Here is a 124,952-nt window from a genome sequence, read left to right as displayed (position 1 = left end):
AGGTTATCTGCTAAAAAAGTTTGGGTCTTGGTCCTTTTAACAGTGATGTCCCGTCCCTGCAACAGAAGGGTCCATCTGGATGCTCTTATTTGACTGACGGTACCGTCCTTAAGTCGTCCGTCCAGTAAAAGTTGGGTGGGGGTGTGTTCTGTGAGGATTGTGATGGGGTTCAGTCCGGTTATGTACGCAAAATACTGTACTGCCCAAAAAACTGTGAGCAGGTGCTTTTCGCAGGCTGAAAATCCCTGCTCCACAGCATCTAAAACTCTGGAGGCGTAAGCCACGGGCCTTAACTGTTCATGCCGTTCCTGGAGGAGTACGGCCGAAAGGGTGCGGTCTGTGCTTGCTACCTCTATTGCATAGGGGGAAAGCGGGTCTGGAACTTGTAGTGCGGGGGCTGCTGTGAGTGCTCTTTTCAACGAGTCCACAGCATCCGTATGCTGCGGAAGCCATTCCCAGGGGGCTCCTTTCTTTAGGAGGTCTGAGAGGGGTGCTGCCTTGCTGGCAAAACCGTCAATGTGATTTCGGCAATAGCCAACCAGTCCTAAAAACGACCGGAGGGCTGAAACATTTTGGGGAAGGGGCAATTTGGCAATCGAGTCAATCCTTTTATGCTCGATCTCGCGTTTACTGTGTGTGATAATTGTATCCAAATATATCACCTTGTTCTCCAAAACCTGGGCCTTTTTGGGGTTAACTTTACATCCAATTTTCTGTAGGAGTTCCAGGAGTTCGGACAGAAGCTCGATGTGCTCTTCCTTGGTGTCTGTCTGCAGTAATAGGTCGTCCACATACTGGACCAGACATTCGGGGCGAGAAAATTTTGATAATCCATTTGCCAGCTGTCGGTGGAAAATGGAGGGAGAGTTGTGGAATCCTTGTGGAAGCCATGTCCACGTGTACTGCTGATTTTTAAACGTGAAGGCAAATTTGTATTGGCACGCTTTTGCCAATGGAATGGACCAGAATCCATTACTGCTGTCCAGAACAGTAAAGAATTGTGAGTTGAGTCCCTGTTTGAGCATGGTCTCGGGACTTGTGGCTACTGTGGGGGCTGCTGCGGGGGTGACTTTGTTGAGTTCCCGGTAATCGATGGTCAGTCGCCATGATCCATCGGGCTTTCTCACTGGCCAAATCGGGGCATTATTAGTGGAGGCTACTGATCTAAGTATGCCCTGCTCTAATAAGCTGTTGATTACTTTTGAGATTTCTCCCTCTGCTTCTTGGGGAAATCCATATTGTTTTTGGGGTCTAGGGTCAGGTCCTGTGATTTGTACGGAGCCAGTCATCCGTCCACAGTCGTGTTTGTGGGTCGCGAATGCTGTCCTGTTCTCTTGTAAAACTGCCCTAACCTGCTTGTCCAAGCTTATCATAGTCGGGTCAAACCAAAATTCGCCTACTGCACTAATCTTGTTTGCATATTCTCCTATGGTGAGCGTTGCGGGGGCTCTTGCGGATTTTGCCATTCTCCAGACACATTGGTTGACTGGATCAAAGGATAGGTTGTGGGAATTCATAAAGTCAATTCCTAAAATGTGTTCTGCTGTGTGGGGTAGATCGACTAAAACTATGGGGTGCTTGGTGGTGATGTTGCCAATTTGAATGGGTACAGGGGCTGTAATGTGTCCCTACTGTGAGTGGCCTGTAAAGCCGCTGAGGGTGATGGTGGCTGTCGTGGGCCACGTGTCCTTTTGAAACATGATGGAGGAATTGATTATGGTGCGGTACCCTCCTGTGTCCCAGAGAAACTCGATGGGCTGTCCCCGTATTTTTGCTGCAACTACTGGTCGGCCGGACATATCCCAAAGGGTGTTGCAGACCCAACTGGGGGAGCCCGAACACCGTCAGTCCGTTCCGTTCAGGTCCGTCTGATCTGAACTGGTGCTAACGCTATGTATTGGCTTTGTCCTGTTCTTATTTAGAGTGCCTGTCTGCTGGGCTCTCTGTTGCTTTTGTGGGGCATTGCAATCTCTTGCAAAGTGTCCCAACTGTCCAGAGTTGTAACACTCCTGTGACTTTTGTGGGGGGCTGTTCTTGCCTTCATTTACCCATGCGGGGTTCTGGTGTGCCTTAACTGCGTGTATGTCTGCTTCAGCCTGCTGTTCTTCGGGATTTTTATTCGTGGGTTTGTTTTGAACAGATTGCTCTCAGGCGCGGGACAATCTTTTTACAACCCATTTCTCATTATGAGCCTCCTCTGAGGGGTCATAATTGGCACAAGGTTTCTGTCCTGTTTCTGTGGCATGGGAGATAATGGTGCGGGTCCATTTGGCCATGTTGTCTGGGGACAAATGGACGCGGTCTAAGTCTCCGAAAACTGCTGCGAAATGGATCCACAGGCGTCCAGCAAACGCTGTGGGGTGCTCGGTTTTCTTTTGCCTGCACTTATTGAGGCCATCTACGGGGTCACCCCTGTTATACCCAATCGCGTCTAGTATCGCGGTATGCATTTCTGCAAGGGTCCTCCTCCTACATTCTGTGGGTCGGGAAGGGCTGCTACGACCGCAGGGTCTAGACTCAAAACTGTGAGCTTTACTTGCTCTCGCTCATCCAGGCAAAGAAGTGGTGGGGGTCTGAGGTGGGAAGGAACGGTTTGATTTTATCGCATGCGTCCCATAATTGGGTCACTGTTAAGGGGGTGGTGTACAGAAATTACACGTCGTCCGATGTGGCTGTGCGGTGGGTGGTGACTGGGTTCATTGGAGCCTGAACTATTTGCTCTGTGGGGGGTTAGAGCACTTTTCTCTTTTGGGGCTTTCCCTGCGCACATGTTCCCTGAACATATCTCTGCGCTGTCTCACTCAATTCTTCCCAATCAGGGCTGTCTTCCTCATCTAGCTGTGATCCAAAGGTTTCCTGGAATCCTTTTTGAACTGAAAGCAGAGATTGCAGTTCTGCAATCTGCTTCCGGCACTTTGCGTGGTCTAATGAGCTTTGTCTTTGCTCCGTGGTGGCAGCATGGAGTGCTCTTAACGCTGCCTTCAGGCCACTACACTGCCTCTGCAATGCCTCTACCTGCTTCTCGGTTTCCTCTCGTACCAGGACTGCACGTTGCGTGTCCTGATAGGCCTTTTTGTACTGGGATTGGAGCTGCTTAAGTGCGCCAGACAAGACTGGTGTGCCCTCTTGGCATCATCCACCTCTCCGTCCTTTGCTGCTAACTTCCTCCTTAACTCTGCGTTCTCTTTCTCTACCTCACTGATATCGACCTTGCTCATTTGATGTATGCCTTCTATCTCTTTCCGGAGCGTCCTAACGACCTCCTCTGTGCCTTGCAATTGTGCCAAACAGGACACGACTGCCATCGGCTTGCGAGCTTTTCCTAAGCTCTTCTTGTGAATCTCGCTCAGGTTCTCCCACCAAGTATGTCCTATACTCCCGGGACCTGTTTCCTCATTTTTACAGAATTCGCTCCAAAGTGGCCATCCTTTCCCTTTGAGGTACTTTCTGATTTCCGCTTCCCAAACGGGACATTGTCCTACTCTACTGCTGGTCGCTGCGACCATGAATTCTTCGGGATTCATGAGGTGTTGCATTGCCTGCATTGCCATCTTTCCTCTCTAAATGCTTCTCTTGAAATTTGGAACAAGGGGTACTAAGGCGGTGCTGTAATTACGGGTACGGCTTTCGCTATTTTCTGAAATACAAACTCCTGACAGTTTTGTCGCAACAAAAAATCTATCAGTATTACCTTATCACCCTGTTAGTTACGCATGCATTTACACACTTCCGAATTATGAGGATCGATCAGAACTGCTTGAACACTTGGTGTTTTCTGTTCCCAATTGGGTTCTCCCGGAGTGGTTAAGGCACTTCTAGATCGGGTCCCGTCAGGATGTCGCCAGTAATATGTTGCTAACGTTTGGTTGGTTCAATTGGCTCTGTTTTATAACCTTTGCTCTAGAGTCGCCAGGTATCTTTATGATACTGCCACGAGGTTCAAGTTCAAGAAATTATCAATAACTCAACACACCAATTAGTAAGATTCAAATCAATACACATTTATTATACACAGTAAATCACTACTCATGCATAAACTCTACATTCTAGGCTATTTCTAACACTAACAGGTCTATACTTAGCTTCGGACTGGCCCACCAGGTCAGGGGAACAAATGGCCTTTCGTTCGGGTTCTGAAACTGCGGGATTCAAAGCTGATATGGACTGGTAGCTAGGAGCGCCTATCTCGTAGCGAGCGTTGACTTGAGACTTACTTCTTTGGAGCGGCAGCTGGACAGGTCACTCTCAAGGGTTGCTTCGCGTTGCTGAGTGACCCTGTCAAGAAGTACGATTTGAACTTGGGGGGGCTTTACTTTATAGTCCCATGGGGCTTCCCGCCTTTCAGGGCGGACCCCGTACCTGGTTTCAAGTGATTGGACTTCATTCCAATCGTTTGGTTCGACTTCTCCAATACTGGAGCGGTTCCCTGATCGATGGGCGGTCTTTAGGTGTCCGTTAACCTCTTTTGTGTTGGCTCCTGCTGGCACCGAGGAGTCTGGTCTGGCCTTGTTTACCTTAAATGTTTCAATTTTTCCTGGGGATCGCTCATTGGTATGTAGATGGCTGCTACATTACCATGCAGATGACTTCCGGTTGAGGCTATGCGGAGCTAAGTCGCACATTCGGCGGCTCCCGCAAAAATGGACTTTTGGGCTCTTTTCAGGGCCCCCAACGGCACTTGTTCGACGTTTCCCGGTGTGGGAAGGAGTCTACAACAGCTCCCCATCAGTATATGGCTTCAACTAGGAGCGGGGCGACAAAAAAGGTGGTGGTGGACCCGAAGAAGGTGCGACGGAAGGACAAAATGGCGGCGGCCGGAGACCAGGCAGCGTGGATGCAGTGGGCGGAAGAGCAGCAGGAGGGTATCCAGCGCTGCTTCAGAGAGATTAAAACGGACCTGCTAGAGCTGATGAAGGCGTCTATTGTTAAGCTGCTGGAGACACAGGCGGCCCAGGGGGTGGCGATCCGCGAGGCTCGACAAAAGATCTCTGACAATGAGGATGAGATCTTAGGCCTGGCGGTAAAGGTGGAGGCGCACGATGCGCTCCACAAGAAATGGCAGGAGCGGTTCGAGGAGATGGAGAATCGGTCGAGGCGAAAGAATCTGCGGATTCTGGGCCTCCCAGAGGGGCTGGAGGGGCCGGACGTGGGGGCCTATGTGGTCACCATGTTGAACTCGCTGATGGGAGCGGGGTCCTTCCAGGGGCCCCTGGAGCTGGAAGGGGCCCATAGAATGCTGGCGAGGAGGCCCAAGGCTAACGAGCCTCCGCGGGTGCTGCTGGTGAGTTTCCATCGGTTCGTCGATTGGGAGTGTGTGCTCAGGTGGGCCAAGAAGGAGAGGAGCAGCAGGTGGGAGAACGCCGAGGTTCGGATATATCAGGACTGGAGTGCGGAGGTGGCGAAGAGGAGGGCCGGGTACAATTGAGCGAAGGCGGTGCTGCACAGGAAGGGGGTGAAGTTTGACATGTTGCAGCCGGCGCGACTGTGGGTTACCTACAAGGACCGGCACCATTACTTTGAGTCTCCGGAGGAGGCGTGGTCCTTTGTTCAGGCCGAGAAGTTGGACACAGATTGAGGGTAGGGACGGGCGATTGGGGACTGCGGTTGATATGCTATGTTTATTTTTGTTTCGAGCGGGGGGCCTTTGTACTGCTCCGGGTTTCTTTTTCTTTGTGTTTTTTCTCTTTTGGGTTGGTGAGGGTTGCTGGGGCCGGTTGGGCACTGTTTTGGTTGGGTTGGTCGGGGGGGGGGGGGGGGGGGGGGGGCTCTTGGAGGTGAGATGGTGCCCCGTGGGGGAAGGGGAGGCCCGAGTCAGGGGTGAGGGGACCGGCCCTGTAAAAGGAGCTGCATCAGAGGTGGCGGGGCCTGGTAGGTGGAAAGTGCAGGATTTTTCCCGCGCTGAAGACTGGAGGGGGTGGGGCCGGGGCGGGGAAACGAGGGTTGTTTTCTGCGCTTAGAACGGAAGGGGGGGAGGGGGAGAGCCTATGGATGGGGACGGGAGAGGAGGGTGTGCCACACAATGGGAGGAGTCGAAGGCGAGGCGGGAGTGGCCGGGGTCAGCAGGAGTCAGCTGACTTGCAGAAGTGCAATGGGGGGAATAAATCAGCTAGGATGGGTCCTGGGGGGGGGGGGGGGGGGGTGGCTGAGTGGGGGGGAATCAAGTTGCTGCTGCAATGGTCAAGGAGGAGCTCGATCGAGTGGGGGGGGGCGAGATGGGGGTATGCCGCTGTGGGGAACGGGCCGGGTGTGGGGTGCGGGCACGTGGCTGGCCGAGGAGGGGTCATGGCTAGTCGGCGGGGGAGGGGGGGGCGGGTAGCCCCCTGATCCGGCTGATAATCTGGAATGTAAGGGGACTGAATGGGCCGGTTAAGCGGGCCGGCGTGTTCGCGCACCTGAAGGGGCTCAAGGCGAATGTGGCTATGCTTCAGGAGACACATCTGAGGTGGCAGATCAGGTAAGATTCAGGAAAGGGTGGGTAGGTCAGCTGTTTCACTCGGGGCTGGATGCCAAAAATCTTGTTGGGAAAGAAGGTGTCGTATGAGGCGTCAAACATTGTGGCAGATAATGGCGGCAGGTACATAATGGTAAGTGGTAAGTTGCAGGGAGAGAGGGTGGTACTGGTCAATGTGTATGCCCCGAACTGGGACGATGCGGGTTTTATGCGGCGTATGTTGGGTCGGATCCCAGACTTGGAAGTGGGGAGCCTGGTAATGGGCGGAGACTTTAACACGGTGCTGGATCCGGCACTGGATTGCTCCAGGTCTAGGGCGGGTATGAAGCCGGCGGCGGCTAGAGTGCTAAGGGGGTTTATGGACCAGATGAGAGGGGTGGACCCTTGGGGATTTGCAAGGCCGGGGGCTAGGGAATTTTCATTCTTTTCACATGACCATAAAGCTTATTCCCGAATTGACTTTTTCATCTTGATTAGGGCGCTGATAGCGAGAGTAGAGGATACTGAGTATTCGGCAATAGCCATTTCGGACCATGCCCCGCATTGGGTGGACTTGGAGATGGGGGAGGAGAGGGACCAACGCCCGCTGTGGCACTTGGAGGTGGGGCTGTTGGCGGACGAGGAGGTGAGCGAGTGGGTCCGAGGAAGTATAGAGAGGTACCTGGAGACCAAGGACAACGTGGCGGTCCGAGTGGGGATGGTATGGGAGGCACTGAAGGCGGTGGTGAGGGGAGAGCTGATCTCCATTAGGGCCCACAAGGAGCCGAGGGAGCAGGGGAAGAGGGAGAGGCTGGTGGGGGAGATGGTGAGGGTAAACAGGAGGTATGCGGAGGAGCCCGAGGAAGGATTGTTAAGTAAGAGGCGTAGCCTCCAGGCCGAATTTGACCTGGTGACCACCAGGAAGGCGGAGGTGCAATGGAGGAAGGCCCAGGGAGCGATTTACGAGTATGGGGAAAAGGCAAGCCGGATGCTGGAGCATCAGCTTCGGAAGCGGGACGCAGCTAGGGAGATCGGGGGAGTTAAGGACAGGGGGGGGAGTTAAGGACAGGGGAGGGAGTGTGGTGCGGAGTGGAGGTGGCATCAATGGGGTCTTCAGGGACTTCTACGAGGAATTGTACCGATCCGAGCCCCCATGGGAGGAGGGAGGGATGGGCCGCTTCCTGGACCAATTAAGGTTTCCAAAGGTGGAAGAGGGACTGGTGGTGGGATTGGGGGCCCCGATTGGGCTGGAGGAGCTGATCAAAGGGATAGGAAGCATGCAGGCGGGGAAGGCACCGGGGCCGGATGGTTTCCCGGTCGAATTCTATAAAAAATATATGGATCTGTTGGGCCCGCTGTTAGTTAGGACCTTCAATGAGGCAAGGGAGGGTGGGGGCGGGGGGGGGGGGGGGGCTTTGCCTCCGACGATGTCCCGGGCACTGATCTCCTTGATCCTGAAGCGGGACAAGGACCCCCTGCAGCGTGGGTGTTACAGGCCGATTTCGTTGCTAAACGTATTTGCCAAGATGCTGGCGAAGGTGTGCCGAAGATCCTCCACGAAGACCAGACGGGGTTTGTGAAAGGGAGGCAGTTGAACGCGAATGTGCGGAGGCTTTTGAACGTTATCATGATGCTGGCGAGGGAGGGGGAGGCAGAGATTGTGGTGGCGATGGACGCTGCGAAAGCCTTCGATAGGGTAGAGTGGGGGTAACTGTGGGAAGTGCTGAAGAGGTTTGGGGAGGGGTTTGTCAGGTGGGTTAGGCTGTTATATGAGGTCCCGATGGCGAGTGTGACCACAAACAGGAGGAGGTCCGCGTACTTTCGGTTGCACCGAGGGACGAGGCAGGGGTGTCCCTTATCCCCCCTGCTCTTCGCACTGGCGATTGAACCCCTGGCTATGGCACTGAGGGAGTGAAGGAACTGGAGGGGGTTGGTGCGTGGTGGAGAGGAGCACAGGGTGCCACTTTATGCGCACGACCTGCTGCTGTATGTGGCGGACCCGGTGGGAGGAATGCCGGAGGTAATGAGGATTCTCAGGGAATTCAAGGACTTTTTGGGGTAGAAGCTCAACATGGGGAAGAGCGAGCTGTTCGTAGTTCATCCAGGGGACCAGGAGAGGGGGATTGGCGAGCTCCCACTAAAAAAGTTGGAGAGGAGCTTCAGGTATCTGGGAGTCCAGGTGGCCAGGAGCTCGGGGGGCCCTGCATAGGCTTAATTTTACAAGGCTGGTGGAGCAAATGGAGGAGGAGTTCAAGAGGTGGGACGCGTTGCCGCTGTCCTTGGCGGGTAGGGTGCAGTCAATCAAAATGACGGTGCTCCCAAGGTTTTTGTTCCTGTTCCAGTGCCTCCCCGTGTTTATCGCGAAGGCTTTTTTCAGGTGGGTTAACAGGAGTATAATAGGGTTTGTGTGGGCGTGAGGGACTCCGAGGGTGAGAAGGGTGTTCCTGGAGCGGAGTAGAGATAGGGGGGGACTGGCACTGCCCAACCTCTGTGGATACAACTGGGCCGCCAATGCAACGATGGTGCGCAAGTGGGTGATGGAGGGGGAGTGGGCTGCATGGAAGTGGCTGGAGATGGCGTCTTGTGTGGATACGAGTCTGTGGGCACTGGCAACGGCGCCGCTGCCGCTCCCTCCAAGGAGGTATACCATGGGCCCGGTGGTGGTGGCTGCCTTAAAGTCTGGGGGCAGTGGAGGCGGCACAGAGGGGAAGTGGGGGCCTCGGCGGGGACCCCATTACGGGGGAACCACCGATTCGCCCCAGGAAGAACAGGTGGAGGGTTTGCAGGGTGGCACAGGGCGGGATACGAAGGATGGTGGACCTGTTTGTGGACGGGAAGCTCGCGAGTCTAGGTGAGCTGGAGGAGAAGTCCGGGCTCCCCCCGGGGAACACCTTCAGGTACTTACAGGTAAGCGCGTTTGCCAGACAGCAGGTGGCGGAATTCCCGCGGCTACGGCCACATACAGTACAGGACAGGGTGCTCTTGGGGGAATGAGGAAGATCTCGGAAACTTAACAGGTGATGCAGGAGGAGGAGGAGGCCTCGGTGCTGGAGGTAAAAGGTAAGTGGGAGGAGGAGTTGGGAGAGGAAATTGAGGAAGGGACATGTGCAGATGCCCTGGGGAGGGTGAACTCTTCCTCATCGTGCGCGAGGCTCAGCCTCATACAGTTTAAGGTGCTGCACAGGGCACACATGACCGGGACAAGGATGAGTCGGTTTTTTGGGGGTGAGGACAGGTGTGTTAGGTGCTCATGGAGCCCAGCAAATCACACCCATATGTTCTGGGCATGCCGAGCACTGGAGGAATTTTGGAAGGGCACAGCGAGGACGGTGTCGAGGGTGGTAGGATCCAGGGTCAAGCCGGGCTGGGGGCTCGCAATATTTGGGGTGGCAGAGGAGCCGGGAGTGCAGGAGGCGAAAGAGGCCGGAATTCTGGCCTTTGCGTCCCTGGTAGCCCGGCGAAGGATTCTTCTTCAGTGGAAGGATGCGAGGCCCCCAAGCATGGAATCCTGGATCAACGATATGGCGGGGTTTATTAAGTTGGAGAGGGTGAAATTCGCCTTGAGAGGCTCGGTACAAGGGTTCTATAGGCGGTGGCAACCGTTCTTAGACTTCCTGGCAGAACGGTAGACATTGGTCAATGACAGCAGCAACTCGGGGGGAGGGGGGTCACTTGATTATTTTTTGTTTCTGTTATTTACACTGGATGGTCTGAGGGGGTGTATATACTTGTTGTATTAAGTTGGGGTGTTAATGTTAATTTATTTTTTATATACAGGAAGGGAGGGGGGTATGGAGGGTTGTTTTTCTGGACTGTGTTTTGGACTTAACCCTGTTGGGTTCCTTTTTCATTTTGTTATTGATATTTTATGGAAACCTTTAATAAAAATTATTTTCAAAAAAACCATTACTATGCAGATGGCTGCTTGTATCGATGCTGTCTGGGCTTTTGCAGAGTCTAATACACAGTAAACTTACACCTGCTAGTTTTTGCCTGTGTTGGCTGAATTTCCCTTCAGCTTTTGCTGTTCTCCATTTTACGTCGGGAAGTGGCCAACCCAGGTGGCTGCACCACTTTCTGAATCCACCTTCTGTGGCCATCAAGTCCTAGAGTAGGACTCCAACCCGGAGATTCTGGATCAGAGGCAGGAACACTACCAACAGAACCTGAAAATCTTCTGATTCTATATCACTGCCACTGATACATTCAAGGAAATTCACTTTGTCCTGACTTTCCATTGGCCATAGGAAATCCCAATGTGCTCTAAAATATAAGATTTCAATCAAGTGTCAAACAAGTTCTGATGAAGGATCACAGACCTGAAACATTAACTGTTTCTCTCTTCACAGATGCTACCAGACCAGCTGAGTATTTCCAGCATTTTTTGTTTTTATGTAATACTTCACTGAAGTGGCTCAAGTATTTTCATAAAGCAGCAACAAATCAAATGTTCGGGCTATTCTGGTGCAAATGATTGAGGAAGATTTGCATTTATACTGCACCTTTCATGACTATCAAACATCCCAAAGTGCATTATAGCCAATTATATGCTTTTGAAATGTAGTAACTAGTACGGTAGGATACATGGTAGCGAAATTGTGCGGAGAATGTTCCCACAAACCACAATGTGCAAATGACAGATATTGATTAGGGGATAAATATTGCCCATAACACTGGAGATAACTCTCCTGCTCTTCAAAAATAGTGCCATGGGATATTTTGGGCAGTATTCTCTCAGCCCAGGGACGGACTGGAGAATCCGTGCGACCAGCGTGAATTGCTGCCCCGCTGCTGGCATGCGATTCTCCGCAGAGCGGAGAATTGGCGCCGCTGTGGTTGGCGCGGCGCCAGTCAGGGACCACTCCCCGGCTGATTCTTGGCCTAGGATGGGCCGCGCAGCTGTCGTAAAAAACCCGAGTCCTGCCGGCACCGTCCACACCTGCTCTCAGCTAGCGGGAACTCGGCGTGGAAGGGTCGGGGGGTGGCCTGTGGGGGCGGGGGGGGGGGGGGGGGCGGTGTGTACGATCCCGGGGGGGCCTCCGATGTGGCCTGGCCCGTGATCGGGGCCCACCAATCGGTGGGCCGGCCTCTCTGGCTGGGGGCCTCATTTCTTCCGTGCCGGCCCCTGTAGCCCTCCGCCATGTTGCGTCGGGGCTAGTGCGTTGAAGGGAGCCACTACGCATGCGTGCATTGGCGCTGGTGCCACTGCGCATGTGCGCGTTGGCGTTGGTGCCACTGCGCATGCGCGGATCCCGCGGCGCCCAGTTCACGTCAGGATCAGCAGCTGGAGCATAAACCGCTTCAGTGCCGTGCTGGCCCCCTGTAGGGGCCAGAATTGCTGATCCTGAGGCCTTGGTGTTGCTGTCGAGAAACGCGACGGCGTTTCCAACGGCGTCAACACTTTGCCTCAGGATCACAGAATCCCGCCCCTTATTCTTCTGACAGTGCAGTGCTCCCATCAAGTAAATGAAATTAAAAACAAGATAGAAATTCAGCTTTCTAATTATGTAAAGGAAAGCTGCCTAAGATGGAGCTGCATTTAATTGGTTTGTCCACTTAACACATGGTCAATAAGCACAAAGTGAAGTCAATTAGAGAGTTATTGCTGAGGAAAGATTGTTGATTTATTGGCAGATAATGCTCCTTTTGCAATCCAAAAATCAATAACCTGTATTTTTTTATGTCAGTTGTAATGCAAGACTACAGCATATTAAAAAAGTCAAGACTATGCTCAAACTGCATGTCAAACAATCAACTCTTTATGGTTCTTGCCATAATAGGATAACAGGCGACCCTCGCCTCCATGCTCATATATTGTACCATGATGAATGTAGGAATAAAAGAGGAGTGGATCCTGAGATGGTTTTGTTGCTTTAGAGTGGAAATAAAGATAGCAGTTAATGGCTATTGTGTCACTATATTGATTAGCATTGTTTAAGGGGGCAATTGTAAGTTATTTTCTTTTGTGATGTTAAAGCTATATTAATACTGTGTTAGTAATAAAGTTGTTTCAATATGCAATATCCCTATTTTGTGTGGAATCACTCCTGGAGTGAGGTATCCTTTCCTCACAGTCTTAGAAAATTAATATAAAATATTGGAGTTTCTGTCCAGTATCCTAGCAACTGTTGGGGTCTGGTCCAGGATCATAATAGTACACCCTTGTCAGGATAAAAGACAAAACATTAAATCAACGGCATAGTCACAAGGGAATAAAGTTCAGGATTATTGATGAACTGCAAGATAATAACACCACCTATGGTGCTTGAAAAGGCCAAACCCATGACAGGGTCATCGAGCAGCATTCAGGATCCTTCCAAAGTTCCATCGAACAAAATGTCCCGACACCCAGGCAGCAAGAGACCTATGCCCCAGCAGGAGGCGATGACCCGAGGTGTTCAGCCGCCTCCAACCTTTCACGCTGAGCATCAAGAACAAGACAGTAGAAGACCAGTGGCCGGGATCTCCAACTGACCCTAGGCCTTGAAGACCATATACAATGTGCTCCATCGAACCTGAAACGGTACAGAAGTCTAAAGACCCGCCCATCCAGACATAGGAACAGCTTCTTCCCCACAACTACAAGACTCCTCAACAACTCCCCTTTGGACTGATCTGTTCCCTGTAAGAACATTATTCATGCCTTATGTTGCTCTTGCTCATGCATTTGCTTTGTTTGGCCCCTTGTTTGGCACTGTAACCAATCACTATTTGTCGATGTACCATTTCTCAATGTTCTCTGTTGATTATTCTCTTTGTCTACTATGTACATACTGTGTACGTTCCCTCGGCCGCAGAAAAATACTTTTCGATGTACTTCGGTACATGTGACACTTAATCAAATCAAAACAAAATCAAATCAAACGCCAGGCCTTCAAATTGAGATTGCAAAAGCATGGCAGCCAACTCTCAAATTTGGCTGAGTTCATCCCCCGCACCCCTCAAGAGGCCAGGCACACTCCCTCTCTGGCCTCAACTCCCAAGTCGGTCAGGATAAACAACATACCATGTAACAGGATTTCCAGAGGCTGAAAGTGAGCGCCCACCATGGAGATTGCTCTATCGAGTAACAGGATACTCTTCTCTGTTTCCACTACTCTCTCGAAGAACATTTTGCAGTTCATTAAAGTGAGCACCAATAACTGCACAATGGAGCCAAGATCATTGGCCACAACATAATTGGCAATGGCAGTCATTATTATCTTGATGCCGATAGCACTGCCGAAGCATAGACCCACTCACCAGCAACGCCGCCACTGCAAACTGGGCCCTCTGACCGCCTCAGTCAAATAAGGATTTTTTGACTTAACTCAACTCCTCATCGCCAAAATCAACCCAGGTGCTTCCATGGACGTAGAACAAGACAACTACCCCAAAAGCAAGTAATTATGGGATGTGTGTTGGGATTTTAAAAAAGGATGAAAAGACAAGTGGAGCCAGAGCTCACGAAAACACAACCGACCCTGTGCTCACATCACGTACCCTTATATTTAAACAGTGACCCCTAATTCTGATTCTCCCACAAGAGAAAACATCCTCCACATCCACCCTGTCAAGACCCCTCAGCATCTCAAACATTTCGATCAAGTCGCCTCTTACTCATCTGAATGCTCGTGGATATATTAACCTAACCTCTCCAACCTTTCTTCATATTAATATTGATGCCATTCCTGGTATTAGTCTAACTGCTAAACCTTTGCGCTCGTGTACAGCAGGGCTCAAGAAGGGCCGATGGGCCGTTAGCTGCTCCCTCCCCTCTCGGGGTTGGCTGATGCTCCGGGATGCAGAGGGGTTGCTAAGGAGCGGTTGCCTAGCGAACACGTCACTAGGAGACCGAGACCGGGGGTGGGTGGGAGACGGAGATGGCACGTGACAGCGCCATTTTGTAGCCGGGGTCAGAGGATGGTTCCGCGGTGGAAATAGGCTAACCCGTACTGGGTACAGTGTGAGTACAGCGATACCAGGGCTTCCTCCCGTCAATAGATTGCTTGGGGCCGGGGCCTGCCCCCTCCTAACACCCCCGCCATCGCAGCCTAATTGGGAGAGCGACGGCAGCGTTCTAACCCAGTGCCGCAAAGCGTGGGGAGAAGCAAAGTACATTCATTGCGTTATTAACGCAGCGAACTGCAAGAGGCAGACTGGGAGGATGACCTGTGGTGCTCAGTAGTAAAGGCACGGGTGAGGGAGGAGGCAGAAGGGAATAAGGCGCACTTAACGTGGGAAGTGCACAGGGCATGAGATGACACTTCAACGACTGATGTAAAAATTTGTGTTCTGAGCTTTTTCTTAACGTAAACCCTTTCATCGGAGCTGTCAGCGGCAGATAAATGTTGGGAGTGACATTTCTGATTCGAAAAAATATACACTGCAACCTTATTTCAGCATTGTTGGGAATATGCATTGAAATAATATACAACAGGAGCACCCAGACATGAGCGAGGTTTGAACAGTCTGTATGGCTTTAATGCAATTTTGGTAAATTGTAGACTTTCCACAAAATTGTCCTGCATGGTGTGTATAAATGAAAATTTATTTTGTGCTACATTTTTTTCTTTTTGCAAATTGAGATGCAAGAGACATTGTCAGGTGATCAGATAGATGAGGAGTGAGAGACAATTGGGGGAAGAAGTGGAGCCAAAAACAGGGCATGTTGAATCAGTGAAGGAAATAAGAGTACGGTGAGGCAGAATTATTTTTTGTTAGTTTTGTTTATTTTAAGCTGAAGCGTTTGAGAAAATTCGATCAATTCTTCTCTTGGCAATGAAGTCTAAATCTGATTGGGTCTTTTACCTGAAAAAAAAATTTGTGCAGTGATGTTATCCCTAAGCAAAGTACAGATCTCAGACAAAACTAAATTGTAAGTGCATTTTGTGAATGTGTTTGCTGTTGTGATATGGAAATTTAGCTATAATAATGATAACAACAGAAAATATAAACAAATTGGAAAATTCAAGATGAATTATATTATACTGTTATGGGCCAGGGTTTAGAGAACACCGAAGTATTATCATGGAGTTCACCTGACCTACAACTGTTTATAGATTTTGGTTATGAGGAGCACAAGGACCTACTTTTCAAATGTTATGCAACAGAGGTCTTACGCACTTTTAATCAAAAACAAAGTTTATTCTACAAATTCAGTTAACATTTTATAAACACACACACTAAGCATTTTTTATCAATTACATACATCCCCCCCCCCCCAAACAGCTACAGTACTCTATATTTAACCCTTAATAACTTCCCTTGTTCTGATTCACTCAAGTAACAACATCCATAAATCAGACAATCCCTTTTCACAAAATAGTGTGTTTGAATTATTTACAGAAAACAGGTATCACTTTTAAATTATCAAGTGATCTGGACACCTTTTAACATATAGAGAGAGAGACCAAAATAAGCCTTCTTTGTCTGAATGCAGCTCCCAACTGTCTTAAAAAAAAGTAAAACACAGAGCCACAAACAACTCCCAGCTCAAAACGAAAGTAAAAGACAGAACAACAGCCCAGCTCCACCCACACAATGACATCACTGAAGCTATTTGATAAACACACATTTCTTAAAGGGACATTCCCATGATAATGCAGACTAGTGTATTTTAAGATTATCTTGAGAGGTTTGACGGGTAAACGCTGAGAGGATATTTCCCCTCCAGGGAGGGTCTAGAACCAGAGGGCATAGTTTCAGAATAAAGAGGTGCCAATTTAAGACTGAGATGAGGAATTTCTTCTGAACTTGTGAGTTTTTGGAACTCCTTGCCACAGAGAGTAGTGGGGGAAATGTCATGGGGTGCGATTCTCTGATCTGGAGACTAAGTGCCGACGCCGGAGTGAAAACTAGGAGCGGTGCCGCATCATTTACGCGCGCCAGGCTTACGCGGCACCGCGTAAATGACCGGGCCGGCGCCGCGTAAATGACGTCAATCGCGCATGCGCGGGAGAACCGGCGCCAACCCGCGCATGCGCGGTTGACGTCCTCCCCGCAAGATGGCGGATCGATCTCCCCTCATCCTTCTAAACTCCAATGAGTATAGACCCAGAGTCCTCTAGCCGTTCCTCATACGACAAGGTCTTCATTCCAGGGGTCATTCTTGCAAACCTCCTCTGGACCCTTTCCAAGGCCATCACATCCTTCCTTAGATACGGGGCCCAAAACTGCTCACAATACTCCAAATGGGGTCTGACCAGAGCCTTATACAGCCTCAGAAGTACCTCCTTGGTCTTGTAATCTTGCCCTCTTGACATGAATGCTAACATTGCATTTGCCTTCTTAACTGCCAACTGAACCTGCACGTTAACCTTAAGATAATCGTGAACAAGGACTCCCAAGTCCCTTTGTGCTTCTGATTTCCTAAGCATTTTCCTATTTAGAAAATAGTCTATGTCTAAATTCCTTCTTCCAAAGTGCATATCCTCACACTTTTCCACATTGTATTTAAATCTGCCACTTCATTGCCCACTCTCCTAGCTTGTCCAATTCCTTCTGCAGCCCCCTTGCTTCCTCAATACTACCTGTCCCTCTACCGATCTTTGTATCATCTGCAAACTTAGCAACAGTGCCTTCAATTCCCTCTTCCAGATCATTAATGTATATCGTTGAAAGTTGTGGTCCCAACACAGACCCCTGAGGCACACCACTAGTCACCGGCTGCCATCCTGAAAAAGACCCCTTTAACCCCACTCTCTGCCTTCTGCCAGTCAGCCAATCCTCTATCCATGCCAGAATCTTATCCTTAACACCATGGACGTTTAACTTATTTAACAGTCTCCTATGCGGCACCTTGTCAAAGGCTTTCTGGAAATCTAAATAATAATCATGACAAGAGAAACAATAGAAATTCAGAGATAAACACTCCTAAGCCTCTGGCTGACATTGTACTGAAAAGATCTTTCTACTTCAGCATTCTTTAAAGTTAATTTTATGTTATAGGAATCCATGCCGCCAGGGCTAACAACTGTGTAGATCATGTGCAGCTTATGGCACTCCCAGGACAAGGGTTTCTGACTTCTCCAAGACCAGATCCTCAATGCAATGGGAAGACCTAGGAAAGAAACAGATATTCCTAGTCACAGGTTAGGTAATCCAGCAAGTTTACTTTGGGGATGCTACTGACTATTGGTAAGGTGACTCAGCAAAGTAGTTAGAGAACTTCTTTCAGAGGAAGTAGTCTGGTAATATTCTGAAGCTCCTAACGCTTTGTAACATGTCTGATTTATGGAACAGATTTCCAAGCACAGCAGCAACAACCAGTTTTGCACATCCAATTTTGTTTTGCCCCAAGTTTCATCCCTACCTCCTCACCTGAAGGTGAGAGCTTGGAATTGGTTACAATGGAGATATTGTAATGAGTGCTGTAAGTCATGCTGTCTCCCCTGTCAATCCATCAGTGGCAAATAAAGTTAAATGTTTTGAAAAATTATTAGAATACACTGTATTAAAAACGTTGAAAGATTGGAAACCAGTAGATAGTTAAGCATTCATTTTGCTTGTTGATTTCTATAGAAATGTCTACCTAATGTTAGGAAAACAAAGTTAGAATTTCATAGAATTTACAGTGCAGAAGGAGGCCATTCGGCCCATCGAGTCTGCACCGGCTCTTAGAAAGAGCACCCTACACAAGCCCACACGTCCACCCTTCCACCCTATCTCCATAACCCAGCAAGCCCACCTAACATTAAGGGCAATTTTGGACACTAAGGGCAATTTAGGATGGCCAATCCACCTAACCTGCACATCTTTGGACTGAGAGAGGAAACCGGAGGAAACCCACACACACACGGGGAGAACGTGCAGACACCTCACAGACAGTGACCCAAGCCGGGAATCGAACCTGGGACCCTGGAGCTGTGAAGCAATTGTGCTAACCACTATGTTACCGTGCTTCCTTAGCTTTAAGGAATTTATATTTCTATTGGTAAATATTAGAAATAAGGTATAGTTTTAAGTAGGGTTAATGTTTCTGTGCTTGGAAGGGTAAAACCTATAGTTAGATCCATGTTGGACAAAGGTGTTTGTATATATGGGTGTTGGTTAAGTTCCAATGTTGTTCCTATTGTGTTTGGTCTAATTAAGGAAACAAGCAAAATAAAGTGTCCAAGAAGTCTGGAGTTGAGTGAACAGAGACTAAGTTATTGTTCAGAAAAATTCAAGTAGGACGAAGTGTTCTGAGTTGGGGACATTGCAGTAACCAAATTAAAAGTGAAATAGCAGCCATCAAAGGCAAATCAAATGTCTGATGCCATTTTAATACAGTCTGGGAATTGAGAGTTAAAGCAAGCAGTTTGCACAACAGTCAAGGCAAAGCAACCCTAAAGGGATTGGTGTGAAATTCTGGACTGTATTTTCTGTTTAAAAAGAGTCATTTAGAAAACCTGGTCTGGATTTTGGAAAACAAACTGCTAAGGGAAAGCATTATTACAAGAGAAGATTTTGGGAGTGGAGTTTGGAAACCAGTCATGTGGCAGTCATCTGTTTGGGGGGGGGGGGGGGGGGGGGGGTCACGGTGGAGAACATCCACAAATATTCACTTGGCATTCAGAGTGGTGTGTGTATTTGAGTCAGTCACTTTGTACGCTTAAAAAGGACTTTGTTAATGAGACCATTGTAGATTAAGTTGTACTTTGTAATCCGTGTTAATCCTAAAACCTCTTTGTAATTAAATATGGGGGAATAAATGGGTATTTATTGTCTTATAATCCAATTTTCATGTTTAATTAAAAAAAACATTTTCTTGATAAAACTAATTAGTGGTCTCTTAACTGTGTTCCTCCACTTTTCATAAAAATAGAAGTTATGGTCTTTTTCTTTTGAGCCAGGGTTCCATTCTGGGATCTTCCCGTCCAGTTATAACATCAAATGCAATAGTAACAGTATCTGAAAGATAGTGCCACTGACAATCTAGCATTATTACCTCTATTGCACTGAAGCATAAATCTAGTTTATTAACTTTAATCCATTGTTGTGGTTGAACCCACATCCGTGACTCTCGGTGTGCCATGTAGAGGGACTGTTGTGTATTTAGAGACGAAGCAAAGGAATATTATTCTCTCATCGGGGATGGAATCTTTGATCTGGTATGATGGGTGGAAAATGCAAGATCAGAATTGCAACATCTTTTTTATATGTTAACATTTAAAATTTATTTGGATTCAGTCCGGTGACCAAAATATCTTTGTTATTATTCAAGCACCTGAAGATGTAAACTTGGATCTCTTTTTAAACTTTTACCCTCCCTGTGATTTAGGTACAATTTTTCTTCCCGTTCGGTTTATATGCTAAGTAAATAGTTTCTCTGGGGGAAAAAGTTTCAAAGCACATCACAAAACAAATTACTATGACTTTAGCTATGTTGAAAAATGGAAGTTATTTTGCGCAAAGCAAAACTTACAAACGACAGTGAAATTAATGACTAGTTGACCTGTTTGTCTTTACTGTGGAAAGATTGCTGGTTCAGTTGTGAGGACAGTTACCCCTCCTCTTTGAATAGTGCCATAAACATCTACTGAAACTGGCAAGCAAGATTCATCTGAAATATCTTCCTTCCATGAGTATTCCCTCATAAGTCCTAGTGTGGATCTTGAATTAACAGCTTTCTGACTCTGAACAAATGATTTAGGTGAAGCTGACATTGTTGTAGTATTGTTTCTTTACTTGGACCAAAATTAGGTTTTGTTGATGCTTTGAGGTGTTTCTCTAAGTTAAAAGTACTAGCTACATAAATGTAAGTTGTTGATTAATAGCTAACTATTGTGCTTTATATAAAATGAAAGGATTGTGATTTATAAAATAGTCTCTGTCTCCTTTTTTAAGCCAAGGTCCTCTAATTTAGACATACTTTCTGAGCATTAAAAGCATAGAATTCTAACTATAATTTGTTTGGCTGAAATATTTAGCTTGTAGGTACAAAAATAACTGGGTGAGTCAAAATGGGAAAATTACTTTAGTGTGATGCTTTGAGAAAAAGACAGGATAGTGTTTTGCTTTGGGCATGTGGTACACTGTTAATTTTTCTGAAAAGAAAATCTTCAAAAATCAGTTTTATAATTAATGCGTCTCTTTAATCTTTTTTGATAAAATAGAAATTGTACATGAGATTGACACAACCTCCCTTTTCTCCACCTCCCGATGTTTCAGTGGAGCAATGTATTGGGCAATCTAAAAATTAATCACCAATTCAGGGCAGTCATCAGTATTTATGCAGCCACTCATAATAGGGATAACCACAAAGTAGTTACTGCTATGTTCTTGATCTGGAGAAGAGAAACATCACCCAGGTATCTTCTGCAAATGGTTGTCTAGCAATATTTGGTGGAACTGCGTGCATGCAGAAGCTGAGTGAGGACACATTTTGGCTGATCCTCTATGGCTCAATAAGCAATTATAACTCATGGTTAAGGCTCTCAGAATGACTTTTCAAGTGAGATACAAAAGTGACAACATCTTGGAACCACATTCCAGCATTGTTGACTTTGGAACAGGAGGGCCAAAGAGGTGAGAAAATGTGAGAAGTTTTTCTGAGATCGTGCTTGCATAGGGAAACTATTTTTACGTTTAAAAAAAAAGCCGAAAGTTAACTTTATACAAATTGAAGTTCCAGATACACAACCCTTTTAAAATCTGATCCTAGATGCTGAACTAGGTGTTGTGTTTTCAAAGATTTTTATTTTCTATTTGTGCATTGTGAAAAGAACAGGCGAAGAGGACCCGGATGTAGGGAGCCACACCTAATGGAATGGGGGCAAGGAGAACTCAGAGACAGACAGTATCTAACTGAGCTGCGGCGAGACAGACCCAGACATGGGCAGTAACACTTAACTGAGCGGGGATGATAGCAACACAATGGAGCATGGGCGATGAAGACCCGGTGACAGATGGCAACACCTAATGGAGCGGGACGAGGAGGACTTGGAGATGTACAGCAGCACCTCATGGAGCAAGGAGAAGAAGACCTAGAGACCAACAGCAGAGCCAAAAGAACTATCTAATCCAGGACTCCAGAGTCAACCAACAGCATTCTGAGAGAATTCAAAGTGTGATATTGCAGGAAAACGGGTAGTTTAATGGTTAGTGAATATTTTTCTGATTTATCTTTCTCTGGTAACTTTGGTAATTGTAAGGTTGTATGAGCAATATTTTATTAATAGTTTTTTTAAAAAATTAGTTTGGCTGGGGAATCCTATTTACCTTGGCTGGGGAATCCTATTTATCTTGACTAGGAAATTTCAATTGGGGTAATAGTCTACATGTGCTATTTCAATAAATGTTCTATGTGACATTAATTATTTCACTGATTACATTTTAATTAAACACTATAATTAAACAATATATAAAGATAGAAGGACAGGTGATGTGTGGCGGCTGCAGAATGTGGGAGTTATTGGTCACCTGTGTGATCCAAGGCAAACACATCTGCAGCTGAGATTTTTTTTCTTTTATGCACCTGGCTTAATGGCTATTTATTTGGAGAACCTTGAGGCATTTTCTTCTGAGCTAATAGGTTTGAGTTTTAATTCAAGTCATACAAAGTGACTTGATGACTGATCATATCTTCCTGCATGTAGATGATAATTGTGTCCCTACCTTGAAATAATTCAGCTCACAAGGTTTGGCTTTAGGATAGGGTTGCCTGATCTGTGGTGCAGGTAATTTCATGGTCGGATTATTTGCATGTTCTATGTATTTTGCAACTGAAATGGGCTATGTCATTCAAATTTGTGCCTTTGGGGATGCAATGAAGATCTTTTTCGTTTTTAAAAAATGCTGAATGCACAAATGGATTTTTATCTTATGGCTTTTCTGGGGGAAAGTGGTATTTAAAAAATACGGTTGTAGAACCTGCACGACTGTGCAGAAAACAAGACGACTATGTAGTTTGATTAGTAAAATGAAAGGATTTGTAGAACCTTTTCTGGTAGTTAAAATGAATAAATCTAGATTGAGTCCCTTGATTTGGTTGGGGGCAAGTGTCATAGCTTTCAAGCTTGTCACATGAGCTAAAACTCTTAGGCAATGGTGGGTTTACTATTTTTTTTCATGAAGGGTAAAAGAATAGTAGACTATTTTTCATAGCCAAGTTAGTTTTTCTAGCAATAGGTGGAGCCATACAGACCAAGAAACCCCATATTTGATTGCTAGTCTGTATGCAAACTCATCTAGGCTGCAATGCTGGTAAGGTGTCTACAGCTGACCTCCAATGTCACTGAATTACATACCTATTTGTAGCATTCCTGCTTAGAAACTTGACCCCTTCCCCCTGCTAACTTAACTACCCTGGAAGAAGTCGATAAAAGGTTTCCATTTCCGGGCTAGCCCCTCCACAGACCCTTTTGAGACAACCTTAATTTTTTCCAACTTAAGGAATTCCACAAGGTCGCTCAGCCACACACCCCAGGTTTTGGCGACTCCAAGTCTCTCCAATCCAGCAGGATCCGTCTCCAGGCCACCAAAGAGGCAACGGCCAAAATGTCGACTTCTCTCACCGCCTGGAGTCACGGGTCTTTCGACAGTCCAAAAATTGCCAATTGTGGACACGGGACCACCTTCACTCTCAGCACCTCAGACATCACGTCAGCGAACCCCAGCCAAAATCCCTCTTGATTCGAACAGGCCCAAAACATGTGGACATGGTGTCTCTCTCCCCCACCCCCTCAAAAAACCTACTCATTCTGGCCACCATCATATGTGCCCTATGGACTATTTTAAATTGAAGAGGATGTATTCACCCTTCTCAGAGCCTCCTACCATAACCCAGCTTCTAGTACCCTCCCCAGTCTTCCTCCCAATTCCGCTTAATGTCTCCAATCGGGGCGCCTTCCAGGTCCATGAATTCTTTATAAATCTCCGACACCCTGCCTTCACCAATCCCTGTTTTCAACACCACTTTGTCCTGCAACCCCAGGTATGGCATGTCGGGAAAGGACGGCACCTGTTTCCTCACATAGTTTCACACCTGTAAGTACCGGAACCTGTTCCCGCTGGGCAGCTCATACACCTCTACCAGTCGCTCCAAGCTTGGGAAGCTGCATCCCACGAAGAAGTCCCCAAACTGCTCAATACCCACCTGCCGCCGCCACCCCTGGAACCCTGCGTACTGCCCCCCCCCCCCCCCCCCCCCCCCCCTCCCCGGACCAAATCTGTGATTCCCACGGATCAGAGCCCAAACTGAGGCCCCCTCCCCCTTAGGTGCTGCCGCCACTGCCCCCAGACCCTCCGGGCAGCCAATATCGAACCTGTGGAGTACCAGGCCGGCGAGAATGGCAGAGGTGCTGTCAACAATGCCCCTAAGTTACTGCCCTTACACAAGGCTGCCTCCATCCGCTCCCACAATGACCCCTCCCCCACTATCCACTTCCTTAGCATGACTATATTTGCCACCCAGTAATAATTCATTAATTCATTATGTTTGGCAAGGCCAACTCTTCCCCCCCCCCCCCCCAACCCTTCCACACCTCCCCACTCCAGCAGCACCTTCTCCGCCCATACAAACCCCGAGATCAATGTATTGATCTTCCTAAAGAAGGCCTTTGAGATAAAAATCAGAAGGTTCTAGAATACGAATAAAAACCTCGGGTGTGTTGAAGGCGCTAGTTTCAGGAGTCCGGTAGCAATAGCTTCATTGAGAATTTGGAGGCAGTTTCGACAGGGTTGGGGGCAGGGTCAAGGGAAATGCCAATTCGGGGGAACCATAGATTTGAGCCAGGGAAGTGGGAAGGAACTTTTCGGAGATGGGAGGGAAAAGAAATTAGGACACTAAAAGATTTGTTTCTTGGGGGTCGTTTTGAAGGAGCTGGGAGTGAAGTATGGGCTGGAGCAGGGGGAAATATTTAGGTACCTGCAGGTTCAAGACTTTGCCCGAAAGGGGATACAGAGCTTCCCAGTAGAGCCGGCTTCCACATTGCTGGAGGAAGTGCTGACGACAGGAGGACTGGAGAAGGGGGTAGTACCGGCGGTTTACGGGCTATTTTGGAGGAGGAGAAGGCGGTGCTAGAAGGGATCAAGGCAAAGTAGGAGGAAGAGGTGGGAGAGGGTTTGGAGGAGGGATTCTGGTGTGAGGTGCTCCGGAGGGTGAACGCCTCCACCTCGTGTGCGAGGTTGGGGCTGATACAGCTGAAGGTGGTGTATAGAGCACACCTTACAAGGGCGAGGATGAGCCAGCTCTTTGAGGGGGTAGAAGATGTATGTGAAAGTTGTGGGGGGGGGACCCGCAAACCAAGTTCGAATGTTTTGGTCCTGTCCAAAGCTGGAGGATTACTGGAAGGAGGTATTTAGGATAATCTCTAAAGTGGTGCACGTGAAACTGGGCCCGGGCCCACGGGAGGCCATATTCGGGGTGTCGGACCAGCCGGTGTTGGAAACGGGTGCGGAGGTTGATGTTGTAGCCTTCACCTCGTTGATCGTCCAAAGGCGGATCCTGTTAGGGTGGCGATCAACCTTCACCCTGTGCCCTGGCGTGGCGGGGGGTCCTGCTGGAATTCTTGACGCTTGAAAAGGTCAAATTTGAACTGAGGGGAAGGATGGAGGGGTTCTACAATTCATGGGCGTTATTCATTAGGCACTTTCGAGAATTGGATCACATCGAACATTAGGGAGTTGGGGGCTGGGAGGGTTGGGGGAGAGAAGGACTGTTATGTGTTAATGGTGACTATGGGTGATTTCTGATTCCTTTTTGTCATTTGTTTATGTTAACATGCGGGCCAATGTTTAGGGGTTTGGTGGGAGGATGGGATCGTTGTTATTGATATGGGGATTGACATTACATTCGTTTCTGATTATTGTTTATTGTTGGGTGTAAATTTGGGAGAAAATGTGAAAATGGGAGGAGAATAAAAAAATATTTTAAAAAAAAAACCTCGAGTGTACCGTCATCTTCACGGACTGCACCCGCCCCGTCAATGACGACGGTAGCATGTCCCACCTCTTAAAATCCCCCTTCATTTGCTCCACCAACCAAATTCAATTATGTAATTGCCCCCATCCCTGCGCCACCTGGATGCTCAGATACCTAAAACACGTCCTCACAACCTTAAAGGTTAGCTCGCCCAACCTCCTCTCCTTTTTCTTCCTAAACCTTGTTAGCCAAGGTGTGCTGAGGGCACTTGTCATGCCATCATTACCACTCTGGTGCTAACTTTCCGGTTGGTTCAATTCTCTGTTTTATTACCTTTGCTCGCGATTCGCCCGGTATCTTTATGATACCGCCATGAGGTTCAAGTCCAAGTAATGATCAATAACTCAATACACCGATTAGTAAGATTCAAATCAAAGCACATTTATTATACACAGTAATCGCCACTCATGCACAAATTCTACGTCTAAGCTGCTTCTACAACTAACAGGCCTATACTTAACTTCGGACTGGCTCACCAGGTCAGGGGAACAAATGGCCTTTCGTTCGGGTTCTGAGTCTGCGGGATTTGAAGTTGGTACGGATTGGTAGCTAGGAGCGCCTATCTTGTAGCGAGCGTTGAATTTAGATTTACTTCTTTCGGTGGTCACTGCACCGGTCACGGTCAATGTTGGTTCGTGTTGCTGGGTGATCCGGGCAGGACGAAGAGAGAGCTTTGAACTTGGGGCTTAACTCTTATAGTCCCCAGGGGCTTCCCGCCTTTCGGGACGGACCCTGTGCCTGGTCCCAAGTGATTGGACTTTGTCCCAATTGCTTGGTTCGATTTCTCCAATACTGGAGTGGTTCCCTGATCGATGGGCGGTCTTGAGGTGTTCGCTCACCTCCTTTGTTTTGGCTCCTGCTAGCGCCGGGGAGTCTGGCTTTGCTTTGTGTGTCCCAAATGTTACTTATTGTTCCCGGGGATTGCTCATCAGTATGTAGATGGCTGCTACATTGTTATGCTGATGGTCGCTGGTATCGATGTTGTCTGGCCTTTTGCAGAGTTAAATACACAGCAAACCTGCACCTGCTGGTTTCTGTCTGTGTTGGCTGACTTTCCCATCAGCCATTTTAAATCGGGAGTTGGCCAATTTAGGTGGCTGCAACTCAAGCATAACTTTCAAATTGGTTAGAATAAACAAAATCCATCAAATCACGATGCAGCACTTGGTAGTGTCACCGGCCTCCAACTCAGCAGAATCTGAGCTGTGAGCTTTTCCCCTGTTCAACTTCTGATCTTGTTTTGATTTGGAGACTAATTGATAAAAGGAGATTGTGTTTTTGTGTCTCAACTGCAAGCCCACAAATTGTGGAGTAAGCATTGGCATTCTTTATTCTTTCATAGGGTGTCAACATCACTGATGAGACCAGCATTTGTTGGACATAATAATTGCCCGTTTAGCTGAGTGACTTGCCCCACCATTTCATAGGGTAGCTACCACATTACTATGGGTCTGGAGTCACATGTAGGCCAGAACAGATGAGGCTTGCAGATTTTCTTGCCTCCAGGACATCTGTGAACCAGATGTTTTTTTGTTGGGACAATCCACGATGGTTCATGGGCACCTTTACTGACACTCTGTAATGATGCTTGTAATAAAACTGGCTGCATGTGTGGAATGCATGTAGAAGAGGCACATTATGACTTCCGGGTGCGGCGATGACCAGCTAAGTCACACGTTTCGGCAGCTCCCGGTGGAACGGACTTTTGGGCTCTTAATAGGAGCCCCATCGGCAATTTTAACGGCAAATAACACTGTGCGGTAATCCAGAAGGGAATCCCCCCCGGACACGGATGGAAAAAAGAGAGGAAAGTAGCCGGATTGCGGTGGATCCTCGAGCAGCGGCCAGGAAGGCAGGCACAAAGCAAGATGGCGTCGGAAGAAGGCAGTTTAATATGGGGCCCTGACCAACAAGAGTTCCTGCGGCGTTGCGTAGATGAACTCAAAAAGGAGATGAAGAAGGAGCTGTTGGCCCCGATATTACAAGCGATTGAGGGGCTAAAGGAGGAGCAAAAGACCCAGGAACAGGAGCTTCGGGTCGTGAAGGCAAAGGCTGCTGAGAATGAGGACGACATACAGGGCCTGGTGGTGAAAACGGAGATCCACGAGGCACAACACAAAAGATGTGTGGAAAGGCTGGAGGTGCTGGAGAACAATGCGAGGAGGAAGAACTTAAGGATTCTTGGTCTTCCCGAAGGTGCAGAGGGGGCGGACGTCGGGGCATATGTGAGCACGATGCTGCATTCGTTAATGGGATCGGAGGCCCCGCCGGGTCCGCTGGAGGTGGAGGGAGCCTATCGAGTTATGGCGCGAAGACCGAGGGCTTTAGAAACTCCTCGAGCAATAGTTGTGAGATTTCTCTGATACAAGGACAGAGAGATGGTCCTCAGATGGGCCAAGAAAACTCGGAACAGTAGGTGGGAGAATGCGGTGATCCGCGTGTATCAAGATTGGAGTGCGGAGGTGGCGAGAAGGAGGGCAAGCTTTAATCGTGCCAAGGCGGTGTTGCATAAAAGGAAGGTCAAATTCGGAATGTTGCAGCCGGCGAGACTGTGGGTCACACATCTAGGGAAACACCACTATTTCGAAACGGCAGACGAAGCGTGGACATTTATTGTCGAGGAGAAGCTGGAGTGAGCGGGCCAGAAGAAAAAGAACGTTTGGGACAAAAGGGGGGGGGGTGAATTTGTGGGATAAAGGGGGGGAAAGGGGGAAGAGAAGACTTCCCAGATTGTTAAACCTGCGACCCTGTAACTTCTCTCGCTTCCCCATGTCGTGGGGGAGGGGGTGGGGGAGGATGAGGAGCTGTGGGCGCGGCCATTGGGGGCGGGGCCAAAAGGGGAAGCGCGGGCTTTGTTCCCGCGCTATGGTAATCATGGCGGGAACAGGGAAGCAGGAAGGAGGGGGCCTCGCACAGTGTGAGCCGAGGTCACGGGGGGAAGCCGAGGTCGGCCAGAGTTTGCTGACTTCTGGGAGCAACATGAGGGGTGCAATTACGCTAGCTTGGGATCTAGCGGAGGGGGGGGGGGGTTAACTGGGTTGCTGCTGCTGGGGAGAAGGGAGAGCTGGTATGGGAGGGGGAGGGGGGGGGTCGGTGCGGGGGGGCGCCGCCTGGGGGGGGGATGCAGCTACGTGGGAACCGGGTGAGGAGCTGGATTGAAAAAGGAAATGGCTAGTCGTCAAGGGGGGGGGGGGGGGGTAAAGAGCCCCCCAACCCGGTTGATCACGTGGAATGTGAGAGGGCTGAACGGGCCGATTAAGAGGGCACGGGTACTCGCACTCCTAAAGAAACTTAAGGCAGATGTGGTTATGCTTCAGGAGACGCATCTGAAGCTGACAGACCAGGTTAGACTTCGCAAAGCATGGGTGGGGCAGGTGTTTCATTCGGGGCTGGATGCAAAAAACAAGGGGGTGGCCATACTAGTGGGGAAGCGGGTAATGTTTGAGGCAAAGACTATAGTGGCAGATAGTGGGGGCAGATACGTGATGGTAAGTGGCAAACTGCAAGGGGAGGCGGTGGTATTGGTGAACGTGTATGCCCCGAACTGGGATGATGCCAATTTTATGAGGCGTATGTTAGGACGCATCCCGGACCTAGAGGCGGGAAAGTTGGTAATGGGTGGAGACTTTAATACGGTGCTGGACCCAGGGCTGGACAGATCGAGGTTCAGGACCGGAAGGAGGCCGGCTGCAGCTAGGGTGCTTAAGGATTTTATGGTGCAGATGGGAGGAGTAGATCCCTGGAGATTTAGTAGACATAGGAGTAAGGAGTTTTCGTTTTTCTCCTATGTACATAAAGTATTTTCACGAATAGATTTTTTTGTTTTGGGAAGGGCACTGATCCCAAAGGTGACGGGGACGGAGTACAGGGCTATAGCCATCTCGGATCATGCTCCACACTGGGTGGACCTGGAGATAGGGGAAGCAAAACAACAGCTTCCACCCTGGAGAATGGACATGGGATTATTGGCAGATGAGGGGGTGTGTTTAAGGGTGAGGGGGTGTATTGAAAGGTACTTGGAAATTAATGATAATGGGGAGGTACAGGTGGGAGTGGTCTGGGAGGCACTGAAGGCAGTGGTTAGAGGGGAGCTGATATCTATTGGGGCACATAAAGGAAAGCAGGAGGGTAGGGAAAGGGAGCGGTTGTTGAAAAAACTGCTGAGGGTGGACAGACAATACGCGGAGGTACTGGAGGAGGGACTATACAGGGAAAGGCAAAGGCTACATATAGAGTTTGACTTGTTGACTACGGGTAAGGCAGAGGCACAATGGAGGAAGGCACAGGGTGTACAGTACGAATATGGGGAGAAGGCGAGTAGGTTGTTGGCCCACCAACTGAGGAAAAGGGGAGCAGTGAGGGAGATAGGGGGGGTGAGAGATGAGGAGGGGGAGATGGAGCGGGGAGCGGAGAGAGTGAATGGAGTGTTCAAGGCATTTTATGAAAGATTATATGAAGCGCAGCCCCCGGACGGGAAGGAGAGAATGATGTGCTTTCTGGATCAGCTGGAATTTCCTAAGGTGGAGGAGCAGGAGAGAGTGGGGCTGGGAGCACAGATTGAGACGGAGGAAGTAGTGAAAGGGATTGGAAGCATGCAGGCGGGGAAGGCCCCGGGACCAGACGGATTCCCAGTTGAATTCTATAAGAAATATTTGGACTTGCTGGCCCCGCTACTGATGAGAACCTTTAATGAGGCGAGGGAAAGGGGGCAACTGCCCCCGACTATGTCAGAGGCAACGATATCGCTCCTCCTAAAGAAGGAAAAAGACCCGCTGCAATGCGGGTCATACAGGCCCATTTCCCTCCTGAATGTGGATGCTAAGATCCTGGCCAAGGTAATGACAATGAGGATAGAGGATTGTGTCCCGGGGGTGGTCCATGAGGACCAAACTGGGTTTGTGAAGGGGAGACAGCTAAATATAAATATACGGAGGCTGCTAGGGGTAATGATGATGCCCCCACCAGAGGGGGAAGCGGAGATAGTGGTGGCGATGGATGCCGAGAAAGCATTTGATAGAGTGGAGTGGGATTATTTGTGGGAGGCGTTGAGGAGATTTGGCTTTGGGGACGGGTATATCAGGTGGGTACAGTTGCTGTATAGGGCCCCGATGGCGAGCGTGGTCACGAATGGACGGGGGTCTGCGTATTTTCGGCTCCATAGAGGGACGAGGCAGGGATGTCCTCTGTCCCCGTTATTGTTTGCACTGGCGATTGAACCCCTGGCCATGGCACTGAGGGGTTCCAGGAAGTGGAGGGGAGTACTAAGGGGGGGAGAAGAACACCGGGTAACTCTATATGCGGACGATTTGTTGCTATATGTGGCGGACCCGGCGGAGGGGATGCCAGAGATAATGCGGATACTTGGGGAGTTTGGGGATTTTTCAGGGTATAAACTGAACATGGGGAAAAGTGAGTTATTTGTGGTGCACCCGGGGGAGCAGAGCAGAGAGATAGAGGATTTACCGTTGAGGAAGGTAACAAGGGAATTCCGGTACCTGGGGATCCAGATAGCCAAGAATTGGGGTACATTACATAGGCTTAATTTAACACGGTTGGTGGAACAGATGGAGGAGGATTTCAAGAGATGGGACATGGTGTCCTTGTCATTGGCAGGTAGGGTGCAGGCGGTTAAAATGGTGGTCCTCCCGAGATTCCTTTTTGTGTTCCAGTGCCTCCCGGTGGTGATCACGAAGGCTTTTTTCAAAAGAATTGAGAAGAGCATTATGAGTTTTGCGTGGGCTGGGAAGACCCCGAGCGTGAGGCGGGGATTCTTGCAGCATAGTAGGGACAGGGGGGGTGCTGGCACTACCGAGCCTAAGTGAGTACTACTGGGCCGCCAATGTTTCAATGGTGTGTAAGTGGATGGGAGAAGGGGAGGGAGCGGCGTGGAAGAGAATGGAGAGGGCGTCCTGCAAGGGGACTAGCCTGCAAGCAATGGTGACGGCGCCGTTGCCGTTCTCACCAAAGAAGTACATCACAAGCCCGGGTGGTGGTGGCTACATTGAGAATTTGGGGGCAGTGGAGACGGCATAGGGGAGGGACGGGAGCTTCGGTGCGGTCCCCGATAAGAAACAATCATAGGTTCGTTCCGGGGAGAATGGATGGGGGATTTGGAGCATGGCAAAGAGCTGGGGTAGTACAATTAAGAGATCTATTTGTAGATGGGACGTTTGCGAGTTTGGGAGCGCTGACTGAGAAATATGGGTTGCCCCAAGGGAATGCATTTCGGTATATGCAATTGAGGGCTTTTGTGAGGCAACAGGTGAGGGAATTCCCGCAGCTCCCGACGCAGGAAGTGCAGGATAGAGTGATCTCAGAGACATGGGTGGGGGACGGTAAGGTAGCGGACATATACAGGGAGATGAGGGACGAGGGGGAGATCATGGTAGATGAGCTTGAAAGGGAAATGGGAAGAAGAACTGGGGGAGGAGATTGAGGAGGGGCTGTGGGCGGATGCCCTACGTAGGGTAAACTCATCGTCCTCGTGTGCCAGGCTAAGCCTGATACAATTTAAGGTGCTACACGGCGCATATGACTGGAACACGGCTTAGTAAATTTTTTGAGGTAGAGGATAGGTGTGCGAGATGCTCGAGAGGCCCAGCGAATCACACCCACATGTTCTGGTCATGCCCGGTACTACAGGGGTTCTGCGTGGGGGTGGCAAAGGTGCTTTCGAAGGTGGTGGGGGTCCGGGTCGAACCAAGCTGGGGGTTGGCTATATTTGGGGTTGCAGAAGAGCCGGGAGTGCAGGAGGCGAGAGAGGCTGACGTGTTGGCCTTTGCGTCCCTTGTAGCCCGGCGCAGGATATTGTTAATGTGGAAGGAAGATAAGCCCCCGGGGGTGGAGACCTGGATAAACGATATGGCAGGGTTCAGAAAGTTAGAACGGATTAAGTTTGTGTTAAGGGGTTCGGCTCAGGGGTTCACCAGGCGGTGGCAACCGTTCGTCGACTACCTCACAGAAAGATAGAGGGAACGGAAAAGAAGTAGATAACAGCAGCAACCCGGGGGGGGGGGGGGGGGGGGGGGAGCAATCGGACGGACTCTCAGGGATGTTATTGTACATGTATAGGTATTTGGTATATGTAATTGTATATTGGACTGTTGGACTGTAATTTTGGAGAGTATTTATTTTGGACAAGGCAGTTGCCATTTAGTTTTGTTTTTCTTTTGTTTTTGTTTATATATTATTTATTTATTGTTTAAAACTGGCCACGGCTATTTATATTGCTTTATTGTTGTGTAAAAGAAACACTACGTATTGTTATGTTTGGCCAAAAAACTCGAATAAAATATATTTTAAAAAAAGAAGAGGCACATTATTTGCCAGCAGGTCATTGGATCCACAAAAATGTTGGTTTCCAATGTCACCAACATGGTGAAGTCAGGTTCTTTTACATTGCAGAATGGCATTGACAACTGAAGTACCACACCTCTTGTAATATAAAAGTGTCTTATCTGCAGATTTAACCTGCACCTTTTCTGATTTTTGATCTTGTACCACTGTAAAAGGTTCTGAATCATTGAGCACTCAAGCAATGAATTAAGTTTTAATACAATATCGTTATGCAGAATTTTCAGCAGGAATGTAAGTCTATTTTCAGAAGAGTTGTGTGTTAGTCAAGCAGGACAGTATTTGCCCCCAATCATTTCCTACGTGCATACATGGCTTTTCTCTGACAAGCGAGTAGGAAGTGTTATGGAAGTGAAAAGGATACCCAGCATCTGTTAGCAGTAAGTGCTGAGAAAACCTTGCCTGTGGTTAAGTGAAAGAAAGAGAAAATATTAACAAATCAAAAATTTTGGTGGGTGAGAAGGAGGAAAAGCACCTAACTGAAGATCTTAGTGCCACTTTTCCATTCTTTGCAACTGAAGTGATAGATGTTAAATGGAGAATTAATGCCTCTGGTGTATGGTTTGTGATTTAAAAACCTTGCACCTAGCATTTGTCTAGTGTTGACAGCTCTTGAGTATTGGTCACAGTGCATGGTATTAATTTGACTGTGATTCAAACAAAGGGAAAGCTTTTGCCAGGCTATCATTTTCATCTTTTTTTAAACTTTTGCAATTGAAATATTTTTCTTTCTAAACATATGACTTCGAATATTCATACTTGACAGAAAACAAATAAGTGCTTTCCATGGATTCTTTTTCTGTTTTCTACCACAGGTGGTGCTGTGAAAATGAAGGATTGGTACAGAGCAGCCATTTTGTGATCTGATTGTTTGGAGTTTCTGACTTTTATACTTGAGGAATATTACCTAATTATTTAACTCAACAGTTTAGAATACACCATCAAAAATGCAACAGTTGACATTTTCAATTCTTCAGAAGATACCAGAAATTGAGAAGTGTTCTGTGTTTGTACAGTGGTGCAGCATTCTTTAGGGATGGAGGAATGTGTGCACACAGATAAAGCTGCTGTTGATAAGACAGAGTCCATTAGTGACCATGGAAATCAAGAGGAGGACTTTGTTAACCTAAGTGGTAAGTTTATTTTAAAATGCAAGAGTAATGGGCAATATAGGGTTCCCAGCTGAACCCTACTAGTAGTCCTCTGAGTATTTTCTACAGGCTGAGAATGTTGACTGACTAATTTAACATATACATTTTGATGTTTTTGAATAATTTTTCACATTGACATTGAAATGAATCTGGTTGCACGTTTTCAGTACATGTACCTTCATACACAATGGTGTACCCAAATATAATTTTTCCTTGTAGGTTTTAGAGTTTCATCCAACTTACCCACATAATGGTGACACATAAAATGGACTCCTTTATGCTACCTTTTTACAACCATGTGCTCACCTGAAGAGCAACAAAGAAATAGGAGGTGCCAATTTGGGCGGAAACATCCAGGGGATTGCCCTTCAGCTACCCAACCCTCCCTCCACCAAAACTGGTCCAGACAATCACCTGGTAATTTTATTGTAGTACCAATCTTTTTAGTACGAGGTGATAAGAACAAACCCGGTCTAGCTCCTGCTTTAAGCAATCCAATGAATTGGTGTCCACTACATGAACTAGCAATACCCTTAAAAAAAAAGGCTGCAAGTCCATCTATTATTTCAGATGGCAATAGCAAACTGCTTGAGCTTAGTTGTCTTTTTCATGATGTCTGATAACCCCTTCCCCTTCTTTGAATTGCTGCAACATTGTAATTTATTTCCTAGATTATAGTATACTCTAGTAGAAATCACATCTGCTATTAATTGCCTTAACTTTACAACTAATTTGATCTGAAGCTTTGAGCTGCTGTATTGACATTTTTAATTCCATATACAGCTAAAACGTTCTATATAATTTCAAGCATATTTGAGCTTCCTTGTTTCCTTTGATTCTGTGACCCATACCGTAGTTCTTTCTATTGGAAAAATATTTAAATGTAAAACTTTTTTGGTCAAACAAAAGTGTGTTTTTGGAGTATTGATTGTCTGAGCTAGCCACATTTTTTCAAATGTATTTCACTTTTATTTTGGATTGTGCATGTAAGGTTTGTTTTATGTGTTCACGGGATGTGAGCAATGCACTTATTTCCCTTCAAAAGGTGGTTGCGAGCTCCCTTCTTGAACTACTGCAGTTTGTTACTTTTTCATTAATATAGTTGAGTGGCTTGCTGGGCCATTTAACAGGAAAGTTAAGAATCAACCACTTTACTTTGGGACTGAGTCACATGTAGAACAGACTGGGTAAGGACTGGAAGTTTCCATCCCTGAAGAACATAAATGAACCGGTTGGGTTTTTTTTTTGTAACACGAATAGTTTTTTTTTAACTTCCCCAGCTGCCCATGATGGGGTTTGAGCTCGTGTCTCATTAGTCCAGTCCATGGACAATGTAGCCATACCCCTATCAAAGTGTAAAAATTGTCATTTTTACTCATTTGTCATTTAAAATGTTCTCCATTTTTATTGAATTTCCATTCACATTTTACATATTGATTATGGTGTGCCTTTAAATTGTTCCATTTAAGGTAGCTTGGCATTGTTTGCCTAAAATGGGAATTTAAGGATTGGAGTAGTTTTGGGTTTAGTTTGGAAGTGCAGGTTTTTCCAAGTGGAGGATCCTGTTTGACTAGCCGTCTTGCATCAATTGGTACATAGGTCTGCAGTTTTTAAGGTGGTTTGGATATTTATACAGGATTGGGTATGCTGAAAGAACTTCCCAAAATAGACCCTAATTTACGTAGTTTTTTCTTTATTGGAATACCTTCCACAGATGCTTCACTGATACCTGTGCTGAGGACTGTCACAGCAGAATAATGCCAAATCTTGTAGCTAAGTGGCAGTAGTTACCTCAGTGGTAAGCGCTCCTGTCTCAGACTTGCGTGTTCCACTTTATCCCTCAACGAATACCATTAAAGAAACATTTATCTCTGCGCTTCTTGGGATCTTTCTGAGTACAAATTGAATGCTGTGTTTTTCTATACTACAACTGTCTATATAAAATAATTAATTTTCTGTGAAGCACTTTTTAAGATGTTCTGGGGATGTGGAATGTACAAATAAATTGAAGTTTCTTTCCCTTCCATACCTGACCTTCTCTGAGTCTCAGTTTACACTAGGTGGTTCTAATTAGCCCATGTTTCAGTTGTCGGCATTAAGATATTTCCTCCATTCACTCTTCTTTACCAAAGCCAATAATAACTGATTTGATTAGTAGAATATTACTTTTACACCCAATGTGGTACCCAAGTGGCTATTTTACTCATCAACGTAAAGAAATCACATCAATGTAAAGAGATCAGCAGGCTTTACCTTCTGGCCACACACATGCACCTCCCAACAAAGCACCAGGTAGTGATTGGAAGCAGTATTTCAGTCGGCTCTTCACCCTTCCCTAGCTCATAGATTGACCAAGTTAGTGCCCCAATTAATGTCTACTATCCCAGCACTGCCCAGGGAATTAACTTTGAATCTTCCTGGCCGATATGGGTCACTATTATTGCAAGCGGTGTATTTAACCACTGAATTATTGTGGAAACTTAGATCTTTTTAATGCAAGCTTAAATAGAAATTATAAACAATAGCAATATAGTGACTTTTAATGTGGAACAGAATCACATGGTGCTTTGCAGAGGCACATAGAGAAAAGGTTTGCTGAGCCGAAGGAGGGGTGAATTCAAACTTTTTAAAAATATATATATATTTATTAAAAAATTTTACCACAATTTTTCTCCCTTACAAACAATAACCCCCCACCTCGTAACAAAAGAAATACGAGAAATCGCGCAGAGCAAGATAGATACATGGCAGAATGATATATTTACACAGCTTTGTACACTGGCCCTCTCCCATATGTGCCAGTTTCCCCCACCCTTCATGTTATCTCTTGTTCATCCACCCTCCCAGGCAGTCTTTCCCCCCCCCCCCCCCCCCCGCCCAGGTTGCTGCTGCTGCTGGCCGACCTTCCTCTAACGCTCCGCGAGATAGTCTAGGAATGGTTGACACCGCCTGTAAAACCCCTGCGCAGACCCTCTCAAGGCGAACTTAATCCTCTCCAACTTTATGAACCCAGCCATATCATTTATCCAGGCTGGAAGTCTTCGCCTCCTTCCACATTAGCAAGATCCTTCGCCGGGCTACTAGGGATGCAAAGGCCAGAATGCCGGCCTCTTTCGCCTCCTGCACTCCCGGCTCGTCCACTACTCCAAATATTGCTAGCCCCCAGCTTGGCTTGACCTGGACTTTCACCACCTGAGATATTGCTCCCGCCACTCCTCTCCAGAACCCCTCCAGTGCCGGGCATGACCAAAACATATGGACATGGTTCGCCGGGCTCCCTGAGCACCTTCCACATCTGTCCTCCACCCCAAAGAACCTACTCAACCTCGCCCCTGTCAAGTGCGCTCTGTGAACCACCTTAAATTGTGTCAGGCTGAGCCTGGCACACGAGGAGGAGGAATTAACCCTACTTAGGGCATCAGCCCACAGACCTTCCTCGATCTCCTCCCCCAGCTCCTCCTCCCATTTACCCTTCAACTCTTCTACCAGCACTTCCCCCTCGTCTTTCAACTCCTGGTGTATTTCCGACACCTTGCCCTCCCCGACCCATACACCCGAGATCACCCTATCTTGAACTTCTTGTGCCGGGAGCAACGGGAATTCCCTCACCTGTCGCCTCACAAAAGCCCTCACCTGCATATATCTAAAGGCATTTCCCGGGGGTAACTCGAACTTCTCCTCCAGTGCCCCTAGGCTTGCAAACGTTCCGTCGATGAACAGGTCCCCCATTCTTCCAATCCCCGCCCGATGCCAGCTCTGGAACCCCTTGTCCATCTTCCCCGGGACAAACCGGTGGTTACCCCTGATCGGGGACCACACCGATGCTCCCATTGCACCCCGATGCCGTCTCCACTGGCCCCAGATCCTTAGCGTTGCCGCCACCACCGGGTTCGTGGTATACTTTGTCGGCGAGAGCGGCAGCGATGCCGTCACCAACGCCCCCAGGCTCGTTCATTTACAGGACGCCATCTCCATCCTCTTCCATGCCGCCCCCTCTCCCTCCATAACCCACTTGCGGGTCATCGCCACATTTGCTGCCCAGTAGTAGCTCCCCAGGTTTGGCAGCGCCAACCCTCCTCTGTCCCTACTGCATTCCAGGAGCCCTCTCCTTACTCTCAGGGTCTTACTCGCCCACACAAACCCCATAATACTCCTGCCTACTCTCTTAAAAAAGGCCTTAGTGATCACAATGGGAAGGCACTGAAACACAAACAGAAACCTTGGAAGGACCACCATTTTGACCGACTGCACTCTACCCGCCAGCGAGAGCAGTAGCATGTCCCATCTTTTGAAATCCTCCTCCATTTACTCCACTAACCTCGTCAGATTCTGTTTATGTAGGGTCCCCCAACTCCTAATCTGGATCCCCAGACACCGAAAGCTCCCCTCCGCCCTCCTCAGCGGTAGGTCCCCTATCCCTCTTTCTTGGTCCCCCACCTGTAATACAAAGAGCTCACTCTTCCCTACATTGAGCTTATAGCCCAAAAACTCCCCAAACTCCCTTAGAGTCTGCATGACCTCCATCATCCCCTCCATTGGATCCGCCACGTACAGCAGCAGGTCATCCGCATATAGCGACACCCGATGATCTTCTCCCCCTCGGACCACCCCCTTCCATTTATTAGACTCCCTCAATGACATGGCCAATGGTTCGATCGCCAATGCGAACAACAAGGGGGACAGGGGGCACCCCTGCCTCGTCCCTCGGTACAGTCGAAAGTACTCCGACCTCCGCCGGTTCGTCACTACACTCGCCATCGGGGCTCTGTAAAGGAGCTTAACCCAACTGATAAACTCTCCCCCGAACCCAAACCTACGCAGCACCTTCCAGAGGTACTCCCACTCTACTCGGTCAACGGCCTTCTCCGCGTCCATAGCTGCCACCATCTCCGCCTCTCCCTCCTCCGATGGCATCATTATCACGTTTAAGAGCCGCCGCACATTGGTGTTTAGTTGCCTGCCCTTTACAAATACCGTCTGGTCCTCGTGGATTACCCCCGGGACACAGTCCTCCATCACCGTGGCCAGCACTTTTGCCAGCAACTTTGCATCCACATTGAGGAGCGAGATCGGCCTGTATGATCCACATTGCAGTGGGCCCTTGTCCCGCTTTAGGATCAAAGAAATTGTCGCTTCCGACATTGTCGGGGGCAGGGTCCCCTCCTCTCTTGCCTCATTAAAGGTCCTCACCAGTAGCGGGGCCAACAGGTCTACGTACTTCCTGTAGAACTCCACCGGGAATCCGTCCGGTCCCGGGGCCTTCCCCGCCTGCATGCTCCCCAAACCCTTGCTCAGCTCCTCCAACCCAATTGGTGCCCCCAAACCAGCCACCTCCTCCTCCACCCTCTGGAATCTCAGTTGCTCTAGGAATCGTCTCATCCCCTCTTCCCCCGCTGGGGGCTGGGATCTGTACAGCTCTTCATAGAAGGCCTTAAATACCTCGTTTATTTTCGTCGCACTCCGAACCGTGGCTCCCCTTCCATCTTTGACTCCCCCTATTTCCCTCGCTGCCATCCTCTTACAGAGCTGGTGTGCCAGCATCCGACTAGCCTTTTCCCCATACTCGTAGGTCGCCCCTTGCGCTTTCCTCCACTGTGCCTCCGCCTTCCCTTTGGTCAACAGGTCAAACTCCATCTGGAGCCGTCGTCTTTCCCCAAGTAATCTTTCCTCCGGGGCCTCTGCGCATCTCCTGTCCGCTCTTAAAATCTCGCCCACTAACCTCTCCCTTTCCATACCCTCTGTCTTCTCCCTATGAGCCCTAATGGAGATTAGCTCTCCCCTGATCACCGCCTTCAACGCCTCCCATACCACCCCCACCTGCACCTCCCCGTTGTCATTGGCCTCCAAGTACCTTTCGATACACCCCCTCACCTTCCCACACACCACCTCGTCTGCCAGCAGACCCACATCCAGCCGCCACAACGGGCGTTGGTCCCTCTCCTCCCCCAGCTCCAGTTCCACCCAGTGCGGGGCATGGTCCGAAACGGTTATGGCCGAATACTCCATCCCCTCCACCCTCGGGATGAGCGCCCTACCCAGAACAAAGAAATCTATCCGGGAGTAGGTTTTGTGTACATGGGGGAAGAAAGAAAATTCCCTGGCCTGCGGGGTGAATCCAAACTTAATGTCAAGTTTTATAAAGGGTTTTGGCAAGAGGCCGGGAGGAACAGGTTTGAAGTAGGGAGCAAATTACAGAACTAGAACTTCCACAATTCCTTCATCCAAATAGCACAGATCCTGGCGAATGGGGGGAAAAGTACAAAGACCAACAACGGGTCACAAAACATAGATGCAAAACTGATAAGCGATATTGCCAATGAAAATAAGGAAATGGCAGACATGTTGAATAATTACTTTGCATCATTTATTGGGGATTCCCTGAAATTAATAAAAACAAATTAAATCCAGGGCGATATTTTCCACTGTGGATCCTCCAACGATGGAGGGTGTGAACAACAGGAAACACCATTGACTGTCCTGCTGCCAGCGGGCCAACGCAAAACATAGATTGTGGGGGGCGAGGGGAGCGAATACTGTCCCAAGAAAAATGGCACTGAAGCGTGACAAATCTCCACAACCAGATGGCTTATATTCCAGAGCTTTAAAGAAAGTAGGTGAGAACATTGCAGACACGTAAATGTAATCTTCAAAAGTTCTCATGATCCAGAAAAAACATTCCTGTAAAGTGGAAAATTGCTCAATTTACTCCACTGTTTAAGAGAGGTGAGAGGAAAATTGGAGTAATTACACCTATTGGGAAAGTCTATAATTGGGGATAAGGTGACTGAACACCTTAAATTCTCCACTGATCACAGATCCAACATGGATCTGTAAAGGATCGTACCTGTTGAACTTCATCTGAAATTTTTGTAGAGGTGAATGAAGTAGTAGACAGGGAACTGAATGGATATTATTTATATGGACTTCCAGAAGGCATTTGATAAAGTCCTTCATAAGAGACTGCTGGCTTAAGTTGTAGCCTATTAAATTGAATGCAAATTATTGACATGGTTAAGAAATTGAGTGGCAAGAGACAGAGGTAATGATGAGGGCTGGTACTCCAATTGGTGAGATGTTGGGGTCTCAACTGTTCAGTATTTATTACTAAGATGGGGTAGAAAGCTACATATCCAAATATGCAGATGACACAAAAATGGGAGGTATTCTAAGCAGCATCGATGACAAAGTAAAATTACGAAGAGATGTTGCTAGATTAAGTGAATTAACATAACTGTGACAAATGGATTTCAATGTAAGATCGAAAACTTTAGACCTAAAAATGATAGAACAGTGTACTCCCAATAGTGAAATACTAAAAATAGTGGAGGTCCAAAGAAACTTGAGGCTCCAGGTAAATAGATCATTAAACTGTCATAATTTCAGGTACAGAAGTGATCTTAAAGGCTAATGGAATGCTGGCCTTTATTCTAGAGAAACCAAGTAAAAAGATGTAAAGTTATATATGTAGAAGCTATACAAAGCCCCAATTTAGACCATACCTGTGAGCAGTTCTGGGCACCACACATTAGGAAGGGTGCATTGGCCATTGAGGGATTACAGTGTATGCCTACCAGAAAATATCTGGACTCCAAGGATTAAATTACAAGGAAGAACTTGCACAAACAATAATTGTATTCCCTGGAATTTGGACAGTTATGGGGTAGTCTGATCAAAAGTTTTAAGATATTGAAATAAATATTATGGGGAACAGATTGGGTAGATAGAGAAATTATTTCTGTTGACTGATAAGCCCTAGGATTGTAACTTGGTAAAATTTACACTTGGAAGTTTGGATCATCGCTCTGCAAATAGCAATTGATGCTGGATCAATTGTAAATTTTAAATCTGAAGTTGACTTTTGTTATAAAAACGCAGAAAATAGGAGCAGGTTGTTCGGCCTATCAAACCTGCTCTGCCATTCAGTGTGATCTTGGCTGATTTCTCAGTGTCAAACCCCTGTTCTCTCCTCATACCCCTTGGCGCCTTACTACGTTCCTTGATTTGGTCTCCACGGCCTTGCGTGGCAGAGAATTCTACAGGTTCGCCACCCTGTAAAGACATTTCTCCTCCTCAGTCGTAAATGACCTACTCTGTATCTTGAGACCACGCCCCTTGTTCCAGAACCACCCCCCCTCCCCAATCAGAGGAAACATCGGGCGGGATTCTCCCATTCGGCGGCAGAGTGTCCACGCCGTCGGAAAGGCCGTCGTGTTTCACGGCGGCGTGAACGGGCCGCTGGGAGTACCGATTCTGGCCCCTAAAGGAGGCCAGCGCGACACTGGAGCGGTTCACGCCGCTTCAGCCTCCAATCCTGGCGCGAACTGTGCGCCGCGGGATCCACGCATGCGCAGTGGCGGCCGCGTATGCGCAGTGGCCTCCCTCAACGCACCGACCCTGGCACAGGGGCCGGCGCAGAAGGAAATAGGCCCGGGCAGCGAGAGGCCGGCCCGCCGATCGGTGGGCCCCGACCGCAGGCCAGGCCCCATTGGAGGCCCCCCCCTCCACCAAACAGGCCGCCCCCCCGACCCTGCGCGCAGAGTTCCCGCCGGCTGCGACTAGGTATGGACAGTGCCTGAGGGACTCTGCCTTTTTAGAGCGGCCGCTCGGCCCATCCTGGGCCAATGGTGCTGCGGAGAATCGCGTGCCAGCGTCGGGTGGTGTGGGCCGGTTGCGGGGATTCTCCGGCCCAGCCCTGGGCTGGGAGAATACGCCCCACCATTCCTGCATCCAGTCCAGCCCTGTCTGAATTTATCCCTTCTCATTCTAAGCTCCAGTGAATACAGGCTTGGTCGACCCAATCGTACAACAAACCTGCCACCCCAGGAATCAGTCTGGTGAACCTTTGTTGCATTCCCTCTATGGCAAGCAATTATGCTACAGTCTCAGTTGATCTGACTGGATGGGAAGATTCCAGAATCTCTCACTCAAATGACTAACTTAAAATTTTTTTAAATATTAAGTGGAGGGTCAGTCACAGGACCACTAATTCATTTTAGAAAGGAGGGGGGGAACTATTAAGCACAAAATTGGATTATACAGTACTCCTTTACTTCTCTTCTTTCTTTCCCCCCCCCCCCCACCCCATACACCAATTTAAAGCTTAACACCCAACAAGTATATCTTAATAGTCTCATTAGCACACCGTTCATTTTAAAGGCATAAGATAACTTTGGTCAAATACACACACTTTGTTCCCCAAGTGAATGTTTGTGGATGTCGCCTCAGAATCTCCCCAGATGATGATCACATGAGAGTTTCCAAGCTCCACTCCCAAAACCTCGCTTTAAAATCTTCTCAAAAAATACTTTCCCTTCGTGGTTTGCATTCCGAAATCCAGACCAGGTTTTTCAAATGAAACTTTAAAACAGTTTCCGCTCCACTTTATAAAAAAAATTTTTTATTCTCCTTTTTCATATTTTCATCCAAATTTGAACCCACCAACAATAACAAATACAATAGTCAAACCCCTGGCCAACAATCCCCTCCTCTCACAAACCCCCAAATAGCCCCCAACATTTTAAATACGAACATTAAAGAAAAGGAATCAGGAATCCACTATCCACCCATACATAGTCATCAACAACATACACAGTCCAAACCCCCCCCCCCCCCCTTAATGTTCGATGTCATCCAATTCTTGGAAGTACATAATTTTACCCCCCCCCCCCCCCCCCGTAACAAAGAAAACCGAGAAATCGCACAGAGCAAGATATATACATGGCAAAATGATGTATTTACACAGCTTTGTACACTGGCCCTCACCCGTACGTGCCAGTTTCCCCAACCCTTCATGTTATCTCTTGCTCATCCACCCTCCCAGAGGCAGTCCCCCCTCTTTCCCCCCCCCCCTCTCCCAGGACGCCCCCCCCCAAGGTTGCTGCTGCTGCTGACCGACCTTCCTCTAACACTCCGCGAGATAGTCTAGGAACGGTTGCCACCGCCTGTAAAACCCCTGCGCAGACCCTCTCAAGGCGAACTTAATCCTCTCCAACTTTATGAACCCAGCCATATCATTTATCCAGGCCTCCAGGCTGGGGGGCTTCGCCTCCTTCCACATTAGCAAGATCCTTCGCCAGGCTACTAGGGGCGCAAAGGCCAGAATGCCGGCCTCTTTCGCCTCCTGCACTCCCGGTTCGTCCACTACTCCGAATATTTCTAGCCTCCAGCTTGGCTTGACCCGGACTTTCACCACCTGAGATATTGCTCCCGCCACTCCTCTCCAGAACCCCTCCAGTGCCGGGCATGACCAAAACATATGGACATGGTTCGCCTGGCTCCCTGAGCACCTTCCACATCTGTCCTCTACCGCAAAGAACCTACTCAACCTCGCCCCGGTCAAATGCGCTCTGTGGACCACCTTAAATTGTATCAGGCTGAGCCTGGCACACGAGGAGGAGTAATTAACCCTACCTAGGGCATCAGCCCACAGACCTTCCTCGATCTCCTCCCCCAGCTCCTCCTCCCATTTACCCTTCAACTCTTCTACCAGTGCTTCCCCCTCTTCTTTCAACTCCTGGTGTATTTCCGACACCTTGCCCTCCCCGACCCATACACCCGAGATCGCCATATCTTGAACTTCTTGTGCCGGGAGCAACGGGAATTCCCTCACCTGTCGCCTCACAAAAGCCCTCACCTGCATATATCTAAAGGCATTTCCCGGGGGTAACTCGAACTTCTCCTCCAGTGCCCCTAGGCTTGCAAACGTCCCGTCGATGAACAGGTCCTCCATTCTTCCAATCCCCGCCCGATGCCAGCTCTGGAACCCCTTGTCCATCTTCCCCGGGACAAACCGGTGGTTACCCCTGATCGGGGACCACACCGATGCTCCCATTGCACCCCGATGCCGTCTCCACTGGCCCCAGATCCTTAGCGTTGCGGCCACCACCGGGCTCGTGGTATACTTTGTCGGCGAGAGCGGCAGCGGTGCCGTCACCAACGCCCCCGGGCTCGTTCCTTTACAGGACGCCATCTCCATCCTCTTTCATGCCGCCCCCTCTCCCTCCATAACCCACTTGCGGATCATCGCCACATTTGCTGCCCAGTAGTAGCTCCCCAGGTTTGGCAGCGCCAACCCTCCTCGGTCCCTACTGCGTTCCAGGAACCCTCTCCTTACTCTCGGGGTCTTATTCGCCCACACAAACCCCATAATACTCCTGCCTACTCTCTTAAAAAAGGCCTTCGTGATCACGGTGGGAAGGCACTGAAACACAAACAGAAACCTCGGAAGGACCACCATTTTGACCGACTGCACTCTACCCGCCAGCGAGAGCGGTAACATGTCCCATCTTTTGAAATCCTCCTCCATTTGCTCCACCAACCTCGTCAGATTCTGATTATGTAGGGTCCCCCAGCTCCTGGCTATCTGGATCCCCAGATACCAAAAGCTCCCCTCCGCCCTCCTCAGCGTTAGGTCCGCTATCCCTCTTTCTTGGTCCCCCGCCTGTAATACAAAGAGCTCACTCTTCCCTACATTGAGCTTCTAGCCCGAAAACTCCCCAAACTCCCTTAGAGTCTGCATGACCTCCACCATCCCCTCCATTGGATCCGCCACGTACAGCAACAGGTCATCCGCATATAGCGACACCCGATGATCTTCTCCCCCTCGGACCAACCTCTTCCATTTATTAGACTCCCTCAATGACATGGCCAATGGTTCGATCGCCAATGCGAACAACAGGGGGCACCCCTGCCTCGTCCCTCGGTACAGTCGAAAGTACTCCAACCTCCGCCGGTTCGTCACTACACTTGCCACCGGGGCTCTGTAAAGGAGCTTAACCCAATTGATAAACCCTATCCCAAAACCAAACCTGCGCAGCACCTCCCAGAGGTACTTCCACTCTACTTGGTCAAAGGCCTTCTCCGCGTCCGTAGCTGCCACTATCTCCGCCTCTCCCTCCTCCGATTGCATCATTATCACGTTTAAGAGCCGCCACACATTGGTGTTTAGTTGCCTGCCGTTTACAAATACCGTCTGGTCCTCGTGGATTACCCCCGGGACACGGTCCTCGATCCTCGTGGCCAGCACTTTTGGCAGCAACTTTGCATCCACATTGAGGAGCGAGATCGGCCTGTACGATCCACATTGCAGTGGGTCCTTGTCCCGCTTTAGGATCAAAGAAATTGTCGCTTCCGACATTGTCGGGGGCAGGGTCCCCTCCTCTCTTGCCTCATTATAGGTCCTCACCAGTAGCGGGGCCAACAGGCCTGCGTACTTCCTGTAGAACTCCACCGGGAATCCGTCCGGTCCCGGGGCCTTCCCCGCCTGCATGCTCCCCAAACCCTTGCTCAGCTCCTCCAACCCAATTGGTGCCCCCAAACCAGCCACCTCTTGATCCTCCACCCTCGGGAATCTCAGCTGATCTAGGAATCGTCTCATCCCCTCTTCCCCCGCTGGGGGCTGGGATCTGTACAGCTCTTCATAAAAGGCCTTGAATACCTCGTTTATTTTTGTCGCACTCCGAACAGCAATAGCCTTGGCCTCAAATGACACCCGCTTTCCCACCAATATTGCCACCCCTCTATTCTTCGTGTCCAGTCCCGAGTTGAATACCTGTCCTACCCATCCCTTTCTTAGCCTGACCTGGTCCGCCATCTTCAGGTGTGTCTCTTGGAGCATGGCCACGTCCGCCTTCAGTCCCTTTAAGTGCGCGAACACTCGAGCCCTCTTCACCAGCCCATTCAGGCCCCTCACATTCCACGTTATCAGCCGGATTGGAGGGGCTCTCACCCCCCCCATGCCCCGCCGACTAGCCATCTCCTTTTCTGGGCCAGTCCCGTGTCCACGCCTCCCTCACCCTCCAGTCCCCCAGAGGGGGGATCCCCGTCCCGACCACCTCTTCTGTGTCCCATTCCCTTTCGGCCAGTGCAGCAGCAACCCCCCCCCCCCCTCCCCTCCCCCCGCTAGACCCCGTCTAGCTTTTTTGCTCCCCCCATGTCACTCCCGTAAGTCAGCTGACGCCTGCTGACCCCGGCATCCCCCGCTGTCCCATTGACCTCCCCGCGTGGGAGTCTTCCAATCCATATGCATTCCTTCATTCCCCTTCCCGCCTTTCTTCCCGCGCGCGGGAAAACACCCCGCGCTTTCCAAAGCCTGCTCCGCCCCCTCTGGCGCAGCTCCTGTCGCGGCCTTGTCTCTCTCCCCCAGCCCATGTAACATTTTCTGCGCGTGATTGACCCCCTATATACAACAACCATCACACATCAAACCTCAAACATCCCCCCTACCCTCACAAACCCTCAGTTAGAGTCCAACTTTTCGGCTTGTACAAAGGTCCACGCCTCTTCAGGCGTTTCAAAGTAATAGTGTTGGCCCTTGTATGTGACCCACAGTCGCGCTGGCTGCAGCATTCCGAATTTCACCACTTTCCGGTACAACGCCGCTTTGGCCCGGTTGAAACCCGCTCTCCGCTTTGTGACCTCCGTGCTCCAGTCCGGGTATATTCGGATCTCTGCATTGTCCCACTTACTGCTCCACTCCTTCTTGGCCCATCTCAGGACCCACTCTCTATCCGTGAACCGGTGGAACCTCACCACCATCGCCCTTGGCGGCTCATTTGCCTGGGGCTTCTTCGCCAGCACCCGATGTGCCCCGTCCAACTCCAGCGGCCTCGAAGGGGCCTTCGTGCCCATCATCGCCTCGAGCATGGTGCTCGCGTATGCCCCGGCATCAGCCCCCTCCACTCCCTCAGGGAGACCCAGGATTCGCAGATTCTTTCTCCTCGACCTGTTCTCCAGGTCTTCAAGTCTTCCCGCCCACCTCTTGTGTAGCGCCTCGTTCTGCTCCACTCTCACCGCCCGGCCCACGAGCTCGTCCTCGTTCTGACTGACTCTTTTCTGTACCTCCTGGATCTTAGCTTCGTGGGCCTTCTGCGTGATCCCGAGTCCTTCAATTGCCGAAAGCATAGGTGCCAACATCTCTTTGCGCATCTCCTCGCGCTGCTCCTCGAAGCAGCGCTTGATGAACCCCTGCAGCTCCCCTTTGTCCCTGGCTGCCGCCATTTTGTTTTCTTTCCCTCGCTTCTCCCGTTGCTCCAGTGCCGCTCCTTTGGCCGTTACACTTCTGGTCCGTTTCATAGAAGTTGGCAGTGTTTGCTTCACCAGTCTGCCCCAAAAAGTCTATGGAAACTCCTGAAAAAGGTCTGAGAGTCGGTTCCAGACGGGAGCTGCCGAATGCGCGACCTCCTCCTCCATGGCAGCCACCGGAAGCCTCGTCCCTGCTTCTTCAATGGCCTTGGTAGATCTTTTCACAGTTGTTCCGACTGCTGCTAGAATTCACCTTTGATAGAGTCAACTCAGATTGCAGCTTTAAGCTTGCCCTTCCCCCGCCTGCATGCTGGAAGAGGCTTTTGTCTAAACCTGCAGCCAAAGCCAAATCTTTTACTGTTTCTGCGGGGTCTGGTAGCCAAAAGACATAACATTCCTGGGGGACACTGTCAGGGGAATGCCGCAGTCTTCTTGCCACACCGGGAAATGTCAAACAAATGCCGTGGGGGCCCTGTAAAAGAGCCCAAAAGTCCGTTCCAAGCGGGAGCTACCGAATATGCGACCTAGCTCTGCATAGCCGCACCCGGAAACTTGGAGGTACATAATGATCAAAGCCCATGAATTGTAGAATCCTCCCGCTCAATTCAAACGTCACCTTATAGAGTGTTAAAAATTCCAACAGAACCCCCGCCACGCCAGGGCACAGGGTGGAGAGACTGACCTCCACCCCAACAGGATCCGCCTTCGGGCAATCAGCGAGACGAAGGCTACAACATCTGCATCCGCCACCACTTCCAACTCCGGCCGATCCGATACCCGGAATATGAACCTCACATATTCCTCGATTACTTTCCCAATCTTATTACAGAACCCTTGTTCTCCCAACAACCCCACATCTAATCTCCACCCCGCCCCCTGCACTGCCTCCCTCTCCAACACCATATCCACCCAATGCGGCGCATGATCCAATATCGCGATTGCCGAGTATTCCGACCCCTTAACCCCTGCCAACAGTGCCTTCCCCACCACAAAAAAGTCAATTCGTGAATAAACCTTGTGGACCGAGTTCACTAGCCGACTTAAGTTAGATAGCGCAGGGGCTTTCCCTCCCCTCCCGTCCAGTCCCAGTTAAACCATCAAACTCAATCATCTCAATAAAATAACATAAAACCGCCGCAAAAAAGGATGACAATCAAAAAAAAAATTAAAACTCTTAACAGCATGAAGTGAATAAAGAACGATGTAGGTCAAACAATAACACATTTACACACTCTCCCAACTCCCTATTTGCAGTCCACAACCCCTCTTCAGTTCCAGTCTTCACTTCTGTCCCGGGCCTTCTTCCTTCACGAATGCCTCTGCCGCCTCCACCTTCTTGAAGTAGAAATCTCTGGCATTGTAGGTCACCCTCAGCTTCACTGGATACACCACACCAAATCGCACCCCGCTGTTGTATAATGCCATCTTAACTCGGCCGAAAGCCGCTCGCTTCTTTGCCAGCTCCACCATCAAGTCCTGGTATATGCGAACTCCAGCACCAGCCCACTGCACCTCCCGCTTCAGCTTCGGCCAGTTCAACACCTTCTCCTTCATGTGGTACTTGTGAAAGCAGATGTTCACTGCTCTTGGCGGCTCAATTAACTTTGACTTCAGCCTCAGCGACCGATGAGCTCGGTCCAGTTCATACCAGGAGGGCTCCTTGGTGAAGTACTCTGTTAGCCTCGAGTCCTCTACTCCTTCGGGCAAGCTCACAATCCTCAAAGTTTGCCGCCTCGAGTGGTTCTCCAGGTCCTCCAGCTTTGCTCGAAGCCCCTTATTGCCCTCGACCACCCTCCGCAGCTCATCCCCCATTGAGGTGAACTGATCGCTGTGCTGCGACATGACCTCCTCCACTCCCTTCATCCTCTCGCTCAGCTCCCTCACCTCGGCCAATGTTTTCGCCACAGCTACTCTCATCGGGGCAACTGCCTCCTCCACCAACGTCTTCAAAGCCACCGCCATCTCCTTCCTCACCACCTCCATGTGCTTTGCAAACTGCTTCTCCAGCTCCAAAGACATCACCTCAGTCATCCTCTCTGCTGTGAACAGTGGAGCCCCACCTGGCAGTCCAACCTCCGCCATCTTGCTAGCTCCCTGGCTGTCCCTTTCACTCGATGGTGAACACTCAATCCCTCCCTTCTTCACGGCTGTTTTTCTTAATTCTTTTGACATCCTTTGCCGCTTTTGTATATTCTTTCAATCAATCATTCGCAAATTGCCCCCAAGGACCGGACTTTAAAACTCCTAAAAGCCTCTGCTCCACTTTAACAACGAATCCAGTCCAGGATTTTGCACCCTATTAGATTTCCTTTGTCTTAACTACTTTTACACAAACTCCAAGAGCCAACCACCGATTTCTATAGTTATTTCAACTTGCGCTCTGATATCTTTCTCAGTCTTCTTTCTTCTCCGTTCTCTGTATTTCCTGAAGTGCTCTGTTCTCATACCTTTAGGTCGTGCCTAACTAATTTAGTGGAATTTTTTGAGGACATTACCAGTGCGGTAGATAACGGGGAGCCAATGGATGTGGTATATCTGGATTTCCAGAAAGCCTTTGACAAGGTGCCACACAAAAGATTGCTGCATAAGATAAAGCTGCATGGCATTAAGGGTAAAGTAGTAGCATGGATATAGGATTGGTTAATTAATAGAAAGCAAAGAGTGGTGATTAATGGGTTCTCTCTGTTTGGCAGTCAGTAGCTAGTGGCGTCCCTCAGGGATCAGTGTTGGGCCCACAATTGTTCACAATTTACATAGATAATTTGGAGTTGGGGACCAAGGGCAATGTGTCCAAGTTTGCAGACGACACTAAGATAAGTGGTAAAGCAAAAAGTGCAGAGGATACTGGAAGTCTGCAGAGGGATTTGGATAGGCTAAGTGAATGGGCTAGGGTCTGGCAGATGGAATACAATGTTGACAAATGTGAGGTTATCCATTTTGGTAGGAATACCAGCAAGAGGGATTATTATTTAAATAAAATATTAAAATATGCTGCTGTGCAGAGAGACCTGGGTGTGCTAGTGCATGAGTCGCAAAAAGTTGGTTTACAGGTGCAACAGGTGATTAAGAAGGCAAATGGAATTTTGTCCTTCATTGCTAGAGGGATGGAGTTTAAGACTAGGGAGGTTCTGCTGCAATTGTATAAGGCGTTAGTGAGGCCACACCTGGAGTATTGTGTTCAGTTTTGGCCTCCTTACTTGAGAAAGGACGTACTGGCACTGGAGGGTGTGCAGAGGAGATTCACTAGGTTAATCCCAGAGTTGAAGGGGTTGGATTACGAGGAGAGGTTGAGTAGACTGGGATTGTACTCGTTGGAATTTAGAAGGACGAGGGGGGATCTTATAGAAACATATAAAATTATGAAGGGAATAGATAGGATAGATGCGGGCAGGTTGTTTCCACTGGTGGGTGAAAGCAGAACTAGGGGGCATAGCCTCAAAATAAGGGGAAGTAGATTTAGGACTGAGTTTAGGAGGAACTTCTTCACCCAAAGGGTTGTGAATCTATGGAATTTCTTGCCCAGTGAGGCTGTTTCGTTAAATGTTTTTAAGATAAAGATGGATAGTTTTTTGAAGAATAAAGGGATTAAGGGTTATGGTGTTCTGGCCGGAAAGTGGAGCTGAGTACACAAAAGATCAGCCATGATCACATTGAATGGTGGAGCAGGCTCGAGGGACAAGATGGCCTACTCCTGCTCCTAGTTCTTATGTTCTTTAATCTCAAGACTTCTTGGAAACTTAATTTCTCTAGTTTCCTTAACCACATTCTTTTCAGATCTCTGCACTTGTTTTCTTAACCATTACTATATGGTATGATTTTTCTTCTAGCAAAGCTGAGTGAGATATTCCCTCTCTTGCCTTCTAAACCACTGCTTCTTGTAGAGCTGTGAGAGCTACCTTCTCTCTCGCTACCTATCTTCAACTGCACTCAAATTAGCTAAATTTAAATTTAAAAGTTACTTTACCTTACAAGGCCTCCGCTGCTAAGCAACACACACATGCTATTTATTCTTCACGCCGTGACCCTCTCGAAGCAAATAGAAACACAGTTGGAAATTAACCAACCCTCACACATACAAAACACCTTTGTGTAGCATGAATCTAACCATAGGTTTTACTCTTCAGGCACAGAAACATTAAATTAAACCCACTTAAAACTATACCTATGCAAATATAAATCCCTTGATTAGTTTATTTTAAGTATATATTTACTTAGATAAAGATACCAAAATAACACACTCTACTCCAGTCCCTTAAAGACATCCTTACTCCTGTACTCCATTCTTTTTGCAATGAAGGTCAATATGCCATTGGTCTTCCTAACTGCTTGCGTATCTGAATGCTTGCTTTCAGTGACTGGTGTACAAGGGCACCCAGCTCCCTTTGTACGTCAACATTTCCCAATCTAACACCATTTATATAATACTCTGCCAGTCTGTTTTTAGTACCAAAATGGATAAATGCTTGCATATCCTTGTTATACTGCATCTGCCATTTATTTGCCCACTCACTCAACTTGTCTAAATAGTTTCTTTGCTTCCTCGTCACCATTCTCAGTTCCACCTAATTGTGGGTCATCAGCCAATTTGGAAATATTACATTTGATTTCCTCATCCAAATCATTGATATATATTGTGAAACCTGTGGGACCTCACTAGTCACAGTCTTCCACTCTGGAAAAAGACACATTTATTCCGAAGGTATTAAGGGATATGGGGCAACGGTAGTTAAATGGGATTGTTCACAGATCCCCATTATTTAATTGAATGGCAACAGGCTCGAGGGGCTGATTGGCCTACTCCTGTTCCCATCTCCAGGATCCTAGTATATTTTGTAGTTTTTGTCAGAGGAGAAATAAAGATTTGGCTTGGCTGATATGGTCCAACATGTCTGGTAGTGGATGGCACGAGATATGTCCCTTGAATTTCATGAAATGTTTAATTGTTTGGTGATCATACCAAGGAGATCAACTAAAAAGGGAAACTGCAAATTTTGTTGGGGACACGAGCATCAAAGGATGAGGTGAAGATGATGAGGTATAGTTTGAGCAAAGTAATATCTGTGGAAACATCATGGTGGATGGGGAGAGAGCCCAAGTTTAGGCAGCTGGAAACTTTAAAGCGTAGTTGGTAAGCAATGGTGGGTGTTCGGGCGGTGGGGCGGTCGGATGTCTTCTTACCCAGGTGCAGATAGATGGGCGTTCCAACAGTGTTTTTCTGGCAGAGTTGAAAGCAGTGGTGTGAGCAGAATGGGAATGAAGTTAATGATGTCAGCCCAGTATGTGCAGTCAATGGAATGGTCATGAGAGAGAAGGAACGGGCAATTAGAATCATTGCTGAAATGAGCAGCAAAGGGCCCAAACTGGCCTTTATGAATGCTAAGAGATAGACAGACGATAGCTGAGGTTTATTCAAGGGATTGATCAAGCTTTGAGCAATAGGAAGGCTGAGGAATATCAATGAACTGGGGTGGGGGCCATGTCAAAGTGGCACAAAGAGGGGTTAAAATGAATAGTTTGACTTGGTGATGCAAGTAAACGGGAGAGCTAGGGAGGAAGGGAGAATCTGCTGGCCAGGAGCAGTGACCAAAATCCACATGTTATCGGACGCAAACAAACTTCCAGTGAAGTAGGCATGATATCACATAAGACTGTCACAATCCTAAACTCGGACAGGGAGAAGCTGAAACAGTTGAAAATTGATGTCTGAAGTTCCTATGGTGGGATTGAGCCAATTTTTAGACTGTAATCCATCAATTTGGAGCATCTATTGTGTCCAGGTTGAATAGTTGTGGAGTGAGGATAGACCCAGGAGACATTTACAGTGGCCATAACATCACTTGAAGCACTGGAAGAGGTTGCTCTGTTAATTCAGAGGGCCAATAAGGAGTGGCAATTATAGGATGTGTTTACAGCCCAAACACTGCATAATAACTGATATAGCAATGTGGAATTGAGCCATATAGACAAGTACCCTCAATTTGACTGCTAGTCGGTGGAAGTTATCCAACAGTAGCATTTAAGGTATTAAAATTAGTCTTGGTGCTCTTGGGTTAGGAAGGAAAGCAAATGTTTTTTTGCTCCTAGTTCTTATCTAGTAATCCCTGCTGGAGTATGAGTGCACATGTGCATTCTCTTTGTTCTCTTAGTACTAGGTGACATCACTGAGAATGACTTGCCTTCAGAAGAATGAGAAGAAATTAACCCTATGCTTTCATATTTTCATTCTTCTGTTGGACTTTGATATTTTCAAAAGAATATCAATAATGTAATTAGTGCAACATTTTTCTAATCTTGCTAAAACATTGTCTGAACATATCAGTTTCTGATTTCTCTGTTTACTATTTTTAAAGAGAATTGTGATGGATCAGTACAGTATTCAGAAGATGACGTACTCTTTAAAGATTCAGAAAATCATCTTTTACCTACCAGAAGGTTGGTGACCGCCGTAAATAAATATAAAACTGAAAGTATCATGAAGGGACCAAAGATGGCCAGCAATCTTTCACAGTCTGTGGACATCCAGGTAAATTGCTATGTAGCCTACAGAGTTGGGGGTCTGTATTTTACTTCAGAAATGGATGCAAAGCATGCAATAAAAAAAGTCCAACCTTTATAATTGCTTATTGTCACAAGTAGGCTTCAATGAAGTTACTGTGAAAAGCCCCAAGTCGCCACATTCCGGCACCTATTCAGGGAGGCCGGTACGGGAATTGAACCCTTGCTGCTGCCTTGTTCTGCATTACAAGCCAGCTGTTTAGCCCACTGTGCTAAACCAGCCCCTGTGCCTTTTTATTTTACATTTTTAACACGTGTCTCTTGTGAAATAATTATCGCATGGTTGCATACAGTTCCATGAGCAGTGGCAGTCTTTGGATACTTGTGTTATAAGTGGTCATTCTCATTAATCTGAAAAGCAGATGTCATTAAACATTTTGAACGGAGCTGTTGCATGTTCACTGAATCACATTCCTGTATACTTCCACCATCTCTGCCCTTGTCTCGGCCCATCTCCAGTTGTGACCTTCATCTATGCCAAAGGTTCCTAAAGTTTACTTATTGCATACACACTTCCATATCTCCTGTTGCCCATGCATCCCTGCTAGCATACCAGTTCGATATTTTAATCATTTTTACTGGCTAAACCTTGTACAGCATGTACAAATTGTAATACATGCACATAACTTAAACAATGGACTACTGGTATTTGCCATTCATGTTACACATAAGGCTTTTTGTTTGAACATTAGTTACAATCCAAGGCCATTCAGCCTGTCAAGTCTATGCTGGTTCTCTGCAAGAGCAATTTGGCTACTCCCTTTCCCTGTCGCTGTACTAATTCCATTTCTCTTCAGGTGCGGGTAATGTGTAGCCACCTGGGTTGGCCAACCCCCGATGTAAAATGGAGAAAAGCAAAGGCTGCAGGGAAATTCAGCCAACACAGGCAGAAACCAGCAGGTGCACGTTACTGTGTATTAAACTCTGCAAAAGCCCAGGCAGCATCGATACAAGCAGCCATCTGCATAATAATGTAGCAGCCATCTATATACTAATAAGCAACCCCCGGGAACAATCGCAACATTTGGAACAAATAAAGCTAAGCCAGACTCCCGCCCGGCGGCAGCAGGAGCCAACACAAAAGAGGTTAATGGACACCTCAAGACCGCCCATCGATCAGGGAACCGCTCCAGTATTGGAGAAATCAAACCAAGCGATTGGAACGAAGTCCAATCACCTGGAACCAGGTACGGGGTCCGTCCCGAAAGGCGGGAGGCCCCTGGGGACTATAAAGTTAAGCCCCCAAGTTCAAATCGTTCTTCTTGACAGGGTCACTCAGCAACGCGAACCAATCCTTGAGAGTGAACTGTCCAAGCTGCCGCATCACTGAAGTAAGTCTCAAGTCGACGCTCGCTACGAGATAGGCGCTCCTAGCTACCAGTCCATACCGGCTTTGAATCCCGCAGTTTCAGAATCCGAACGACAGGCCATTTGTTCCCCTGACCTGGTGGGCCAGTCCGAAGCTAAGTATAGGCCTGTTAGTTGTAGAAGTAGCTTAGAAGTAGAATTTATGCATCAGTAGCGATTTACTGTGTATAATAAATGTGCTTTGATTTGAATCTTACTAATCGGTGTGTTGAGTTATTGATCATTACTTGAACTTGAACCTCGTGGCGTTATCAGAAAGATACCTGGCGACTCGCGAACAAAGGTTATAAAACAGAGCCAATTGAACCAACCAAAAGTTAGCAACATATTACTGCCGACATCGTGACGGGACCCGAACTAGAAGTGGCTTAACCACTCCGGGAGAACCCAGAATTTGAATTAGAGAGCCAATTGGGAACAGAAAACCACAAGTGTTCAAGCAGTTCTGATCAATCCTCATAATTCGGAAGTGTGTTAAATGCATGCGTAACTAACAGGGCTATAAGGTAAACTGATAGATTTTTTGTTGCGACAAAACTGTCGGGAGTTTGTATTTCGGAAATTAGCGAAATCCGTACCCGTATTTAGAGCACCGCCTTCGTTCCCCAGTTCCAAATTTAAAAGAAGCATTCAGATAAGGAAGAATGCACTGCAGCGCCTCATGAACCCAGAAGAATTTGCGGTCGCAGCGACCAGCAGCAGTAGAGTAGGACAGTGTCCCGTATGGGACGAAGAAATCAGGAAGTACCTCAAAGGGAAAGGATGGCCCCTTTGGAGCGAATTCTGTACCAATGAGGAAACAGGTCCCGGGGGTATAGGACATACTTGGTGGGAGAACCTTGAGCGAGATTCAGAAGAAGAGCTTAGGGAAAGCTCGCAAGCCAATGGCAATCGTGTCCTGCTTGGCACAATTGCGAGGCACAGAGGAGGTCGTTAGGACGCTCCGGAAAGAGATAAAAGGCATACGTCGAATGAGCAAGGTCGATGTCAGTGAGGTAGAGCAAGAGAACGTAGAGTTAAGGAGGAAGTTGGCAGCAAAAGACAGAGAGGTGGATGATGCCAAGAGGGCACACCAGTCTTGTCTGGCGCACTTAAGCAGCTTCCAGTCCCAGTATGAAAAGACCTATCAGGACACACACCGTGCAGTCCTGGTACGAGAAGAAACCGAGAAGCAGGTAGAAGCATTGCAGAGGCAGTATGGTGACTTAAAGGCAGTGTTAAGAGCACTCCACGCTGCCACCACGGAGCAAAGACAAAGCTCACTAGACCACGCAAAGTGCCGGAAGCAGATTGCAGAGCTGCAATCTCTGCTTTCAGTTCAAAAAGGATTCCAGGAAACCTTTACAGCAAAATTAGATGAGGAAGACGGCCCTGATTGGGAAGAGTTGAATGAGACAGCGCAGAGATATGTTCAGGGAACATGTGCGCAGGGAAAGCCCCAAAAGAGAAAAGCGCCCCAACCCCCCACAGAGCAGATAGTTCAGGCTCCAATGAACCCAGTCACCACCCACCGCACAGCCACATTGGACGATACGGAATTTCTGTACACCACCCCCTTAACAGTGACCCAATTACGGGACGCGTGCGAGAAAATCACAGCGTTCCTCCCCACCTCAGACCCCCACCATTTCTTTGCCAGAGTAAACCAGCAGGCGACCATGTACGGCCTGGATGAGCGAGAGCATGTAAAGCTCACAGTTTTGACTCTAGACCCTTCGATTGTAGCAGCCCTTCCCGACCCACAGAATGTAGGAGGAGGCACCCTGGCAGAAATGCATACCGCGGTCCTAGACGCGATCGGGTATAACCGGGGTGACCCCGTAGATGGCCTCAATAAATGCAGGCAAAAGAAAACCGAGCACCCCACAGCGTTTGCTGGACGCCTGTGGATTCACTTTGCGACAGTTTTCGGAGACCTAGACCGCGCCCATTTGTCCCCAGACAACATGGCCAAATGGACCCGCACCCTTATCTCCCATGCCACAGAAACAGGACAAAAAGCTTGCGCCAATTATGATCCCTCAGAGGAGGCTCATAATGAGAAATGGGTCATAAAAAATTGTCCCGCACCTGGGAGCAGTCTGTACAAAACAAACCCGCAGTTAAAAATCCCGAAGAAAAGCAGGCAGAAACAGACATACAAGCCGTTAAAACACACCAGTACCCCGCATGAGTAAATGAAGGAAAGAACAGCCCCCCACAAAAGTCACAGGAGTGTTACAACTGTGGACAGTTCGGACACTTTGCAAGGGAATGCAATGCCCCACGAAAGCCACAGAGAGCCCAGCAGACGGGCACTCTAAGTAAGAATAAGACAGAGCCCATACATAGTGTGAGCACCCGTTCAGATCAGACGGACCTGAACGGAACAGACTGACGGTGTTCGCGCTCCCCCAGTTGGGTCTGCGACACACTTTGGGATAGGTCCGGACGACCGGTAGTTGCAGCGAAAATACGGGGACAGCCCATCGAGTTTCTCTGGGACACAGGAGGGTCCCGCACCACAGTAAATTCTTCCACCATGTTCCAAAAGGACACGTGGCCCACTACAGCCCTATCACCTTCAGTGGCTTTACAGGCCACTCACAGCAGGGACACATCACAGCCCCTGTACCCATTCAAATCGGCAACATCACCACCAAGCACCCCGTGGTTTTAGTTGACCTGCCCCACACAGCAGAACACATTCTGGGAATAGACTTCATGAACTCCCACAATCTATCATTTGATCCAGTCAACCAATGTGTCTGGACAATGGCAAAGTCTGCAAGAGACCCCGCCAAGCTCACAATAGGAGAATATGGCAACACAATTAGCGCAGTAGGCAAATTTTGGTTTAACCTGACGACAATTAGCACGGACAAGCAGGTTAGGGCAGTTTTACAGAAGAACAGGACAGCATTCGCGACCCACGAGCACGACTATGGCCGGATGACTGGTTCAGTACAAATCACAGGACCTGACTCTAGACCCCAAAAACAGTATGGATTTCCCCAAGAGGCAGAGGGAGAAATCTCAAAGGTAATCAACAGCTTATTAGAGCAGGGCGTACTCAGATCAGTAGCCTCCACTAATAATGCCCCGATTTGGCCAGTGAGAAAGCCCGATGGATCATGGCGACTGACCATCGATTACCGGGAACTCAACAAAATCACCCCCACAGTAGCCATAAGTCCCGAGACCATGCTCAAACAGGGACTCAATTCCCGATAATGGATTCTAGTCCATTCCATTGGCAAAGGCGTGCCAGTACAAATTTGCCTTCACCTTTAAAAATCAACAGTACATGTGGACATGCCTTCCACAAGGATTCCACAACTTCTCCTCCATTTTCCACCAACAGCTGGCAAATGGTTTATCAAACTTTTCTCGCCCCGAATGTCTGGTCCAGTACGTAGACGACCTACTACTGCAGACAGACACCAAGGAAGATCACATTGAGCTTCTGTCCGAACTCCTGGAACTCTTACATTCAATTGGTTGTAAAGTTAACCACAAAAAGGCCCAGATTTTGGAAGATAAGGTGATATATTTGGGTACAATTATCACACATGGTAAACGTGAGATCGAGCATAAAAGGATTGACTCGATTGCTAAATTGCCCCTTCCCCAGAACGTTTCAGCCCTCCGGTCATTTTTAGGACTGGTTGGCTACTGCCGAAACCACATTGACGGTTTCGCCAGCAAGTCAGCACACCTCTCAGACCTCCTAAAGAAAGGAGCCCTCTGGGACTGGCTTCTGCAGCATACGGATGCTGTGGATGCGTTGAAACGAGCACTCATAGCAGCCCCCGCACTACAAGTTCCAGACCCGCTTTCCCCCTATGCGATAGAGGTAGTAAGCACAGACCGCACCATTTCGGCCGTGCTCCTTTAGGAACTGCACGAACAGTTAAGGCCCGTGGCTTACGCCTCCAGAGTTTTAGATGCTGTGGAGCAGGGATTTTCAGCCTGTGAGTGGCACCTGCTCGCAGTATTCTTTGCAGTACAGTATTTTTCGTACATTACCAGACTGAATCCCATCACAATCCTCACAGAACACCCCCCCACTCAACTTTTACTGGACGGACGACTCAAGGACGGTACAGTTAGCCAGATAAGAGCAGCTAGATGGACCCTTCTTTTGCAGGGATGGGACATCACTGTTAAAAGGGCAAAGACCCACACTTTTTTAGCCGACAACCTACAGTACCCCGGAACCCTCCATGAATGTGAAATTATCTCTCCACACCACAACACAGGCCCCTTTATTGCTAAAACACCCCCCAGAAAGATAGGTAGTTCAAACCAGAGCCCCAAGCACACAGACACGTGCGAACCCATAAAGATATATGTGGCTGGATCTTCCACAATATTAGAAGGGAAGCGCATAACAGGATGCGGTATTTATGTCGAGGACGCGCCCTAGAAGAAATAGCGATGAAACTTCCAGGACGCTTAAGCGCGCAGGCGGCAGAACTTGCGGCCATCGCATACATAGTGGAACACCCAGATTCCTTCCCCAGCCCAGCAGACACTTACTCGGACAGTCTCTATGTCTGCAACAGCCTTACGGAATTCCTACCACTGTGGAAAGCAAGAGGATTTGTTTCCGCAGACGGAAAACCCCTACCTTCAGCCCCATTGCTCCGTCACATTTTAGAGAGAGCACAGAAAAGGACATTTGGAATAGTCCAAGTTCGAAGTCACCATCGTTCCTCCCCCCCTGGAAATGTAAAAGCCGACGCACTGGCTAAAGCAGGTTCCAGGCATGGATATTTTTGGACACCCCCCCGAAAGCGCACCAGTAAATGCAGTTCAGGTCTCGCAAACTAGTATCGAGGATTTAGTGCAGGCCCAGAAGCAGGACAGCAATCTCAGGGAGATTTTAAAAGGAAACTATCCAGCACCCTACGAGAGATTTAAGAATAGACTGACCACACATGACGGTGTGGTGTTAAAAGTATGTGGTTCCTGAACAAGACAAGAATCAACTGATATGTTTATTCCATGACAGTCATGGACATCAGGGAATTGATCCCACTACAGCCCACCTCAGGCAGCTCTGTTGGTGGCCGAATTTAAAGGACGATGTAAATCACTACATTGAGAATTGCCTTATCTGTGCCCAGAACAACCCGGACAGATACGCCAAAAAGGCTCAGCTCAGTCACACCCAACTCGTTAATGGCCCCTGGACTAACCTCCAGATTGATTATATAGGACCATTGCCCCCTTGCAGGAATGGTTATAAATATGTACTCGTGGTGATAGACATGTTTACAAAATGGGTGGAAGCATTCCCATCCAGAACAAACACGGCAAAGACCACAGCCAAGATCCTAACCCACCACATCTTTACGAGATGGGGACTCCCCCGCAGCATTGAATCCGACCAAGGTTCCCATTTTACGGGACGTGTCATGAAGAACGTCCTCACGATATTTGGCATCACCCAAAAATTCAACTTTGCATACCACCCCAGTCAAGTGGTATCGTGGAGCGCATGAATCGGACCCTAAAATCCACCCTCAGAAAAATGGTCCAGCAAAACAACACCACTTGGGACTCAGTCCTCACTTTTGCGCTGATGTTTTTGCGAAATACAGTTTCCACATCCACAGGTTACACACCCTCATGACCGGACGCCCCATGAAAGGCACAGAGTTTTAATTAGGTTTAGACTTGACCAGCCCCGAAGTGACAGCCCTCACACACAAGAACGCAGTCAAACCATTAGTGGAGAATGTTAAAACGGCTCAGCTAGCAGCTGCAGTGAAATTGGGCACAAGAAAGAAACAGAGCAAGGCCTGTTTCGATAAGACAGTGCATGCGACTGAGTTCAGTGTAGGACAGCAAGTCATGCTCTCCGTATACAACCTCAGCACATTCCTGTCACCAAAGTACTCGGGTCCGTACTCCATTGCGGACAAAGTAAGCCCTTCCGTCTACAAAATAAAGTACCCCAATGGAAACACTGCGTGGTTCCATATCAACCAGTTGAAGGCATATGGAACACAGTCTAACCACGCACACCATGTCATGCTCGACACAGCAGACCACGCCCCGCACACAGCCAACGTAACCCTACCATCCCCCAACAGGTCCAGCCCAGCCACGGACTCAACCTCGACTCCACCCCCGAAATATACACTCCGCCCCGGAACGCCCACAGACTGCAGCAGCAGCGACTGTGACTCGGACAATGGCCACAGCACACCTCCCTACTATCCCCATGCAACAGGCCCCACACCCATCGAATCTGAGCACGATTCGAGTGATCCCTTCACGCTCACTTTCCCAAACAAACCCCACCACCGACCTACAATGACGACCCCGATTCCGTTCCCACAGAACTAGACACCACCTATTGGCACAGAGATAATTCCTACAGACTCGTCCAGAACGACGCGACCGATCCAATGCAGCCCTATCAGCCCTGATACACTCGAGAGTTTGGCATCTGGGAGAAGATGACGACTTTGAGTCTGACTCCCAAAACGAGAACCCCTTTGCGACCCTGTTCGCAACCGATAACAGGTGTCCAGATGATGTTTTAAAAGGAACCGCTTGGGAGAAAAGGTGTCCTTTCTGATGAAACCTGCAGCATGTTTCATGTTGTTTGTACTTGTACTGTTAAATGTTGTATGTCAGACTGGAATTTTTTTTTTCAACGGCCCCACGCCTTTTCGGCCGAAACCTCTGCGAATTTGTCCGCAGAGACTTGTTAATGTCCCAGATACCAGTTCAGAGGCACTCGTCTGTCGACGGAAACACAGACCCCCGTTCGTAACTGCTCTTCTGGTTCGAAGGTAGAACCAATACGGCAACCCTCCACGATGACTACATTTCCTGCCCGTTCTTGTCGGTTGCTCAGGCAGTGGGGAAACAGCATTGGGACCCGCCCTGCCTGGGAACCTCCCCTCTGGTCAGCTATGCTCGGGTAGGGCACACACGGCATTGGTCGCCGTCCTACCCGGGGACTCCATCCAAATCTTACCCGTCGCGGCCCATACGCACCTCATTTCGGAAAGTTTTGTTCAAAAAGTTTTGTTTTGTTTCAGGTGACCCTTAGGTTGCCAACCTTATGCTATTTACATCCTCAAACATTTGGATGGTAAATCGTACAGTCTGCGAGACGGCTCGCACTGGTTCATTATTTGTAAGTGTGTCTTGTCCTGAAATTCAGTTTTTGAAAAAGAAAATGAGGGAGTCACACATAGTGATCAATTATAAAGGGAGTAATTGGCACTAAAGGACAGACAGGCTATCGTACGAGATATTAAACCAAGATAGTAACAGACACTATGCTTGATCACACAGAACTCCAGAAGCTCCAGGACCGGAGAAGAGAAGAGAAGTGAAAGAAGAAGAACCATGAGGACATCCTCCGCGTGGCTCAACGCCATAATGGACATTTGGTTGCGTGCGAACGCGAACCCTCTGACCTCAACCCCCCCCCAAGCTGTTAATTATTCACTTCCCCACAGTACCCAGAGCCCAGTCACAAGCGACACCACACCATCTTGGTGCGACAGGTTTATAACCTGGTACTCCCTGTCCTACGTGATAGAATCCCTATTGGTATTGGCGATACTCTGCTGCATCGTGCAGACTATTCATCTGAGAAAATGGAGAAGGAGAGCCTACCGCGCTCGCACCCCGGTATATAGAATAAGATCCCCTATTTTCGGATACGACCAGACCCCCGCGATCGATAATAAAGAGCATTCATTTGCGATTTGTTATAAATAAAGAAATGTTCATGAGCAATTGTACAATCCTGAGCTTGACTGCCAAGCCAGAAAATGTGTATAAAACTGCTATGATTTTGTTTGTATGGTTTAGGAAGTTAGTGTGATGAAATGTTTGAGTGAGTGTAGTTTATTAAGGATAGTTGGAGGTTCCCATTTTCTTGTTTTGTAATGCATGCCCCTGTTTGACAGCGCCCCTCAGAATTGTTAGTTAAAAATTTTTTGCATAGTTATGGTCAGTGTAGAGGCCATAGAAGAGTGCTCGCCGGGTCAGGGAATGGAAAGCAACGCAGTTATGTGATCCTTCACGCTTCGCGTTAGGATAACAAGGAGGGAGTGTAGCCACCTGGGTTGGCCAACTCCCGATGTAAAATGGAGAACAGCAAAGGCTGCAGGGAAATTCAGCCAACACAGGCAGAAACCAGCAGGTGCAAGTTACTGTGATTTAAACGCTGCAAAAGCCCAGGCAGCATCGATACAAGCAGCCATCTGCATAATAATGTAACAGCCATCTACATACTAATAAGCAATCCCCGGGAACCATCGCAACATTTGGGACAAACAAAGCTAAGCCAGACTCCCCGGCGCCAGCAGGAGCCAACACAGAAGAGGTTAACGGACACCTCAAGACCGCCCATCGATCAGGGAACCGCTCCAGTATTGGAGAAATCAAACCAAGCGATTGGAACGAAGTCCAATCACCTGGAACCAGGTACGGGGTCCGTCCCGAAAGGCGGGAAGCCCCTGGGGACTATAAAGTTAAGCCTCCAAGTTCAAATCGTTCTTCTTGACAGGGTCACTCAGCAACGCGAACCAACCCTTGAGAGTGAACTGTCCGACCTGCCGCATCACTGAAGTAAGTCTCAAGTCGACGCTCGCTACGAGATAGGCGCTCCTAGCTACCAGTCCATACCGGCTTTGAATCCCGCAGTTTCAGAATCCGAACGGAAGGCCATTTGTTCCCCTGACCTGGTGGGCCAGTCCGAAGCTAAGTATAGGCCTGTTAGTTGTAGAAGTAGCTTAGAAGTAGAATTTATGCATGAGTAGCGATTTACTGTGTATAATAAATGTGCTTTGATTTGAATCTTACTAACTGGTGTGTTGAGTTATTGATCATTACTTGAACCTCGTGGCGGTATCATAAAGATACCTGGCGACTCGAGAGCAACGGTTATAAAACAGAGCCAATTGAACCAACCAAAAGTTAGCAACAAATGCATTCCAGATTCTAAGCAGTCACGATGGTTTCATAAAAAAACAAAATCTTGTTGCCTTTGGTTCTTTACCTTAAATTGGTGACCTTGGGTTCTCAGTCCTTCCATCAATGGGAACATTTTTTCCCAATCTACTCTGTCCAAACCTCTTGTGATTTTGAACACCTCTATCAAGTCTCCTCTCCAGCTTCTCTTCTCCAGGGAGAACAACTCCAGCTTCTCCAATCAATCCACATAATTGAAATCCCTCATCTTCTGCAGCCTCTCCAGCATCTACACATTTCCTCAAGAGTCCCGCCAGCACAACGAGATCTGTCTCCGGGCTATCAGGGAGACAAAGGCTAATACATCGGCCTCTCTCCCTACCTAGACTCCCGGCTCTTCTGACACTCCAAATATCGCCACCTCCGGACTCTGAGCCACCCCTACCCATGAATCTCAGATATGACATCCAAGAACCCCTGCCATAAACCCCTCAACCTTAGTCGTGCCCAGAACATGACGTAATTCCCAGGCCCCCCCCCCCCTGCACACCGCCCATTCCTATCCTCCACCTCTGCAGAGAACAAGCTCTTCCTCTCAACAGTCATGTGGACCCTATGCACCACCTTAAACTGGATGAGGCTTAACCTTGCACATGGCGAGGATGTGTACACCCTCTGCAGAGTCTTTCCATGTCCCGGCCTGCATGCCTCCTCCCATTTACACTTAATCTCTGACACCGGAGCACTCTCCCTCTCCATCAACTCACTGTAGATGTCCAAAGCCCTCCCCTCCCCAACAGCTTGTCCTGCAACACTGGAGGCGGCAGCCTGGGAAGGACGATGTAAGCTGCGCTGTCTTTTTCAATATTGTACATCTCTCGTTCCTGGGTTGCACATTCCACAGCTCCCTGCTGCATGTCTTCAGACATATCAGCATTCTTAATGACAGCTTTTCTTTCAGATTTGGTTTTACAAATCCCTGCCTAAGGTCAGTGAGCAGCGACATTTGGAGCTCTCCTCCGCCTGGTCCCTGCCGTCCCCACTCCTCCCGTGGAGCCACCACTGCTCCTCCCCCCAGCACCGTCACATAGCGGCAACCCCCATGGCCTCTCTCCCATGCCCTTGAGGCAATCCTTAAAATCTACCTCTGACCAAAATTTTGATCACTTTTTTTCCTTGTATCTCCTTGAGTGGCTCAGTGTCAAATGCTATTTGATAATTGGTCCTGTCAAATGCTTTGGAGTGTTTAACCATGTTAAATGTACTCATTTAAATGGTCATATGACAAGCCTATTTTAGTGATTCTTTTAAATTTTGACCTTTGGTAAAATTGTAAAAAATATGTCTTGGAATTTAATAAGCTTATATAATAAGCTACTGGGTGTATCTTTATAAACTAAAGAGGCATTTCATAATGGTACACTTACAATTGTCCCTAAAGCTGTATGAATTTGAAATATTCAAGGGAAGCTCTCATTTGCCCTTTGTCATTGGGATGAGTAGCAATATTTAAAAAAAATAAAAGAACCAAAAATGGAACTTCCATGCCTGTAGGCCGTGCTGCAATACATATGAACAGGTGAAATTGATTCTGACATGACAGTCACCCAATATGATGTTGCTGTTTAACCCCTATGCACATGTAATGCAAGTATGTATTTCCTTCCCTTTTGTTCTATTTTTAAATGTTCATCTGTATTTTTTTCCAGTTTGATTATGGGCCTGTACTTTTATTTATATCTCATCTGTTCTCTCCACTGATATTAAACTTGCTGGGTTTGTTTCCTGCATTTTCTGTTTTGTTCCAAATTTTACTTCCCTTGTTCTACATATTCTGAAAGTTTGTGCATCTTTACTGCTTATGGTTAATACAAGGCTGTATTTGTAAAGTCATGTTTTAATAATTGTAATTCTAGCACCATGTGGACATTGTTACCAAGGGGCTCATTTGCAGTACATGTGGGAGTACATTAAGCTGTAGAAGTTCACTGGATAAGCACATGTTGATCCATTCCAACGAGAAACCATATCATTGTGCGGTGTGTGGGCAGTCACTCACAGGAAAGGATCACCTGCAGAGGTTAGTAACGTACACTTAATGCTAATCAATGTAGAAATGCAGCCTCTCAATTAAATAATAGTGGGGGGGGGGGGGGGGGGAGACTGGGGGAACTGAAGCATGTATATTGGGCCCGAATCTGTTGTATTTATAAAATAATGACTGGGCTAATAGTGTCCAAAATTATTTATGAATGAATAGTGCAGCATCTTCAGCCAATGCACAATTAAATGTGAATATCTCATAAATAGTGCAGCATCTTCAGCCAATGCACAATTAAATGTGAATATCCCACACGTCAAGTTAATTTCCATGTTATAAATTTCGTGAATATAGCATCTTGCTTTTGGTCTGCCCAAGGTTTGGGAGATTGCTGGAGTTTCCCATTAAACTTGCCACATAATGTTAAGAAGTGTTATTTGGGTAGCACAGTGGTTAGCGCTGTTGTTTCACAGCTCCAGAGTCATAGATTCAATTTCCGGCTTGGGTCACTGTCTGTGCGGAATCTGCACATTCACCCCGTGTCTGTGTGGGTTTCCTCCGGGTGCTCCGAATTTCTCCCAGTCTAAAGGTGTGCAGGTTGGGTGGATTGGCTGTGCTAAATTGCCCTTGGTGTCCAAAAAGATTAGGTGGGGTTACTGGGTTATGGGGATTTAACATAGAATTTAAAGTAGAATTTACAGTGCAGAAGGAGGCCATTCGGCCCATCGAGTCTGCATCGACTCTTGGAAAGAGCACCCCACTTAAGCCCCACACCTCCACCCTATCCCTGTAACCCAGTAACCCAACCTAACCTTTTTTGAACACCAAGGGCAATTTAGAATGACTAATCCACCTAACCTGCACATCTTTAGACTGTGGGAGGAAACCGGAACCCCCAGAGGAAACCCACACACACACGGGGACAATGTGCAGACTCTGCACAGACAGTGACCCAAGCCGGGAATCCAACCTGGGACCTTGGAGCTGTGAAGCAACTGTGCTAACCACTATGCTGCCCATCGGGTGGAGGCTTAAATAGAGTGCTCTTTCCAAGGGCCGGTGCAGACTCGATGGGCCGAATGGCCTCCTGCGCTGTAAATTCTATGGTTTTACACGTGCAAGTAAAATTTGAAGTGTTAATGACTGCCAATCAACTCGTGGGCACTGAAAGATTCTTTATCACAGTCTTATTCCTTTTTAAGGTTTTTGAAGATTTAAAAAATATTAATTTTAAAATTCTGCTTGGTCTCAAGGGAAACCAATAACTTATTTATACTGCCTTTTACAATGTCATAGGAAATAGGAGCAGGAGTAGGCCATTTGGCCCTTTGAGTGTGCGCTGCCATTCAACATGATCATGGCTGATCCTCCAACTCAATGCCATATTCCAATGCTCTCCCCGTACCCCTTGAACACCTTTTTAGAGTTTAGAAATCTATCCATTTCTTCCTAATATTGTTATGGGCTAGGCTTTTAAAAACTCCAAAGTGTATTATGGAATTCACCTGAATGTTGAATTTGGCTAGGATGAGCACAAGAGCCTTCCCTTCAGGTGTGATTCATCAGTCTTCATAGACACTGTAATCAAAATAAGCTTTATTCTAAGAACTTGGTTAACATTTATATAAACACACAACAAGAATTTGTATCAATTACAAACATAAAGACACCCCACAACTACAGTAATCTATGTATAACACTTAATGAATTCCCCCTCAACTGTTGCAATTCAAAAACAAAATCCCATAAACCAAAACCCCCTTTTCAAGAGCGTGGCCCAGCACTCTGCATTCTCACTTGAATAAGACTGGCTTTCCCTGTGATTCTGACCCCATCTCACCAGGTTTAAATCCTTCCGGAAAGCAAGCTATATCTAAAGCCTTTTGCCAAGGTGATTTTTATTGGGACAATATTTAAAATGAAAATAGAGAGAGATGGGCCAAAACACTTCTGTTCTCTGTCTTGAGTCCACAGCAGTCAAAATGTGAAAGTAAAACTCTCAGCCACAGCTCAGCTCCACCCACAAAATTGACATCATAGAAGCCATGTGATAAGACAAAACCCTTTCTTAAAGGGACACTCCCATGACAATATATTCAAGCGATTTGGCCTCCACAACATTCTGTGGTAAGAATTCCACAGGTTCACCTGTTTGACTGACCCAAAGCACTTCCAAGCAATGAAATACTTCTCAGATACCCCACTGATGTAGGGTAGGAAGTTTGGAGAAACTTGTCTTTACAATTTGACCCCCATGGGGATGCAGAAATAGTCATACAAATAATATTTATATTTGTCAATTATGAAGGTGATGAATTATACTGCAAATAGCCAGCAAGCTGCATAGAAGAAGAGACACTTTGGGCGGGACTCTCCGGTCTCCCGGCCATGTGTTTTTCGGCGGCGTGCCGTTTGCGAGCAGCGGAATTTTGTTCTCCTGCCAGTGTCAGTGGGAATTTCCATTGAGGCCATCCCACGCTGCCCGGAAAGCCACATTCAGGGATGCACTGTTGGCAGGACCAGAGAATCCCATCGCCAAGAAATAATAATAATCTTTATTGTCACAAGTCGGCTTACATTAACACTGCAATGGGGTTACTGTGAAAAGCCCCTAGTTGCTATATTCCGGTGCCTGTTCGGGTACACAGAGGAGAATTCAGAATGTCCAAATTACAGCACGTCTTTCGGGACATGTGGGAGGAAATCAGAGCACCCGGAAGAAACCCACACAGACTGGGAGAACGTGCAGACTCCGCACAGACAGTGACCCAAGCCGGGAATCGAACCTGGGACACTGTGCGCTTTGAAGCAGCAGTGCTGACCATTATGCTACCGTGTTGCCCGGCCCTTGTGAAATGCCACTGGTTGCTGGTTAATTTGGCTGTTCCCCTGTTAACTTCTCGGACAGCATTTTGCGCTCAAATTCAATTCATTGAATTGCTGCCGTTACACACTAATTGCCAATTAAACTTTTTAACGTATGATGATTAATAATGCCTGCTAATTAAGCTCGTTTCCCAAAAAGTAAACAATTAAGTGTCTCAGTTGTGAATCTTTCCTAAGATATTTTAAAGAAAAGACAAATTAGATTTTTTAACCTTTGTCAATCCAATCTTTTTCTTTCTTTAATATCTTGTGTATCTGATTGGCATCAAATTTACCCTTATAAATTCCCCTCCATCTGTTTATTCCCCAAATCCTTAAACCACATTAGTTGAGGCGATGATGTGTTGTCCGAATGTGCACTTATTTGCTTTCACTTTTTGAAACTTGTGTGAGCAAAAGATTTATTTTTGGAGCTGAAGGTTTCTGGGGAAACTCCACCTAATGGCAGATGTCGAGAGCATTAGAATTTCATAAAAGGTCATATAAATGCAAATTATTTTACTTTTCAGAATTTTTTTTTAAACCTACTTCTTAAGTTAGATACAATTAGTACAGAATATTAAGGGAGCTGAAGTGCAAAATTAGTCAGTATACCTTTAAAATTCCATTTCGGGACAAAGACAACAAAAGGCTTAATTTAGATTTACTGATTCAAAAGTGTTTGAACTTTCTCATTAAATATGAAAAGTCATTATATTCGGCTTAATTTTGCTTGGAATGTTGAATTTACAGTGTGAGGTTGCCAGACGGAAAATCTGATATCAATGATAACACTGAGAGGACCTCCGTATCTGAAGAAGCAGGACCATTCTGGAATACAGTGGTCGCTGCTGGGATGCTGTTTGTCTGCGAAACATGTATTGCTTACAGAAATCTTATTGAGGCTCAAGAGACTTCAGTCCATAAGTGGATGGTCCGTAAACAGAATGAGCCCCTACATGTTCGTTTGCAAAGACTAGAACGTGAACGGACTGCAAAGAGACTCAAACGTGCCAGCGAATCAGCAGCTGAAAGGGACATGCGGAGGCTGAGAGACCGTGAAGCCAAACGTCTTCAGAGAATGCAGGAGTCAGAAGACCAGAGGGCGAGAAGGTTACAACGTGACCGGGAAGCTATGAGATTAAAAAGGGCTAACGAGACACCAGAAAAACGACAGGCAAGACTCGTACGCGAGAGAGAAGCAAAAAGAATAAAAAGACGTTTACAAAAATTAAACCCAAGTCTCTCGGTACATATTTCTCAGAAATCAACGGCAGAGATTAACTCATTCCAGCTTCATGTGGCTTGCCCCAATCTGTAAAATGAACACATAGTTATGAAAATTTAACTTTACTTTCCCTTTTGCTCTGAAGTGAAAACTATCCCAGGATTCCATTTAGACTTCTTTCGGTTCAAGCTCCAGGAAATAACAAAAACCAGAAATATCATGTGATATGATTCTATGATTTACATCGGAGATATGGTAATAATGCTGAATAAAATATATGGTTGCTATAGCTGTGAATTCACATAATCGCAGGAACTCATATGAAACTGGAAAAGTTAGACTTTTGAAGAGCTTGTGATCCCGAATATTATGGAGGGCTGATGACCACCACCACTTCAACATTAATTTGAATGGTGGAGCAGGCTAGATGGGCTGAATGGCCTAATTCTCCTGTCTTGTGTTCAAATCTGTTCCTTTGTGTAATTCTACTGCCTGGAATTATATTAAATTATTTTACTGCTGTTACAATCCCAGTTGGTGTTATAGCTGGATGGAAAGATCCCAGAATGGGAACCCTGACTTAAAAAAAACCTGGGGCTGGATTCTCTTAAAATGAGACTATGTCCCCCACGCAGGTGTAAAAACAGTCTCCTGAAATTCCTATAAAAACAGTTGAACTAATTCAATGCCCTGCAGGGGGCTAGCAGGGACCCGGAGTAATTCTCGCAACTTTAGCTGCGGATACGAGCCCCAGCACATCCGGTTCGGAGTCCGCGCAATAATGAGTCTCATTAATCCACAAAGTCTCTTTTACGCACCCAAGATGACTGTGATGAGACATACTCCTCCCTGAATCCAAGTGAATGTCTGTGGATTTCTCAAAATCCACCCCACCCTGATGATTCTTGTACCGTGAGCCACCTTGTCTCACTTCCATGAGTGATTTTCAAATTCCACTTTCAAAAATCACACTTTCAAATCTTTTATGCTTTCCTTTAGCACCTTACATTCTGTAATTCAGACCAGGTTTTCCAAACAACATATTTAAACAAAGCTTCCGCTCCACTTTTAACAGTGAGCCCAGTTCGGGATTTTACACCAACTCCTTTAGGATTTCTTAGTGCTGTACAAACAGCTCACAATTGCTTTAATTCTCAATTCCCAGATTGTATTAAAATGACATCAGACATTTGATTTACCTCTTCGAAGGCTGCTGTTCCACTTTAAACCTGGTTTAAATGCCTCTTTAACTCACAACAGTTTGTTTATTCTCCTTGAATTCTTCTGAACAATACCTTGGTCTATGTTCATTTAACTCCAGTCATCTTAAACATTCTTTCTGTCCAAATTGCCTGGTTATCTGGACTGTAATTTGTACTTGAGGAAGCCTTCCTCTTTACACCTCCTATACTGTCCAGTCTGTCTTTGAGTTGGGAGATGTTCACTCTCTTGAGGTCCTGCTTCTCAAAAGCCAACAAATTTGACTCAAATGTAAAAGCTATTTATCCTTAAAAGGGCCTCCAGTTGCTTTATTCTTCATGCCATAACCCTCGCTAAGCACAATAGAATCACAGTTGGAATTGAAACCTAACCCCACACATACAAACACCTTTGTCCAGCATGAATCTAACTATAGGTTTCACCCTTCTAGGCACAGAAACATTAAACCCGCTTAAAGCTCTAATGTTTACCAATACAAATATAAATCCCTTAAAACTACCTTTTTTCCCTAATACTGCACTTTTTATAGGAGTGTTGAATGCTCAAAATGTCATGCTGATTTCTCCCTCTGAAAGACTTTGACAGGTATATATCACAGTAAGATGACAAGGCGAATGCGATTTCAGTTCTAAGACAAGCTTGATGACATGATCTTAGCCAATGAGTAATATTTTGTGAAGGACAGTCATTTAGAACAGTGGGAAGCTCGCACAGAAATGAAAGGCCTTGCATTAGTCTGTGTGATGAATTACTGATTTACTAACTGAGTTGTGGAAAGTGTTGATGGCAACTCTTTAAATCCTTGATTACTGAACTGTAAATCAGTTGCAAATGCCAAATTATACTTTAGTTGAAATCATCAACCTGATTGAATTGTATCTTTACAATACTTCAATTGTATCTTTACAATACTTCAATCAGCTGCATACTCACATGAATGTTTTTAGTAGTTTTTTCCCCCCTACAAGTGTTTTGATCTTGCGCATAAAGCTTGTTTGAGAGCCTAACAAGTTATGACTTTGAAAGTATTTTGCCATCTTGATGCTAATTGAAGTCAGTAGCAGGTCAATCTTTTGATTAAAAGTGATTCAGTGATCTTTTGCTGCATCAGTAAATTAAATGATATGGTATAATTAATTCATATTTGAACACTTAAATGATTTTCAAGCACTGGACTTAATGGAGTTGTAGTGCTACAGAAATGTTTACTCTAAAAGCCAATATATTGGTTTCATCCTCCGACATTTTTGGTTATGTTACAGACATTTTGCCACATCCTTTTATGGTTTTCCTGAATTACTATTTCTGGTGGAGAAAGGTGGAATGTCGTTTCCACCTAATTTATAATTACCTTCATACTTGCACCCAAAAAGGATTATAGTACATTATGTTCTGTTAGTTTGAATACGATTTTTTAGAACATATGGGTTTTTAAGTAAATAACCTTTTATGTTGTCATGGCCAAAAAGTGCATATTTCAGTTAAAGGAACTCATTTAAATATTTATTTTGAACTTCTTCCACCACCCCGGCATTGCAACTTTTTGTACCATATTTTATTTTACCAAAAATTACTACTTTGATTCAAAATGGAAGTTACTTGTGCCAATTCATCAGGAAAATACTCAGATGGAAATTAGCTTAAACTGTAAAATTACAATCAGTCTCTCGATCTGAGGATCACATCTTCAAAAGGATACAACAGCCTTCCAAGGATAGACATTTTTCTTTTATTGAGAATGATTGCATCCATTGTAGTTCATTCAGTAGTAAAACATATAACAGTGCTGTCACTATGTGGGCAAAGAAAGGTCCGGTTATGCCTCTGCGTACTTTCACCCACTACCTCCAATTAACTAACAGAACAAAAATTAACACTGTCCCTCGATCAACCCAATCAATACCTTGCATTCATGGGCGAAGGTATGTGGCATATGTGTTAACTCGCTCCAGAAAATGCATCAAAGAACTTTGAAAAGGTTTGCTCCATTTGTTCTTTTGGTCAGCCCTTTGAAAACTCAAGTTTAAAGAAAGTTTCTTTAAACTTTCTTGAAGTTTAAAGAAAGCTTCAATGACTTTCATGTCAAATGCATTCCGGATGTAATTTGCACTTTCTTAAAACAATGGTGCACATAATCGGTGATCCAAATTGAGATATTGCTCTGGCTTTTAATGCATATAATGTTAATTTAACTTGGAATAGTCTAGTGCGAGAGATAATGAGGAAAGTTGACCTAGGAAATTCCTTTGTTGGATGGACGCATTAAGAAGGCAGTCCTATTAATAGAATTCTAAATTGAATATTATAGTTTTTCATGCAAAAGAATACAGCTGTATAATTCTATCGTCAAGAGCCCATGTATTTGAAGATAATGTCTTTAATGTACTTTGGGTTCTGTTAAAATTAGTAGCATTCTACATTTTTTAATCATCAATGTAGCAGAGATAAAGGCACCTCCAATCCTGCAGATAGTGACAGTTCATGTACTTGGGGGACCCTTCAGTGAGGATTTCACTCTTGATTTATGTGTGGCCTAGTGAATATCAAGGCCCTACACCTAAATCCATATCCATCCCCCTCTGAGATTGCAGTTTGTCTAACGCATTAACATATATCTGTATGAATACAATTTTGGTGGAGGAAAATAAATGTGTGATATAATTGCCACAGGCCTTTGCAACTGTTTCAACCGGTCAACAATGGATCATTTTTTATTTAGCTGGTCGAGAAAAGATCTTTGAATAGATTCATTATTGAATTTGTGCTTTGCTTTTTACATTTAACAATTTTTTAAATGTTAACTGCTTGGATGTAAAAAATGTTACTGTATCTTGACATAAAGGATATGTTGGAGGTTTACCTGTAAGGATTGGATTTTCATGTTTATAGAATCATAGAATTTACAGTGCAGAAGGAGGTCATTCGGGGTCTGCACTGGTTCTTTGAAAAAGCACTCTACTTAAGCCCTCGCCTCCGCTGTATACCCGTGAACCCAGTACCCTACCTAACCTTTCGGACATTAAGGGGAAATTCAGCATAACCAATCCACCTAACCACATCTTTGGACTGTGGGAGGAAACCGGAACACCCAGAGGAAATCCATGTAGACACTGGGAGAAAAGTGCAAACTCCACACAGTCACCCGAGGCCGGAATTGAACCCGGCTCCCTGGAGCTGTGAGGCAGCAGTGCTAACCCCTGTGCCACCGTGCCTTTAGTTTGGGTTAGTTTGCATTGTGTTTTCAGATCCATATAGGATTTTGATCACCGGAACATAACTCTCTTGATTTTTCTAAATATTGCATTTTAGCCCGAGATGAAACTTGTCCACCTATGGGGGGAAATAGTTTCATAAGCTTTATAAACCATTGGAAACACTGGTAACTCCAATATAAGAATGATTGATTTTGTTAGCATTTTGAAAAATGGTTTCATTAACTTTATAAACCATTGGAAACACTGGTAACTCCAATATGAGAATGATTGATTTTGTTAGCATTTCAATTTAAAATGCTAAGTGTTTGCAGTGGACAATGGATATAGGTATATTCTGTAGTGGTGTACTGAACTATGCAGATCAGGAATATCCTAGATCTCAAAATAACATAATATAGATGCTGGAAATCTTGAAATAAAAATAGGTAGATCCACCCCCGGCTTGCACTGAGTTAGCTGACGGCCACTAGTTTGGGCTAATAGTGATTGGCTGCCTTGCTTCTAACTAGAAAGGTGGAAACTTGGCTGAGAACACTGACTCTTGTTAATGCGCCTTTGGAGACTGGGAAAGAACCATATTAGACTCAGCCACAGTGCGATTGTATGCCTGTGTAGTGAACTGCCTTCTGCAAAAGAAGGAGCAAATGATGCCTGCTTACCAATGAAGTAAACTTTCTAATTGGTTTAATCCTTCCCTCATGATGGGTTGTAAATATCTGAATTTTTATCCTTTTTCTCACCAGCAATAAATGTGGCTTTCAACTTCAGTAAAGACTTCTCCACTGCTAAATTACCAGACTGCTTATCTGTACTAGATGAACAGAAATGTCCTCCAATTAAATATTAGGAAAACCATTGTTTTTGGTCCTGCTCCAAATTCTATTCCTGTGCCAAACTCAGATCCTCACTTCTGACTTAGCTGCTCCTTGGCAACAGTCTGACATTAAACCATAGTTCGCAACCTTAGTATCACATCTGACCCCGAGTTTCCAACCTCATCTGTGCCATTGCTAAGACCGTGTATTTTCAACTCTGCTAACATGGCCCCATTTCAGCTCATCTGCTGAAACCTTCATTCTTGTCTTTGTTTCTGTTAGACTCGGCTATTCCCACACACACCAGGCTGGCCTCCCACATTCTACCCTCCTTACACTTGAGATTATCCAAAACTTGCTATTGTTTTTCCCCCTATCAAGCCTGTGCTTGCTGACTGATAACGTATTGATATTAAATTTTTCATCCTTGTTTTCTACTACCTCGGTGGCCTCACTCCCTCTCCTTCTATCTCTAATCGCCAGCCCCACAACCCTCCGGGATATCTGCACTCCTCTAATTCTGGCCTTGTGCATCCCCAATTATTTTTAAATTATAAATTTAGAGTACCCAATTATTTTTTTCCAATTAAGGGACAATTTAGCGTTATCAATCCACTAACTTGCACATCTTTGGTTTGTGAGAGTGAAACCCACGCAGACACGGGGAGAATGTGCAAACTCCATACACACAGTGACCCGGAACCGAACCCGGGTCCTCAGCACCATAGGCAGAAGTGCTAACCACTGCGCCACCGTGCTGCCCCCTTGTATCCCCAATTTTAATTGCTCCACCATGGTGATGTTAGACAAGAGAAAGTAGACCAGGATCAGGTATGGTAAATTCTGCTATTAGGCTTTATTCGGAGATCTCAAAGCGGCTGGGAGACCACCTTATCCTCCCTGTAAGGAGTCAGACATAAGTCATCTCGGCTTACAGACACAAAAGCACAGGTTATATACATTTTAGACCGTCTTTATCTCTCTTTGCTCCTCCCATTATTCTGTAGCTTCACCTCTTCCTAACAAGTAATGTTTATTCAAGACCCGCAAGATCTCCATGGTGACGCTATTATCCTTAATGTCCAAGGAGTTTCCTGTGATCTTAGAATTGGTAATAAGTCACGCTTCTGGATATTTGCTAGCTGGAGACTCCTTCATCCTATAGGGGAGGAAAATATGGCTTCCAATTTCCCTCCGATAACGGCTAATACCAGCTGCTTGGATTCTTATGAAAATAAGGACTCAGTCTCTCTCTTGTCGGCTATCTGGCCATGAGGCCTCAACTAGCTCCTTACTGTGAGCCTAAAAGCTGCACTAGATCAGATTCCTTTTAATACAAAGGATAATATGGTCACTGCTCCTAATTCACAGAATATTTTATAATGCTTGGTATAAATTATTACAATACAAATTATACTTCAGGTTTTACAAAGTGTGTCCTTAATATAAGTGTGTAGCCATACTTACTATTTATAAAGGTCATACAGAGTGAATTCATAAACAAATGAATGGCATCAATCACAGTTAATAATGTGACATTCTACACCACTCCCTACCTATGTTTTAGTTAATACGTGTCGGATAATAACAATAAGCTAAAACCTGTGTCTTTACAAGTTAACCATATACTGTTACAGAGTCCAACACAGAGTCTAAAGTAATTGGAGCGGCACAGTGGTTAGCGCTGCTGCCTCACAGCACCAGGGACCTGGGTTCATTTCTAGCCTTGGGTCACTGTCTGTGTGGAGTTTGTATGTTCTCCCCGTGTCAGCGTGAGTTTCCTCCGGGTGTTCTGGTTTCCTCCCACACCCCAAAAATGAATGAGTTAGATGGATTGGCCATGCAAAGTTGTTCTTGAGTGTCCAAAGATGTGCAGGTTAGGTTAAGGGGTTGTAGTGATAGGGCAGGTGGTCAGGGGTAGAGTGCTCAGTCGAAGGGTCGGTGCAGACTCTATGGGTCGAATGGCCGCCTTCTGCACTGTAGGGATTCCATGATTCTATTCTATATTCTATGATTATGTTGGCATCTGTGATTCTACTTCAGCTCTCTGATATTACAGCCCTGTACTAATTACAGTTTCTGCTGGTAATAAAAGCAGAACAGTCCAGTTGCTTTGATGGATTAACATTCCTGTGATAATTGTCTTTCATTAGTCTGGTCTCGGGTTTTAAATCTATGGGTATCACAAACAGTATTTTGGTTTAATGAAGGCCTAATACAGCTAGGCCATTCTCATAACACACATCCTGCAAATATTACAAGTTCTGTTATCTCAAGCGACGGCCCCTGTCGTTGCGTCTGATGTATTAAAAAAAATCTTTTATTTCGCCATGTTTTTATCATTTTCCCCATACAAACAACAGCAAAAATGACCCCACCAATATGCAGCCTACAACATCGACTCGCAAGTTTGAAACACGTTTAAAAACAAAAAGCAAGCAACAAACCAACCTCACCCCTTATGTCCTTATGTTCAACGGTAACCAACGCCCAAAAGTGCATGATAAACAAACCCCATGAATCGTAGAACCCCCTCCGTAACCCCCCCCCACCCCCCACCTTAGCTGAAACATCACCTTCTCTAGGGTCAAAAATTCCAGCAGGTGCCCCCGCCACGCCAAGGCACAGGGTGGAGAAGCTGACCTCCACCCCAGCAGGACCCACCTTCGAGCAATCAGCAAGGCCAAAATGTCTGTAGGGATCCTATGGTTCTATTCTATATTCTATGATTATGTTGGCATCCATGATTCTCTGATATCGCAGCTCTCTGATATCACAGCCCTCTACTAATTGCAGTTTCTGCTGATAGCCTTCACTCGCCTCCAACTCTGGCCGGTCCGACACCCTGAAAATGGCCTCACGGGCTCCAAATCCACATGCAGCACCCCCGAAATATTAAATACCTCCCTCCAATAACTTTCCAACTTCGGGCAGGACCGAAACATATGCACATGGTTTGCGAGGCCCCTCCCGCACCGTGCACAGACATCCTCCACCCCCTCAGAGAGCCTGCTCATCCTTGCCTTTGTGAGGTACGCCCTACACACGACCTTCAATTCCATCAGCCCCAACCTCGTGCATGAGGTTGAGGCATTTATCCTTCATAGCACCTCACAATACAGACCCTCTTCCTTCGCCTCCCCCTGCTCTTCCTCCCACTTAGACTTAATCCCCTCCATGGTCACCCTATCCTCCTCCAAAATCTTCCCACTGATCACCAATACCACCCTCCTCTCCAACTCACCTGCCGACCGTACCTCCTCTAACAGCAAGGCGACGGGTGCTATCTGGAAGGTCGGGTACTCCTTCCTCGTAAAACCTCGGCCTTGTAGGTACCTAAACCCTTCTGTGCCAACCCATACTTCTCTCCCAGCTCCTCGAACCTTGCAAATCATCCCCCCAGGAACAGATGCCTCTTGAGTTATATCCACTGGCCAACCGGATAAATATTACTGAGGCAAGTTAATAATGTTTATGTCAGAAAGCCATAAGTTATTTCTGGAGGAAAATGGAACAACTGTTAATGAGCAAGAACCAATGTCGGATGGCCATGAGCTACTCCTGGGTGTGAGTGTAGTAGATAAGGGGGCCAACCCCCTTAGGTTATGTCTGGTTTGCATGTTTGGATCAAAATGAAGTTCATCTGAATTAACAGACAATCTGTTCTGACCAATACAAAATGAAGGAAACCCAAATTCCGAATCCTTAAGTGGCCTTGCCTTCAACTTTCCAGGCCTTAAAATCTGTAATACCCTCCCTACACTTTGACATACCTTAAAATCTATCTCTTTCATCATTCTTTTGATCACCTGACCTAATCTCATTTTGTGGATACGTTTTTTTTAATATAATGGTCCTGTGAAGCACCTTTGCATGTTTCATTAAATTGAAAGTGCTATATATGTTGTAAATAGACCAAAATACCAGTAATCCCATCATTCTGTGGAAAGCAAATGCCAGGTTCTATTGTGCGCATGGAAATCAGATGATTAACTTTAACCATTTGTTAACAATAATAAAATATATAATAATATAATATAAATATTATAATAATCGCTTATTGTCCCTAGTAGGCTTCAATGAAGTTACTGTGAAAAGCCCCTTGTCGCCTGTTCGGGGAACCCGCGCAGCTGGCCTTGTTCTGCATTACAAGCCAGCTGTTTAGTCCACCGTGCTAAACCAGCACCTGACGACTGTTCTGACTACTTTTCCATTAGCAATTTTACATGAATGTGTACAATTTTGAAATTTGAAGGTGACAGGAAACTTGGAAGTCTGTTAAACAGAAAGATAGTAATAGACTTCAAGAGGATAGGCTGATGGAATGAGCAGATACAAAGCAGATGAGATTCAGCGCAGAGAAATGTGAGGTGATAAACTTTGGTGGGGTGGGGGGGAGAAATGAGAGACCTAGGCACAATCATGCACAAATATTTGAAGGCAGCAGGCCAGATTAACAAATAATTAAACATGGGATCTTGCACTTTATAGAGGCATAAGAGTACATAAACTAGGAAGTTACACTAGCCTTGTATAAATTAGTTCAGCCCCAATTCTGGACACCACACTGCAAGAAGGTCATGACGGCTTTGGAGAGGGTAAAGAAGAGATTTACAAGGATGGGTTTCAGGGATGAAGGATTGCAGTTGCGTAGATTGACTGGAGAAGCTGACATTGTTCTCGAAGAGATAGAGTTGTTTAAAATCATTTACGTTCAGATAAAGTAAATAAAGAGGAATTGTTTTCTGTAGCAGAAGGATTGAAAAGCAGAAGATGCAGATTTAAGGTGATTAACAGAAGAATCCAAGATGGCGCCAGAGCGAGGCGACTTCTTGCAAGCTGTGCCCAGCATACCCTCTAATTCTATCTTTTACTCTCGTTCTATGCTTCTAAAACTTCATTATGATTCTTTTAAACTCTCTAACAATGTTACACTCTAGTTATGACTGTAACATTACATTCTGTAGTCTCTCCTTCCTTCCCTATGTACCGTATGCGTTGTCTGTATAACATGCAAAAAACAATACTTTTCACTGTATACCCCTAATACATGTGACAATAAATCAAATCAAATCAAATCAGGAACCAGAGGCAATGTGAGGAAAACCCCTCTTGCACAATGAGTGGTGATTTAGAATGCACCAACTAGCAGGCTACAACAGAATCTGTTTCCACTACCCTTCAATAGGAATCTGGTATACACTTGAAGGAGAAAGAATGGTAGGGAAATGGGGAAATAGCTAGGAATGGAATTAACTGGATTGTTCTCCAAAAGAGCTAGCACGGACTTGATAGGCTAAGTGGTGGCCTCCTGCGCTCTACTGTACTATTCTGAAATTTTTATCTTGTGGCTGCCTATAATGTAAAGAACAAGAGCTAAATCAAGTTGGACACATTCAAAAATAGCTTTCCTTTTTTTTTTGCACAGCCTAATCCAAGTACAAGATTTGATGATAAAATTAATTATGAAAGCTTAAACATCTGAAATGTTTTGCATATGGAGAATTTCATCTATTGATCCGATATCATTGTAACTGAATACATTAAGCCTTAAGAATAAGAAATTAGAATAACAATGGTTATTTATTTTTGCATGCTGACTAAACAGGTCTAAATTCCTGATTACCAACCCTGTTGCTGTGCAACCTTTTCTTATAAATTTAGAGTACCCAATTATTTTTTTCCAATTAAGGGGCAATTTATTGTGGCCATTCCACCTAACCTGCACATCCTGGGGTTGCGGGGATGAAACCACGCTGACAGGGGGGTGGGAACAAATCCCGGGTCCTCAGGCAGCAGTGCTAACCACTGCGCCACCGTGCCACCCTCCTTTGCTTGCAACACTGATGTTTTAACCTAACCTACACCAGTCTTAAGTATTTCGGGACCAGTGTTCCTCATGTTAGATTCATAATGTCATTAATCTTACAATACTAATCTTAACCTTTAATCGGTTTTAGCAACGTGGACAATCTAGTAACATTGAACACATTTAGAAAATTGCAATGTAAAATAAGTGTGAAATCTCTGCCATGATGCCTGCTTTAAATCATAACCACAGTAGTTGGAAGGTGATGAACAAACTTATTTTTTAAACATTTCTCTATTAAGCCCTGATTTTATCTTTAGTGTACATTGAACTTATTGTGTTAGTACGAAGTTTGCAGCCAGAACTGCATGTTTTGTTTCTTTTATGTTTGTTATGTGGTGAGTTGTGCCAAATCTTTTGCAAGTACATCACTATGCTGTGAACTATAACATTTATTGTACTTCTATGCCGGTTGCAGACAGCCTTGAACCATTCAGCATAGGTGGAGATTCTCTTTTGAAAGTGCTGCACAATTTGTCCCACCCCCTCACTCTTTCCCCCATAGTCCTGCATTTTTTTTAGTAGATGGCCAATTCCCTTTTGAGAGTTGCTGTTAAATCTGTTTCCATCATCCTTTTATGCAATGCATGCTAGATCTTACTGTAGCCATCTAACATGGCCACCTGCAAAGGACCATGGGAATTATGGCCAACCCAGGACTCAGACAGATACCGAGCCTATGTGTATCTGAAATACAGGTCACCAAGCCTGATCGAGACCCCTGCTCGTTTGCATTTCAATGGCCCATTTTCCCAGGACAATAGAACTCCAATCAAGCAACCAGGACAGCCACAGACTGATCGGCGCCACTCCTTTACTCAGCCCAACTGCCAAGGTCAATGACCGCTAAGGACCCGCTCAGCCACCAAGGCACCCGCCCCTTTATTGGCCGAAATCGAAGTGATCAGTGCCCTGTCGAACTATTGGGTCCAAGGTTAAGGACTGCCCCAAAGCGCACAAACTCCCAGAGGGATAAAAGAGAGCACAGCCATGTGTTCTGTCTCTCTTGGATCCGGCCTGTGCCAGCCCAACTGTAGCAGGAACAGCCAACCAAGTTCAAGACCAACGATCGCTACCTGACGGATGAGCCCAGCAGAGACAAAGCCACTTTCTTCGAACCAGCCAAGTGAAATCTAGATAAAGGCCTTATCCATTTGCACATTGCCAGTCGCCCTGAAGTTAAGTATAGGTTATTGTAGCTGATTGGTGTAGTTTAACTCGTAGTAGATATTGTGTTTGCATATTGAGGTAACTTTTGTGTATGTAAATAAACCATCTTTTGAACTAACTAACTGGTTGTGTGGTCATTTGATCGATATAAGGGAAGGCTTGTGGTTCACCAACATTACCATTAATATTAGCAACAGTATTGGCGACACTGTTGGGAGCGAAAACGCGCAACATTACCATATGAAGCATTGCATGATTTATCTGCATTGGTCTTTTAAAATTAGCTCTTTATGAATCTTGAAACTTAAAAAAATTGGATTACATTCAAATTGCTCTTTTTTGGATTGGACTTTTTTTTGTCACGTGTACCGAGGTACAGTGAAAAGTATTTTTCTGCGAGCAGCTCAACAGATCATTAAGTACATGGGAAGAAAAGGGAATAAAAGAAAATACATAATAGGGCAACACAACATATACAATGTAACTACATAAGCACTGGCATCGGATGAAGCATACAGGGTGTAGTGTTAATGAGGTCAGTCCATAAGAGGGTCATTTAGGAGTCTGGTGACAGTGGGGAAGAAGCTGTTTTTGAGTCTGTTCGTGCGTGTTCTCAGACTTCTGTATCTCCTGCCCGATGGAAGAAGTTGGAAGAGTGAGTAAGCCGGGTGGGAGGGGTCACTGATTATGCAGCCCGCTTTCCCCAGGGAGCGGGAGGTGTAGATGGAGTCAATGGACGGGAGGCAGGTTTGTGTGATGGACTGGGCGGTGTTCACGACTCTCTGAGTTTCTTGCGGTCCTGGGCCGAGCAGTTGCCATACCAGGCTGTGATGCAGCCAGATAGGATGCTTTCTACGGTGCATCTGTAAAAGTTGGTAAGGGTTAATGTGGACATGCCGAATTTCCTGAGGAAGTATAGGCGCTGTTGTGCTTTCTTGGTGGTAGCGTCGACGTGGGTGGACCAGGACAGATTTTTGGTAGTGTGCACCCTTAGGAATTTGAAACTGCTAACCATCTCCACCTCGCCCCGTTGATACTGGCAGTGGTGTGTACAGTACTTTGCGTCCTGAAGTCAATGACCAGCTCTTTAGTTTTGCTGGCAATGAGGGAGAGATTGTTGTCGCTACACCACTCCACTAGGTTATCTCCTGCCTATATTCTGACTCGTCGTTATTTGAGATCCGGCCCACTTTGGTCATATCGTCAGCAAACCTTTAGATGGAGTTGGAATCAAGTTTTGCCACGCAGTTGTGTGTGTACAGGGAGTAGAGTAGGGGGCTAAGTACGCAGCCTTGCAGGGCCCTGGTGTTGAGGACTATTGTGGAGGAGGTGTTGTTGTTCATTCCTACTGATTGTGGTCTGTTGATCAGAAAATCAAGAATCCAGTTGCAGAGTGGGGAGCCAAGTCCTAGGTTTTGGAGCTTTGATATGAGCTCGGCTGGGATTATGGAGTTGAAGGCAGAGCTGCTGTCAATAAATAGGAGTCTGATGTAGGAGTCCTTGTTTTAGAGATGCTCTAGGGATGAGTGTGGGGCCAGGGAGATGCCGTCTGATGTGGACCGTTTGCAACGGTATGCGAATTGCAGTGGATCAAGGCTTTCTGGGAGTATGGAGGTGATGCACTTCATGATCAACCTCTCGAAGCACTACATTACGACTAGTTCGATTCCCAGCTTGGTTCACTGTCTGTGCGGAGTCTGCACATCCTCCCCGTGTGTGCGTGGGTTTCCTCCGGGTGCTCCGGTTTCCTACCACAGTCCAAAGATGTGCAGGTTAGGTGGATTGGCCATGCTAAATTGCCCTTAGTGTCCAAAATTGCCTTTAGTGTTGGATGGGGTTACTGGGTTGTGGGGATAGGGTGGAGGTGTGGGCTTGGGTAGGGTGCTCTTTCCAAGAGCCGGTGCAGACCCAGTGGCCTCCTTCTGCACTGTAAATTCTATGATATTCTATGAAGTCAGGGCCACCGGACGGTCGCCATTGAGGCACGTTGCCTGGTTCTTCTTTGGTACCGGTATGATGGGGTCTTCTTGAAGCAGGTGGGGACCTCGGAGTGGATTAGGGACAGGTTAAAGATGTCCGCGAATGCTTCTGCCGGCTGGTCCGCGCAGGCTCTGAGTGCACGACCAGGGATCCCGTCCGAGCCCGTTGCCTTCTGAGGGTTCACTTTCAGGAAAGCCGATCTGACTTCGGAAGCTGTGAAGGTGGGTATGGGTGAATTATGGGCTGCTGGGGCACTTGACAGCAGATTGTTGGTTACCTGCTCGAAACGAGCATAGAATGCATTGAGTTCATCGGGGAGGGGTGCGCTGCTGCCAGAGATACTGTTCGGCTTCACTTTGTAGCCCGTTATGTTGTTTAGTCCTTGCCACAACCGCCGAGAGTCTGTGACTCTAGCTTGGTTTGATATTCTCTTTTGGCATCTCGGATGGCTTTGCGGAGGTCGTTTTAACTAACTCCAAAAGGCGCTAAATACGGGTACAGTTAGATGAGTTAGAAGCATGGATTAATATCTTCACTTTTTGGAATGGACATAATCAGCAAATGTTTCACTGAAGGAATGGGTTACGGAATTTTGAAAATTAGGATCTGTTGGGGTACGTTATCAGGACAATCCTGAATCTGGTGCTGACAGACTGTTTCAAAGCAGTTTATTCGTGAGCATCGCTGGAAAGGCTAACATTTATTGGGCGGGGTTCGTGATTTTGACGCAGGGGTGGAGAATGCCCGCGATCGGATCCGACGGTGAGACTCGATTCTCTGGCGACTGGAGAATCGGCGTCAGTCGCGTGCGCGCGGTCGACGCTTTGCCAGTCGGGGGCCGTTGAAAGGCCCCGCGGCGATTCTGTGCGGTCGACCGGCCGAGTTCCCGCCGAATCCTGCCGGCGTGGTTCCCGTATGGTTCCACGCGGCGGGAGCTCAGCATCGCGACTGCGGGGGGCGTCCTGGTAGGGGGGGGCGTGGGGATCAGACTTGGGGGGAGGTCTCCATGACAGCCAGGCCCATGATCGGGGGCAACCGATCGGCGGGCGCGCACATTCCTGGGGGGGGGGGGGGGGGGGGGGGGGGCCGGCTTGCTGTAGGGTTCGGCGCAAATGCGTGGACCCACGGCCAGAAGTGCTGGGGCCAATATCGGCAGCTGGAGCTGCGTGAAGCACTTCAGCGCCACGCTGGCCCCCTGTGAGGTGCAGAATCACTGGGCCAAGAGGCCCGTTGGCGCTGGCGTGAAACACTTTCCCGCGATTGTGGAGAATCCCTGCCATTGTCTTTCTTTTTTTTTAAAAATAATTTTTATTAAAGGTTTTCATAAAATATCAATAACAAAATGAGAAAGAAAAAAGAACCCAACAGGGTTAAGTACAAAACACAATCTAAAAAAGCAACCCCCCCCCCCCCCCCCGTACATAAATAATAAATTAACATTAACACCTCGATTTAACACAACAGGTGTATACACCCCCTCAGACCCTCCAGTGTAAATAACAAAAATAAAGTAAACCCCCCCCGAGTTGCTCCTGCCATTGACCAATGTCTATCGTTCTGCCAGAAAGTCTAAGAACGGTTGCCACCGCCAAAGAACCCGTGTATCGACCCTCTCAAGGCGAATTTCACCCTCTCCAATATAATGAACCCCGCCATATCGCTGATCCAGGATTCCACGCTTGGGGGCCTCGCATCTTTCCACTGAAGGAGAATCCTTCGCCGGGCTACCAGGGACGCAAAGGCCAGAATTCCAGTCTCTTTCGCCTCCTGCACTCCCGGCTCCTCTGCCACCCCAAGTATTGCAAGCCCCCAGCCTGGCCTGATCCTGGATCCTACCACCCTCGACACCGTCCTCGCTACGCCCTTCCAAAATTCCTCCAGCGCTGGGCATGCCCAGAACATGGACATGCCCCCCCCCCCCCCCCCCCCCCCCCCCGAGAGCACCCTGTCCTGTACTGTGTGTGGCAGTAGCCGTGGGAATTCCACCACCTGCCGTCTGGCAAACGCCCTCACCTGTAAGTACCTGAAGGTGTTCCCCGGGGGGAGCCCGTAATTCTCCTCCAGCTCACCCAAGCTCGAGAACTTCCCATCCACAAACAGGTCCCCCAACTTTCGTATCCCTGCCACCCCGAAAACCCTCCACCTGTTCTTCTGGGGCGAACCGGTGGTTCCCCCGTAATGGGGTCCAAGCCGAGGCCCCAACTTCCCCCCTATGCCGCCACCACTGCCCCCAAACTTTGAGGGCCGCCACCACCACCGGGCACGTGGTATCCCACCTTGGAGGGAGCGGCAGTGGCGCCGTTGCCAGCGCCCCCAGACTCATACCCACACAGGACGCCGTCTCCAGCCTCTTCCATGCAGCCCCCTCCCCTCCATCACCCACTTGCGCACCATTGTTGCATTGGCGGCCCAGTAGTACCCACAGAGGTTGGGCAGTGCCAGCCCCCCATATCTCTACTCCGCTCCAGGAATACCCTTCTCACCCTCGGAGTCCCTCGCGCCCACACAAACCCCATTATACTCCTGTTAACCCACCTGAAAAAAGCCTTCGGGATAAACACGGGGAGGCACTGGAACAGGAACAAAAACCTTGGGAGCACCGTCATTTTGATTGACTGCACCCTACCCACCAAGGACAGCGGCAATGCGTCCCACCTCTTGAACTCCTCCATTTGCTCCACCAGCCTTGTGAGGTTAAGCCTATGCAAGGCCCCCCAGCTCCTGGCCACCTGGACCCCCAAATATCTGAAGCTCCTCTCCGCCCTTTTTAGTGGGAGCTCGCCAATCCCCCTCTCCTGGTCCCCTAGCTGAACTACGAACAGCTCGCTCTTCCCCATATTGAGCTTGTAACCCGAAAAGTCCCCGAATTCCCTAATGATCCTCATTACCTCTGGCATTCCTCCCACCGGGTCCGCCACATACAGCAGCAGGTCGTCCGCATAAAGCAACACCCTATGCTCCTCCCCACCCCCACCAACCCCCTCCAGTTCCTCGACTCTCTCAGTGCCATAGCCAGGGCTTCAATCGCCAGTGCGAAGAGCAGGGGGACAGGGCACACCCCTGTCTCGTCCCTCGGTGCAACCAAAAGTACTCGGACCTCCTCCTATTTGTGGCCACACTCGCCATCGGGACCTCATACAACAGCCTAACCCACCTGACAAACCCCTCCCCAAACCCGAACCTCTTCAGCACCTCCCACAGGTACCCCCACTCTACCCTATCGAAGGCTTTCTCAGCGTCCATCGCCACCACTATCTCCGCCTCCCCCTCCCTCGCCGGCATCACGATAACGTTCAAAAGCCTCCGCACATTTGCATTCAACTGTCTCCCCTTCACAAACCCCGTCTGATCTTCATGGATGATCTGCGGCACACAGTCCTCAATCCTCGTGGCTAAGACCTTCGCCAGCACCTTGGCATCTACATTTAGCAAGGAAATCCCCGGGTAATCGTCAGGGGTAAAGCCCCCCCCTCCCTTGCCTCATTCAAGGTCCTAACTAACAGCGGGCCCAACAGGTCCATATATATTTTATAGAACTCGACCGAGAAACCGTCCGGCCCCGGTGCCTTCCCCGCCTGCATGCTTCCTATCCCTTTGATCAGCTCCTCCAGCCCAATCGGGGCCCCCAGTCCCGCCACCAGTCCCTCTTCCACCTTTGGAAACCTCAATTGGTCCAGGAAATGGCCCATCCCTCCCTCCTCCCGTGGGGGCTCGGATCAGTACAATTCCTCGTAGAAGTCCCTGAAGTCCCCTTTGATGCCAACCCCACTCCACACCACGCTCCCTCCCCTGTCCTTAACTCCCCTAATCTCCCTAGCTGCGTCCCGCTTCCGAAGCTGATGCGCCAGCATCCAGCTTGCCTTTTCCCCATACTTGTAGACCGCCCCCTGGGCCTTCCTCCACTGCACCTCCGCCTTCCTGGTGGTCACCAGGTCGAATTCGGCCTGGAGGCTGCGCCTCTTCCTCAACAATCCTTCCTCAGGCTCTTCTGCATACCTCCTGTCTACCCTCATCATCTCCCCCACCAGCCTCTCCCTCTCCCCCCCCGCTCCCTCCTCTCCTTGTGGGCCCTAATGGAGATCAGCTCTACCCTAACCACTGCCTTCAGCGCCTCCCATACCATCCCCACTCAGACCTCCCCGTTGTCGTTGGTCTCCAAGTACCTCTCTATACTTCCTCGGACCCGCTCGCCCACCTCCACGTCTGCCAACAGCACCACCTCCAAGCGCCACAGCGAGCGCTGGTACCTCTCCTCCTCCAAGTCCACCCAATGCGGGGCGTGGTCCGAAATGGCTATTGCCAAATACTCGGTATCCTCTACTCTCGCTATCAGCGCCCTACTCAAAATGAAAAAGTCGATTCGAGAATAAGCCTTATGGACATGAGAGAAGAATGAAAATTCCCTAGCCCCCGGCCTTGCAAATCTCCAAGGGTCCACCCCTCCCATTTGTTCCATAAATCCTCTCAACACTCTAGCCGCCGCCGGCTTCCTACCCGCCCAAGACCTGGAGCGATCCAGTGCCGGATCCAACACCGTGTTAAAGTCTCCCCCCATTATCAGGCCCCCCCATTTCCAAGTCTGGGATCCGACCCAACATACGCCGCATAAAACCCGCATCGTCCCAGTTCGGAGCATACACATTGACCAGTAGCACCCTCTCTCCCTGCAACTTACCACTTACCATTATGTACCTACCGCCAATATCTGCCACAATGCTCGACGCCTCGACTGACACCTTCTTTCCCACCAAGATCGTCACCCCTCGATTTTTGGCATCTAGCCCCGAGTGAACCTGACCTACCCACCCTTTCCTCAGTCTTACCTAGTCTGCCACCTTCAGATGTGTCTCCTGGAGCATAACCACATCCGCCTTGAGCCCCTTCAAGTGCGCGAACACGCGGGCCCGCTTAACCGGTCCATTCAGTCCCCTTACATTCCAGGTTATCAGCCGGGTCAGGGGGCTACCCGCCCCCCTCCCCCGCCGACTAGCCATGACCCCTCCTCGGCCAGCCACGCGCCCGCACCCCACACCCGGCCAGTTCCCCACAGCGGCATACCCCTGTCTCGACCCCCCCCCCCCCACTTGCTCCAGCTCCTCCTTGACCTTAGCAGCAGCAACTCGATTCCCCCGCCCCCCCAGTCTTCGGCGCAGGAAAAAAGCCCGCGCTCTCAACCTACCAGGCCCCGCCACCAACCAAAACAGTGCCCAACCCGTCCCATCCACCCTCCCCAACCGGAAAGAGAAAAACAGAGAACAAGAAACCCAAAACAATGCAAAGGCCCCCCCCCCCCCCACCCCAAACCAAAAATAGGCATAACATATTCACCGCAGTCCGCAATTGCCCATCCCAACCCTCAGTCTGTGTCCAGTTTCTCGGCCTGAACAAAGGCCCACGCCTCCTCCGGAGACTTAAAATAATGGTGCCGGTCCTTGTAGGTAACCCACAGTCGCGCCGGCTGCAACATGCCAAACTTCACCCCCTTCCTGTGCAGCACCGCCTTCGCTCGATTGTACCCGGCCCTCCCCTTCACCACCTCCGCACTCCAGTCCTGATATATCCGAACCTCGGCGTTCTCCCACCTGCTGCTCCTCTCCTTCTTGGCCCACCTGAACACACACTCCCGATCGACGAACCGATGGAACCGCACCAGCACCGCCCGCGGAGGCTTATTAGCCTTGGGCCTCCTCGCCAACACTCTATGGGCCCCTTCCAGCTCCAGGGGCCCCTGGAAGGACCCCTCTCCCATCAGCGAGTTCAACATGGTGACCACATAGGCCCCCACGTCCGGCCCCTCCAGCCCCTCCGGGTAGGCCCAGAATCCGCAGATTCTTCCGCCTCGACCGATTCTCCATCTCCTCGAACAGCTCCTGCCATTTCTTGTGGAGCGCCTTGTGCGCCTCCACCTTTACCGCCAGGCCTAAGATCTCGTCCTCATTGTCAGAGATCTTTTGTCGAGCCTCTCGGATTGCCACCCCCCGGGCCGTCTGCGTCTCCAGCAGCTTATCAATAGAAGCCTTTATCGGCTCTAGCAGGTCTTCAGTGGCCTTGGTAGATCTTTTCACAGTTGTTCCCTCTGCTGCTAGAATTCACCTTTAATAAAGGCCCTCAAGTCAGCTTGCAGCTTTAAGCTTGCCCTTCCCCTGCCTGCATGCTGGAAGAGGCCCCTCTCTCCCCTCCAGTTACAGCCAAATCTTTTACTGTTTCTGCCGGGTCTGGTAACCAAGAGACATACCATTCCTGGGGGACACTGTCAGGGGAATGTTGCAGTCTTCTTCCCACACTGGGAAATGTCAAACAAATGCCGTGGGGGCCCTGTAAAGAGCCCAAAAGTCCGTTCCAAGCGGGAGCTACCGAATATGCGACTTAGCTCTGCATAGCCGCACCCGGAAGTCGCCATTGCCTTTCATGAGAGAATTATTTTACTTCCCATCGGTAACTTGGGTTGAATGGTTTTAATTGTAACTACTCTACAGGATATATTGACAAAAAAGTGTCTGTTTCCTTTTTTAAATAATAATAATCTTTATTATTGTCATAAGTAGGTTTACATCAACACTGCAATGAAGTTACTGTGAAAATCCCCTAGTCGCCACATTCCAGCGCCTGCTCGGGTACACAGAGGGAGAATTCAAAATGTCCAATTCACCTAATAGCACGTCTTTCAGGACTTGTGGGGGGAAACCGGAGCACCCCGAGGAAACCCATGCAGACACGGGGAGAACTGTACAGACTCCGCACAGACAGCGACCCAAGCCGGGAATCGAACCTGGGACCTTGGCGCTTTGAAGCAACAGTGCTAACCACTGTGCTACCGTGCCGCCTCTACAGTCTCTAATTTCAAATATTCGACCTTACACAAAATATGCTGTTCTTGTATGCTGAAGTTCAATAAATTTTTGATACGAAGGTTTTGCAAATGAGTAGGTTTTTGGCTTTGATAATCTGATCTTAATTTTTATCTTTCAACATGAAGAGAGGAAAAAACTTGGGATGTTGTGCAAGTGATCACTTTTTCCCTTCATGGGAATTGCCATAGCTGTTTAATTCTGTCTAACCTTTGGTGGAGCTAGGGATACAATACGATAATGGAGAAACTTTTAATTTAATTTTATTTGAAGTGTTCACTGAATTCTTGCTGTAGTTGTTTTTGTATTAATCCCGTTTTAGACCAGTGGAATTTTAGAATTTCTTTTTACTGTGTTCCCCTAATGGCTCATAAATCTACCCAGCAATGAGCTGAGTTATACAACTTTGATGTTAATACAAGGATTGTGAGGGCTTGGCTCAGCCAAGGGAACCATTGAGATACTATAATATTGGGAAGGCTGAAACTATTGTCTTTGGTCCCTGCTCCAAACTCCATTCCCTAACTACTGATTCCATCGCAATTTCAGGCTGTTCACCATCTCTGTCCTGTTTGACTGGAAGATGAGTTAAATGACCTATGCAACATCTCAAAAACCATTGTCTGACTTCACCTCTGCTGAAACCTCTATTCAGTCTTTATCTGTAGACTTGACTGTTCCAGTGCACTCCTGGCTGGCCTCGCACATTCTATCCTCCATAAACTTGAGGTCGCACAGTTGACATCATCACTGACTGCAGTGCCTTGATTTCTGATCAAGCAATAGCTTAATATTACAGTTTTCGTACTTGTTTTCAAATCCCTCCATGGGATCTGCAACCCCACAGCCCTCTGATATCTACGCTCTTCTAAATCTGTCCTTTTTCAGCATTTCTAATTTCAATTGCTTCTTCACTACTGATGGTGTCTTCATCTGCCGAGGCCCCAAATTCTGGAATTCTCCCTCATCCTCTAACCTTCTACATCATTTCTTCTTTTTGACATCTACCACCTTTGGTAGAGCTTTTGATAATCTGTCCTAATATTATCTCATGGTTAGGTGACTAATGTTGCTCTATAATGCTCCTGCAAAGCATCTTTAAAACATGTTATTACATTAAAGGTGATGTGTCATGGGAATGTCAATTTAAGAAATGTTTGTCTTCTCCAGCGGCTGCAGAGATGTCAGTGCGTGGGTGGAGCTTGGTTCTGGCTCTGCTTTTTACTTTTGTTTTGAGCTGGAAGCTGTTTTTGGCTCCGAGTTTTAATTTGTTTTCAGTTGGAGAGCTGTTTTCAAACCAAGGAGTGTATTTTGGTCTCTCTCTCTGCATGTTAAAGAATGTCTCCAGGTCACTTGATGATTTCAAAGTAATACCTGTTTCTGTAAGGAATGCAAACCTACTGTCTTTGTTAAAAAGGGTCTTTGGCTTATGGATGTTGTTAGGAAAGTTACTAAAGGTTACCTATAGAGTACTGTATCTTTGGGGGGGTATCCGTTTTGGTAGTTGATAAGATGTTTACTGTGTGTTTATAAAATGTTAACTTGATTCATAGAATAAACATTGTTTTGATTAAAAATACTTTAGATCTCTGTTGCATCACACCTGTAAAGTGGCCTCTTGTGCTCACCATAACCAAAATCTATTAAAAGTTGTGGGTCAGGTGAACTCCATAATATACTTTGGTGTTCTCTAAACCCTGACCCAAAATAGATGCAAGTTGCATAATTGATACCATGGGCTAACGAGTGATCCCTGATGGAAAGTCTGTGTATCCCTTGGTGATGTCCCCAATCAACAACCTTCAGTTAATTGTAGTCTATGCTAATGTATGAGGCTAGGGTACTGAAGGGTTGCTGATGCCCATGAAGTTATACAAGCACAATTATCTTCAAGAAAGAAGAAAACTGGGGGGGGAAATATTGTCAACTATACAAGGTAATGGAATTGCCTGTACTATTTGGCAAATTTGATGTGGAATGAGGCTATGATGCTACATCACTATCTTCCACATATAACAAGGCATTTCCTATTAGATTAAATAGTACAACAATTTAGTACTCTTGTACTCTTCACACACTTGCAGGAAATGTACCATATTAGCGAAACAAATTTGTCTTCCAGATCCTATACAGCAAGAGGCTGAGATTGTTGCGAAACATTACACCGCAGGTTTTGCTGTAGCGAGGCACTTTGCAACATACCTCATTCCTCTTTTCCCGCGCAAAATGCTTGTCCTGCCAATTTCTACAAGTGGGTTAATAATGGGGACATGGCACCTGCAATCTTGCTGAATGACAGGGCCAACAGTCTATTGCCTTAGCCAATGAGATTTAAAAATTGAGAAAGAAATAAGAATAAATGAAGAAGGGAGTGGGGTGAAATTGAGTCAGGAATGAGACTTTGCAATTTATTGGTCAGAGAGATAGTGATATTGCAGAAATGTATTCTGGCAATTAAAAAAGGTACTTCCATTGTTAAGTAAGACTTACTTTATTGAGTAATTGGCGAATTAGATCAGAAGTAATAGGAACAGGAGCAGGCTGTTTGCCCCCTTGATGTGATCATAGTTGATCCCCTATCTCAACACCATACTCGTGCACTCTCCCCATACCCCTTGACACCATTCCTGTCCAGAAATCTTATCTATTTCCTTCATAAATATATTCAGTGATATGGGCCCTGCAGCCTTACGTGGTAGAGAATTCCACAGGTTCAAAGTAAGACCATAAGAAATAGGGACAGGAGTAGGCCGTTCAGTCGCTCGAGCCTGCTCCACCATTCAATAGGACATGGCTGATCCGGCACCCCTCACATCCACCTTCCTGCCCTTTTTCCGTAACTCTTGATTTCCTTACTGATCAAGAATCTATCTATCTTAGCCGTATATATACACAAGGACTCTGTCCCACAGCTCTCTGTGGCAAGGAGTTCCAAAGACTCTCAACCCTCTGAGGGAAGACATTCCTCCTCAACTGAGTCTTAAATTGACATCCCCTTATTCTAAGGCTATGCCCTCTGGTTCTAGACTCTCCCATCAGGCGAAACATCCTGGGCTGGATTCTCCGATTCTGGGGCTATATCCCCATGCCGGCGTGGGAACGCTGGCATCTTACGCCAGAATAACTGGCGCAAAACGGCTGATTCCCCGTTTTGCTGGGTGCTAGCAGGGTGGCAGCGTGGAGCACCCAGCTCTAGCTGCTGATATGCCCCGGAGAATTCCTAGGTCCGTGGCCGCGCTTGCGCATGGTGGCGGCCTGCAGCGGCCGTGTCGTGCTACATTGCGGTGGCCGCTCGCGGACCCAGCCCATGAACTAGTTTCCCCCCTTCGGCCGGCTTGCGCGCCCCGGACCACCCTCCCACAGTTCGCTCAGACCCGAATAATGCCCCCCCCCCCCACCCCCCCACCCCCCGCCCGCAGATCAGCCCTCCCCCGACTGTGGCGGTGCTGGACCGAGTCCGCAGCCGCCACGCCGAGATCCCGACGGTGAGACCATGAGAGACGACACCCTCAGGAACTCGGCCGGTCGGGGGCGGAGCATCAGGCAATGTCCTGAGGCCATCGATACATGGCACGGTGTACTCTGTTAGATGGGGCGGAGCATCATGAAAGCGGTGCCGCCTCTGATTTGGTCGGAAACTTGGATTCTCCGGCAGGTCGACGAACGCGGTTTCGGCATCAGCGACTGGAGAATCCAGCCCTCCATATGTTTCAATGAGATCACCTCTCATTGTTCTAATTTCCAATGGGTGGAATCCCAACCTGTTTATCCTTTGCTCATAAGATAACCCCCCCCCCCATAGCGGAGATCATCCTAGTGAACCTTCGGGATCATCCGAGTGAACCTTTTCTGAACCGCCTCCAATGAAATAATGGTCTGAATTCTGCGTCCGATCACAGCAGCGGAATTCTCCGCTCGTGCTGCAATGAATGGGAGATGTGGCTGAATGCCAAATTCTCCGGCCTCGCTAGCAGCGGTAGTGGGATGGACTCGCAACATAGAATCACGGCCAATATGTGTCCTTATATTGAGGGGACCAAAACTGCTCACTGTGCTCCTTGTACAGTTGCAGCAAGACTCCCTGCTCTTGTACATCAACCCCTTTGAAAAAAGGGCCAACATTCCATTAGCTTTCCTTTTTTTTTAATAAACATTTTATTGAGGTGTTTCTTTGGCATTGCAACAGCAACAAGATAAACAATGTACATTAAAAAAAAAAAATTAACATAGTACAAATACCGCCTCCCTCTCCCACAGGTCCCACCACCCCTAATCTATGCTAGCCTAACCCCCTCCCCTTCTGCTGACGATTAATTCTCTGCGAAGAAGTCGCTGAATGGTTGCCAACTCCGGGCTAACCCTAACAATGACCCTCTCATGGCAAACTTAATTTTCTCCAGGCAGAGGATGCCAGCCATGTCTGATAGCCAGGTCTCCGATTTCAGGGGCTTCAAGTCCCTCCATGCTAGTAATATCCGCTTCCAGACTACCAGGGAAGCACAGGCCAGAACATCTGCCTCTTTCTCCTGGATTCCTGGATCCTGCGACACCCCAAAAGTACATCTAACCTCCAATGCAGGCACTGCTTGCTATCCATACTAACCTGCAGGTCAACCCAGTGCGGAGCATGGTCCGAGATCGTAATCACCGAATACCCCGTGTCCACCACCCCTGCCAGCAAGGCCCTACCCAAGACAAAGCAGTCGATCCGAGAGTACACCTTATGTACGTGTGAGTAAAAAGAAAACTCCTTCGCCCTCGGCTGCCTAAATCTCCATGGATCCACCCCCCCCCCCATCTGCTCCATGAACCTTTTCAGTTCCTTTGCCATTGCTGGCACCCTACCCGTTCTCAAGCATGACCGATCCAGGCCGGGATCAATAACTGTATTAAAGTCCCCTCCGATGATCAGCTTGTGCGAGTCCAGGTCCGGTATCTTCCCTAACATCCTCTTTATAAATTCCACGTCATCCCAATTTGGCGCATATACATTAACCAGCACTACCTTCATCCCCTGCAGCTTACCACTAACCATAATATATCGACCTCCCACATCCGAAACTATTCTACCCCCCTCAAATGTCACCCGCTTATTAATCAAGATCACAACCCCTTTAGTCTTTGTATCCAACCCCGAGTGGAAAACCTGACTAATCCAGCCTTTCCTCAATCTGACCTGGTCCACTACTCTAAGGTGCGTCTCCTGCAACATTACCATGTCCGCTTTCAGTCCCCTATTCCGTTAGCTTTCCTGATTACCTGCTGCACCTGCGTGCTAGCTTTCTGTATTTCATGCCCAAATACTCCGAAGTCTCTTTATGTTGCAGCTTCTCAAACTTAATATTAAATTCACTCATGTTATTAATGTGCAAATGCAACAGCTTCCCAGGTTGAGTGTGAGCTGTCTTTACCATTTCTCAAGGGTATCCCTGACCACAGGTTGTTGCACAAGTTATTCTGGGCTGCTGTTGCCACAGCTATTTTGGACAGACAGCTGCCTTGCACCTATCAATTTACATCACCAGATCTGGGGCGAGATTCTCCGCCCCCCCCCCGCCGGGTCGGAGAATCGCCGGGGGCTGGCGTGAATCCCGCCCCCGCTGGTTGCCGAAGTCTCCGTCACCGGAGATTCGGCAGGGGCGGGAATCGCGCCGCGCCGGTTGGCGGGCCCCCCCCGCGCGATTCTCCAGCCTGGATGGGCCGAAGTCCCGCCGCTAAAATGCCTGTCCCGCTGGCGTAAATTAAACCACCTACCTTACCGGCGGGACAAGGCGGTGCGGGCGGGCTCCGGGGTCCTGGGGGGGGGCGCGGGGCGATCTGGCCCCGGGGGGTGCCCCCACGGTGGCCTGGCCCGTGATCGGGCCCACCGATCCACGGGCGGGCCTGTGCCGTGGGGGCACTCTATCCCTTCCGCCTCCGCCACGGTCTCCACCATGGCGGAGCCGAAAGAGACTCCCTCCACTGCGCATGCGCGGGAATGCTGTCAGCGGCCGCTGACGCTCCCGCGCATGCGCCGCCCAGAGATGTCATTTCCGCGCCAGCTGGCGGGGCACCAAAGGCCTTTTCCGCCAGCTGGCGGGGCGGAAATTCATCCAGCGCCGACCTAGCCCCTTAAGGTTGGGGCTCGGCCCCCAAAGATGCGGAGCATTCCGCACCTTTGGGGTGGCGCGATGCCCGTCTGATTTGCGCCGTTTTGGGCGCCAGTCGGCGGACATCGCGCCGTTTCCGGAGAATTTCGCCCCTGATTTTGAACTGTGAACAATTTTAGTCCCCTTTGCTAAGGAAATATATACTGGCATTGGAGGCAATTCAGAGATTGTTCACAATGTTGATCTTGAGTATGGAGGGGTTTAGTTGTGGGGCGAGGTTGAATAGATTGGGCCTATACTCACTGCAGTTTAGAAGAATGAAGTGACCTTATTGAGACATCATAGAATTTACAGTGCAGAAGGAGGCCATTTGGCCCATCGAGTCTGCACCGGCTCTTGGAAAGAGCACCCTACCCAAGGTCAACACCTCCACCCTACCCCCATAACCCAGTAACCCCACCCAACACTAAGGGCAATTTTGGACACTAAGGGCAATTTATCATGGCCAATCCACCTAACCTGCACATCTTTGGACTGTGGGAGGAAACCGGAGCACCCGGAGGAAACCCACGCACACACGGGGAGGATGTGCAGACTCCGCACAGACAGTGGCCCAAGCCGGAATCGAACCTGGGACCCTGGAGCTGTGAAGCAATTGTGCTATCCACAATGCTACCGTGCTGCCCCTTTAACGGAAATATAGGGGCTTGACAGGGTAGATACTGAGAGGATGTTTCCTGTGTGGGAGAATCTCGGAGTAAAGGGTCTCCCATTTAAGACAGATGAGGAACTTCGTCTCTGAGGGTAGTGAGGGTAGAGGAGGGCGCAGAAGGGTGGGTGAGTAAATTTGCAGACGACACTAAAGTCGGTGGTGTTGTCGACAGTGCGGAAGGATGTAGCAGGTTACAGAGAGACATAGATAAGCTGCAGAGCTGGGCTGAGAGGTGGCAAATGGAGTTTAATGTAGAGAAGTGTGAGGTGATTCACTTTGGAAGGAATAACAGGAATGTGGAATATTTGGCTAATGGTAAAGTTCTTGGAAGTGTGGATGAGCAGAGGGATCTAGGTGTCCATGTACATAGATCCCTGAAAGTTGCCACCCAGGTTGATAGGGTTGTGAAGAAGGCCTATGGAGTGTTGGCCTTTATTGGTAGAGGGATTGAGTCCCGGAGTCATGAGGTCATGTTGCAGCTGTACAAAACTCTGGTATGGCCGCATTTGGAGTATTGCGTACAGTTCTGGTCACCGCATTATAGGAAGGACGTGGAAGCTTTGGAGCGGGTGCAGAGGAGATTTACCAGGATGTTGCCGGGTATGGAGGGAAAATCTTATGAGGAAAGGCTGATGGACTTGAGGTTGTTTTCGTTGGAGAGAAGGTTAAGAGGAGACTTAATAGAGGCATACAAAATGATCAGGGGGTTAGATAGGGTGGACAGTGAGAGCCTTCTCCCGCGGATGGAAATGGCTAGCACGAGGGGACATAGCTTTAAACTGAGGGGTAATAGATATAAGACAGAGGTCAGAGGTAGGTTCTTTACGCAAAGAGTGGTGAGGCCGTGGAATGCCCTACCTGCAACAGTAGTGAACTCGCCAACATTGAGGGCATTTAAAAGTTTATTGGATAAGCATATGGATGATAATGGCATAGTGTAGGTTAGATGGCTTTTGTTTTGGTGCAACATCGTGGGCCGAAGGGCCTGTACTGTGCTGTATTGTTCTATGTTCTATGTTCTATGAATCTGTGGAATTCTTTACTGCAGAGAGCTCTCGAGGTTGGGCCATTAAGTATATTCAAGGCTGAAAGACATTTTTAATCAGTAAGGGAATCCAGGGTTATGGGGATAAGGAGGGAAAGTGGAGTTGCGGATTGTAGCACCATCGATCACACACGAGGCGAGACGTAAAGAACTTCAATCGAGGCTTTATTGAGCAGACTTGTTCAGACTCGTTCCCCAGCAGCTCACTCACAGAATGCAGCTGCGGGGATTAAACCCAGGTTCTTATATCCCTCCTATCTGGGTGGAGCCCAGTAGGTGGAGGATCCAATCGGGATCCAGCATCTGTCCTCCAATAGCTGCTCGGCATTCCTGGTGTACCGTATTACCCCTAATACATACCACCACATTCTCCCCTTGTTAAAAAGGAACCCTGCTGGGTGGTGGGTGGTATGGTGGTAGGGGTTTACAGGGTCGGTACCTTAACCATTGAACTATATACAATCATGCCGCTTTTACTGGGCCACCGAATTATTCACATTTTACCCGATTTGCAGCGTTAACTATTTACAACAATGCCACTTTGCTGGGCCACTGAATTATATACATCTTAAGTCGATTCGATGAGTCGAGATGGTGCTCTGGTCGCCCTCTCCGGTCGTCACAGCCCGGGTGGTGGTGGTGCTGGCTCGGGTCCGGTCGACTCTGGGAGCATCGCGCTGTCCCCTTCTGTTTCCTTACTCCTGGACAGGCCTGGGAGGAGGACCGATCCCCCCGGGAATGGGGTGGCTGTGGGGTGCAGCGGCGGGAGTGAGGGGGAGGTGATTTGTGTTGGGGGGGGTGGGGAGCTCCGGCGGGCGCCAGGTCCCGCAGAGAGACCGTGTCCTGTCGGCCGTCTGGGTACGCCACGTAGGCATACTGCGGGTTTGCGTGGAGTAGATGTACCTTTTCCACCAGCGGGTCTGATTTGTGCGCCCGCACATGTTTCCGGAGCAGGATGGGTCCCGGGGCTGCCAGCCAGGTCGGAAGTGACGTTCCAGAAGCGGACCTCCTAGAGAAGACAAGGAGGCGCTCGTGAGGCGTTTGGTTAGTGGTGGTACACAGCAGGGACCGGATAGAATGAAGTGCATCCGGGAGGACTTCCTGCCAGCGGGAAGTTGGGAGACTCCTAGACCGTAGGGCCAGTAGGACGGTCTTCCAGACCGTTCCGTTCTCCCTCTCTACCTGCCCATTCCATCGGGGGTTGTAGCTCGAGCAGGAATTGACGCAGCTCGTCACTCATGAAGGAGGACCCCCTGTCGCTATGGATGTAGGCGGGGAAACCGAACAGGGTAAAGATGGTGCCGAGGGCTTTAACGATCGTGGCCGCGGTCATGTCGGGGCAGGGGATGGCGAAGGGGAAGCGGGAGTATTCGTCAACGACGTTAAGAAAGTACGTGTTGCGATCGGTGGAGGAGAGGGGGCCTTTGAAATCCAAACTGAGGCGTTCAAAGGGACGGGAAGCCTTTATCAGGTGCGCTCTATCTGGCCTGAAAAAATGCGGTTTGCATTCTGCGCAGATTTGGTAGTTCCTGGTGACTGTTCGGACGTCCTCGACGGAGTAAGGGAGGTTGCGAGCCTTTATGAAGTGGTAGAAACGAGTGACCCCCAGGTGGCAGAGGTCCTCGTGGAGGGCTTGGAGACGGTCCACTTGTGCGTTGGCACAAGTGCCGCGAGATAGGGCATCGGACGGCTCGTTCAGCTTTCCGGGACGGTACAAGATCTCATAGTTGTAGGTGGAGAGTTCGATCCTCCACCGCAGGATCTTGTCGTTTTTTATCTTGCCCCGCTGTGCATTATCGAACATGAAGGCTGGTCAGTGAGGAGAGTGAATCTCCTGCCGGCCAGGTAATGCCTCCAATGTCGCACAGCTTCCACTATGGCTTGGGCCTCCTTTTCTACTGAGGAGTGGCGAATTTCTGAAGCGTGTAGGGTCCGGGAGAAAAAGGCCACGGGTCTGCCCGCTTGGTTGAGCGTGGCCGCCAGAGCGACGTCGGACGCGTCGCTCTCGACTTGGAAGGGGAGGGACTCGTCGATGGCGCGCATCGTGGCCTTTGCGATATCCGTTTTGATGCGGCTGAAGGCCTGGCGGGCCTCTGACGACAGGGGAAACGCCTTGTCTGTGTACTGGGGGACCCACTGGGCGTAATAAGAAAAGAAGCCCAGGCAGCGTTTCAGGGCTTTGGTACAGTGGGGGAGAGGGAACTCCATGAGGGGGCGCATGCGTTCGGGGTCGGGGCCTATCACTCCATTACGCACTACGTAGCCCAGGATGGCTAGACGGTCGGTGCTAAACACGCATTTTTCCTCGTTGTAGGTGAGGTTGAGGGCGTTAGCAGTCTGGAGGAATTTGCGGAGGTTGGCGTCGTGGTCCTGCTGGTCGTGGCCGCAGATGGTGACGTTGTCGAGGTACGGGAACGTGGCCCGTAAACCGTGTCGGTCGACCATTCGGTCCATCTCTCGTTGGAAGACCGAGACTCCGTTCGTGACGCCGAATGGAACCCTAAAGAAGTGGTATCGCCGCCCGTCTGCTTCGAAGGCAGTGTACTTGCGGTCACCCGGGCGAATGGGGAGCTGGTGTTAGGCGGACTTAAGGTCCACGGTGGAGAAGACCTTGTACTGTGCAATCCGATTGACCATGTCGGATATGCGGGGAAGAGGGTACGCATCTAGCTGCGTGTACCTGTTGATGGTCTGACTGTAGTCTACGACCATCCTTTGCTTCTCCCCTGTCTTCACTACTACCACCTGGGCTCTCCAGAGACTATTGCTGGCCTGGATTATGCCTTCCTTCAGCAGCCACTGTACTTCGGACCTGATAAACGTCCAGTCCTGGGTGCTGTACCGTCTGCTCCTAGTGGCGACGGGTTTGCAATCCGGGGTGAGGTTCGCAAACAGGGAGGGCGGTTCGACCTTGAGTGTCGCGAGGCCGCAGATAGTCAGTGGGGGTATAGGGCCGCCAAATTTGAATGTTAAGCTCTGGAGGTTGCATTGGAAGTCCAACCCCAGGAGGGTGGGAGCGCAGAGGTGGGGAAGGACGTACAGCCGGTAATTTTTGAACTCTCTCCCCTGCACCGTTAGGTTTGTGATGCAGAACCCTTTGATTTCAACGGAGTGGGACCCCGCCGCCAGGAAGATTTTTTGGGTGCTTGGCCGAATTACAAGGGAACAGCGTCTTACCGTGTCCGGGTGAATAAAACTCTCCGTGCTCCCCGAGTTGATCAAACACGGCGTTTCGTGGCCGTTCACCAGCACCTTTGTCGTTGTCGTCTGGAGCGTCCGGGGCCGCGACTGGTCAAGGGTCACCGATGCCAAACGTGGTTGGTGTATCAGACCGTTGTCTTCAGGCAGTGTGGAGCCGGCCACACCGGGGTCCTTGCCTGTCAGCCAAGATGGCGGCGTCCATGGATCGCACGCGGTTGGGGGTGGACAAAATGGCCGCTCCCATGAGTCGCACGCGGCCGGGGGTGGACAAAATGGCCGCTCCCATGAGTCGCACACAGCCGGGGGTGGACAAAATTGCCGCTCCCATGGATCGCACGCGGCCTGTGGGTAGGAAGATGGCGGCGCCCGTCCCCCACTCGTGGTGTCCGGGGTCCAAAATGGCGGCGCCCGTTGGCCGCCCGTGGGTCGCTGGTAGAGTTGAGCCCGTGGTCCCATTTGTTCCCCGGAGATAGCGGCGACCCCACGGGACTGGCACACCGCTGCGTAGTGCCCCTTTTTACCGCAGCTTTTGCAGGTGGCCGAGCGGGCCGGGCAGCGCTGGCGGGGGTGTTTTGACTGCCCGCAAAAGTAGCAGCGGGGGCCCCCCGGGTGGTCTGGGATTCTGGCCGCACACGCTTGTGGAGCGGTGGGGGTTGCCGGGGGGTCGGTCGCGGCGGGGGTCCATGGAGCCCAAGGGGCTGCAGCGCGCTCGGGGGCATAGGCACGGGCGTTTTGGGAGGCCACATCGAGGGAGGCTGCAAGGGCCCGTACCTCTGTGAGTCCAAGAGAGTCTTTCTCTAAAAGTCTCTGGCGAATTTGCGACAATGCCAAACCTGCTACGTAAGCGTCTCTGATCAGGAGGTCCATATGTTCGTTCGCCGTAACCGCTGGGCAGTTGCAGTTTTGTCCCAGTAGCGTTAGAGCGTTGAAGAAATCGTCTAGCGATTCCCCGGGGATTTGTCGTCTCGTCGCGAGCTGGTAGCGTGCGTAGACCTGGTTGACGGGCTTAATGTAGATCTCCTTCAGCAAGTTGATCGCTTCTAGGAATTCTTCCGCGCCCTCGATGAGTGAGTAGATTTCGGGACTCACCCTGGAATGCAGGACCTGCATCTTCTGGTCTTCCGTTGATCTGCCGGGGGCCGTTCGGAGGTATCCCTCAAAACACACCAGCCAGTGTTTAAACGCGGATGTTGCGTTTGCTGCTTGGGGGCTGATTCGCAGGCACTCCGGGGTGATCCGGAGCTCCATATTCCTTTTTAAGTTTGCTCAATAAATTGTAGCACCATCGATCACACACGAGGCGAGACGTAAAGAACTTCACTCGAGGCTTTATTGAGCAGACTTGTTCAGACTTGTTCCCCAGCAGCTCACTCACAGAATGCAGCTGCGGGGATTAAACCCAGGTTCTTATATCCCTCCTATCTGGGTGGAGCCCAGTAGGTGGAGGATCCAATCGGGATCCAGCATCTGTCCTCCAATAGCTGCTCGGCATTCCTGGTGTACCATATTACCCCTAATACATACCAGCGCACGGATAATACCAAATTAACCATTGAATGGGGGAGCAGATTCGATGGGCTGATTGGCCTACATGTACTCCTACATTGTATGGTCTTATGGAACTGATATTCAACTGCTTCATAAACTTGTTTCCACAGATCAGTGATGGATAAGAATTTGTGCTATTTGAGTTGGAGTTGTACTTCACCCAGGATCAATGTGGCGCTGGGTTCAAACAGACACAACTTTGGCTGTTGCAAGGGCGTTAACCTGCAGTGTAAGAGTCACAAGTGTATGGGTTATATGTAAACATTTTTGAAGGGCTGTTAAGTGTCATGATCTGAAGTTTTTAAATTCTAATGCTCTTTAAACAGTAAAAAAAGGCTACCACTGGAATAACTACTTCTAGCATTTTTACAAAATATAACCCCGTAAGTTTAAGATATGAAGAGATGGCTATAAAATAGCTGCTTCGCTTCTAATATAAGTACAAAGCTGATAAAACACCCCCATCCAACTGGAAGACACCAAGGCTACATTTAATGAAATGAATACAATTTGTTATTTGGTGATGGTCTTGTATCTGGAATGCATGGCTAGGTGGACCCTAGCACATTTGGATAACATTGGTCAATGTTTTGTGCTGAAAATAATGGTGAGGTTATCGCTTTAATCTGACAGCAAACTCCGGATAGCTTCCTGATCAGGAAGTTGCCCTACTCCAGAAGCTGCACTTTGTTTGTATCTCGCCAAGAAACTCTGCAATTAAACCAGTAGCAGGATGTGAAGTTGCTGTACCGGCCTGATGCAAATCTATTGAACTTGCCAAATAAATTATCAGTTCCGATGAAAGTGCGTTATGGTCTGATAATTTTTAATTAGTGTTGAACAGTCCCCCGGAAATAGTCACACTTCTGTTTGCTATGTGTGGCTGGCTTGTTGCATGTGTGCATTTGCGCTGCTTTCCTGCACTACACAACACAGCACATTGCTATGTTCAGACTCTAAGTGGCTCAGTGACAATTCTCCAATCTGACCTGTTCACACAGGTCCCAGATTTCCTGCAGGAGACAAAATGGCTATCTAATCGCAGCTGGTTCTGCCGTGTTATGTACTCTGGGATAACACAGGCTGCAACTGGATGCAGTTTTAACGAAAAGATACTCCAGAACTTGAAGTTAGTTCAATCTGATTTATTGAACCAGTCGCGCAGTTAGCACAGTTCTCTATGAGTTCGACTCCCTGCTAACCTAAGTGTGGTTACTTCTGTCTGACTGAACCAGACTAGCTCTTAGCCACGTGCTGGAGGTGTGATACTGTACATACACCCTGACTCACTCTGTAGATGTTCATCAGTGGAAAGAGGTGGAGTGTGAGTGCCTTGTGCCTTTTATAGTGAGATACCACTCCTGAGTGTCCTGCCTGCTCATTGGTTATGTCCTGTTCTCTGTGTTCATTAGCTGCCTGTCTGTGCCTGTCTGTATATCATTATCTGCATGTCTGCATATCATGACATCTCCACTTTTTTTTAATGTTGTGTTGGCACATGGGAACATACTTACATGTGGTGGCATATATAAACATATTTACAAGCGGTGGCATATGTGAACGTATTTACATGTGAAGACAGCTGTCTAATGTGAGAAAACAGAACATAGCAAAGAAAACAAATGTTCATAAGTCCAGTCTCTGGGGCTTGCGTCTGATCTTTGTCGACCGCCAGAGAGGGGGTGGTAAGGACGACGGCACCTTGACAGGCAGGAGTGAAGCCTGACTGGTGGCCTCGTAGCTCGAGGTATTAGAGGTGGCAAAACAACGGACGGAAACGGAGAAGAAAGCGGTTGCGGGCAGGTAACTTTGCGCAGTGCCCATCTGCTTCGTTGCACAACAGAACCATCACCCATACGTACAACATACGAGCGGGGTGCAGCCTGTCGAACAACAACAGCTGGAGCAGACCAGCCACCATCCGATATCTTGATCCTGACAGTGTCTGCCGGGGATAACACGGGCAAATCGGTGGCATGAGCATCATAGCCCTGCTTTTGCTGGTTTCGGATCTGCTGCACATTCTGCTGCACCTTCTGCAGCACCGGGAGGTGGTCCAGGTTGGGCAAGTGTGTGGCAGGAAGTGTCGTCTGCAGGTCCCTGTTCATCAGGAGTTGAGCCGGCGACATGCCAGTGGACAGTGGGGTTGCCCTGTACGCAAGCAGCACGAGGTAGATGTCAGAAGCAGAATCCGCGGCCTTGCAGATTGTTTCACAATGTGCACCCCTTTTTCAACCTTCCCATTGGACTGTGGATAGCGTGGGCTGGAAGTGACATATTTGAAATGGTATGACTTGGCAAACATAGACCACTCGTGGCTGTTGAAGCACGGGCCATTGTCACTCATGACAGTGAGTGGGATACCATGCCTGGAGAACGTCTCCTTACAGGCCTTGATGACGGTCCGAGATGTGGGGTCTGAGAGCTTCACGACTTCAGGGTAATTGGAGAAATAGTCAATAATCAACACGTAGTCACGACCATTCGCACGAAAGAGGTCGATGCCAACCTTGGACCACGAGGAGGTCTCGATTTCATGCTGCTGGAGCGTCTCATTGCTCTGCGCTGGCTGGACGCATTGACAGGTCGCACAGTTGAGGACCATGTTCGAGATGTCCTGGCTAATACCGGGCCAGTAGACAGCCTGCCTGGCTCTGCGTCTGCACTTCTCGATGCCCTGGTGTCCCTCATGGATTTGGCGGAGCACCAAACTCTGGAGACTGAGTGGAATGACAATCCGGTCCAGCTTGAGGAGGATACCATCAATCACCGTCAGGTCGAACTTTACATTGTAAAATTGAGGGCACTGCCCTTTCTGCCAGCCACTGGCGAGGTGGTGCATGACACGCTGCAAGAGGGGGTCTTTGGCTGTCTCCTCGCGGATACGAACCACCTTCTCATCAGACGGCGGGAGGGTGCTAGCACACAGCTGCACCTGTGATTCAATCTGCCGGATCATTTCCAGCGGTTCACTAGGCAATGTGATGGAGCGGGACAATGCATCAGCGATGATGAGCTCCTTGACAGGCGTGTACACTAAGTCAAAGTCGTACCTTCTGAGTTTGAGGTGGATGCGCTGCAACCGAGGCGTCAGGTCGTTCAGGTCCTTGTGGATAATATGGACCAGAGGTCTATGATCCGTCTCGACAGTGAATGTCGGCAGGCTGCAGACATAGTCGTGAAACCTGAGAATGCCAGTGAGAAGACCCAGGCATTCCTTCTCTATTTGCGCATACCTTGTTTCGGTGGGCATCATGGCCCTCGATGCGTAGGCTACCGGTGCCCAGGATGAAGTGTCATCGCATTGAAGCAGCACTGCACCAATGCCATCCTGGCTCGCTTCTGTCGAAATCTTCCTCTCCCTGTCTGGGTTGGAAAATGCCAAAACAGGTGCAGTGGTGAGCTTAGCTTTCAGCTCCAACCACTGCCTGATGTGCTGCCTTCCACTCAAAGGCAGTGGACTTTGCACCAGGTTTCGTAGGGCCGTGGTGTGTGAGGCCAGGTTTGGGATGAACTTGCCCAGAAAATTGACCATGCCCAGGAAGCGCAACTCCGCCTTCTTGTCTTCAGGGACCTTCATGCCTTCGATGGCCTTGACCTTGTCTGTGTCGGGGCACACGCCCTGCTGAGAGATCTGGTCACCTAGGAACTTGAGTGTCGACATGCCAAAGCAACATTTGGACCTGTTCAGCTTCAGGCCATTGGCATGGACTCGGCGGAATACCTGCTGGAGACGGGAAACATGCTCTTCAAGGGTCGTGGTCCATATGATCATGTCGTCCACGTACACACAAACCCCTTCAATGCCCTCCATCATCTGCTCCATGATGCGGTGGAAGATCTCTGATGCCGAGACAATGCCAAATGGCATGCGATTATAGCAGTATCTGCCAAACGCTGTGTTGAATGTGCAGAGCCTTCTGCTGGACTCATCCAGCTGGATTTGCCAAAATCCATGTGACGCATCTAACTTGGTGAAAAATCGTGCATGTGCCATCTCACTGGTGAGTTCCTGCCACTTCGGGATGGGGTAGCGTTCACGCATTATATTCTTATTGAGATCCTTGGGATCAAGGCAGATGCGGTCCTCCCTAAAGCTTTCTAACACATACCATTGAGCTGACCCAGTCAGTCGGTTCGGTTACGTTGGAAATGATGTCCTGTTGCTGAAGATCCTTGAGCTGTGCCTTCAGGCGCTCCCTCAGTGGAGCCAGGACCCGGCGTGGTGCATGGACCACTGGCTTGGCATCAGTTCGTAGCAGAATCTTGTATCGATATGGCAACGTGCCCATCCCGTCGAACACATCCGGATACTGAGCGAGGATGTCGTCAATGCCGGCCTGAAGATCAACATTGGAGGATGTTGTGTAAACCTGCAGGAATGCGCACAAGTAGGGATGCACTGTCTGGTTTGACAATTTCAAAACGTAGCCGTGCATGGGTGCTCCAGTTGGAGATGAGTAGATGGCAGGATCCCAGTGCCGTGATGGCATTTCCGTTGTAGTCCAGAAGCCTGCAGGCTGCTGGAAGGACCTTGGAGGGCTTCCTGATGCATTTGAAATCTGCCTGTGAGAGGAGGTTGGCAGAAGCACCTGTGCCCAGCTTAAACTGGATGGAGCAGTGGTTGACCTTCATCACCACACGCCATTCGTCCTCCGAATCCACAGCGAGGATGGATTGAATTTGTGATGAGTTGGATGTGGCATATTCACATTTGGTAATGATGCCCACACAGTAGGTGAACTCCAGGCATTCTTCCTCTGTATCCGTTGTGCTGCCAGGATCAGAATCCTGTAATCGTTGTTGCACACTCTGAATGCGCCGTCATCGGAATTGGGAGCGCTGGCCCCTGTCTGGTGGTGCAGACCTGCATAAGGCTGCATAGTGTCCAGGCTTCCCACAGTTTAAACATTGCCTGCCTCTTGCAGGGCAGTGTTTCTTTAAGTGGGCGTTGCCGCAGTTCCAGCACGTCATGACTTCGGTGTCCTGGCGCTCCGCGCGTCGTTGCACATGCGCAGTGCGGGTGTCAGCCGCTTCGTTATCCCATTCGCATCACGCATGCGTGGGGCCCCGGGAAAAGCGCGCGAAATGGCTGCTTTCATCAATGCTGAGGCCCTGCATCCGGAAGATGGCCTGCACACTCTCTGCCTCGTGGGAGGCAAGTTTCTCATTTTCAGCCGATTTGTACTGGGCATAGCGATTTTTGGCATGCTCATGCACTGTGCATGTTTCAATCACGACTGGCAGGGTCATATGCTTGATTTTCAGTAGCTGCTCTCTCAGAGGATCAGAGTGAACTCCAAAAACGATTTGGTCTCTGATCATGGAGTCAGCAATATCACCAAATTTGCAGGACAGCACTAGCAGGAGGAGGTTAGTTAAGAAGGAGTTGAAAGATTCATCTTTACCTTGTAGATGCTCTTTGAATATGTAGCCCTCGAAGATTTCATTGGTGTTCACTTCACAGTGACTGTCAAACTTGTCCAGGATGGTCTGAAACTTTGTCTTGTCCTGGCCTTCGGTGAAGTGAAAAGAGTTGAAGAGTTTGATGGCTTGATCACCCGCTGTTGAGAGGAGAAGCGCAATTTTCCTTGCATCAGACGCACACATGAGGTCTGAAGCTTCGATGTACAGCGGAAACTTCTGCTTGAATGTCCGCCAGTTGGCACTGAGATTGCCAGAGGTCCTGAGCTGGTGAGGAGCCTGAATCTTCTCCATGGTGCAGGGATACCTTCGCTGGTCGTCACAGAATGGACTGAGGTAAACCACCTAGATTAAGCAGTCTCCTGGTAGCATGTCGTGTTATGTACTCTGGGATAACACAGGCTGCAACTGGATGCAGCTTTAACCAAAAGATACTCCAGACCTTGAAGTTAGTTTAATCTGATTTATTGAACCAGTATCACAGTTCTCTATGAGTTCGACTCTCTGCTAACCTAAGTGTGGTTGCTCTGTCTGACTGAACCATACTAGCTCTTAGCCACGTGCTGGAGGTGTGATACTGTACATAGACCCTGACTCACTCTGTAGATGTTCATCAGTGGAAAGAGGCGGAGTGTGAGCGCCTCGTGCCTTTTATAGTGAGATACCACCCCTAAGTGTCCTGCCTGCTCATTGGTCATGTCCTGTTCTCTGTGTTCATTCGCTGTCTGTACATCATTATCTGCATGTCTGCATATCATGACAGGTTCCAGTGCAAAAGATATCTTGTGACAAATGGCTGGTGTTAATGTATTCCTAGTCAATACGTTGCATTAGCCTTCAGAACATCTTGACTTAAAACAACACAAACAAAACACGTCAAATACCTTTTAAACTTATCTAGGTTTCGACAAACCTCTTATGACTCACCTATGCCATTGTGTGTGCTAGGAATGATCATGAATATTGATAAAGTAAGAAGTCTTACAACGCCTGGTTAAAGTCCAACAAGTTTCTTTCGAAACAAACCTGTTGGACTTTAACCTGGTGTTGAAAGACCTGTTACTGTGCCCACCCCAGTCCAACGCCGGCATCTCCACGCCATGAATATTTTTTTAAAATATAAATTTAGAGTACCCAATTCATTTTTTCCAATTAAGGGGCAATTTAGTGTGGCCAATCCGCCTACCCTGCACATCTTTGGGTTGTGGGGGCGAGACCCACGCAAACACGGGGAGAATGTGCAAAGTCCACACGGACAGTGACCCAGAGCCGGGATTGAACCTGGGACCTCAGCGCTGTGAGGCAGCAGTGCTAACCACTGCCCCACCGTGCTGCCCTCACATCATGAATATTGATGCCAATGAACAATAGTTAATTTGCGCACCAACCTGTAATGACAACGTATATGACTCATTTATGCCATTGTGTGAGCTCGGAATGATCAGTTAATTTGTCCACCAACCTTTCGTGACAATGCATCTGACATTTAGTGCACACTCTTTGGTTCCTTGGATATTTTCTTCCACATCGTTCCACCCATCCCTGTTCACATGTAATGTTAAAATATACAAGATCAGAAGACTCTTGTGTTTCACGAAGTCGGTCCCCAAGTTCACATTCACATAGCATGTTGTAGTTTTGTTAATGGTCACCCTCACAAACAGAACATGGGTTCCAAAGAGTTGTACTTTGCCTGTCTAATATCAAGAGATGGAAAAGTAACCATGTGTGCTGTACATTTTGCAACTAAGGAAGAATGACACAATTGATATGAAATGTTTTTACAACAGATTTCAGTCATTGAATATAACTATGTTATATGTGGGTTTATATGTTTTAGGATTGTATCTTTTAGTTTATAAGATTACTACATTTTAGGACAAGCTTTAAAGGTAGTGTAGAGTAAAGAGGTCATGTGACCTGTGTTGGATCAACCTGACTTTGAGAGAGAGCAAAGGGGCCTCTGTTTTATTGAGAAGTAGGTGCCAGGTATGTACGTTTGGGGACAATGACAGCTTTTTAAAAATCCACAATGAGGATGAGGAAATCCTAAGTCATGGAAGGCCCAGAAAGGTGTTATCAATATCCAGTTGTACTGGAACCTATTCCTTTGTTTCTAAGTCAAAGGGCATTTCTACTTCGATACAAGGAGGTTTCCCTATAAACCATTTAATATCAGTTTCAGTTTAATCAATAACTTTCACTCCATCATACAATCAGAAGTGGGGATGTTCAGCACCATTTGCAATTTCTCAAATACTGAAGCAGTCTGTGCCTATGTGGAGCAAGGCCTGTATGATCTTCAGGCCTGGGCTGATAAGTGGTCACTATCATTTGTGCCACACAAGTGCCAGGCAATGATCATCTCCAACAAAAGAGAATCTAACTGTTGCCCCATGACATTCAATGGCATTACCATCACTGAATCCCCCACTATCAAAAGCCTGGCGGTTACCAGAAAGTGAACTGGACCAGCCATAGAGCAAGAGCAGATCAGAAGCTAGGAATTAGGAGGAACTTCTTCACCCAAAGGGTTGTGAATCTATGGAATTCCTTGCCCAGTGAAGCAGTAGAGGCTCCTTCATTAAATGTTTTTAAGATAAAGATAGATAGTTTTTTGAAGAATAAAGGGATTAAGGGTTATGGTGTTCGGGCCGGAAAGTGGAGCTGAGTCCACAAAAGATCAGCCATGATCTCATTGAATGGTGGAGCAGGCTCGAGGGGCCAGATGGCCTACTCCTGCTCCTAGTTCTTATGTTCTTATGTTCTAATTCTGTGGCAAATAACCTGACTTCTCAAAACCTGTACCAACATCTACAAGGCACAAGTCAGGATTCCAATGGAATACTCTCCACTTGCCTAGATGGGTGCAGCTTCAGCAACACTCAAAGCTCGATACCATCCAAGGCAAAGCATCCCTCATCCAGATGTAAACATTCACTTATACCACCACCAATGCAGTGGCAGCAGTGAGTATGATTTTCAAGATGCACTGCAGCAACTCACCCAGGCTTCCAAATCTGTGACCTCTACCACCCAGAAAAACAAGGGCAGCAGACACATGGGAACACCACCACCTGGAAGCTCCCCTCCAAGCCACACACCGTCCTGAGTTGGAATTCTATCAGCGTTCCTTCTTGGGTCAAAATCTTGGCACTGCCTTCCTAACATCATTGTGGGGTGTTATGGCCTGCAGTGGTTGAAGCTGGCGACTCACCAGCAGTTTCTCGAGGGCAGTTTGGAATGGACAATAAATGCTGCTCTAGCCAGCAATACCCACATCTGTGAAAGTAAAACCTACAACTCTTGATTCAGTCACTACAACGTAATAAGACCATAAGACATAGGAGCAGAATTAGCTGCCCTCACATCATGAATATTGATGCCAATGAACAATAGTTAATTTGCGCACCAACCTGTAGTGACAACGTATATGACTCATTTATGCCATTGTGTGAGCTCGGAATGATCAGTTAATTTGTCCACCAACCTTTAGTGACAACGCATCTGACATTTAGTGCACACTCTTTGGTTCCTTGGATATTTTCTTCCACATCGTTCCACCCATCCCTGTTCACATGTAATGTTAAAATATACAAGATCAGAAGACTCTTGTGTTTCACGAAGTCGGTCCCCAAGTTCACATTCACATAGCACGGTGTAGTTTTGTTAATGGTCACCCACTTGGCCCATTGAGTCTGCTCCGCCAGGGGGGGGGGGGGGGGGGGGGACACGTTCATATGTTTTGGTCCTGTCCAAAGCTGGAGGATTACTGGAAGGAGGTGTTTAGCGTAATCTCTAAAGTGGTGCACGTGAAACTGGACCCGGGCCCTCGGGAGGCCATATTCGAGGTATCGGACCAGCCGGGGTTGGAAACGGGCGCGGAGGCAGATGTAGCCTTCGCCTCGTTGATCACCCGAAGGCGGATACAGTTAGGGTGGAGATCAACCTCTCCACCCTGTGCCCTGGCGTGGCGGGGGGACCTGCTGGAATTCTTAACGCTTGAAAAGGTCAAATTTGAACTGAGGGGAAGGATGGAGGGGTTCTACAATTCATGGGCGTTATTCATTATGCACTTTCGAGAATTGGATCACATCGAACATTAGGGGGGGGTGGTTGGGAGGGTTGGGGGAAGGGGGACTGTATGTGTTAATGGTGACTATGGGTGATTCCTGATTCCTTTTTGTCATTTGTTTATGTTGACATGCAGGCGGGCCAATGTTTGGGGGTTTGGTGGGAGGATGGGATCGTTGTTATTGATATGGAGATTGACATTACATTCATTACTGATTATTGTTTATTGTTGGGAGTAAATTTGGGAGAAAATATGAAAACGGAGGAGAATAAAAAATATTTTTTTTAAATCATAAAATCCCTGAGTTGGTATTATTGTCACAGCCCCATTCCATTAAAATCAATAGATATTGCTAAACTTTTATTGTTCTTAGTTTGTCCACAGGATGGCACTAATGGCTCTTTAAAACAAAAATGTGACAGAAATACACTACAAAAATAAAATGTTGCATTAATTGTTCTCTCTAGATATTGACATGGCCTGACGAGTGTTTATAACATGTTATTTTCTATTCATTTGCCAACTTTCTATCCACACTGCTACATTTTTTACTGCATAACATGCATTTACACAAGATATTTTCGATTGTTCATGTTTATTTTTTAATAGCTGAAATGGCATTTTGAAAATTTCAGATTCTTAACCTAGACTAAAATATCAGAATTACAAATTGATGAATGCCCCACCTCTATTTCTTTTTTTAAAAAATTTTTTAAAATTAAAGTTTTCACACAATATCAACAACAAAATGTAAAAGGAACCCAATAGAATTAAATACAAAACAAAACAAAACAACCCCGTGCCCCCCTCCCCCCATACATAAATAATAAATTAACACCCCAAATTAACACATAGCAAACATAGCAAATATATACACCCCCTCAGATCCCCCAGTATAGACAAACAAAAATAAAATAGAACACCCCCCCTCCCTCCTCGGGTTGCTGCTGCTGCTGACCATTGTCTACCGTTCTGCCAGGAAGTCCAAGAATGGTTGCCACCGCCTGAAAAACCCTTAAGGCAAATTTCACCCTCTCCAATTTAATAAACCCCGCCATATCGTTGATCCAGGATTCCACGCTTGGGGGCCTCGCATCCTTCCACTGAAGAAGAATCCTTTGCTGGGCTACCAGGGTCGCAAATGCCAGAATTCCGGCCTCTTTCGCCTCCTGCACTCCCGGCTCCCCTGCAACCCCAAATATTGCGAGCCCCCAGGCCGGTTTGACCTTGGATCCTACCACCCTCGACACCGTCCTTGCTACGCCCTTCCAAAATTCCTCCAGCGCTGCGCATGCCCAGAACATATGGGTGTGGTTTGCTGGGCTCCCTGAGCACTTAACACACCTGTCCTCACCCACAAAAAACCGGCTCATCCTTGTCTCGGTCATGTGTGCCCTGTGTAGCACCTTAAACTGTATGAGGCTGAGCCTCGCGCACGAAGAGGAAGAGTTCACCCTCCCAAGGGTATCTGCCCACGTCCCCTCCTCGATCTCCTCCCCCATTCCTCCTCCCACTTACCTTTCAGCTCCTCCACCGAGGCCTCCTCCTCCTCCTGCATCACCTGGTAAGTTGCCGAGATCTTCCCCTCTCCAACCCACACCCCAGAGAGCACCCTGTCCTGTACCGTGCGTGGCAGCAGCAGCGGGAATTCCACCACTTGCCGCCTGGCAAACGCCCTTATCTGTAGATACCTAAAGGTGTTCCCCGGGGGGAGCCTGTACTTCTCCTCCAGCTCACCCAGGCTCGCGAACCTCCCATCCACAAACAGGTCCCCCAACCTTCTTATCCCTGCCCTGTGCCACCCCGGAAACCCTCCATCTATTCTCCCTGGGACAAACCGGTGGTTCTTCCGTATCAGAGTCCACACCGAGGCCCCCACTTCCCCCCTGTGCCGCCTCTATTGCCCCTAGATTTTGAGGGTAGCCGCCACCACCGGGCTCGTGGTATACCTCGTTGGAGGGAGCGGCAGCGGCGCCGTTGCCAGCGCCTCCAGACTCGTACCCTCACAAGACGCCGTCTCCAGCCTCTTCCATGCAGCCCCCTCCCCCTCCATCACACTTGCGCACCATCGCCGCATTGGCGGCCCAGTAGTACCCACAGAGGTTCGGCAGCGCCAGCCACCCCCCCATCCCTACTCCGCTCCAGGAACACCGTTCTCACCCTCGCGCCCACACAAACCCCGTTATGCTCCTGTTGACCCGCCTAAAGAAGGCTTTCGGGATAAGAATGGGGAGGCACTGGAACAGGAACAAAAATCTTGGGAGCACCCGTCATCTTGACTGACTGCACCCTACCCGCCAAGGACAGCAGCAACGCGTCCCACCTCTTAAACTCCTCCTCCATTTGCTCCACCAGCCTCGTGAAATTAAGTCTATGCAGGGCCCCCCAGCTTCTGGCCACCTGGACGAGTAAATACCTGAAGCTCCTCTCCGCCCTTTTTAGTGGGTGCTCACCAATCCCCTGGACCCCTGGGTGAACCACGAACAGCTCGCTCTTCCCCATGTTGAGCTTGTACCCCGAGAAATCCCCGAATTCCCTGAGGATCCTCATTACCTCCGGCATTTCCCCCACCGTGTCCGCCACATATAGCAGCAAGTCGTCCGCATAGAGCAACACCCTATGCTCCTCCCCACCCCGCACCAACCCCCTCCAATTCCTCGACTCCCTCAGTGCCATAGCCAGGGGTTCAACCGGCAGTGCGAAGAGCAGGGGGGACAGGGGACACTCCTGCCTCGTCCCTGGATGCAACCGAAAGTACTCAGACCTCTTGTTCATGGCCACACTCGCCATCAGGACCTCGTACAACAGCCTAACCCACCTGATGACGCCCTCTCCAAACCTCTTCAGCACCTCCCACAAGTACCCCCACTCTACCCTATCGAAGGCCTTCTCAGCGTCCATTGCCACCACTATCTCCGCCTCCCCCTCCCTCGCCGGCATCATAATAACGTTCAGGAGCCTCCGCACATTCGCGTTCAACTGCCTCCCCTTCACGATCCCCGCCTGGTCTTGTGGATAACCTGCAGCACCCAATCCTCAATTTTCGTGGCTAAGACCTTCGCCAGCACCTTGGCATCTACATTTAACAATGAAATCGGCCTGTAAGACCCACACTGCAGGGGATCCTTGTCCCGCTTCAGGATCAAGGAGATCAGTGCCCGGGACATCGTCAGGGGCAAAGCCCCCCCCCCTCCCTTGCCTCATTAAAGGTCCTAACTAGCAACGGGCCCAACAGGTCCACATATGTTTTGTAGAATTCGACCGGGAAACCATCCGGCCCTGGTGCCTTCCCCGCCTGCATGCTCCCGATCCCTTTGGCCAACTCCTCCAGCCCAATCGGGGCCCCTAATCCCGCCACCAATCCCTCTTCCACCTTCAGGAACCTCAATTGGCCCAGAAAGCGGCCCATCCCTCCCTCTTCCAGTGGGGTATCGGTTCCTCATAAAAGTCCCTGAAGACCCCATTGATGCCAACCCCACTCCGCACCACACTCCCTCCCCTATCCTTAACCCCCCCCGATCTCCCTAGCTGCGTCCCGCTTCCGAAGCTGATGCGCCAGCATCCGACTTGCCTTGTCCCCATATTCATAAACCGCCCCCTGGGCCTTCCTCCACTGTGCCTCCGCCTTCCTGATGGTCAACAGGTCGAATTCGGCCTGGAGGCTACGCCTCTCCCTCAACAGTCCCTCCTCCGGCACCTCCGCATACCTCCTGTCTACCCTCACCATCTCCCCCACCAGCCTCTCCCTCTGCTCTCTCCTCTCCTTGTGGGCCCTAATGGAGATCAGCTCTCCCCTAACCTCCGCCTTCAGCGCCTCCCAGACCATCCCCACTCGGACCTCCCAGTTATTGTTGGCCTCCAGGTATCTCTCTATGCTTCCTTGGACCCGCTTGCTCACCTCCTCGTCCACCAACAACCCCACCTCCAAGCGCCACAACGGGCGCTGGTCCCTCTCCTCCCCCAGCTCTAGGTCTACCCAATGCGGGGCGTGATCCGAAATGGCTATCGCCGAGTACTCGGTATCCTCTACTCTCGCCATCAGCGCCCTGCTCATAACAAAAAAGTCGATCCGGGAATAGGCCTTATGAACGTGCGAGAAGAATGAAAATTCCCTTACCGCCGGCCTTGCAAATCTCCAAGGGTCCACCCCTCCCATCTGGTCCATAAACCCCCTCAGCACTTTAGCCGCCGCCAGCCCTGGAGCAGTCCAGTGCCGGATCCAACAGCGTGTTAAATTTCCCCCCCATTATCAGGCCCCCACTTCCAAGTCCGGGATCCGACCCAACATGCGCCGCATAAAACCCGCATCGTCCCAGTTCGGGGCGTACACGTTGACCAGCACCACCCACTCCCCTTGCAGCTTACCACTTACCATTACGTACCTGCCGCCATTCTCTGTCACAATGCTCGACGCCTCGAACGACACCCTCTTTCCCACCAAGATCGCCACCCCCTGATTTTGGCATCCAGTCCCGAATTAAACACCTGACCTACCCACCCCTTCCCCAATCTTACCTGGTCTGCTACCTTCAGGTGTGTCCCCTGGAGCATGACCACATCCGCCTTGAGCCACTTCAGGTGCGCGAACACGCGGGCCCGCTTAACCGGCCCGTTCAGTCCCCTTACATTCCAGGTTATCAGCCGGATCGGGGGGCTACCCGCCCCCCTCCCCCGACTAGCCATAACCTCTCCTCGGCCAGCCACGCGCCTGCACCCCACACCCGGCCAGTTCCCCATGGCGGCAGACCCCCGTCCCAATCCCCTCTACTTGCTCCAACTCCCCCTTGACCATGCCAGCAGCAACCCGCTTCCCCCCACCCAGGACCCCTCCTAGCTGCTTTGCTCCCCCCATTGCACTCCCGTAAGTCAGCTGACTCCTGCTGACGCCGACCCCTCCCGCCTCTCCTTTGACTCCTCCTATTGTGGGACTTCCCCCTCCCCCTCCATTACCCATCAGCAGGCTCTCCGCCTCCCCCTTCCATCCCAAGCGCGGGAAAAAACCCGCGCTTCCCCGCCCCGCCCCCTCCAGCGCTGGAAAAAGCCCGCGCTTCCCCACCCCGCCCCCTCCAGCGCAGTAAAAAGCCCGTGCTTTCCACCTGCCCGGCACCGCCTCCTCTGGTGCAGCTCCTTTTACAGGCCCAGTCCCCTCACCCCCGATTCGGGCCTCACCACCCCCCCCCCCCCCTACCAGCCATCCACGCCCCCCCCCCATCTACCGGCCATCCACCCCCCCACCCCCCCCCCCCCCCTTACCGGCCATCCACCCCCCCCCACTACCGGCCATCCACACCACCCCCCCCACCCCCCACTACCGGCCATCCAGCCCCCCCCCACTACCGGCCATCCAGCCCCCCCCCACTACCGGCCATCCACCCCCCCTCCTACCGGTCATCCACCCCCTACTCCGTTTACTTGCCCCCTTCCAAGAGCCCACCCAACAGACCCAACCAAAACAGTGCCCAACCCACCCTAACCAAATCAAAAAGAAACAGGAACAAAGAACCCCCTCTCAAAATGTAACACAACAACAACAATCCCCGACCATCCCCACGCCTGACCCCCAATCACGACCCTCAGTTTGTGTCCAGCTTCTCGGCCTGAACAAAGGCCCACGCCTCCTCCGGGGACTCAAAATAATGGTGCCGATCGTTGTAGGTGACCCACAGTCGAGCCGGCTGCAGCATGCCAAACCTCACCCCCTTCCTGTGCAGCACCGCCTTCGCCCGGTTGTACCTGGCCCTCTTCTTCGCCACCTCCGCTCTCCAGTCCTGATATATTTGAACCTCCGCGTTCTCCCACCTGCTGCTCCTCTTTCTTGGCCCACCCGAGTACGCACTCCCGATCAGCGAACCGATGAAATCGCACCAGCACCTCCCGCGGCGGCTAGTTAGCCTTGGGCCTCCTCGCCAGCACTCTATGGGCCCCTTCCAGCTCCAGGGGCCCCTGGAAGGACCCCGCTCCCATCAGTGTGTTTAACATGGTGACCACATAGGGCCCCACGTCCGACCCCTCCAGCCCCTCCAGGAGGCCCAGGATCCGCAGATTCTTCCGCCTCAACCGATTCTCCATCTCCTCGAACCATTCCTGCCATTTCTTGTGGAGCGCCTCATGCGCCTCCACCTTTACCACTAGGCCCAAGATCTCATCCTCGTCATGTTATCTTTTGTCGGACCTCGCGGATTGCCACCCCCTGGGTCTCCAGCAGCTTAACAATAGAAGCCTTCATCGGCTCCAGCAGGTCCGCTTTGAGCTCCCTGAAGCAGCGCTGGATAACCTCCTGCTGCTCCTGCACCCACGCTGCCTGGTCCCCGCCCGCCGCCATCTTGCTCTTCTTCCCTCGCACTTTCTTTGGGTTCACCACCACTTTTTTTAGTCGCCCCGCTCCTGGTCCAAGCCATACACTGTCGGGGGAATGTTGCAGTCTTCTTCCCATACCGGGAAATGTCAAAAAAATGCCATTGGGGGCCTTGAAAAGAGCCCAAAAGTCCATTCCAAGCGGGAGCTGCCGAACGTGCGACTTAGCTCTGCATAGCCGCAACTGGAAATGCCCCCACCTCTATTTCTGTCAAACACTTTTCGTGTTGGATCCATCAACAAACCAGCAACTTGTAGCTGTAAGGGTTTCGAAAATATTTGCATAATCTAAAGATTTCCCCCCTCATCTAAGAATATTGCTAAGAAAAATGAGAACTGACTGGCTACCAACTCCATCTGGATCACATCAGAAGCAGGAAGTAAACAACTGGGCCAAATCTTCTGTGGACACTCCACTTCTATTTACTTACTTTGCACTGGAGCTCGGCATTTCTCTCCCAGACCTCCGAGCCAGGGCCCCGGAGGAATTTGGAGTGTACTCGTTCCTGGAGCCCTTCCTTTGTAGTGAAGGAGCGTCTGGCGAAGCCAAGCCATGTCCCCTTTAACAACACTAGCTGTATGTTTAAATGTCTGGGGCGGCAAGGTGGCACAGTGGTTAGCACTACTGCCTCACAATGAGGGTTCAGTTGTTTGGAAAATTAGAAAATCAAAGTTAAAGGAGAAGGTGAGAATGCAGGTTAATGATGAGGACTTTAAGCGAGTTAAAGGAGAGGAAGGGGGCTCAGGAGAGGTCCGTAAAGTTTCCAGCACAAGTAATAGAACGGAGAGTTTGGGAAGCGGCAGGAATCTAACTTCAGGCATAGCAAATAAGGGGACAACAAGGAAGAAGGGGTAGTCAATGCAGGACCGAGGGTATTGTACCTAAATGCGCACAGTATACAAAACAAGATAAATGAGTTTGTAGTGCACATTGAAATTCTTGCCTCTCGTACCTTTTATAAATCGAAAAAAGATTCTTTCAATTTTCTTTTATATTACTAGCTAGCACACACTCATAATTCATCTTCTCCCCCCTTATTGCTTTTTTTTTTAGTTGTCCTCTGCTTGCTTTTAAAGGCTTCCCAATCCTCTGGCTTCCGACTAAATCTCGCCACATTGTATGTTTTTTTTCTTTTGCTAAATGCTGTCCCTGATGTTGTGAGCATCACAGAGACGTGGCTGCAAGGGGATCAAGGCTGCGATCTAAATATCCAAGGATTATGTGTCCTATCGAAAGGACAGGCAGATGGGCAGAGTTGCATAGTTAGGAAGAAATTAAATTAAATTGATCGCAAGTAGCAATATAGAGTCAGAAGGCGTAGAATCTGTGTGGGTAGAGTTGATGAATCGCAAAGGAAAAAGACCCTGATGGGAGTTATGTACAGACATCTGAGAAGTGGTCAGGATGTGGGGCAGAAAATAAATCAGGAGATAAAAAAGGCGTATAAGAAAGGCACAATGACAATAATCATGGGAGACTTCAATATGCAGGTGGACTGGGAAAATCAAGTTGGTAGCAGATCCTAAGAAAAATAATTTGTTGAATGTCTACAAGATAGTTTTCTGGAGCAGCTTGTGGTAGAGCTAATTAGAGAACAGGCAATTCTGGATTTGGTGATGTGTAATGAGGCAGACGTGATATGGGAACTTAAAGTGAAGGAACCGTTTGGGGGCAGTGACCACGATATGATAGAATTCACCCTGCAGTTTGAGGGGGAAAAGCTGGAATCAAATGTGACTGTATTACAATTAAATAAGGGTAACTACAAAGACATGAGGGAGGAGCTGGCCAGAATTGATTGGGAGGGGAGCCTAGCAGGGAAGATGGTGGAACAGCAATGGCAGGCATTTTGGGGGTTTATTCGAGGGGTACAACAGAAATTTACCCCAAGGAGGAAACATGCTAGGGGGAGGGGGAGGCAACCTTGGCTGACAAGGGAAGTCAGGGACAGCATATAGCAAAAGAAAAAACATACAATGTGGCGAGAATTAGTGGGAAGCCAGAGGATTGGGAGCCTTGAAAAACAAGCAGAGGACAACTAAAAAAGCAATAAGGGGAGATGAGGTGAAATAAGAGTGTATGCTAGCTAGTAATATAAAAGAAAATTGCAAGAGTCTTTTTTCAATTTATAATAGGTACGAGAAAGGCAAGAATGACATTGGTCACTGGAAAATGAGGCGGGAGTAGTACTGGGGAACAAAGAAATGGCAGAGGAACTGAATAGGTACTTTGTATCAGTCTTCACAGTGGAAGACACCAGCGGCATACCAGAACTTCAAGAGAGTCAGGGGGCAGGGGTGAGCGTAGTGGCCATCACGAAGGAGAAGGTGCTGGGGAAGCTGAAAGGTCTTACGGTGGATAAATCACCCGGACCGGATGGACTATCCCCTACGATTCTGAAGGAGATAGCGGAGGAGATTGTGGAGGCATTGGTGGTGATTTTTCAGGAAACACTGGAGTCAGGGACGGTCCCAGAGGACTGGAAAATGGCTAACGTAATTCGTTGAAGAGGTAATGAGGAAGTTAGACAAAGGAGAGCCAGTGGACTTCATGTATTTGGATTTCCAGAAAGCTTTTGACAAGGTGCTGTACAGGAGGCTGGTAAATAAGACAAGGGTTCATGGTGTCAGGGACAAGGTACTGGCATGGATAGAGGATTGGCTGACCAGCAGAAGACAGAGAGTGGGGATAAAGGGTCTTTTTCACGATGGCAGCTAGTGACTAGTGGTGTTCCGCAGGGTCAGTGTTGAGACTACAACTACTCACGATATACATTGGATGGGTTGGTGTTTTCCACGTTGGAAGAGGAGCTGGTTGAGGGACTGGGGGCCCCAATTGGGTTGAGGGAGGTGATGGGACAGTATGGACGCGATGCAGGCAGGGAAGGTACCAGGGGTGGACGGGTTCCAAGTGCAGTTTTATAAAAAACTTGGGTCAGACCTGCGGCAACTGTTGGTGAGGGCGTATAATGAAGCAAGGGAAGGGGGGGGGGGGGGTTGTATGTGGACAACCTGTTGTTGTGTATTTCAGACCTATTGGGCAGCTTTCGGGGTACAAGTTGATTATGGGGAAGAGCGATGTGTTCCTAATTGAGACTCGAGGGCAGGAAAGGAGGTTAAGCGAATTGGCGTTTATGGTGGTGGGGGCGAGCTTTAAATATCTGGGAATCCAGGTGATTCGGGGCTGGGAGCAGCGGCACAAGTTGAACCTGGCGGAGCAGATGAAAGGGGATTTCAGGAGGTGGGATGTACTGCCGCTGTCGCTGGCAGGGCGGGTGCAGTGAAAATGACAGTGCGGCCAAGGTTCCTGTTTTGTATTTTAGAACGTCCCAATTTTTGTCAGGAAGTATTTTTTAAGAAGGTCAATGCTTTGATCTCTGAGTTTTTGTGTGGACAGGAAAGACCCCGCATGGTTAGAACATAGTAAATAGAACATTACAACGCAGTACAGGCCCTTCGGCCCTCGATGTTGCGCCGACCTGTGAAACCACTCTAAAGCCCATCTACACTATGGTTAAGAGGGTCTTTCTGGAGCATTGACGAGGGGGTGGGGGCTGGCACTGCCGAACATGACGATCTACTGCTGGGCAGCGAATATTGCTATGGTTAGAAAATGGGTGCTGCGGGAGGGGTCGGCCAGGAGGAGGCATCCTGTAGGGGAACAGGTTTGAGGGCTTGGTTGTCAGCGCCTCTGCCATTCTCGCCGGCCAGGTACTCCCTGAGCCCAGTGGTGGTGTCGTCCCCAAGGGTGGTGGGACAGTGGAGGCAGCATTTTTGACCGGATGTTGCCTTGGTGTGGGCACCAATCTGTGACAACCATAGGTTTGTGCCGGGGAGTTGGATGCAAGGATTCAGGGGTGGCAGCAAGCAGGGATAGAACGATTTGGGGATCTGTTCATAAGGGGCAAATTTACAAGGTTGGAGGACCTGAAGGAAGAGTATGAGTCACCCAGGTCCAGGATTTTGGAATGAGCGAGGTGCCGTTCTTTCCTGGGCTGTGCCGCCCTGGGTTGCAAGACAAGGTGCCGTCGAGGCACGAGATTGGGGAGGGGAAAGTGTCCGATATTTACAAAGAGTTGATGGACTGGGAGGGGTCCTGGTGAGGATCTAAAGTGCAAGTGGAAGGAGGAGCTAGGAGGGGAGCTGGCAGTCCAGACGTGGGCTGAGGCCCTGTGGAGGGTGAATATGCTCTCGTCGTGCACAAGGCTAAGCTTCATCCAGTTTAAATAATTACATAGGGCTCATGACGGTGGCGAGATGAATAGGTTCTTTGAGAGGGTAGAGGATAGGTGTGGGCGGTGCGCAGGGGCCCCGCGAATCACATGTTCTGGCCGTGTCCAATGTTGAAAGGGTTCTGGCGGGGGTTTGCGGACGTAATGTTTGAGGTGGAGGAAGTTCCGAATCCAGAGGTGACGATATTTGGGGTGTCGGAAGGCCTGGGAGTCCAGGGGGTGAGAGACCGATGTATTTGCCTCTGATATCCCGGAGACAGATTTTGCTTGGGTGGCGAGACTCTGAGCCGCCGAAAGTGGTGGTGTGGGTGAGCGACCTAGCGG

General features: G+C 48.4%; 1 protein-coding gene across 4 annotated transcripts; it reads left to right on the top strand.

Annotated features, from left to right (window-relative positions):
- Nucleotides 1–14,281: 14,281 nt before the first annotated feature.
- On the top strand, nucleotides 14,282–83,238 carry LOC140430494 (uncharacterized). Of its 4 annotated transcripts, none has more exons than XM_072517997.1 (6): nucleotides 14,282–14,375; nucleotides 21,123–21,492; nucleotides 33,686–33,802; nucleotides 54,193–54,365; nucleotides 66,613–66,776; nucleotides 70,356–83,238. In XM_072517997.1, the coding sequence occupies exons 3-6, from the start codon at nucleotides 33,706–33,708 to the stop codon at nucleotides 70,921–70,923; spliced, it is 1,002 nt and encodes a 333-aa protein (XP_072374098.1). In that variant the 5' UTR covers nucleotides 14,282–14,375; nucleotides 21,123–21,492; nucleotides 33,686–33,705; the 3' UTR covers nucleotides 70,924–83,238. The 4 variants fall into 4 exon arrangements, with proteins under 4 accessions (XP_072374098.1, XP_072374096.1, XP_072374097.1 ...); XM_072517995.1 differs by having other exon boundaries at nucleotides 33,485–33,802; XM_072517996.1 differs by having other exon boundaries at nucleotides 14,288–14,375; nucleotides 21,118–21,492; nucleotides 33,485–33,802.
- Nucleotides 83,239–124,952: the final 41,714 nt, after the last annotated feature.

The sequence above is a fragment of the Scyliorhinus torazame genome, chromosome 10 (genome assembly GCF_047496885.1).
Source record: "Scyliorhinus torazame isolate Kashiwa2021f chromosome 10, sScyTor2.1, whole genome shotgun sequence".
In the NCBI taxonomy this organism is placed as follows: Eukaryota; Metazoa; Chordata; class Chondrichthyes; order Carcharhiniformes; family Scyliorhinidae; genus Scyliorhinus; species Scyliorhinus torazame.
Note: the sequence above shows the minus strand (reverse complement) of the source record. Positions and strands in the feature narration are given on the sequence as shown.

What these genes read in the sequence shown, in the direction of transcription:
- LOC140430494 (XM_072517997.1), top strand. Translation starts at nt 33,706, where the DNA reads ATGGAGGAATGTGTGCACACAGATAAAGCTGCTGTTGATAAGACAGAG. An exon ending in CACAGTCTGTGGACATCCAG is followed by an intron (nt 54,366 to 66,612) that starts GTAAATTGCTAT and finishes TTGTAATTCTAG; the next exon opens with CACCATGTGGACATTGTTAC. An exon ending in GGAAAGGATCACCTGCAGAG is followed by an intron (nt 66,777 to 70,355) that starts GTTAGTAACGTA and finishes TTGAATTTACAG; the next exon opens with TGTGAGGTTGCCAGACGGAA.